The sequence below is a fragment of the Bidens hawaiensis genome, unplaced genomic scaffold, assembly GCF_021521415.1.
Source record: "Bidens hawaiensis isolate Kalapana, Puna unplaced genomic scaffold, B.hawaiensis_p1.1 tig00007139_1, whole genome shotgun sequence".
NCBI lineage: Eukaryota > Viridiplantae > Streptophyta > Magnoliopsida > Asterales > Asteraceae > Bidens > Bidens hawaiensis.
In genome coordinates, this window is record NW_027491492.1 from 579 (window position 1) to 144,757 (window position 144,179).

A 144,179-nucleotide genomic window follows, 5' to 3' on the forward strand; every position below is an offset into this window, starting at 1 on the left:
ACTAGAATAAATTATCACTTTAATATTCAAAAAACTGATTGTCATACTAAAAATACTTACCATGATTGTAATTTAATCTTACTTTGTTAGGTTTAAAAATACTTACCATAATTGTAATTTAATCTTACTTTAGAAATATTTCAAAACAGGTTGTTTTAGAAGAGTATAAAATTTGTTAGGTATAAAATCACGGCCAAAAAAAGTTTGTATATTTCAATATATTTAGTTAAAAGTTATTCCACCCGCGTGTCACGCGGGCCTATACCCTAGTTATTATTAACCTCACTCTAGACGATAATAATAATATTCACAAGTAACACAAAGCAGCGCGTGCAAAGCAAAAGCAAGTACCCAACATATATCTATATCTATTATCTATCTACATAATATAATAATATTAAGCGTTAGGTGTACGTTTTCACACTTTTACTGCACCCACACACAACTACTTCAACTGACTTCCAAACTCCACGCGCCACCAAACCATTTAACAAACTAATATTATTATTTATTATTATTTTCTTTTCCACACAAAACCCTAATTTTCTTCATCTCTCTTCGCACATTATTCTTCTTCACAGGTATAATAACTAATCTCAACAACTCCTCATTGATTCAATACATACATACGATATGCTGTATCTATAGGTATAATAATAATAATTATCAATTCTCTATTCTCCTTCATAACCTAATTGATTGTATGTATTGTGTGATTACGTGTTCGCGAGCTCAGATCCACACGAATATGCGAAATTGCTTCGTGTAATTAGGCGATTTTGCCATATCCTAGGGTTTGTTTAGGTTTAGAGATGTGATATTCGTAGAATTGTATGATTTGTTGATGAATCTGATGCAATGTGTTTGTTTACCTAATTATTTGGTTTACTGTTGTTTGTTTGGATCTGGATTGGACAATGTATGAACAGTATTGTGAAATTAGGTTATGGTTAAGCTAAATGTTTTCTGTTTAGGTTTGTTTTTGGAGTAGGTACGGATGAGATCTACCGAAAAGTACTTGCATCGAAAACGTAAAATTGTATGCTGAGTATCATACCGATTTTTTTCAAAAATACAGAAACCGAATGGTACTGAAACAGAAGACATGAAAATAAGAATACCGGTATCGATTGTGTTTGGTAGGTAGCGGTATTTGGCACTGTACCACAGGAAACGAGTAAAAGTACCGAATATCGTACAAGGCCGTCCCCGAGAATTGATAAAAATTTTTGGGAGAAAAAAACTGGGCTTTTAGTAAAAAGAGTATTTTTTATTGGGTTTAAACAATTAATTTTTTAATGGGCTTATTGGTTATCATTTGGGTTATGTAAATTTGTTTTTTTTTTAATATAAAAGGCTTAAAAAATAGCCCCCCCCAAAAAAAAACCGGTCCTGTTACTGTACTGATTTATTCAGTTCGGTATCGTACCGGTGCCATTGAAAATAATGGAAATGCTGAAACCGAATGGTGCCGATACAGAAATCATGAAAATACGAATACTGGTACCGTTACCGATTGTGTTAGGTAGGTACAGGTATTCGGTAAAAAATGCTCATTTCTAGTTTGGAGGTGTGTGTTTTTAACAATATATGAAAAGTTTGTCTTTAGATGCTACAAGTATAACACACTGAACCTTGCTGTGACACAGGGGAAGGTAGATAAAGTGATCTGTTAGTTATTATGCTTCTTTGTAGTTGCATACCTAACAAAAACCTTTATTAATCATAAAGTTAGATCTACCTAATTTGGGATGACTGGTTGATGAGGAAAAATAACATGACAGGGAAAGATGTGATCATCTTAAGGTCTCAATCCATGTCAAATATTTATGTTAGTTATTTGGATAAGCTGTGGATTGTGATTGATAATATTCATATTTTATGTAAAGTTTAAACCATAAGAATTTAATGATTACATTACATCTTATGTCTTAAATACCAATTTTATTACACTGCAACCTGGATAATGCTAACTTTTTTCTTGCTAATTTCATCGCAGCGAGGGTTTGCTTAGACATTATGGATACAGACGAAGTATTTTTTGCTAAAGGTGAGAACTTGGTTTCTCTATTGTTTCTTGTGCATATTATTGCAGAAACTTGTTTATGCTATTTCACAATGTCTAGATATTAATTAATTATTAGTAGGATAGACTCTGCTGGTAATTGCACATTTTGAACAATGCATACCAACTATGCTAAAATCCACACTGGTGCATCCATCAGAGAAAAGCTGCGAACTTAAACTATTAAATATTTTAGCAGGCAGTTATCATTTTATATTTTGCTTAATTATGGTCTGTAATTTATCTTCTTACAATAGATTATTAAAACACACACGATCACCTAAAGGTCAATAATAGGCAAGGGCTAGGAAACAGTGGGCAAAGATTTTAGTTGCTAATTTACCTTTCTTTTTTTGTAAAAATTTTAACCTTATTTTGTAAATATATTGATTGCATTTGTGCCTTTGTGGTATTTAATTTAACTTTAATTGCTATCAAGTTAAAGGGAGCAATATAACATTCTGGACGGGGCATACTTATTTTTTCTGATGAAGTAACGCTTTTAATGAATTATGGTCGTAAAGAAAACGAAAAGTTTTTAGGCCAGTATTATTATTGGTTTGTTTTATTATCAGTAATAGTGAAAAAATGTGGCTCTTAGTTATAATCCAAAATAAGCAATTTAAATCAGAACAGTGTGACCTAAAGTCAAATTGGTTTTGATTGATGTGCTTTAAAGGATACTAAAGAAAAAACAATGATTTATGAACTGGTTGGCCTGCTCTTGCAGATGTTTCGCCAGAGTACCTTTCTGAAGTATGGAAGAAGTTGTAGAAAGAAAGGTGAGTATGATATATATCTCCACAATACACTCGGTATTCCTTTTATACGCCTGAGACTAAAAAGATAGTTAAAATGGGGAGATTGGATAGAAGATACAGTTTCATTCGCATTGATTATTAATCTTGAAATGCTAAGCTGCATTTTATTATTAATCTTGTTTAACTCATGGTCATGGTTATATGGTTTTATGCTTGAATGTTTATCAGTCCATGTTTGGTGATTAGTTTTGCAAATATATAGCACCTGCTTTTTTTTATATCCAATTCATAATTAGACAGTATGTATTCACTTTTTTATGGGTGCACTTTATGTACTATTTTTATACATGCATTTATCAAATTGTGGCTCATTTGTTTCTCATTTATCTTAATTCAATTTTTTTTTATGCAAAAAGTTCCGTACTACAGAAAGATTGTCAAGCTATACACTTCTGAATTTCTCCTTTTACTTGGTCATTGACTTTTTGTGAGTCATGAATTTTTTTTAATGGTTTTGATCAAACGTATAAAGGATCTTAAACATTTCTTTGGCAAAAGAACGTATAAGATGCTTATGGGTAATTGCTAAGCTCAAATTTCCTTTTGAGTATGTTTTGCAAAAGTCAAAAATCTTTTAGCACTTTTATTTGGTAATTTTTTCTTCTTTTTCATGGCAGGTCTGTTTAACTGTTACACCTTTATATGTGTGTTGCTATGTATGAAGCCTTTTTTCTAATCATTGAGATAGTTTAATGACGCTTCTTTTGAATGTCCTATAGGTTATCATGATAGTTCTCTTATAAGTTATAATTCACTACATGTTCTTATTGGATCGGTTATTGACCAAAAACTGATACATAGTTCTTGTCATGTGCATCATCAGTTTCTTTCTTTAATGATTTTCAGTTTCATTTATCCATTAAAAAAGTGAAGTAAGTTCGATACACATGATTAGACCCCACTTTATTTCTTTTTGAATTACTGGGTAATAGACTATAACTGATTTGGCTTTTCACCTTTTCTTATGTATTTCACTTTTTTTATTATTTTTATTATCAGGTGTTCAAAGTATATCTTCCGGTGTTCACAGCACCCCCGAGAAAAACAGTCACTCAGATGATGCATCAAGAACTTTCTGCCCACTTCAAGAGTTTGTGAGGTTGGGCACACCAAAAGATTGTGGCAAAGAGAGAAAAAATCAATTCGTCTTTTCAAAACATAAAATGGCCGAAACATCCATCAAATCGAGTAAAAAAATGTTAAAAAATCAAGATCCCAAAAAAGCAACTGTAAGCCCCAAGTCTCAGCTGTCCAGGAAACAGAACCGAAAAGGCGAAAACCCTGTTCGGATTTCGCTTACAGAATCAAATGGTGACACTAAGTTTTCGGATACTTGGATTTGCAAGAATTCTGCATGTAGAGCGGTTTTGTCTGTTGCTGACACCTTTTGCAAGAGATGTTCTTGTTGTATTTGCCACTTGTTTGATGATAATAAGGATCCCAGTCTATGGTTGGAATGCACCTCAGATTCTTCCAGTGGGGAATCGTGTGGTTTATCTTGCCATATTGAGTGTGCCCTCCAGCATAAAAAAGTTGGGGTGGTTAATTTTGGCCAGTTGATGCAGTTAGATGGGAGTTACTGCTGTGTTTCTTGTGGTAAAGTTTCAGGGATTCTCGGGTGAGTTTTTTTTTCTTTTGTTTCTACATACAGTTTACTAAAGGCGGGAAATGAAAACATACAATCTTATAAGGTGGGTCAAGTGGGATGGGCTGACCAAAAATTCTTTTAACACAACCCATTTGACGATGTTAGGGATTAAAGTCAATTCATTTATAAGTAAATGGGGGCAAATATGTCATCTTTAATATTTTCATTTTTTTTCCTTTCTAATTGCAATATAAAAAGAACATTCACTGGTTATAGTTCTCCAAGTTTTGTTCATGTTTCTGATCTATTAGATTTCTGTTATTTCTGAGTTTCTTTTCTTGTTTGGACTTCTAATTCTTGTAGGTACTGGAAGAAGCAGTTGGTTATTGCTAAGGATGCACGGCGTGTTGATAGTCTCTGCTACAGGATATATCTGAGTTTTAGACTTTTGGATGGGACATCACGGTTTCAAGAACTCCACGAAATTGTTAAAGAGGCAAAAAATAAGTTGGAAACTGAGGTGGGCCCACTGAGTGGAGGCTCGTCCAAAATGGCCCGTGGCATTGTAAGCAGACTTGCTGTTGCAAGTGAAGTTCAAGCACTTTGTACTACCGTGATTCAAAAAGCAGATGAATTCTCTGCTACAATTTCTAGCACAAGCATGAAAGGCAAAGGTATATTTAATGGATTTATGTTCTGTTTACAATTTATTGTGAATGTTATCGAGTAATTTCTGTTCAAACTTTATATAGACTTGCCCTATTTTCTTTCTTGCAGAAGGTTCACTTCCAGCAGCATGCAAATTCATATTTGAAGAAGTAACAGCTACTTCTGTAGTACTTGTTTTAATAGAATTATCCACGGCATTATCCACCGATATTATTGGATTTAAATTATGGTACTCGAAAACAACGGAACCAACGCACACGCAAGATCCTGTTAAAACATTCCCAAGATCTCAAAGAAGAATTCTGATATCCAATTTGCAGCCTTGCACTGAATACATGTTTAGGGTCGTATCCTACACTGAAACAGGTGATCTAGGACACTCAGAAGCCAAATGCTTCACTGGAAGTGTGGAAATCATTCATAAGAACCCTAATTCTGTCACGGTTCCTCATAATGAAGGAACCTCGGGTGCAAAAGATGTTGAATCTGACTCGGGGTTTAAGGTTCGTGAACTTGGAAAAATCCTACGATTTACCTGGGCTCAAGAACAAGGCTACTTGGATAGTATTTCAGGTAAAATATATATATATATTCTGGTTAATATTAAGGGATGAGTTTGTCATTAATCTTATTTTTTGTACGAGTTTTCGTATAAACATAAGGGCAAATCACAGAATAAAAACAAACCTTTACAGATTTTTTTAAAATTTTAGTAACCGATTCCAGCCATCAAGCTGTGTTTTATAATTGATTGTAGCAAAGTATGACCTGTTCAATCTATAGCATGTAGTTTTTTTTTCAAAAAAATGTGATGTCACATCGTATATGTCGTTCTAGACTTCTAGTATATATAAATATAGCACTCGTCAAAAGTTTATGGTTAACCACTTAACTGAACCACAAGCATCCTTAATTTCAGATGCAGATCTAAGCGAGCTCAGTAAAGTGATCAAGCCCGAAACACCTAAATCAGAGGAACTGAGCCCAGATCTAAAACGACTCGACTTGAATGTTGCTACTGTACCAGATTTAAACGAAGAAATAGTCGCTCCAATTGATTCTTACAGGGAAGGAGTAAACGGTGAACACGATAACGGAAGCGGTGAATCCGAAAACTGGGCCCACCATGTATCTAACGGTGAAGTGTCACGAAAGAGGCCTGCTAGCACAAATGAAGAGACAGTTGACTGTGATAGCACTCTGATTAACGGGTCACCCCTTGGGGCCCGCAAACATGGGTCCGGAAGTTTGGATGAAAACTTTGAATATTGTGTGAAAATCATCCGGTGGTTGGAGTGCCAAGGGTATATTAAGCAAGAGTTTAGATTAAAGCTGTTAACCTGGTTTAGTTTAAGGTCAACCGAACAGGAACGTAGAGTGGTCAACACATTTATTCAAACCCTGATTGATGATCCATGCAGCTTAGCTGGACAGCTGGTTCACGCGTTTGGTGACATCCTTAATATCAAAAGGCCTAGAAACGGATTTTGCAGTAAACTGTGGCATTGAACCTGGAGAAATTTACTGAAAACAGTGAGAAACAGTTAATATATTAATTCACATTCACTTATTTGTGACCTGTTAACCGAAACATATGCTGATAACTTATGCTTGTTTTTTATAGGCATCTTGTTAGGGGATACGGTTGCCGAACTTGTTTAGTCAGAAATCAGTGGGAAGTTGAGATCTATTTTCATATTTTCCGAATTTATCATCATTTTTCAATCTAAGTTAGTGATATTAATATTGTCTAGTTATATGTAGAGATGATCTTATTTATGTATCATTGCCTTCTGCTAGTGTCACAGAAGCATTTATCAATGTACATTTTCATTTCCACTTAATGGATTGTTCTCTTAAAACCCAATATGTCTTGATCAATGATCATAGTTGCTTAAACGAATTTTTTGCTAAACGGACGTCCGGTTCGTTGGTGCCAAGGTGCTAAGAAAACCGGGATTGGGAAATTAGGGATCGGTGTTGGTTGGTAATGGAGCTCATCTCTAGTCATGATTGTGTTTTATCTTTGGCATAGTATGCTACTATGCTGGGTAACTGGTTTATATAACTTACATGACACTTGGTTTGATATTATCGTTATAATAAATTTTTTATTGTTAGTTTGAAAAAAATAAAGCCAAATATGACAAAAGTACTAAACAAGTGTTATTCGAATGTTGTAAGATACATCCTTTGAGAACATTTTCATTCACTTAACATATAATTAGGTGTTCAATCGAATGACAAAAGTAAACATAATAACAAAAATTGGTTATTTAGCTTATTAGGGGCTGTCTGGTAGAGATGCACAAATAAACCGGATAACCGATTTTTAATCGATTTTGTAACCGGTTAGTAACCGGTCCAACCCTAACCGGTTACTAACCGATCCTAACCGCTGGTTAGTAACCGGTTTATATATTTGAATTCAAAACCGATTTTAAACCGGTTAACCGAACCGGTTAACTGATTTTTTTAATTATTATTTTATAAAAAACCGGTTATTAACCGGTTAACCGGTCCGGCCTAACCGGTCAAAACCGCTTCTCCAGCCGGTCAAAACCGGTTACTAACCTAACTGAAAAACCGATATAACCGGTTAATGCCCGCCAAAAAAAAACGGTTAGCAAAAAAACCGGTTATAGGTTAACCGATTTGTGCACCTCTATTGTCTGGTAGCCTTTTAATGATTATTAAAAGACTACCTTTTAATGTTCATAACCTCTTAATGGTTAAGAGATAATCTTTTAACCATTCCCTTGATTCGGAACTGTTTTAATGACTCTTAATTTTTTGACTCTTAATTAACTCAACCAATTCAATAAAAAGTAATGGCAAAAAACATTAAAAAAAGAAAAGAAGCTATCTGGTTGATACCAAAAACCGAACTAAATTCTTATTCAATTTAAAACCTTGCTGAATTTTTCCGGTTAGTTATTCGTTTTTATAAAAAATAAAATCCCAAAACAACTAACCGGTCTGATGCTACATCTGATTCTTGTTTTAATATTATTATGTCTGGAGTTTAGTTAAATACAGTGTGTTATATTCATTTTATATTATATATTTTAATAGTGAGATTCGTTAATTACTCTCGTAGTCTACTGAATCAGATCAACCGTCTTCTCCAAGTCCACTCGCAACCATGGCTTCCGTAGACGAGTTTGAGTTTGAGTTTGTTAAGGGGAACGTATTGCCAAACGGTGTGGCTGTTATCACTCTCAATCGTCCCAAAGCTCTCAACGCCATGAATCTAGGTCACCTCACACATATCCTATTATTATTATTAATAACATAATAATTTAATTTTCAATCAATATTCGTAACTAATAAATACTTCCACGATTCAACAATCACACACCACTGGTTATTAAGCTAGCTATACCTGTACGCACTGCAAGCATATAACTCCTGTTACTTGATTTTGTATTCTAGGTTATTATTACTAACTTATAAGAGCAGTATCAGTTAGTTTACATTCCAAGGATTCCTTTACGCGAAATTAGATTCCGACTCGAGCTGTCGTTTGTCTATATGTGCTACCTTTGCTTATTTGTGTTGCGTAGTACTGTAAACGAACCGAACGTTTGGGGAACTGTTTGTTTATTAAATGAACGGACGTTAATAAGGTGTTTCACTCGATTAACTAAATGAATGAAACGAACAAAGGCTGCTGTGTTCGTTAAATTGTGCACGTGAACGTTTGTTAATCTTTGTTCAAGGTTTTTAATATTTTTTAATGACTTTTCTAATCTTATTATATAGATGTAAGCAAAATTATTAACTATAAAACAAATAATGTATATATATACGAGTATTATCTGTGATGTGATTCATTTATATGTAAATAAATTAACATATGAATATGAATGTTAAAGAAAACACTAGCACAAACTTGGTAGCCGGACTGAACTGTTGACATTGATCATTTTCGGTTAGCCAAATAAATCAAATAAAGCATTGTTTGTGTTTATTTGTGCTCGTGAACCGTTCACGAACAAGTTTATTCCCTTAATGAATGAACACGAACGAGAAATTTTGTTATATTAGCCAGTCGTGAACCGCTTGCTTGTTCGATAAATGCATAACGGAAGAACGCGAACAAGGCTTTGTTCGGTTTGGTTCGTTTACAGCCCTACTTTTGCAGCATGATGAGTCACTCCCCTAGGGTTGGTCATTATTCTAGTTCTATTTGAATGAGTTTAGTCTGTTCATCTTCAATGATGGATTTGAAGTACCAACTGAAAGTGAAAATTGATTTTCCTTCATTTTTTTTTGGTGAATATGCAGATATGGATTTAAGGTATAAAAGTTTTCTTGATGAATGGGAAACGGATCCAAACGTCAAATGTGTTCTAGTTGAGGGAAGTTCATCACGTGCATTTTCAGCAGGTAAAATAAACCAGAGTTTATTGTATATAATAAACTGTCATGTTCATTTCTGTAGTCTGCTTACGCCTCATTGGCGTGAACAAGCGATATTAATATTTGGTTATGGAAAGTTTCTAGTTTAATATTTGTGTTCATGCAGGAATGGATATAAAGGGACTCGTTGCTGAAATCCAAAAGGACAAAGACACGCCTCTGGTGCAAAAGGTTTTTTTTAATAATCTTCACTCTGTTACAATTTTCAAATGTCCTGTTGTAATAGCATTGACCGTTGGCTGCAATAATGTAGTTTGCAATGTGATGTGTTAAACCCAAGCTGAGAAATCTTGACATTGTTATCGGTTTTTTAAGGGTTAATCTTGATAAAGTTTTTAGAGGTTAAGTTGGAGTTGGTTTAATTTATTAATTAGGAATGAGTATTGGTTATTTTAATTAGTTTATTTGGTTTCCTAGCTTGAATCGAATGAGGAGTGTTGGTGAGCAAGTTAGAGTTTTAGTATAAATGGACGGTTTAGGGTTATTGTATTTTGTGTGGTTGAATTGTTTTGTTCTTTATTAACAAACAAGAAAAGAGACGTGACTCGTGAGGACTTCTTACAAAATCATGTTGTTGCTGCGTTTTTTATTAAGTTGTTTCCAACAGTTTTCATTGATAATCCTGTTCCAGTTCATTTGTGTTCAAATATGAAGAACATGTAAACATGCAGTAGTAAGCTTCTGCTAAGTACAAATGGCAGCATTTTACATAATTAGTTTGAATCAATACTTGTTAATGTTAACTACATTTCATAGTGTAGTCCTTTTTATGAATTTCTATTGAATAATTTTCTCTTATTATTTTTTTTTCTAATTTGGATGCACTTTGAACTACATCATATCAATTTTCTCATGAAAAACCATCAATTTTGCTTTATCGTGTATATATATGACAGTATTATTTGCTATAGCTATGCTTTATGTATGTATATGTCGGGTAAGGACTAAATTTTGTTTGTACAGGTGTATGCTGCTGAATACTCACTTATTTGTAAAATATCTGACTACAAAAAGCCATACATAAGCTTCATGGATGGTGTGACGATGGGATTTGGTATTGGTCTATCTGGACATGGTCGTTACAGAGTTATAACGGAGGTAACATGCCTCCTTTAGAGCTGATAACAATCTAGTTGTGGAACATAATTTATTATTAGAAACAAAATTACTTACATTAATGATTTGTTTCAGAAAACTCTTCTTGGTATGCCAGAGAACGGAATTGGTTTATTCCCGGATGTTGGATTTGCTTACATAGCAGCACAAAGTCCAGGAGAAGGATCAGTTGGTATGTATGTGATAGTTCATATATATCTTATACACATGTATTATTTTGTGATGCAAATCGATATAATATGTTATATGTCATTCTTGTCTCATTATGTTTGTTGTGCACACAGGTGCTTATCTTGGAATAACTGGAAACAGGATTTCTACTCCAGCTGATGCACTTTATGCAGGCCTCGGGACCCACTTTGTTCCATCGGGAGATCTGGGCTCACTTAAGGAAGCACTTTTATCAGTTACATTGTATATCTCTTACCATCCTTGTGTGTGTGTGTGTATTTATTTATTTAAATGGAATTTATATCAGGAAGTGGCTGTGTTTCATGTACACGCATTGTTATCTTTATACAGTTCAGAGGATCCACATAGTGATCTCGAAGCAATATTGGCAAAATACAGTAGCAAACCCGATTCAGAGCCGCGATTGAAGTTACTCTTGCCTCGTATAATCTCAACATTTGGTGCAAATAAATCTGTTAAAGAAATAGTGGAAGAACTTGAACAACATCAGCAAAGTGCTGATGCAACAGGTTAACTTATATGCTTAATAGAGTTTGTAACTCTTTTTTTTACATTTGTAACAAATAATAACATCTTATTATGAGCAGTTTCACAGTGGGCAACAGAGGCTCTTTCAGGGATTAAAAAAGGTGCTCCGTTTTCTCTTGTTCTTACACAAAAGTATTTCTCTAAAGTTGCGTCTGCAATTGGACATAATGAAAACGAGTTATCCAAGGTGAGTTTCTGTATTTTTTTCGTTTATATATTTGGTGACTTTTTTGTAATAATAACATCGTTTGTTCTATGCTTGTGGTTAGTTAAACGGCGTTATGAAATCCGAATACCGAGTTGCATTAAGGGCTTCGCTTCGAAGTGATTTTGCTGAAGGGGTTAGGGCAGTATTGGTGGATAAGGATCAGGTTTGTTATTTCTCTCAATAAAAATAGTTTTCAAATTTACACAAATAACATGATGAAATAAATAATTCAAAATATCCTTAACTAGTTTATGTTATATGCATTATTTGTAACATTTTTAGGGAGAAATGAATACCTTAGGGCTTCTATTTTCCTTATTTTGGTCACACACCAGAATGGTATTTTCTTTACATATATATAGTATTATTATTATTATTAGTATTTTATATTACTGTTGAACTTTGATTTCCTTTGTATTGCTTTATACATATGTACTTTAGAGCTGAGGGTCTCTCTGGAAGCCACCTCTTTATCCCTTTGGATAGAGGTACGGTGTGCCTACATCCCACCCTCCCCAGACCCTACTTATAGCTTTGCTGTTGGTGGGACTTCAGTGGGTATGATTGATTGATTTGATTGCATTATTTGTAACATTTTAGATTCAAGTCGTTTTGATAAATCGGTCTTAAACGTCTTGTGTTGGCTTATTACCTCATTGAATGATTAGTGAAACTTCTTTATTCATGTAGGCTGAACTCGGTTACACATGTTTAACACTTTAACTTTGTGTCGTATTGATAAATCGTGTCATAAATTGGCTTTTATTTCTAATAATGTTGTAAACTTACCAGAATCCCAAGTGGGACCCACCAAGCTTAGAGGAAATTAAAACAAGCGACGTGGAAGCTCTTTTTGAACCATTGGGCTCGGAGACCGAAGAACTCTGTGTTTGAATCATCTAGTGATATTTGCAGGTTTACACTATCATTGTAACTTGTAAGTTTTAAGATATTTGTATGTCTGATAGAGTTATGTTATGCATGAATTATACAAGGGTTGACGTGCCAAGTTTGATTCGTGTCGAATGCTCATCCTGAAATTCATGCTAAAAATAAGTCTATACTCGTAGTATACACATTTTAAAACCACTCGTTACATAACTAGGTCGGGTCAGGTTGGCGGGACACAAAACACTTCTATCCGCTTTTTTATAAACTTTATAACGCGTAGGTTGTTACATGTTTACAAAGGCAATAATACTGACTTATTGAGTGCGGCTCTCCATGCGTTTTCATCCAAGCTTTGCCAATGATTAAAATACTTTTTTTTGAAGTTTTCTAAGCAGAAGATTCTTTTTAGTAGTAGTTGGAGACTTGGATGCATCAAAATATACAAATACAAGACAAGTTAATAGTTTCATTAACTTCTAGAACCTTTGACGCAAGATCTACCTTGTTGATTTTATTCAAGAGTCTAATAGCAAAAAAGAATTTTGCAATTGTGCTAATTTAGATGTCTTTTGTAATTATGGAAAACAAATGTTTTGATTTTAGATGTATTTGTAAAAACTAAGGGTGTTCAAAAATTAAACCAGGCTAAATTTTTGTTTTGGCCGAAGTTCACGGTTTGGAACTGGTCTTCAAAACCGAACCGGTTGATTTGAAACCTACAATTGTTAGAGCTTTCAAAATCTAACGATGCAATTCCGTGTAAAATAAATAAATAAATAAATTCCAACCCTAACTGTCACCAAATGCCCGAAACTAAACCTTTTTGGCGGCTTTGGTCTATTCGGCCAACCATCCATTTAGTTTTTCTGAAAGCTGTACTTACCATATTAGCATAATATTGTGTCAAAACCGGGTGGATCTTATTGTGAACATTTATAGTAAAAGGCTATTTTGATTAGACGGTTGTACTAGAAAAGAAATATATTTGCAAAGGGGGTAACACCTAAACGGTGTGGTTTTGACGTAATCAATGCGGAAGGTATGAGGGCGATTCAGTATGACTGATGTGCGTTGATAGTTGTTTGGATCAGATAACCAATAAAAGAAGGCTAATTCTTATGACTGATTGTGAACAACTAAATAACATTCGTAAAGTTTGGATGAGAGATTGATGTCACGTCACCTTAGCCGTTTACTTCAGCTCAACTGTAGATATATCGTAATATCACTTACAAACACAAATGATATATATACTCGAATCAACCATCCAATACTGTTAAAGCTAACGTTATGTTCAAGTAAGATGTAATCTATAGAATAAATTGTTATTGGATCTATTTCTTATATGTTTTATATTGTTGGACACATGTTACTAACCTTTTAAACACTTCTAGCTTCACTTAATAAAAATTTATATAAAGAAAGTTATCAACCACAATCAAACTAATAAATAAATAAAAACTTTTCTGGAAAGAGCATATGTAATGTTTATTTATTAGTGCATCACTAGTAGTTAATAACTAACAACAAATATTAAATATTAAATTTAGAATAACTGAAAGGCGGCTTACCAAAACATGAATACGTGCATGAGTTGATGACTAATGTTTTTTGGCAAAGTTCTAGAAGAAGTGTATTATTATTGGGTGATTCAAAAACCATTAAAATCATGAAACATATTGGTCAAGATTTGGTTAAGGTTTAAATTTAATATTTAAATGTATTCATAACTTATTATTTTGAGAATATGTACATGTATATATTTCATGATTCATGAATCAATCCTCTAAAAATATTTACAATTTTTTGGTTTCGGAGATACTAATGTTCCGGATCCATCATGTTTTACGGTTGCGCTTACAACTTAAGTAACATGATGAAATAGATAGAAGATAAGAACTTACACCGATGACCAAAAAACATCATAATGCATAAACACCAAACCTAGGAATGCGACATGGTAATAATGAATGAAAGAGTATGTCTTTTTTAAATGAAGAAAAACGTGTATTTATATGCATCTTTTTAAAAATATAAAATTTAGCTACACCATTTTGAAAATAAAATATAATAAAATAGATCTAAATTGTCAAACTGAAGATAGACGACAAGAACTTACACCGACGATCAAAAAACAACATCGGAATGCGTAAACACCAACATCAAGAATGTGACATGATAATAATGAATGAAAGAGTACGTGTTATTTTAAATGAAGAAAAAAATGTATCTATATGCACTTTTTTAAATATATAATATCTAGCAAACAAACCATTTTGAAAATAAAATGGGTTTAAACTGTCAAACTAATGATAGAAGACAAGAACTTACAGCGATGATTAAAAAACAACATCGTAATGCATAAACACCAAACCCAATAATGTGACATGATAATAATAAATGAAAGAGCATGTGTTATTTTAAATAAAGAAAAAAATGTATTTATATGTATCTTTAAATTTTAAAGATATAATATCTAGCAAACCATTATGAAAATAAAATATAATAAAATGGGTTTAAAATGTCAAACTAAAAATAGAAGACAATAACTTACATCCACTGACACACGGCCAAAAAACAATATTAGAATGCATAAACACCAAACCCAGTAATATAACATGATAATATAAATGAAAGAGTATGTGTCATTTTAAATGAAGAAAAGCGTGTATTTATATGCACATTTTAGAAAGTAGAATCATATATCTACGCATCAGAAAAAACTTTGTAACGATTTTCGGATATAAATATATACGGATGCAATAACGTCATACACTAACACTATTGTATTAGGCAAACATCTAAAATATTATGAGATTTTCATATACTAGAATCATATATATGTGACAAGGGCTATACGTATACAATGTCTTTTTCAAGTCAAATTATTAAAAAAATAACACGAAAGTCAAATAAAGTGGGAGGACCATTAACGACCTAATTATCATACCTTACATTATATAAATATGACATTGTGAACCACTTAACTCATATTCTTGTGGTGTTACAACTTACAAGTTACAACTACTCCAGTTCTTCCCCATCTCCGATCACCCAAAAAATACACGAAATGAATACGTATTCGTACCTGATTAGATCATCGTCAGAATACCGTCGACAACTTCGTCGAAAATCCACTCCCCAGCGACGTTGTTTGACTCTAGCCAAGCATCAGAAGACTAGGTTTTACATACTCAGGCGTTGCATCACTATGCTTATGTGTTGGAATGATAAGTACGATTAACTTTAGAGGTGTTATTTTCGTGTTTTGTTGCATGCTTTTAGATGAGAGTTTTGGTCGATTTTTGAAAGAGTATATGGTTGTATTCAATTCTTCATTGGTGTATATAAGTATGATATGAAGAAATTAGATGAATTAGACTATTTGAGAATGATGTATAATGTTTTTCTATGTGCAATTTAGTGTTGATTCTCAAGATTATATTTCATGTATAAATTGCGATTATTGAAGTATATCATAGTTTATGAACTAGCTATGCAACTTGTATGGTTAAGTCTATTTGAACGTCTGTATTTAATCGGTTGGTTGTAGGTTGGACTTGTTGAACACTTGAACTGGCTAGTTGATGGTCGGGTTGGTTTCTATACTTCAAAGTTTGTTATATTATAAGTGTAATATAATAAATATATAACATTTTCATCTTATATACGTGCAAATTTTAAAAACACTCGTTTAAACGCTTGTATAGAAACATGTATAGATTTAGGAGGATGATTAGAGGGCGTGTTAGTTAGTTTGAAAATTAAAAAAAAATTAAAAACACTCGAGCAATAAATGATTGGCTATGCTTACTACTAGTTGTTACTGTAAAGCAGTGAGTCCAAAAAAACTAACCGGTGTATAACTGTATATCTACGAATTAAAAAAAATAAGTCGTGACCCTTCAATTAAAAGTTTTTTGTTCCACTATTGTGTTTTATCGTAAAATCAAGATTCTATGTATATATATAAGGGCGTTGTACGTCATGTTTTCATCAAACAAAACCATAAAATCATAATCTTAAAATTGATGTATAACTATTAATTAGCCATCTCTTTTGAATTTTGTAACCGCGCGTTGCGGCGCGCGTTTGTGTGTTTACAGGTAGTCAATATACGAAATGCAGCTACCTTTAATGGTACATGTTTGATCAGCCATAAACCAAAAATGTGTTGCCCAGTTGCACAAAACACATGTTTGTTTAGTTTTATTGTTTAAAAAATACTAAAGAGTAAGGTGAGAGTGGTGTTATAGATATTTATGTAAACAAACAAAAATCAAATATTTCACAGTTCACACTCCATCTTAAGAATTAAATTCTATTTATATAGTTCGAACACATAATAGAAGTTTAACAAAAGGTTTGCTAAAATAACCGTCTTATCAATAACATAAAAATGGATTTTAACTTGGTATAAATGTTGTAATACAAATTTCGTTATTCTTGGATTTGCTTACAACTATAAGTTGGCATTCTACCTAAAAAAGAAAAGTCCTGCTACAAAAGATGGCATCTATATGTAGATGCTATAGTTTGAATCTTGTTACCCTACTCAAAAGTTTCCAGCTAACTCCGGCGACGGAGATTCTGCCATATCCAACCCATCTTCCGCAATTCCTTCAAAAATCGACCATATCAGCTGTGTTGATGTGTGCTCCGCCCTGGAAATGAGCGGTTTTTGACTTCATGCTTGGTTAATCTGTTTAAATCGTATATACCCTTGAAAAAATGCACGTTTAAACATAATTCGAAGTGTAGCACAATTAATTGTTATATTCCAAACTGCAAGACCCTCTTGCATCATACAAATGTTTCAAATAGATATATTATATGTGGCATTGATACACTCTATATATTAAATCACACATTTATACGTACCAACTGATATTATGCTCTCTACAGTAAAAAAAAACTGACATTACTAAACTGAGACTATCAAAAACATATTTTTGATCAAACTAACCCTGAAATAAAAGCATTGTATATGATGACTATAGACTGAATACACATAGATGGTGTCACAACTTGAGTAAAGAATAAGCAATGCCATGTATATAGAAAAGCCTTCATATAACATATTATAAAAGAACTAAATTACCTCCATACATTACCAAGATCATCATCATCTGAATCCGATTCTTCAAGTTTGTTCACTACAACCAAGTGTTCATTATATCACTTCCATACTAACTTTGAAAAAAATGATTTTAACAGATAATCATAAAAAAGGTAAGTATAAAAAAAATAAGAAGGTAAGTAATCCTAAAATGTATTTGTGTTAGGTGGTGTGACTTCTTGTACCAACATATATAATTTTTGTATCAACTTGTAAATTCTCTTTGCCTATGTGTCACTTGCCACTGGTACTATTTTAGGCTTTTAGCCATTGTGAACCGTCCAAAAAGCTACACATAAAAATATGTATATATTACAAATATTTGTTTATTTGTTGGTTCAACTTTTTTTATTTATCATAATATTAGGGGATGTTACAAATTGAGTTTATATTAATCCCAACTATTGAATTTTGGTCACTGCCGGTCTTAACTAACGGATTGGTTCCTGATGGTCTTAACTTTTAACGTATTTGTTCATAACGGTCCGCGACTAACAGAGTCTAAACGTCGTTAGTTGCAGGTCGTCGGAAAAACGTTTTTGGCCGAAAAACTCGCATTTTTTCCTAGAAAACACACCTGAATACCGTCACCACCACCAATTGACTCACCACCAACCAACCACCACCACTTGAGCACCACCACCTGATTCCGACGATGTTTCTAGGGTTCCGACGACCTCAATAATTGGGGTTTTTACTAGAAAAATATTCCTAAAGGTCTGATACAAAGTTACAAAGATGTTTGAGACGAAAATGTTGAGTTTTTCTAGAAAAAAATGTGAGTTTTCCAGAAAAAAAACGTTTTCCCGACGATCTGCAACTAACGGCGTTAGGATTCTGCTAGCCGCAGACCGTTGGGAACAAATATGTTAAAATTTGAGGCCGTCAGAAACTAATTCGTTAATTGGAATCGACAACGACCAAAATATAATAGTTGAGATCAATAATAATCAATATACCTTTTATTAATAATCTACCAAATGTTATTATCAGTTTGACCATAAGGCCCAACTTCTCAGGCCCATTATGTAAAAACTAATTCTCGGCCCGTTTAAGCAACCCGTTACCCGCCGAAATGAATCAATGTATTTGATTTCACATCTGAAAACCCTAAACCTTGCAAATCCGGTAAATGTTTCGATTACTAATTTGATTACATTAATATTATATATTAATATTAATATATTATTAATTGAAGTCCAATTCACTTGTTTATGTAACGAATTGAAATTTTGTATAATAGGAGTAATTACAGAAGCTGTTATTGGTGGATACTGAAGGACTGTGCAATGTTGGATAAAAGCAAGTTTGACGTGCAATTGAAGCTATTAGCGCTTAGAATCCCAAGAGAGTTATGCAAGGCTGCAACTAAATTGCTTAATGGGTATGAATCAAATTTTAATAAAGTTTCGTGCTTTTGTTCAATGTTAAATTTACCATCATTTAAGTCATGAGTTTTAGTAGAGACATTAGTAGAGGTGTAATAAAAAGCTCGAATAGAGCCGAGATTAAACGAGCTCGAGGCTGTTTATTAAATGAGCTCGAGTTTTACTTATAGAGCTTGGTCCGGCTCGCGAGCCTAAAATTACCCTATTTATAATACAAGCTCGAGCTCAAGCTCAAGCTTTACTTATGAAGCTGGCATGCGAGCCTTATATAAGCTTGTTTAATAAACAAGCTTGAGCTTTACTTATTGAGCTTGAGCCGACTCACGAGCCTAATGAGTATGAATAAAGTTTTGTGCTTTTGTTGAATGTTAACTTAGGCATTAGTAGGGGTGTAACCGAGCCAAGTCGCTCGCAAGCTACTCGAGATTGGCTTGTAAATAGCTCGGATTGAGCTGTGATTAAACGGGCTCGAGCTTGAGTGTCAAAATAAGTTTGTTTAATAAATGAGCTCAAGGTTTACTTATCGAGCTCGATCCGGCTTGTGAGCCTAAAATAAGCATGTTTATAAAACAAGCTCGAGCTGACTTGTGACCCTTAAATAAGATTGGTTAATAAACAAGCTCGAGCTTTACTTATCGAGCTTGAGACGGCTTGTGAGCCTAAAATAAGCTTGTTTGTTAAACAAGCTCGAGATGGGTTGGGAGCCTATAAGCTTGTTTAATAAACGAGTTCGAGCTCTCTATAAGTTAAACAAGCCAAGCTTGAGCTAGTCGAGCGTGAACTTGAGTCGGCTCATATACACCTCTAGACATTAGGGAGTTTCTGTTTACCACATGAACTTTAGTTGTTCCATATAATTTTGCAGAACTCACAGGACCAAGTCTGTTACAATCTTTTTTAATTATATGTTTTCTTGTTATTGATTATGTATGAAAAAGTTAACGCCTTAAATTAATAAGTATATCACGCTGAGGAAGTTAAGTTATTTTTGGGTGGTGATGTGGTTTTATAGAAGCGTCAATCAGCTCTCATAAATCATAAACGCTATGCAATATTTGTGATTTTTGGTTTTTTTAGACTTTGACATCAAATGATCAAAGTTTTTTTTTTGTTATGGTTTTAGACACATGCTTGACAGACCGCGAATCAAGCCCATCACTGAAGACCCAACGAGCGAAAAAACTCGTTATGTGATATTATCTGAAAAGGTACAAAATCCTGGTAAGAATCATTTGTCATTCAACCTTCTTGTCTGAGTGTTTCCGTTGTTTAAAGTTTAAACATTTTATAACCTACTTAAATGTTTTCTTCTTATTTTAAAAATAACGTTATAATCATTACTTTGTGGAGCAGACCTCTCAGATATTCCTACTCAGAAACTCAATGAGTTAGAGAAGTTATGCAAGATCGAAACAGTTCCTTACACAGTGACGCTTGGATATTCATATTGGAGTGCAGGTGAATTTGATTTTTAACCTGTTTTTTATTCGGTTTCTAGTTTCTTGCACAAAATATATATTTAATTGTATACTTTTAAGCGACTGTTATTTTTGTACAGACCATGTGCTTAAGCAGGTTCTGCCTCCTGGACTCGAGGTGCCATCATCTTTTGAAACCATAGTTAAGTATTTTGTACGCATTAAATAATTTGGGAATTTGTATATAGTCTTATTATTAATGGAATTCAAGATCGCACAAAGTGGATTTTAACAAAATTGTTTTTTTTTTCCATTCTGTATTAAACTCTGACCTCAATTTATTTTTCAGGTCACATTGCTCATTTGAATATAACTGATGAACTTCTTCCGTACAAGGATGTAATTGCAAAAGTCATATATGATGTATGTGTCAAACTTCCACTTAAATCCATTAAACATGTTTTGTGTGTTAACAAACTGTTGAAAAGTACTTTTTATTAGTGTTCTAATGCATCACACGTGGAAATAAAGATATTCAGTTTATTGACAAAATGGGCAAGTTGGTCAAAACGGGCCAGGTTGACCAGAACTCTTTTTAGTCTTAAGTTTTTGTTGTGACAAAATACTATTACAATCTTTTAGCAAAATAGTATAGGAGGCTTTATGCATTAAAATTTAAAATACAGTTTTTGCGGATTTTGACTGTTGACCTGTTAGAGATAAAATCTAATTGTCATATTTTCTAATCATTTTGAACTTTTTTTATCAGAAAAATCATCCCAGAATCCAGACGGTTGTCAATAAAGTTGGTTCAATAGCAAATGAGTTTCGTGTGCCGAAATTTGAAATATTGGCGGGAAAACCGGATATGGCTACTGAGGTGAAGCAATATGGTGCAACCTTTAAGCTGGATTACGGGTTGGTCTATTGGAATTCAAGACTGGAGCATGAACACATAAGGCTGGTCAACAAGTTTGACCAAGGAGATGTTATATGTGACATGTTTGCAGGGATTGGTCCTTTTGCTATTCCAGCTGCACAAAAAGGATGCTTAGTGTATGCTAATGATTTGAATCCCGACAGTGTTCGTTATCTGAAAATTAATGCAGATGTTAATAAAGTTAACAGTAATATCCGTACTTATAATATGGATGCAAGAGCTTTCATGTCTAAGTTAATGACGGTGTCCGATGGTGAGTCAGAAGTTGATTCGAGTTTAGCGTCTTCAGGGAATTGTAATATTCAAGAACATGTAAAAGTAAGCAATGAAGAAAAGAATTCTGGTATGTTTTTTTTGAACCTTTAATATTGTCTATATGGTTAATAATACCTTTGTGGAACATATTCTACCATTAGTTCTTAGTTTTCATTTTTAAATAAAGAATATTAACATTTTTAGTTTGTAACATATATTCTTAACACTATTAATTTGTAAGATATATTTTTAGCACAATAAAGTAAAAATTTTATAGATCTTTTAATATACAAGTAAAAATATCAATAAAAATTCTACTATGTTTTTATTTTTACGTTTTGGTGTATTTTTATATTTTAAATTAAACTAATAGTATAAAGCATTCATAAAAAAATGAATATGCAAGAAAAAAAGTTCTCATATGGATTTAAAACTAAAAATCTGAAAATAGTGAAATAAGTATATTTGAGGTGGAATATGAATATCACCATCTACTACTTCAAAATTAATAAACATATATAGATTATATATTTTAGCTTGTTATGAAATAATGTTATTGGACCTTTTGCTGAAAGAATCACATATTTTAAATTTCTTCCCAAGTTCAGTTATAACGGAAATATGAATTACATGTTAAATTTTTTACATTTTAATCTTTCTGACAGAAAATGGAAGTTTAAAATCTGTTGACGGTCATGTGGCTGTGAAGACAAAAGGAAGCAAAAATAAAAGAATAAAAACTTCTGTGCCGTTTACCAACAAATCTTGGGAACATGTTGATCACGTGGTTATGAATCTACCTGCTTCTGCTTTACAGTTTCTTGGTAAATTTTTGCATGTTTTATAGTTTATATCGCGATTGATATGAATTATAAATAAAATTTGAAGTCATCTATTTATATTTATTGTAGATGTTTTTAGAGGCCTTATACAGTGGAATTATTGGAAAGGGTCTTTACCATGGATACATTGCTATTGCTTCATCCGATCAACCGAGACACAAGATTCAGTGGTTTCAGTAAGTGCTTTGTACTTCACCAAAACACACACACACACACACACAAATAACAATGATAATTTTATAATACTAATAAGGGGTATTGGATTTTAATAATCCGAACTAAAGTCTATTGGCTGATAATAATCCTAATTGAGTTTATCGCCAGTAGTGGTCCCAAATTTAAAAAAATCGGCTCTCAGTTGATAAAACTTAACGGCGTTAACTTTTTTTTTGAAATTCAAACTGATATTTTAGAACTTTTGATCGGAAGGAGGATACGAGTTGATTGATGTAAAACTTAGCTCGAAACGATGCTCCAAACGGCTTAATTTTTGTTAATTGGAAGTTCAAGCATTTGATTTGAAGCACTAATCAAGCCGTTTGGAGCATCGTTTTGAGCTAAGTTTTACCTCAATCGACTCGTATCTTCCTTCCGACCAAAAGCCCTAAAAATCAGTTTAAAATTCGGTAAAAAGTTAACGCTGTTAACCTTTTTTTTAACGGGGGACAGTTTTATTAAATTTGGGATCTCCAATGGCGATAAACTCAGTTGGGATTATTATTGGCCAATCGCCTATAGTTAGGATTATTAAAATCCAATACCCCTATTAATAATAATATTGATAATAATAAGAATCTTCTCTGCAGGAGGCAGAATCACTCTTGAATGCTAAGATACACGAACCGGTATTTCATCGAGTTAGAGATGTTGCTCCAAACAAGGTAAAATTTTGATAGAAAGTATTTTAAACTGATTTATTATTCTTAATAAGATTCATACATCAGAAATTTAGGAGGGTCAAATAACCAATGTTGGATAATAAGTTATTATTTGTTGTCAAACTAATAAATGTTCAAATAAAATCATGTTATTGGGTGTAAACGAGCCAAGCCCGAGCTCGTGCTAAGCTCGTTAACTTACTTGAGTTCGGCTCATTTTGAGCTCTAAAGCTCGAGCTTGGCCTCGGCTTGTTTATTATTTAATTATTTATATATATTAACTATAGTTTTTAAATATACCATAATATATATTATTTAGTTATTTTATTATATTTATACATAATAATAATTGCTAGGTAAATATATATTTAATATATAAGTTAAAAGTTATATAAATAATACGCTCATGCTTGTTTATTAATCGAGCTTATTATCCTTTATTCTTAAACCTAATTCGAGACTTTTACTTCCACTTAGAGGACCTTTTTCGTAACGTATGACCTTTTCCACATAAACGTCTTTTTAGTCATTCTATTTACAAGTAATTATCCTTTTCAAAATCATAACTCTCCAAAAAAAACTTCAATCACTAATTACTAGTAAAAAGACCAAACTACCCTCATATACGGTGCACATGGCTGGAGTTAAAGTACAAATTAACGCCCGTTAGTCGAAAGGACGAAATCTGATACAAAATGTAAACATAAAAGGATGTATCTTTAGTTTAAACCATAACTGAAATTTGCTGTATACATAAATGACGAAATATGTAATTTACTCTTGTTAATTCGTCTTGCAGGCAATGTATTGCTTAAGCTTTCGGTTACCCGAAGAATCATGCATCAATGAAGTAGCATGAAAAAAAAAACATTAAATCAACAAAATTCATTGCTAGGTAGTATAATTGTATGTTTCTTGATCTTAATATTGTAACATGTTACATTATTATTATTTACATGTTACTTTAAAGTTTAAACTTTAAAGAAAAGTTTTTCCGTCTATTCGTCAAGTGGCTTAATGACATCTTCCTTAACTCGCTAACTAACGCGTATTTTAGGATATCCGTTTCGAATAAACAAAAACTATAATATAATATGATATAATATAAAGAAGTTGATTATGAAGATCAACATAAGTAAAGAGAAGATGCAATCATGATCTTTATAGACAAATCATATCTTCTTGACTGGAATTGCATCAGGAGTATATACATACATGCATACATCTTTATGCTTTTGGTTTAAAATAAATATATTATTATTAAATTAATAAAAAAAAGTTGAAAGAAAGAAAGCAAATGTGAAAATGTAACACGTAGATTCTGGCTGGAAAGTATAATTAAAACATGTTTAAGGGTGTTGGTTAATCTTTTTTTTCTTTTTTTCCTGAAAAAAGTATGACTTAGCTTTTATGACTCAACCATCATTTCATAACTTTGTTAACCCTTTTGGGTAGCACACAGGACCCATAGGTGTAGTAGTCTAGTGTACAATATTTTTTATATGAAAGATACTTATTTTCTAAATCTTTAAAGCTGCATGTTCGCTTTTATTTCAATTGGTGGTTTGAGAAAATCATTAGAATAATGTGTTTTTTACATCAAACAAACATTTCTATATGTGTATTGCGGTGGAGCGGGTTAAATGCATTATATGTTCGAAAACTACCGTACGTTGATGCGGGTACATGACATCTAAAAGGTTTATTGTGAAAGTATAAAACTTTTGTGATCCAAGTTGAAAGGCCAAAAATTTTGTGCAATATTTTAGTGGAATTACTCTACTTTTATTTTATATTTACGTATCATCTTAAATTCTTTGGAATTAACGAGTGTACTCAAATATCTTTTAACTTTTACTTTATACATGTTTTTTTTTCCTACAATCTTTTTTATATTTTTTAGAATGACTTTTAAAATCTCACACTTTTTGGTTAGTATCTTCTTATATATATAGTTTTATATAGATTTGTACAATTAAATCGTAGTTATTTTAAAAATTTTTACTTGTAATATTTAAGATTAAAATCAATATAAAGTTTAATCAAACGTCCCGTATTGTAAACAAGCCGAGCCTAAACCAAGCCCGCTTGTTTGCTTACCCATTGTTTCACCTGTCTTGTCGTTTAAAGTGAGCCATGTCCTGACTCGACTTGACTCGACTCGTTAACCCTCCCACAACTTGTCAACTAGATGACTCACTTTTGAAAAAAAAATTCAAGTCATTAAAAGATCAAATGAAAAGGTTAAATAGTTTATAACTTTATATGGGAAACTTCACCGAAAGAAAACCATTTTGGTGACGAAAAAGTATATATAAAAAAATATAATAAAAAAGACTAATAATAAAGTACACTTATCCATATGGAATGTGACAGCCCACACACAATTGCATGGCATTGCATATTGCATTGTTCTTATATTCTTATATAACCTAAAGTAATAACATATTCACACAACTTAATCTTTCACTATATTTCCCATCAAAAATGTTTACAAATCTATGCAAATTTTTCATAACAATAATCTTTGCTATAACAAGCGCGTTTATACCGATTATCGACTGTTCAGACTCAGACTCGAGTCTAGGTGTGGGGGTCAACTGGGGCACTATGACTAGTCACCAGTTACCCCCAGAGAAGGTGGTGAACATGATGAAAGTAAACAAGTTCAATAAGTTGAAGTTGTTCGAACCCGATAAAACGATCATGGAAGCGTTAATCGGGTCCGGGATTGAGGTGATGGTGGGTATCCCTAATTATATGTTGTTTGATATGAGTCAAGACCCAAGTTATGCTGATAATTGGGTTGATGCTAATATTACTAGTTATGTGTATCCCGGCGGTGTCGATATTAGGTACGTCGCGGTAGGAAACGAGCCGTTTCTTAAAGCGTATAACGCGACGTACCAGAATATCGCGTTACCCGCTTTGAAAAATGTGCAAAATGCCATTCACCGGGCGGGCTTTGGGTCCCAGATCAAAGCCACTGTCCCGTTGAATGCGGATATTTATGAGTCACCAGAGTGGGACCCTGTCCCATCAGCTGGTGACTTTCGTCCGGATATTAAAGATGCCACGATTGAAATCGTTCGGTTTCTTTATTCGAACGATGCGCCTTTCACGGTTAATATTTACCCGTTTTTAAGTTTATACGGAAACCCGTATTTTCCTGTGGATTTCGCGTTCTTTGACGGGTCGAATAAACCCGTCAAAGACGGGAATTATTTCTACACCAATGTGTTTGATGCGAATTACGACACATTGGTGGCTTCTTTAACAAAAGCGGGTTACCCGGATATTAAAATAATCGTGGGCGAGATCGGGTGGCCCACGGACGGTGACATACACGCGAACGTAAAAAACACGAAACGTTTTAACCAAGGTATGATCAACCACGTGGCGGGCTCAAAAGGTACCCCTGTTCAACTCGGGCCGTTGGAAATTTACCTTTTTAGCCTTTTTGATGAGAACAAAAAGAGTGTGGCCCCGGGCCCATTCGAGACCCATTGGGGTATTTTCGGGTACGATGGTAAGCCGAAATACGAGTTGGATATAACGGGTGCGAAAAAAGATAAGCACTTGGCCCCGGTTATTGGGGTGCGGTATATGGCCCGAAAGTGGTGTGTGTTGAACCCGCGGGTTAAAGAGCTAGACCGCCTAGACGGGTTAGCTAAGGAGATTGACTACGCGTGTAGTTTATCGGATTGTACATCGTTAGGCTACGGGTCGACATGTAACCATTTAACTTTGGGGGGTAACGCGTCGTTTGCGTTTAATATGTATTATCAACTTCAGGGTCAGAGTGACTCGGCTTGTGAGTTTAACGGGTTGGGGACGGTCACTAGGGATGACCCGTCGGTTGGAGAGTGTCGGTTTCCGGTTATGATCGCGTATGGCGATCCGAAGGTGGGTGCATTGGAAGGTTTTGAAGGTTTTGGTTGGTGTTATTGAAGGTTGCATTGTGTTCTTGCTTCTTGTTTCGTAGCATATACTTTTTTTTGTTACATCATAGTTTTGTTTTTAGTTGATGTTTTAGATTGTAATATAGCAGATTCAACTCATATTTGAAACATATACTATGTAACATTTAGGTAAGAATATAAATTTTATTTATTGTTATAATAATATGTAGAAATATTTTACAAGAAAAAAAATTCTTGAAATCTCATTTTATAGTTGGAAATAAAAGAAACTTGCTAATTTAAGCAATGTGAGACAAGTAAGACATTTTATAAAAGTTAACCTTTTTATTTGAAGTTTTGAAAATGTTATGAAGACTAAAGTTTATATAAAGTTATATAATTGTGTGAGAATGATATATGATGGCTACAAGAATGGTAACTAACTTATCTAGCATCTTTTGTGATATATGTGGAAATATTTATATATATATTTATATTTATTATTTTTAAGCTTATAATAATTTAATTGGGCTAAAAAATATCTATTTTAAAGCTTTTTTTTCTGTTTACTTCAAGTTATTAATCACAATATAGATTTCTTATTTTTTTTATTATTAAATATTTACATGTTTATTTTTAAAACTTATGCTACTAAGTTTTAATAGTCAACGCTTGCATTTCAAAAGAAAAAAAAACATATTGTAATAGTCAACGGTTGTGTATAATTATTATAATCTGGATCTATTGTGGTTTTGATTCAATTCAATGCACAGTCAAACATCATAAGGTTATAACATATACTAACTAATATTAGATTCTATTCGGCTTGAACTCGCTTATTTTACGATGAATCTGCAAGGCTCGAGGTATAGAGATCGCACTCCCGAGTTTACTAGCATAGCTGAGAGGCTAAGAAAATGTCCACCACCGCTAAATAGATCGCGATCAATGGTTTCTAGCATAGTTGAGAAGATGCTAAGAAAATCTCTGTCATTGCGATCAAAGGCTGCATTGCAGACGGAATTCAACAAAAGAGCTTCGAAAATTGCATTTGGAATAAATCGGACGTCGCAGAAGCTAGCCAAACTTGCAAAATGTGAGTTCATAAAGTAACATTTTAGTATGCATTGTTGATTAATAATATTCTTGTGATAGTTGTTTAGCAGAATAAGTGGCAAGATATTTGCAGTGGATCATGCAACTATGCAAGTGTTGGAAATTAAATACATATGTTCTACTATAATCATCTAAGTGTCATATATGAATGCACAAACTTTACTTGACTTTAAAATCTCAGGGCCGGCCCAGACGACCAGACCCCACACAGGGCTCGGCCGCCGTGTAGCCCACGGTCTCGGTAAGTGTCGAATTTTTTTTGATACATTTTTAACTTTAATTGTGAACTGGGCTAAAAATGGTTGATAAGAAACAAATAAAGGTAAGGGCCCATTTATATTAAAACAGGTCCATTAAACATTAAACAATCTAATAACATGTTCTTCGGTCCGAGCCTAGTAATGAAGTAAATCAATAATGGACTTGTAGACAACCTAACTACGTGGCCGGGGCCTAGCAATTAAGGTTTATCAGTATTACAATTTTCGTCGATATTTTGGGAAAAAAGTTTATGTAAAGACCATTTTTTATTAATAGTCTTTGGGCACTTGAAATCTCGGAAACGGCCCTGCATAGTCTTTCTTCAAAAGATTCTGTTAACCGGTTTGCACACCAACGTCCCGTAGCTAACAAATCAACTTCTAGTGCTTCAACTTCACAACATCTTTCGGTTAATAATAACTCATCAAATTCATCTCTATTATTTCCCAGGTAAATTCAGATAACTTTGGATTTATTTAGTATGACCCTTTGACTTTGTTGTTGACTTTGACTTTTTAGGAAGCAGGCAAATGAAGAATCTCAACCTTTATTACAACCACAACAAAGTCAAAGTCAACAGCTGCAACAGATGGTTCCGCTACTAGATAGTTGCATGCAGAGCGGAGCAGAGGCTCTTCACAAAGTTGAGTGAACCATTCACGAATTGGGCGCCACTATTACGCAGTTGGCAACCATAGTTTCTCAGCAAGGAGAACTAGCAATTAGGTTAGTGTCATGTTATAATTAAACCTTGACTTTGACTTTGAACAACTTAATTGGGTTGCCAGGATTGATGAGAACATGGAAGATACTCTAGCAAATGTACAAGGTGCACAATGGCAACTAATGAGGTATCTCAATTGTATATCATCCAATAGGTGGCTTATCATAAAAATTATTTTTTGTATTAATTGTATTCCTTATGACTGTCTTGTTTTTCATAGTCTGATTAATAATTCATATGGATTTTAATGATCAAGCACATAGTTGCAAATCCATTGTTGATGTCACATGCGTCTATTATTGGTCATACCTTTCTTTGTCTTTAACTTCATATTCATAATCTTTTGTAGTTAAAATTTGAATGTGTTAACTTGATTTTCTTAACGTGCGTACAGTTACCCAAAACTTGTATCGTATTCATATATAGGTCGTATCACGTACATTTCATATAGCTGAAACGTATTTAAAATGCCACGCCATTTTGAAATTTATGTCAGATATTAAATTACTATTTTCAGTTATCGTTAAATAGTATCTTTCTTTCTTATTTTATGCTATGCAGTATAAACAATATACATACTTTTTATTTAATGACTTTATATTAAAGATGGGTATGTGATGGGTTTTTTCATCTAGAAAAGAAAAACCTTAAGCGCCCAAGAAACCCCCAAAGGCCCAAACGTCCAAGTCGCTCGAGTTCGAAGTACAGTCCCCAACCCTCACTTGACAACACAAAAATATATAATAACGGCCCATTTTAAGGAAAAAATAATAAAACTTGTATTTTGAGAAAATATGCAATTTTATGGGTTTAGCGACGGGTTAAAGTGTATAAAGAGAATCAACATAATCACACAAAGTTACGCTTTCATTTTAAATATCAAAACGTATGCAATGTGTCAATAATTAAAGAAAAATACAACATATGAAAGAGAGAAGAAAACAAGAAATTAAAATATGACATTATAAACATAATATAAAACCATGTAAGGTGAAATTTATTGGGGAAGCTAGGAACAAGATGGGTTCAAACTCGGGTAGCGCAAAGAAAAAAACCTAAAAATAACTTTGATGAATTGCTCGTCTATTCTTTGACGGCTTGTACATTATTACGCACAACTTTAACTTTTACATTATCACACACAACTTCACCGTGTACATTATCACGTACAACTTCAATTTGTACATTATCACGCATAGCTTCGTTTTGAACGAAACTTAAACCGAAATATAGATAAAAATAACACATCACAACCATATATTCAAAGTTTTAAAAACTTCATATAAGTAAAAAACAGGGGGGGGGGGGGGGTACGAGTGAGACGTTTTTTGCAAAGTTGTTAGACATAAAATATTTAAAAAGAAGTATTTAAAAGTATAGGGTTTAAATGACAAGTCTAGTTAACTATGCGGGACATGTAACTCGGTAACTTCATTAAAAATCATTGTGTTGCTTAAAAATATCAGGCTTATTTGTCTTGCATATTGAAGTTAACCTTTATAAATTATAAATGTACATGCTAAATTGATGCAATATTTTTAGACTAATAAAATTATTTAATTACGACAAAAATTTATATCATGTGTGAGTGTGACATTATCGATTTCACTTTGTATAACAAAAAAAACACATAATAGGAGAGTATTTGTTTCTAAAAAGCAAACACCCATTATAATTATAAGTTTATAACTAAGAATCATAAAACTGTATCAAATCCCAATCAAAATCTCCATAAATAAAGGTGATTATTTAGTTCATGTTTGATGTTATGATTTACAACATAGAGTAGCTATTTGTTTCCATTTTTGTTATGGGGTAATGTCGTTTTTGTTGTTTAGATTTATGCTGGATACACGCACGCTACATTTCGATTATACCTTTCATGTACACACATTCCATGTTTGGAATCAAATGTCTCTCTATAAGCATCATGTTTACATCTCACCCTCCTGATCATACCCTATTAATAGCTTTGTTATGTAACATACTAATTTATATGTTATATTTTAGTATAATTATTGGGAATTACCCGAATCTCATAAACACATATTGCACGTGTTTATTTTATACAATACTAGCTATGATTATCATTTACACACTATACATATGTTTACATGATTTATTACAATTATCTACCTAAGAGTCGTTAGTAACATGCCTCTTACCACTTAAACATATGTCGGTAACCCTTTAATTAGATCATCTTCAATGGTGGCCTCACAAACATCCACTCTCTCCATCATGCCGACTCACAACTCGTCCTATCCTACTCATGTCTCCTTTTATTTCAAGAATTCAGGTGAATTCCTCTTCTCCCCCGTCACACTCCTCATCGATGTTCCTCTTTTCTCTACATCAACACCGCATCTTTTTCTATCATTCCCACAAGCTCATAAATGCAAACAAATTCCATCCATTATAGACGCTCTTAAGGCAAGATGATTGGTCACTCAAGGTACCCCAATCCCTACTCAAGTACTATACCTGTTTTATGTTTACGAAATACGCTCCTCTTGCCCTCCGATTGGGCCACTTGGCGACCCCTTAGTGGTCACTTTAATTTTTTTTATTGTTTATGTTTTTGTTTTTTCGTTCCGGTAACATAACGAAAATAACGTAGCTCAATTGAATGCGAATTTGGTTTTTTCTTTTAGTTCCAGTATCGTAACAAACATGAAGTTTGCTAACGGAATTCACGTAGACTCACTGTGTTTTGTTTTAGTTCCAGGGCGGTAACGAAACAACCAAATGTCAAATTTATTTTTTATTTAGTTCTAATTACAGTAACAAACGCGACAGAGACCAACCGTATTTGAGTAGACTCGCCACCTTAACACCCGAGACTGACAACGCTCAGGTTTTACCAATGCCCGAGTTTTACTAATCATTGTCGCCCCATTAGTCAACCTTAATTTTTTATACTTTTTTGTTTTAGTTCCGATATATAATTCACGTAATCAAAACCAAAGAAATTCGCGTCGACTTGTCGTCTTAATAACTGAGACCGTCAATGCTTGGGTTTTACCGATACTAACGTGCCGGGTGACACACTAGCATAGTATAAAAAGATATTTATGTTCCGTAATCATCATCATCATCATCATCATGATAATAATAACATTGATCTAATAAAAATGGACGGTCGAGATTATTAACTCCAAAACATAAAAAAACTACAAAAAGCTTCATCTTAATATACACTCTGTCACAGAACAGAGCCACCACCTGATCGTCATCGGAACCCTAATTAACCGTCAAATTCCGATCTCCGTCATCTTCTACCGTTAGTAAGTCTCTTCTTCACACATATCTCAATCAATCATCAATTCCGTTTCATTTTCACCAATCCGTTACCGTCAGTTTTCATCAATTTCGTTCAATTTCACACCCAACGGTTTCCGATCCATAATTCATCCCGTCAGAGTTTCATTAGTCGTTTAAAATCAACAAATCGTTTATCATTTCATTGATTATTATTATTGTTATTATCCATTGCATCTGTTGTTGCATAACCTAATTACTCGTTTCGGAATTTAGGTTTTGTTCGTAGGTGTAGGTGTGTATTCGTTGTTATTATACACACACACACAGATTTTATCATAACAAAACCCTAGGTTATTGTAAACACTGCTGGTGGAGGTCTGGTGTGAAGGTTGGGATTGAAAATGGTTGGAGGTGGAATGCGAAAGGATGATCCGATAGCGATTAACAGTACGAATGTGTTTGCTGCACTTGGGAGCTTGAAGAAGAAGAAGTCGGAGAGTTCGTCGAAGAAGGGGAAGAAGAAGGAGGTGGAGAAGGAGAGTAAGGTGGAGAAGGAGGAGCAAGTGTTTTGGGCTCCTGCGCCGTTAACGGTGAAGTCGTGGGCGGATGTTGATGATGAGGATGATGATGATTATTACGCGACGACGGCTCCGCCCCCAATTTGGGGTGCGGGAGAGGGAATGCAGCAGGAGAAAGTGAAAGGAAATGAGACTCCGGTTGAGGTGAGACTTTAGAGATTTTTTGTAACACCCCAACCCGGAGCAGGCTGACGTGTTACTATTACAGATATCATAGACCAAACAAAAACCATTTAAAAGAAATGAAAAGAATCCCACAGCAACCAAAAGTGTTAAAAACACTGAAAGAAATTCTAAGTCCAGTTTATTTAATGCTTAAAGAAAATTAAATCAAGTCCTTATTCTTGAGCTTCATTTTACTCTCATCACTGATCTCCCCGATTTCCCGAATTACCTGATAGCAAATAAGACAGACACAAACAAGAAAATACGGCTGAGCCAAAAATTGCCCAGTAACGGAAAGAACAATAGTATAGGTAAAGGCACACATAAGACAAAACACATACTGAAGTAAAACTGAAACTATTGCGGATATAAAACCACGTTTTAGACCGAACTATAATTAGATGCGAAACATAATCCGATACACTATCGGAACGTAATCTGAATATACTCAAATTTAACCAAATGCATATACACATATCGAAACGGACCAGAAATATAGCGAAACACAATATAATTACTAAAATACACGACGATGATGTTAAAAATAAATAGGTCGTGTAATACGGAAACACCCAGAGCCTAAACAGAGGGGTACACAGCTAGCTAGTCCATGCACCAAAGAGACGGTGTGGGTGGCGTGCACACATTGTTCCATCTCAAACAGGAGTCAGGAGTCAGAGCTAAGATCGATCTATCCGCCTCTAGGGGCCAAAGTGCTACACGAGCACAAGCTAGAGACGCCATGAACTTTTATTACGCACTGTCATGATAAGTGCCATGTCAGGAGTCAGGAGTCGGAGCTAAGATCGATCTATACGCCTCTAAGTGGCCAAGGTACTACATGAGTACTTTCAGAGACGCCGTGAACTTTGATTACGCACTGTCACGATAAGTGCCATGTCGTTGACGCCCCAACGACAAGTCAGAAATGCTCGGGTAACAGAGTACTGAACTAAAGTCGTATAACTAAAATAACTGAACTCAAAATATAACCGACGCGTAGCGAAATCCGTACTACAAAGTAACGGAATAGAAATAATACTAAAAAGAAACAAAAACAGAATCCGTACCTTAGCCTAGGAAAGCAAAGATGATTAAGATAACTTCAACAAGTTGAGAGCCTACATTTTGATTATACACCGAATTAAGTTACTTAAATTGTGTTACGCAGTTTAAAGTTTAGTGATTGTTCCGGCAACGAATGACTCATGGCGTTTAATATGGTACACCTATTTTAATAATCTGGAAGGAAAGGTTATTAATTATCCTCAACGAATTTACAATCGGAAGCATGAGTCTTTACCATAAACAAATCTTATTCAGGGTTATTAATTATTGAGTTCACTTATATATAATTTAGTATACTTCAATGAAAGAAATAAATACCAATTCAAAGTCCTTAAATTCAATTGTTTGATGGGCCAAACTGTCAAAGATATAATAATAATAATAATAATAATAATAATAATAATAATATCTTGCATGACTCTTTGTCATTTAATGACGTGTGGATCATGCATCAAGAGCAAAAGAACACACAAGCTTTTATAAGTTTTCTTCGAAGTTAAGTTTTCAGATTTCGTCTTAGTCGCCGGAACCAATCAGTCGTACCGAAGCTAAATATTCAAGAGTTGTAAACGCGGAATGAAGATCCTTACCTCAATGGACGAGCAGGAACGAATCGGAGAGGTGAAACAGAAACAGCGGTAACAGTTACTATGCGCGGCGGTGGTGGCGTACGTCGTCCGAGTTTGAAACTGAGTATAGCAAGAATTTACATTAAAACTAAGATGTATGAACCAATTGACTTAGAATATGGTTTGTTTATTTACCTAGTGTCGTGAACAGGAAGAAACTAGATTGCTAAGTTGTCGGTTCGTAACGGTTCGTCGGCAATGGAGTCGCCGGCGGCCACTTGTAGCAGGAGCAGTGCCGGATCACACGGAGATATAGGCGAGGAGAGTGAGCAGATAATATGGTTGTGAGGAGTTCTCCTAGGGTTCAAGGGATTTGGATTTTATAATGAGTGGTCCGGAGGCTTCGGAGTTTTTTCCAAAATAATTGGCAAAGTTGAGTGAATTGCGTAGATGACTAGCTGAGATTTTGGAAATTCAAATGAACATATGAGATAATATATTAAATTGATTTTAAACCTCGTGCTTTATCTTTTATAAGTTTGTTCCATTATTTTATTATTATTATTATATAAACATTAATATATCATATTTTGAAAAACTTAAATTTACGGGTGTTACATTTTTAGTTTTATGATATTATTTGCTAATATGGTTTTCTATGAGTAAGCAGTTATGATCTATTACTATGATAATCAGTTGTGGGTCGGGATATGGTGTTTAGATCTTGAAAATGTAATAAGTTTTTGCTAATTTCTGATTATTCTAGCTTTAGCAAGTGATATATAGGACATAACTCATTTATCATTAGTTAGATAATCATAATCAGAAATAGGTTACTCAAAGAATGATTATGGCAGATTTAGTTTACAATAGTCATGCAATAACTCTCAAAATTGTTCATGAAAGAGTGGTTTAAATGTTCATTTTTTTGCTTATGCTACAATAAAGTATGAAAACGTAATGTGCAATTCCTATCATTATTATTTATCGTGTAAGAAGATTTTTAAGATATGTGAGATTACTTGCAATGTATAGTTTTATTATTTGTTAGTTTTAGGGCACAAAAACAGTCTTTGTTTTCTGATCTACCACAATATTTTTTTTTCCGTTTTTCGCACGCGTTATATTTAGTTTCTAATTCAAGTATTCCTTATTAGCGGATATTTGCATTGCTTTGTACTTTTGTAGTTTACATAACTTCCAAGTTAAATGGTCTTTTGTTGTTATCATTTATTTCGTAGTATTTACATAAATAATCTTTATGTATTGTTTGATTTATGATATTATCTTTTTTGCTAAATCTGTAAATCAATGAGCAGGATTATAATTAAAAGTTGCACTAGTTTTTCAGATTTTAGGTTTTACCAAATATGCTGTTCTTTTATTGTCCGAAGGTTATTATAACTACTGTATCGGGGTACATGTAGCCACTGAAAACAACATTCCATTTTTTTTCGGTTCATAAAGCATTTTCTAAAACTATCATGAGAAATTGTACTCTGTGTTACATCACAAGTGCATAAAGTTGTATATATTTCATATCAATTTTGGTAAAGTTTTAAATCACTGGCTTTTATGGAATTTTTTTCATCTTTACAAAAGTACATGTTGGTCCACAAGCTTTACAACTTTTACATGTTTTTTGAAGTTAGTTTTTTTTCTTTTTCGTTGGAAAATGCCACAAGTTTCTCAGCAGTCTTATGAATTACAAATAGGGTTGTGCAATTTGAAATAGAAAGATTAGAAAGGAAAGTGAAGAATCCGATTTTTTGTTAGTCACTAATCTTATTCACAGGAAGTTAGTAAGGTTTCCAATTTGTAGATGTAGATTGGAATTGATATTGGTTTCTGTTAACAGCGATTTACATACAGTTGTTCACTTCTCATTAGTGGAATAATGTTTTTATTGGATAGTTATATGATTTGCTAAAAAACGAAACGAGTCTATATAACGGCTAACAAATTTAAACTTTTTTGGTTTGGAGATAAAAAAGATAATCTTTGAAGTTTGTTCTGATATACAAGATCTTATGTTCAACAGATACTGTGCAAATAAATTTTCTTTTGTTGAGGTTTTGTTTATTATTTTCCTTTCAGGAAAGTGAAAGTGAAGATGAAGGTCTTGATGAAATTGATGATGATAATGATGAAGAGCATGACCATGAACCCGAAAAGGAAACAGTTATTGAAAAGCCCACTGAAAAAGAGGCTGTTGTGCCTAAAGACAATGACAGGCAGCTGTCAAAGAAGGAACTTAAGAAGAAAGAACTTGCTGAACTTGAAGCAGTGCTTGCAGAATTAGGGTTAGCTGAAAACAGTGGCCAAGAAGATTCTCGTGGTAAAGAATTTTTCATATATAATTTTAAAAATTGATTACAAGGAAACTTAATTATCCTCAACGTTACATTTTATCACCGATTTTAGCCACCAAGTTTCATTCATTACTCATTGTAGATTTGGCAAACGTCTGCAGATCACTTTTTCGCTGACTTTAAACATTCTCATGTCATTCTAGTGTATGTATGTCAAGTGACCCACGTGACATGTGATTCTGTTGTTAATAATTTTATTAAATATAAGTTGGAAGAAATTAGTTTGCTTCACACTTCTAACTTATTAATTTTCTCCACAAGCATTATTTTTCTTATTTTATTCGTCACTCTAGTGTGCGCAAGTAGATGCCATGTGGAACATGTTACACGTGATTTGGTGTTTAATAATTGTTTTTAAATACAAATCAGAAGAAAATAATTTGTTTTGCATTTTGTAATTTACTCATTGGTTTTTTTCCACAAGCATTCTTTTTTCATATTTGGCATGCTGACATGGCATAACCAGTGCCACATCAGCAATATATATAGGTAAATAGGTTGCTGACATAGGTAATACATTGTAAGTTGATCAGTATCTATATATTGCGGTTTGCCTAAAATTGAAACCTAAACTAATAGCGATTTCAAGTTTGAAAAGTTAAGTTTAAAAAAGACTCGGTTTGTTTCCACATCGGGCTGAACTAATAACCATTTATTCTTAAAAAATCTATTGAGAATACAATTTTTTTAATCTAGTTTTCCGTTACTTTACTTTATACGCAAGTTATCTCCATATCTTCATGCATTTTTTTCTCAGGTGGTACCCAAGAGAAGACTGAAAACAAAAATGGAGAGGCCGATAAGAAAGACAAAACCGTGTCAGGCGGCGAGAGCAAGACTGCCAAAAAGAAAAAGAAGAAAGACAAGTCTTCGAAGGATACCAAAGAACAACAGGTCTTGAACGGGCCTGATATCGGGAATTCAGCATCTGAAGCTGCCGGATCAGAGAAGGCTGAAGGGTTATCCGGAATTGATGTGAAAGAGAAGTTGAAGAAGGTGGCTGCTGCTAAAAAGAAGGGTAACAAAGAAGTGGATGCTGCTGCCAGAGCTGCCGCCAGCGAAGCTGCGGCAAGGATGCCAGGTTGGTGGCTGCTAAGAAGAAGGAGAAGAGTCACTACAACCAGCAGCCGGTGCGGTAAGGTAAGTATGCATGGATGGCCCGCGTGCTTGTCTGTCGAGTGAACAATAAACTACCGAATCTTTGTTTTTTATTTTGAGATGCTGTTTTTTGCATAGCAATATTTGAAGTTTTACTTTAAATATTACTAGAAACTTAGAGGTTTTCGCGTACTTTATTTGGTAGTTTGAACTTTAAACATTTCTCCATCTGTAGAGAGTAAAAGTTAAACCTTTTATGATGTTGTTAAGTCTTGTTTTTTGGTTCATGATTTTGTGGTGATGATGGGGTTGTTAATGATGGCTGTTAGTGGTTGATTGGTTGATAGAATCACTCTTAATACCAGTCATTTACTCATTTTTACACCATAACTTTTGACTTTTATAAGTTTTGGACTTATGGTCATAATAAAGTTTAATGGCAAACATGAAGCTTCAAATTTTAAGCTTGAAATTTTCGTTTGAATTATATGTAATACATATGTTTAACTGATAGGCAAGTTAAACAATAAAGAAAAGGAGATTTGACACTTGAAATTATGCAGTTAATCTCACTAATTGCGAAACTATTGGTACTCTTGAAAGCTTAAAAGCTACCTATGCTTCTCATTAATTGCGAAGCTATTGGTAGTCTTGAAAGCTTAAAAGGTACCTATGCTTATGATTCGGCTAAATTTATTGGTTGAGGCTTAAAAGCTTAAACTATTTTTAGGGGCTTTTTCATAATTCGGCTCGTAAAAGTAAAAATATGATTTGTGAATACAAAGAGAAATAAAGCGATGCATGATAGTAAATGATACGATCTGAATATAACTTATCTATTTATTTGGTATATATTTTTATGTAACATTTTGTTAGATTTGTTAGTTTTGTTTAAATTTCAAATGGGTATCGGATGATATCAACACTGGTGATGTCTATCTGTTAGCTACTATTTTTTTATGTAATTTTTTGTTAAGATCAATCATAATTAAGTTTGTTTTCTCTTCTCTTCGTATGTTGTTGGGAGATTTGGTTTGTCTCGAATAAAACCGTATTATTATTTATGTACGACAAATGTGTCCTTGTAGGTTAATGAAAAAAATATCTATATACAACCGTTCACGTTAATGGTGTTTAATATCTAACTCATCTAAACTAGCAATATACTTGTTGAGTTGGTTAGGTCACTATAGTTAGTAGGAGATATAGTCAATACACCGTATGTAAATGTACAAATTTACTTGTATTGGCACGCTAACGTGTAATACCCCCAGAGTCCCAACTAGCAATGCTTTTATACTTTAGTATATGTCACTATAGCGGAATAAATTCATATGTATGATTGTCACTAGCAACCAACCGATAACTGAAACTGTAATTATGCGTCTAGTGTTTCAACTTGTCCACCACCCTTGTTCCAGCTATTTACTGATTTAGGATAGTCTTAGTGTGGAAAATGACTAAATACCTTACCTTATTTAATTCGACTTCCGGGTCTATAATCTCTTCTAAACATAACTAATCTACTTCTAATTTTGACAATAAAATTATTTTTCGTATTTTCCTACAATAGTAAAATTTGTAAGTTTTTAACTCTTATTTTGTTAAATTAAAAAAATAGCGTGTTACGTGATATGTGTTATCTATTTGCATTGTACAAAGACCTATACGTATCTAGTCACTATATACAAAAGATATATACGGAGCAACAATTTTTGGTGCCGCAAGCTTCATATTGGTCCATTTGCGGCACCCGGTCGACTTAGTTTTAATTTTTTTTCAAATCAAATTCGTGATGACACACCATCGTAACGCTCAAGTTTTACCAACGCCCATGTGTTACTGATGTAACGAACACAACCTATACCAATTGAATTCGCGTTGACTCGTCGTTGCAACGCTCATGTTTTACCATAATGCTCGAGTTTTACCGACGACGCTAAGGATTACCAACCAAATTAACGTCGTTTTAAATATTTTAACCTCTTTGTATGTTTACATATGTTAATAATTTAACGAAATTATTTATTTTAATTCTGATACCGTATCCGCGGTGGTCACTCACGAGGGAGGCATATCGAGGAATAGCTGTCAGTCACAGGCAAACACAATACTCGCACACGACTGTCAATCCACCACACCAACACCAGCAGCAGCAGCAGCAACTAATTGTCTTCATTTTCCCCCAATTCTCTCTCTCATCCGATCAAACCCTAAATCCTTATATTATTATTATTCACCAATTCCAATCCATCATCATCATCATCATCATCATCATATCAATCCTTCAACTGATCCACTATCTTCACTAATTCATCAATCATCAATCAATCAATTACACACGTTATTCTTCCGATCGAGTTACTGTTTTACTTCCTCAACACAATTCCGATTCATCCTTCAGTAATCACCGTTTTCATCTTCATTTTAACATCCTCTAGGGTTAGTTGGTACTCAAACTAGTTACAGTAGTTATTATTACTCAATCATCATCGATTTCCAATGGATTCATTCAGTTTTATACTAATTCATTGATATATTAAGTGTTATATTCTACTAGACTTTCATTTATGCTCCCTAGGGTTTAAACTGGGTGCTAATCACTCTCGGCACAGACCGTCGGCCACTCCGGCTGCCGCCGGTACCGGAATATGGTCATTTCTTAGACCTAACCCTCCCAAACCTTACTCTCTTCAATACTTACCTCAAATGGACTTCGTTTTCCGTCACACGTCCTCTCACAACCACGCGCATAATCACCATCTGCCACCGGAGACGTCGACTAGCTCGATGTCTCCTGCCACGCAAGTTACGCAACCGAATTTACATGTACAACCGGTGGAAGAGCCGGAGTATCTCGCGAGGTATTTAGTTGTTAAGCACTCGTGGCGTGGGCGGTACAAGCGGATATTGTGTATTTCGAATAGTGCGATTACGACGTTGGACCCTGCGACGTTGTCGGTCACGAATTCGTATGATGTTGGGAGTGATTTTGAAGGGGCGTTGCCGATACTTGGGAAGGATGAGAGTGTGTTGGAGTTTAATGTGAATGTGAGGACGGATGGGCGTGGGAAGTTTAAGGGGACGAAGTTGTCGTCTAGGTATAGAGCGAGTATATTGACGGAGTTGCATAGGATAAGGTGGAGTAGAATTGGTACTGTTGCGGAGTTTCAGGTGCTTCATCTTCGAAGAAAGAATGTTGAGTGGGTCCCTTTTGTAAGTTTTTTACTTGATGATTCTTGAATACTTGGTTATTATTTGTTGAAATGTAATACTTGTGCTAGTTATAGTAGTGTTCTTGCTAGTACACGATGATTCTAAATATATTTGTAGCTTTACGAATTTACAGTATTAAACTCATTAAAGCATAACTACTAGACAGACAGTTAAGACAGTGTACATTATGTTTTGTATCTCCCTTAACTTGCCTACTTATATGTATTGTAAAAATAATTTGAGATGAATGCATATACCTCGAACACATGTAGCAAACTACAGTTATAAACAGAGCATTAAGTTCAAATTCTGCATATTTTTTATATTGTTATTGAGCTCAAGAAATGAAGTTACATTTAAGAGAAACATGTCTTATTGCCAATTAGATGCTAATGATTTGAACTACCAAAAGACCTTCTGGTGATACTGGTTTCACTATCCTGCAACATATAACTTGAAAAGTTTAATTAAACAACAAAAACGAACAGCATAGGATATATAATTTTCTATATAAGGTTAACAATTCGCATTGTGTTCATATTGTTAGAACTATTCTTGATGGTTGCATTCATTTGCATAAACAGAAACTGAAAGTGACATATGTTGGAGTTGAACTTGTTGATCTAAAATCTGGGGATTTAAGGTGGTGTTTGGATTTTAGAGACATGAGCTCCCCTGCTATTATTCTTCTTTCGGATGCTTTTGGGAGGAAAAATACCGAGCCTGGAGGTTTTGTTCTCTGTCCACTCTATGGAAGAAAATCTAAAGCTTTTCAAGCTGCTCCAGGCGCTTTAAATGCTGCCATTGTAGCAAATTTGGTACAGATTTTCACATCTGTATTTTCTAGTTACTGTCCTTGGATTGTCAAGTTGACCTTTTTTTAATGTTGACCAGACAAAAACCGCAAAGTCAACAGTTGGGGTATCACTATCAGTTGAAAGTTCCCAAATTCTCACTGTTCACGACCATCTACAAAGAAGGGGTAAGTTAATGAACTTTACACTGTTTGTATACAGTTTTGTGTATGGCAGTGTATGTTTACATTTAATTTGTTTTTGTGTAAACTGCAGCTAAAGATGGTGTAGGAGCAGAAGAAACTCCTTGTGGCGGTTGGTCTGTGATGAGATTAAGAACAGCTGCTCATGGGACACTTGGTGCACCAGGATTGGGTTTGATAGTTGGACCAAAAGGTGGACTTGGAGAACAAGGTGATGCTGTACCTCGCCAACTTATTCTAACAAAGATCTCACTCGTTGAGAGACGCCCAGAGAACTATGAGGTAAGCTGGTGTTTTATGATTTTCTTACAAACCTTACATATTGTTTGTATCAATGATACTATTTACACACGTTAGTTTTATAAATTTTGTGAGATGCTGAATGTTGCAGGCTGTTATAGTCCGTCCTTTATCTGCAGTAAGTGCACTTGTTCGATTTGCTGAGGAACCACAGATGTTTGCCATTGAATTCAATGACGGATGTCCAGTTCATGTAAGCATTTTCATTCAAGAATTGTGTTATCTTTTGCAAGATCTTTTTTCAGAGATATATTTGTTTTTTTGTTTCAGGTATATTCTAGTACATCTAGAGATGCTTTACTTGCAGCAGTTCGGGATATGATACAAACAGAGGTATGACTTTGTGTCATTGTAATGTTTTTAAACAAGTACCAAATTTGTTATCCACCTTACTATATTTTAATTAGTCCCAAAATATTTGTCCACTTCTAAAACAATAGGTATAGTTTGATTAAGTTTGCAATATTACCCCTGATTAAAGTTACTATCACAAAATTCAAAGAAAATATCTAATACTTTGTCAAAGGGTGAAACTGTCATCGTGCTAAATATAGGTTGTAATGCTCATGTTTTCTTTAAAATGTGTGTTTTTGTCTACTACATCCTTTGAAATTTGTAATAATCAGATAAATTTGACCAAAGCGAAATTTTTTGTGTGAAAAAGTGCGACTTAATAGGTGTAATAATCAGTTAAAAAACACATCAAATTAACACGAAAAGGAAGTATCGCGTTTTTCTTTTTTTGATTATTTAAACATGCTTTTATGTGGAATACTTTGTACAGGGCCAATGTTCAGTGCCTGTGCTGCCCAGGCTTACTCTACCAGGTCATCCAGTCGATCCGCCATGTGGCAGAGCACACTTGCAACTTCAACAAGTCCCTGGTGCACTACAACGCTCTACAGCCGACATGGAAACAGCCACCATGCATTTAAAACACCTGGCTGCAGCCGCCAAAGACGCGGTGGCAGAAGGCGGTTCAATTCCTGGATCACGTGCTAAACTGTGGCGCAGAATACGAGAATTTAACGCATGTATTCCATATGTTGGAGTACCTCCCAATATTGAAGTTCCTGAAGTAACTTTAATGGCTTTAATCACAATGCTTCCAGCTGTTCCAAATCTCCCACCAGATTCTCCACCACTGCCGCCACCTTCTCCTAAAGCAGCTGCCACTGTTACAGGGTTTATCGCCTGTTTAAGAAGATTGTTAGCATCAAGAACTGCCACCTCACACGTGATGTCATTTCCCGCAGCTGTTGGGAGGATTATGGGTTTGCTTAGAAATGGTTCTGAGGGTGTGGCAGCTGAAGCGTCGGAACTTATTGCGGTTCTTATTGGAGGTGGGCCAGGTGATAACAACTTATTAACAGACTCAAAAGGTGATTACCATGCTACAATCATGCACACGAAATCAGTATTGTTTGCTCATCAGGGTAATCTTGCAATTTTGGTAAGCCGATTGAAATCGATGTCTGTTTCGCCATTATTATCCATGACGATTGTGGAAGTTTTGGAGGCAATGATATGTGACCCACATGGTGAAACCACACAATATACTGTGTTTGTCGAGCTGTTACGCCTGGTGGCGGGGTTGAGACGGAGGTTATTTGCACTGTTCGGACACCCTGCTGAAAGTGTGAGGGAAACTGTGGCGGTTATTATGCGGACAATCGCGGAAGAAGATGCTATTGCAGCAGAGTCCATGCGGGATGCTGCTTTACGCGACGGTGCGTTATTAAGACATTTATTGAGTGCTCTTTTTCTTCCTGCTGGTGAAAGACGGGAAGTTAGTCGCCAGCTTGTTGGGCTTTGGGCCGATTCATATGAACCCGCTCTTGAATTACTATCGAGAGTATTGCCACCTGGGCTGGTGGCTTATTTACACACGCGTTCAGAGGATGTTATTGAAGATAATCCTAATCAAGAAGGATCATTTATGAGTAGTAGAAGAAGGCGTTTACTTCAACAACGAAAGAGTCACACAATGAAGGGTGTAACTTTACCTCCTAACTATGATGTCGGCGATCAATCTGCTCAACCTGTTCAACCCGTTCAGCCCGCTCAACCGTCAGCAGTATACACAGGTGAGAATTTGTCAAGTGAACTGCCGGTTGATTATTCTGCTGGGGTAGCTTCACCTCCTGCACCGTCTGTGGGTGATAACGGGTTGATTGAACCGGTTGCTGCAAATGCTGTTGATTTTGATGGGACTCTGAGCACTGAAGTTATTGCACCGGCTCAGGTTGTTATAGAGAATACACCGGTTGGGTCTGGGAGATTGCTCTTAAACTGGCCCGAATTTTGGCGGGCTTTTAGTCTTGATCATAACCGTGCTGATCTGATTTGGAATGAACGGACCCGACAGGAATTGAGAGGCGCGTTACAGGCAGAGGTTCATAAACTTGATGTTGAAAAAGAGCGAACTGAAGATATCGTTCCCGGAAGTCAACCGACTGGTCAAGAAACTCTCCCTCAAATATCTTGGAATTACACTGAGTTTTCAGTCAGGTACCCGAGCTTATCTAAAGAAGTATGTGTGGGTCAATATTATCTACGGTTGCTGCTTGAGAGTGGGACCAATGGGAGGGCGGAGAAGTTTCCTTTGCGGGACCCGGTTGCTTTTTTCCGGGCTCTCTATCATCGGTTTTTGTGTGATGCGGATATGGGTCTTACGGTTGATGGTGCGGTTCCTGATGAAATGGGGAATTCTGATGATTGGTGTGATATGGGAAGACTAGATGGGTTTGGTGGTGGTGCTGGGTTTTCAGTTAGAGAGCTTTGTGCTAGAGCCATGGCTATTGTGTATGAGCAACATCATAATATTATAGGCCCATTTGAAGGTACGGCCCACGTTACAGTTCTTTTGGATAGAACTGATGATAGAGCATTGAGGCATCGTTTGCTGTTGCTTCTCAAGGTGATTTTTACTTCTTTACCCCTGTAACAACCTTGTCCTCAGAAAACAAAAGAATAAAGGATATCTGTTTGTTGTATCAAAGTTGATGAGCTTACTAAAGCAAAGTTTAATCTCTTTACAGGTTTTAATGAAGGTACTATCGAATGTGGAGGCTTGTGTTTTGGTTGGAGGGTGTGTTCTTTCAGTTGATTTACTGACAACTGTTCATGAAGTTACAGAAAGAACAGTTATTCCTTTGCAATCTAATTTGATAGCTGCTTCCGCTTTCATGGAACCATTGAAGGAATGGTTATATATTGACAAGGATGGAGCACAAGCGGGCCCGGTGGAGAAAGATGCTATCAGAAGATTTTGGTCAAAGAAAAGTATTGACTGGACTACAAAGTGCTGGTCTTCTGGAATGTCTGATTGGAAAAGGTTGCGTGATATCCGTGAACTTCGTTGGGCTCTGGCAGGCAGGGTTCCTGTCCTCACTTCTCCCCAGGTACATTATATGCTAAATAAATTTAGACAATTGTAAAGTCTTAAGGATTACGCCCTGCTTGCGGTGCGCGCATATAATGTATATATGTGTGAACCCTCGGGTGGGCAAAAGTGAAATTGCACTAATTTTGACGTTATTTTACTAATCTCGTGAAAATAACGTTAAAAGTGGCGGAAGGTTAATCAGACATCATGTGGTGGCGTTGATAGCTGAAAGACAAGGGTACATGCACCAGTCAACCGGTGCCCCGATGATTTAGTGCTATGTGCCTTATGTCGAAGGCTTGATGCAAAACTACTATCGAGTCGGGGGTCTCACCGGAAGCAGCCTCTCTATCCCTATGGGGTAGAGGTAAGGCTGTCTACATCTTACCCTCCTCAGACCGTACCATAGCTTTGTTATTGATGGGATATACTGAGTACGTTGATGATGATGATGTAAAGTCTTAAGGATATTATGCATCATTTTTAGGTGTTAATTATGAGACATTACATTGTCTAAAGCGATATAAACGGATTCAAACGCCAATCATCAAATGATTGTGATTGTAAAATTTATAAATTCGATGATTTTTATACTTTAAAATTAACTCTACTACAAAGACACTCAGTTGAACGGTTGGACTTGATGAGTGTGATAAAGTAACATATTGATTTTTTAAGAAACTTAAAAAAGAGGTTGTTTATGTTGTTTAAAGAATTAAAAACCATTTGGCATATTTGTTTTCGCACAAAGTTAATGCCAAACTTGATTTTGGTTTTAAAGGGAGCTAGTATTTAACTTAATAAATGATCAAAATGGTTTATTCTTGCCTTTTTAACTTGCAGTTATGATTTTGTATCAATATCTCTTTTTTGTATTTCAACTTTCTTGATTGTATCTGGTGTTTTCCTCTTAATAGTTTTTATTTTGAAATGATCATTTATTTGTTCCAGGTAGGTGAGGCAGCATTGTCCATATTACACAGTATGGTATCTGCGCATTCAGATTTAGATGATGCAGGAGAGATTGTTACCCCGACACCTAGAGTCAAACGGATCTTATCGAGTCCACGTTGTCTTCCCCATATTGCACAGGTGCTCTCTTTAGCTCATATTTTTGTGTTATTTCTTCAAATGAATATAAACAGTGATATGATATCTTTTACTGTAATATAGGCTATTCTTTCTGGAGAACCAGCTATTGTGGAGGTTTCTGCCGCTTTAATTAAGGCTGTTGTTACCAGAAACCCAAAAGCAATGATAAGACTATATAGTAGTGGTGTATTTTATTTTGCTTTAGCGTACCCTGGATCGAACCTCCTTACAATTGCTCAACTGTTTGCTGCCACTCACGTCCATCAAGCTTTTCATGGTGGTGAAGAGGCGGCAGTTTCTTCATCTCTGCCTTTAGCAAAACGGAGTGTGCTTGGTGGGCTTTTACCCGCGTCTTTACTTTATGTTCTGGAACGTAGTGGTCCCACTGCATTTGCTGCAGCCATGGTTTCTGATTCTGACACTCCTGAGATTATATGGACCCACAAAATGCGTGCAGACAATCTCATTCATCAGGTACCTTTAAACTTACTATTATCTGATATTGAATTATATGAATAAGATAATTAGTTGTAGTAAAACACCAGGTATGAAGTAGTGTTTTGATGTGCTTATGCAGTTATGCGGTTTGAAGATGTGAAAATAAGATATTTTAGATGTTTGAATGTCTTAACAGTTTTGTTTTTCAAGAAAATAATAATTTTACTTTTACATATGCTTAATCGTACATCTTTAGACTTTAGGAGCTATCTGGATGTTTGTTTTAAAGTGATTATATGATAATGAATAATCAAAATTTGGTAATTGGTTGTAATTAAGTATGTGGTGGAAAAAAGTGTGTTTATGTGCTTATGCTTCCAGTGGTTGTAATAATCAGATTACAAGATGTTTTAATGTTGCACAAATTTGGGTTAAGAATTTAATAGGCAAATTTGAAAATATTATAGAAAGATGGTTTTGTGAAAGGGGAATCCAATTGGCTTAAAAAGGGATAAATAAACAGAGCTGTTTTATTATTATGTTTTTTGCAGCTTATATGAAACTTACAGACATAGAACTATAGAAGTATTCATATATCCAATCATTATAAAACTCATTATTATGAGTTCTAGTTGCATTAACCTAATAGTCAGTCCCAAAAACATCCTAACACCTATTATCATTTTACATCCAGGTTTTGCAGCATCTTGGTGATTTTCCCCAAAAATTATCCCAACACTGTCATTGTTTATATGATTATGCTCCTATGCCACCTGTCACATATCCTGCGCTTCGAGATGAAATGTGGTGCCACCGATATTACCTCAGGAACTTATGTGATGAAATCCAGTTTCCCAATTGGCCAATTGTTGAACATGTTGAGTTCTTACAATCTTTGCTTGTAATGTGGCGTGAGGAATTAACACGAAAACCTATGGATCTTTCTGAAGAAGAAGCTTGTAAAATATTACAGATTTCCTTGAGTGATATTACAAAAGATGAAGCTAATAATAATCATTCCAATGGGAATTCAGAGGATAATTATAGCTTATCAAAACGAATCGAGAATATCGATGAAGAAAAACTTAAAAGACAGTATAGAAAACTTGCAATGAAATATCATCCAGACAAAAATCCTCAAGGGAGAGAGAAATTTCTTGCAGTTCAGAAAGCATATGAACGTTTACAGGTAAAATACTTAGTTTCTGATTCAATGGTTGTGCAGTCAATATGCATTTACAATAGGAAAAAAAGTAAATACTGGACAAAAGTTCTAGTGAGTCAGGCCAACCCGGTACATTTTACTTATGAATGGGTCAACTCAGGTTATGTTTTTATCTCGTTAAAGTCAAAATGGTTTGAAAGTCATCTGAAGTATACAACTCATTATTATTAATCCAAACATTGGACTGTTGTGGAAAATGATTTAGTGTTTGTAATCATACATGACACTAATAATTTGTGAAAGGTAAAACATATAGACAGTTTTACCCGGCGCTTATCAACTCGTACAAAAAAACCACGTGTTTTAACCTATGACCCAACCTGCCCGTTTTGCCATCTCCATAAGAAACTCTAAGCACCTTGTGTTCGCGGAGTTAGCATATTGATATACGTATTTGTTATGGTTCTTGTAAAATTTACACCAATTAACTCAAAGTATGTCGATACGATTCTGTATAGGCGATAATGCAAGGTTTGCAAGGCCCACAACCATGGAGGTTACTGCTTTTGCTAAAGGGACAGTGCATTTTATACAGACGTTATGGAGATGTTCTTGAGCCATTCAAATATGCTGGATATCCAATGTTATTAAATGCTGTGACAGTTGATAATGATGACACCAATTTCTTATCCTCCGAACGGGCACCTTTACTTGTTGCAGCCTCAGAGCTCATGTGGCTAACGTAAGTCCCATAAACGCATTACAAAATCTCTTTATTTATATTTATTTTTTAAAAAATGTATGTGAAGGCCACCCAAGTATACAACTTCTTTCATGAAAGCCGCTAATATATTGAATGTGAATATAATGAAAATGTTTAACACATACATTGTTCCTGTGATTTTCGCTCTGTTTTTTGTTAATGAAGTTGTTTTGTGGTTGTAGATGTGTATCATCTTCATTAAATGGTGAAGAACTTGTAAGGGATGGTGGCATAAAGCTTCTTGCAACACTTCTCTCACGGTGCATGTGTGTGGTTCAACTGACAACTCATGGAAATGAGCCATCAACCATTATTGTGACTAACGTGATGCGGACCTTTTCTAGCCTGAGCCAGTTTGAGAGTGCTAGAATCGAGGTGCTTGAGATACCTGGGCTAGTTGAGGACATTGTGCACTGTACTGAACTTGAGCTCGCACCAGCAGCCGTTGATGCAGCCCTTCAAACTATTGCTCATCTTTGTGTATCTTCTGAGTTACAAAATGCTTTGTTGAAGGCAGGGGTGCTATGGTAAGTCTCTGTAGTTAAGTCCATTATATGCTGAGGTGGCACTTGATGGTTTTACTCCACACTTTTTGTTCAAAATCCTTATCATCATATATATAATTCGTATCAAACATGAAAGCAAAGTTTGTATGATTTCAACAATAATCTGGTTTTCTATTAAAACAGTTTGGTAGGTTTTGTGTTTTATGCATTAAAAGTTCTCTTTGGGTGACTTTCAATGTGTTCAAGCTTTATTTTTTACTTCATTTTTTTCCCTTAAAATTATCATATTGTCTAATATATTAATTGAGTTACTTCTGTGTTTCTGTTTAGGTATCTGTTACCACTGTTACTTGAATATGATTCAACAGCAGAAGTTCCTGATACCCCAGAGGCACACGGGGTTGGTGCTAGTGTGCAAACTGCTAAAAATTTGCATGCGGTACGAGCTGCTCATGCATTATCAAGAATTAGTGGCATAGCCCATGAAAGCCCAACACCTTATAACCAAGATGCAGCTGATGCTCTCAAAGCTCTTCTAACTCCTAAACTTGCCAGCATGCTTAAAGACGAGTCATCGAAAGACCTTTTGATAAAATTAAACTCGAATTTGGAGCTTCCTGAGGTAAACTCACTTGTTTGTTTTAATTTGTTGAAAAGCTAAACATACTTTTTGTGAGGTGTTAACATGTTATAGGTTAAAATTTGTTGTTCTTTTAAAAGCAATTAAGGGTGTTTTTGTCATTCAACTTGTTTTGGATGAAATTAGTACAAGCACCATGTTATGTGTGACTTTATTGAAAAAGTTGATTGACTCGGTGGCTAAAGTCCAATAAACTAGTGATAATAACCCTAATTGTAATTAACATCATTTCTATTTTCATGGTGTAATAATATGGTGATTTGTGACAGATTATCTGGAACTCTTCAACCCGGGCAGAGCTCTTGAAATTTGTTGACCAGAAACGCGCAACCTTAGCACCTGATGGTTCACATAGCTTGAACGATTCACATGCCTTTTTATATGAAGCTTTATCAAAAGAGATCCTAATTGGCAATGTGTATTTAAGGGTTTATAATGATCAGCCCAACTTTGAAGTCAGTGAACCAGAAACTTTTTGTGTTGCCCTTGTGGAATACATATCAAGCATTGTACGCAATCAATTCACTAATACTCAGATCAGTAGCTCAAATCATGACACATCAGAGCTTGAACGCAGCCATGTTGATGCTCAATCATATAATGAAGAGAAAGGTGTAGATGATGCTGTAACATCTGATGGGAACTTAACAGATAAGGAAGAAATGGGTGCGGTTGGGTATCTTCAACTTGGGTTGACTTCTCTTCAGGTTTGACTTCTCTTCTACCTGGGGTTGGTCAACGAGTCAAAACAGTTATTTAATTGCATTCTTTTGTTGCCTTGCAGAACTTGCTAACAAGTGACCCTAATTTGGCATCTGTATTTTCATCAAAAGAAAAGTTATTGCCTCTTTTTGAATGCTTTTCTGTTCCGGTATCTTCTGGAAGCGACATTCCTCAACTATGTTTGAGTGTGCTGTCACGTTTAACAACACATGCTCCTTGTTTGGAGGCTATGGTAGCAGATGGATCTAGTGTCCTTCTTTTACTACAAATGCTTCATTCTGCCCCCAACTGTCGGGAAGGTGTTCTTCATGTTCTTTATGCCTTAGCAGCCACACCAGAACTTGCATGGGCTGCCGCCAAACATGGTGGTGTTGTCTACATTCTTGAACTTCTTCTCCCGCTACATGGTAATTTTTCTTCTTGTTCATTATTATTATTACAATAATAATATGATTTCTTGATAAAACCATTCAGGAGGTTGTATGCATAATGCATTATAAATACACTTTTGAAGTTTTGACTTAATTGTCCAATTTGTTCCCTTCCTGTTTTCATTAAGGGTAAATACCATAAAAAACCAACATACATTCTGTTTTTTCTGACAAAAGGCAACAATTCTTTTGCACATTAAAGTCTACATGTTAAATTTGAACAACATTGTGAATTTTTCTAAAAACAACTTCGAAGCATTACATCCAAATTGTTTGAAGAAACGTCTAGGATAAAAAACGATATAAGCCACACACAAAAAAAAAGCATGTAAGCAAAACAACTGGATATCAGTTCCAAAGTGTTTTAAAAAAGTTTCACACTTACACAGTTCTGTTCAAATTTTACATGTAGAAGCACTTTTAACATACAAAAAATTGTTGGGAGACTTCTTTGAGAAAAAATAGCAAGTCTGCTGATTTTATTATTATATTTACCCTTTCAATAGTTATATTTCCGACCCATTTGGGATAACGGATCGAAATGTGTTCATTCAAGTACGGGTAGTATTTCAGACCCATTTAGGGGTTGTTTGGTTCATTCAGATCTGAATGAGTCAGGTTTGAATGAGCATCTGTCCCATTCAGCAACAACGCCAAGTCTGAATGATTTAGACCTAATTTTAACCATTCAGATGTTTTTCTGTTTGGAACCAAACAGTCTGAAGTCTGAATGAATCAGATGTTTATATCTGAATGGTTTCATTCAGATGTAAACAAACAGCCCCTTAGTTGGCCTGGCTCAGATGTTGTTTGATTTTTTATAGAACTTTAGTGCATCGGATTTAATAATGTGAAATTTGAATAAAACGATTTAGAAGGTTGTATTACACTCGAGCGTTAATTTTTGACCCATTATGTTTTCCACTATTTTTTCTGACTATCTTTTGATCCCTTGTGGCAGAGGAAGTCCCACGGCCTCAAAGAGCAGCAGCAGCCTCTTTATTAGGGAAGCTTGTGGCCCAACCAATGCACGGGCCCAGGGTGGTTATTACACTTGCAAGATTCCTTCCAGATGGATTGGTATCTATTATTAGGGACGGGCCTGGCGAGGCTGTTGTAAGTGTCCTTGAACAAACAACAGAAACACCGGAACTTGTATGGACACCAGCAATGGCTGCTTCTTTAGCTGCACAAGTTGCAACAATGGCATCAGACGTTTACCAGGAGCAGATGAAAGGCAGAGTGTTTGATTGGGATGTACCAGAACAAGCCTCTAGCCAACCGGAAATGAGAGACGAGCCTCAGGTACTTACTTTTTTAACGGGTCAATACAGGTTTTGTTTTATCTCTCTTAACGGGTTACGAATGCTTATTAACAGGTTGGTGGAATCTATGTGAGATTATTCTTGAAAGATCCGAAATTCCCACTTAGAAATCCTAAGAGATTTCTAGAAGGATTGCTAGATCAGTATCTTTCATCAATCGCAGCTACACATCACGACCCTCAAGGATCGGATCCCGAGCTCCCACTGCTATTATCTGCTGCATTGGTATCTTTATTGCGGGTCCACCCTGCACTTGCAGATCATGTTGGATTTTTAGGATATGTTCCCAAATTGTTGTCTGCGGTAGCCTTTGAGGCGAGGCGTGAGACAATGTCATCAGAAGATTCTAGAATACCGGAGGGAACAGTCGAAGATGAGGATGATCCTTCACAGGTGTCACAGACGCCTCAGGAACGTGTGCGACTTAGCTGCTTACGGGTGCTACATCAATTGGCGGCTAGCACCACGTGTGCAGAAGCCATGGCAGCAACTAGTGTTGGGACAACTCAGGTACTTATGTTTCTGTCTAGATGTGGACTTATTAATGCTAAAATAGGGACATACATGTTAAACATAAAGTCAATGAAGACTTTTCCGTTAAGTTTAAGGACTTAATCATCCAAATCATTGAGCTTTGTTTAGTTGAGGGATTTGATTAGGTAAATCATAAAGTCAGCGGGGACTTAATGCGCAAATTCAGCTAATGCATTTTTTTTGTTGACATTTGCTTTTTAATTATTATTTCAAAAACAAAACAATAATATTCTAATTATTTGAAACAAATACTTAGGATTTTATTCGGCTTGCTTGACCTGTTCCCTTTTTATCTAATTTTTTCATTTGATACAGAACACAGCCGATTATTTATTAGACAACATATTTCAAAAGCTCATCAATCTGTTGTAATTATGCTCAATCAGTCAATTTAAACGTATATGCGTTGTTTTTAATCTTTTTTCTTTTGTTGTGTTTGTCTTTCAGGTGGTTCCACTATTAATGAAGGCAATTGGATGGCAAGGTGGAAGCATATTAGCACTTGAGACGTTAAAGCGTGTGGTGGTTGCTGGAAACAGAGCAAGGGATGCACTTGTTGCACAAGGTCTTAGGTGAGACATGCAAAAAAAACTAAAAAATAATTATAAATATTAAATTAACAAATTGAAAATCGTAAAATAGTACATGAGTTTTTTAATGGTTTGTTTATGATAGGGTTGGGCTTATTGAAGTATTGCTCGGGCTTCTTGATTGGAGAGCAGGAGGGAGAAACGGGCTTCGCTCTCAAATGAAGTGGAATGAATCTGAAGCATCCATTGGTCGCGTGCTTTCAGTTGAGGTTAGCTGAAAACAATAATAATATTTAGTCACAAACATGGTGGTTTATATCAGTTAATTTTTCTTTTGTTAATCTAGGTTTTGCATGCATTTGCTACGGAAGGGGCCCACTGTACTAAAGTTCGTGACATACTAGATTCCTCTGATGTAAGTCGCCATCTAAGATCGTACTTATGATACACTTATCGTACATTGTTCGTTACGGATTTCATGTGATTTATGAAAACTACTTTTTGGCAGGTTTGGGCGGCATATAAAGACCAAAAACACGATCTTTTCCTTCCGTCAAATGCTCAAATAGCGAGTGCTGGAATTGCTGGACTGATTGAAAGTTCTTCACCTACAAGAATCACTTATTCTTTAACCGCCCCGCCCCCACCGCCACAGCCAAATTCATCAAAATCACCTTCTGCTGTCTCGTATGATTTGAATGGGTCGTAAATGAGTTGATTTTACTACACATAAAACAATGGTTTCGGGCTACAAACGAGAACTAATAATAAATGGGTCGTGTGGTTTTCCTTGTATAGCATACTGTACAGGTTTTCCATCTTTTGTTCTTGTGCGATCGAGAGTGGGAGATGGATCTTTTCTTTGAGATTAAAGTGATGATAATGGTGGTTGGTTTATGTAAAGAATCTTTAGATGATGTCACTTATTTTTGCATAGATAGTTTTGAGGTGATTTGACTTTGGTTTTTCTTTGTGTATTAAGTTGCTTTGTCATGTTTGTTGGTTTTATTGGCATGTTTACTTGGTACATGATGCATTATAAGCAAAAGAGTTATAAGTTTAATTTTTCGTAGAGCTAGCGAAGTGACAAACTATTCTGACATAACTGTTGTCTTTCGGGCCGTATGGCATAATCGTGCACAAATCGGGTTCACCTTGAAAACCCGAACCGGTTCGGAACCGGTTTTTTTCACACCGGGTAGAAAATGAAACCGGTTCCAGTCAAGACCCGGTTCGGTTCCCGACCCGAACCGATGCCCAGAAATGCAAACTTTTAGGAACCGGGTAGAGTTGGAACCGGACCGGTTATTACGTAAAAACCGGTTCCACCGGTTTTTTTGAAATTCAAACAATATAGCCGTTAGAAACTGGTTCCAACGGCTATATAGCCGTTTTTGACCGTTGGAACCGGTTTTATTACTATATTTAGCCATTTTTCATTCTATAAATACCAATGTATGAGTGTGTACTTGTTAAACCACTTCCAAAACTATAAAACACACTCCAAAACACAATTAAGCTTAAACCGACAACAAATGGCAACTAATGACGACGTTGTTATGGTGATCGAAACAACAAGATGCCCCGATATTTGGGTTCATTACGATTTGTGTCTAATGACCGACTCACATGAGATGGCACGTTGCAAATATTGCTCGAAGTTTCTTAAAGCAGCGTCCAACTCGACATTACGAAAACATACGAATAAGTATTGTCGAGAGAAAAGAAGTTTGGATGCTAAAAAAGCGGAAGTGGGAGAATCGTCTGGCTCTACAACCCAAAAGTATTCCCGAATTAAAACGACGGACTTTGTTTTTTAAGTTTTAGTTGTTATGTTTAGTCGCGTCAATCCCTTTCAACGCCTTGCAATATGGCTTCTCGATGTGCTTTCTCAAAGTAAAGTTGGAATCGTGCTTTAATAGTGAACCACATAGTTTGCAACGAGCCTTTTGATAACCTTCGTCATCCACAATCAAATCCCAATTCTTCCATATGTCTTCGTTGCGGTTATGGTTGACTACCGTAACAACCCTTGGGTCCTCCGTAACAGGAACGGGGGCAACAAAAACACTCTTCTTAGCATTGTTAGTTTTTTTGATGGGTGCCATAATAATATTTAGTTGGATGGTCGGGTAACGGAACGGGTTTGCTAAAGGAGTAGTATTTTAGTTTGTTTTTGAGTTTGGTGGTGAAACAAGTGGTGGAAAACAAGTTATATATAGGTTTCAGGCATCAAAACCCGGTTACAACGGCTCTATTCTCTCTCAAAAACCGGTTCCAACGGCTATATTACCGTTGGAACCGTATTTTGTGTCTCAAATACCGGTTCCAACGGCTATATTACCGTTGGAACCGGTTCCAACGGCTAATTTGACCAATGTTTGACTAATAAAAAAAAACCCGCCGGAACCGGTTTTTTCGGATAGGAACCGAACCGGTTACAATTAAGAACCGGGTAGGAACCGGGTTGGAACCGATGGGGACATACAAATAGGAGAACCGGGTACGATTTTCGGGTACAAAAAGACCCAAACCGGGTATTGGGCCAACCGGGTAGGAACTGGAACCGGTTCCGGTTCGGTTCCACCAGTTAGGTTCCGGAACCGGTTCCGGTTCGGTTCCACCAGTTAGGTTCCGGAACCGGTTTTTTTGTGCACCTCTAGTATGGCATAAAAACTGTCGTGGGTCGTACGAATCATAAAACCTATGATGTTTTTGACGGATAAAAGATTGATTGATGTGACTAACGACAAAGTCATATGGCCTATGTTGACTATTGCCCTATGTAATTCATTATGTATGATCTGATAGTTTCAAGTGTGGAGTTAATTTAATATCGTACGGCGTGTTTACCATACCTTTGATATGACATGAACGTTAGCGTAGATTATGAGGGTGGTCTTTGTATGGTAGGATCCTTAATTTTAACTCGTTTACTTATTAAGCGTATGATATAGCTGTCGTCTATTCAAGCTTCGTGCATTTACCCTGTACAGATAGTCGGTTTTTCAAGTTGGATTATTATAAAAAAGAGCATAGTTTATTTAACTGTGTATCATCAAAAGCACGCAAACACCCTGCGCATCAGCGCATGTACATTGTTTTAAGTTACGTGTTGCTAAAGAAAAGAAATCTTGTATATGTATATAATGTATAGGAAAACTGTATGTTTATTAGACAAACACTATATTAACACCACATTTGATTCGGTTCGATTTCATTCTTCTATACAACCCATAACTTCTCAAATGATAAACAAAAGGCGACGAAAATCATAATCAACTTGACAGAATCCTCATCAAAAAGACTTTGATTCTGTAACCTACTGATAATGTTTCATGCTTGTTGTGGACTTGAGTCTTGCGTGGATGAAATGTCATTACTACCCTTAATTTCAAACTTGCATAACGGACACGATGCGTTGATCTTCAACCACTTGTCTACACATTCTATATGAAAGAAATGATTACATGGAAGCTCTCTTAACAGATCATTATCTGCATATTTTGCCAAACATATGCAACAAACCTGCAACATTTTAACCATCTCTATGTTAAAATAGACACACAATTCCATGTTTTTTATTTGATCAAAAACAGGTTCATTTCAAAATAATGAGTTGGTCCGACCTGCAATTGCAAACAAGCTGAGCCCGAGCTCATCTATGCTCGAGCTCGGTTCGTTTAAAGCTCCATCTCAGCTCGTAAGTAGTTTTTCAGGATTGAGCTCGGCACGTGCTTGACTCACTTATTATTTATTACCTTTTTTACTAATAATAATTATTAAGATATATATTAAATATATAAAAAAATTATATAAATAATAGGCCCGTGAACCGGATCGAGCTCGACAAGTAAAGCTTGGGCTTGGGCTCGTAAAACAACATTTCTTAGGCTCGAGCTAGTTTAAGCTAGGCTCAGTTCGAGCCGAGCCGATCTCGAGTAGCTCAGGAACGGCTTGGCTCGTTTGCACCCCTCTGGAAGAAAATTATCCATTTTTATGAATTTACAAAATGACTAATTAGTTGGATTTGATTACAAAAATTATTTATGACAATATAATGGGTTATATTAACACATGAAGAAACAAGCATCTAAACTAACTTGTTAAGAACATGGTACTGATAAAAGTGTTGAGCAATAATTTAGGTTATGATTTGGAACTTACTGCATCTTCCCCAGAGATGGCACGCTCTTTTTCCGTCCCTGGTGCTAGAATCCCACCTTCATCAACTACTAAATCATTATTATCTTTAGTCATCTCGTAATTTCCATTTTTCTTTAACTTAAACTTGTGTGTTGGCAAAGCATTTATAGAATCTTCACTTGCGCCTCTCATTTGATTCATATCCTCATGAACACCAAGAATAGAAATAATACAAGGCAGACAACAGCATATCATTCCACATAAAATGAAAGGCATTGCATAGCCAATACAGCTGAAGGTAAGGAATACAATACAGAGCCTGCAACAATACGGAAACTTTTTATTAGGTAAAGTGTGTGTGCGTGTGCACAATGGGTAGGGGCGAGGTTAATGGGTAAATGCGAGTTTGCACCGAAAGTACTTTTTATAACTTGGACTGGCAAGGAAACACTTTTTTTTGTTTATTCTTGAAATTTATGAATAACTAATATGTTATATATAATTACAAGACTAAACTATTATGAAAGGAACAAATTCAAACCTTTTGACTCTCAAAATTCGTTCACCAGGCTACAGCCTATATTTTTACAAGATTAAACCTGACTTTATATGTTTTAAAAAATATGTCTTTTTATCATGATCAAGTCAACTAATATGCGGTTTTAACAAGATTAAGTCCCTATACTATACATACATACATACATACATACATACATATATATATATATATATATATATATATATATTCTATGAAGGACCTATTTCTTGTATTTTTATAAGTTTAGGAAGTTCATCATGGAAAAATGAAGTCCAGGGACTTATGTGTGAAATCAGCAAAAGTCCACGGATTATTTTGACATTCACCCACATGGTAATCTAAACTTTGTTTTAGTGAAACGACTTAGAAGGCTTTACGCTTCTAAACATAACTCGTATTGACCCATTTGCATATATATTAAGTTATTAACATTGCTACCTCTAGGAAAAGGACATGAAATATTTTTCAGATAATGCAACATATTAGTGACACCTGTATAAATTAGGAGCCTCAGCAGCTGATGAATGACCTCCAAATATCCAAACATTACCAACCACAAACCATACAGCAGAAAAACAATCTAAAGCCATTTTAAAATGATCCACAAGCATTGTAAGCTTGCTACCAAGAACACATACAATCATGTCATTAGTCAATCACATTTATTGCAAACTAAGATAATAAATGTGCCAGATAAACAGACGATTAATTAATCACCTCGCATTTGAGCCCACGTTTAGACCATTCCAAGTGTCGGGTGGTGTAGCAGGCCGGTTTTCCTCTTCTGAAGATCGAGCAAACGAGATTGTTATGTAAGAATTTGGTTCAGGTTGACGGTTAGTACCCTCTGAAGGTGGCTGTCGGGTCTGATTTGACCCGCTTTCAGAAGTTTGATTTCTATGAAGATACCGCCAGTATAAAAATGGAAGACTTGCAACACACCCAGCAGCATACCCCACAATCCAAGCAAACAAAGGCGTTTGCGGGTTTTCATTTCTTGAAATATATAAAACAACCACCGATGCAATAATCTGTCCCAAAGTGAACCCTAACTCGATTGAAATCCATAACAACGTGTCGAATGGGCTCCACCTACGTCGTCCCAGCCCGTCACCTCTCCTTCCAAGTGAATTTGACCCACTCGATGAAGCCCGAACCAATTGAGAAGCGGAATCCCGCGGGCTACGAGCCAGCCCATTAAGAGAACTGTTGGATCCATTTGATGATGACGATGCACCATCATTATCATCTCCAGTTTCCAAATCAATCACATGCTCGTTTTCACGGTGTTCCCGAGTTTCCACAAGCAACGGGTAACTATCAGTCGCTTGGTCTATACTATTTTGCTCTTCGGTTGTTACATCCATCCTAATTTTTAAACGACAATAAAACCAACTGCAATTGGTGCTATCAAAATAAGATGCTTCAGTCTTCCTTAAGTTCACTGTGCATCATAATATACAGATTCCTACAATATATAAGCTGGATGTTAAAACAATATACATAAACTTAATAAATATCACAGATTACTAGTTTTACTTCAACATATGAGAAAGAACTCCAGTAAAGTGCAATAATTTGAGCAAAGACGCCTAATCAGTGAATAATAATAATACCTAAATTAGCAAGATTGACACAAGAAAGAATATGATAACTTGAAGAACATAATATATATCATCATCATCATCGTACTCAGTATATCCCACCAATAGCAAAGCTATGGTAGGGTCTGAGGAGGGTAAGATGTAGACAGCCTTACCTCTACCCCATAGGAATAGAGAGGCTGCTTCCAGTGAGACCCCCAACTCGATAGTGGTTTTGTATCAAGCCTTGGACATAAGGCACATAACACTCAATCATCGGGACCCCGGCCGATTGGTGCATGCACCCTTGTCTTTCGGCTATCAACGCCACCACATGCCATTTTAACGCTATTTTCATGAAATTAGTAAAATAACGTCAAAATTAGTGCAAGCTGTTTAATGAGAGAACTCATTCTTCATGAGAGGACTAGAGGACTCCGTACTACATATGTATAAATACACTGGGTCCGGTTAGCATACAAAGTGAAACAAAACCATATGAAGCGAAGACGCGGTGTCAGTTTCTTAATTTCACGCATAGCGTAATTACGCTAAACCAAAAAATTCAACTAGCGTAATTTTATTACGCTAGTCATATATTGCATTATAGCATAATTACGAAACCGCCACCACGTTTTCGCCCTTCGCAGGTTACAATAACTTTGTATTTGATCCATCACACACACACACACATATATATATACACACATATATGTAGCCCTAATTTCTTCCAAACGACAGACGCAAGTTAAATTCAGCTGAACAAACTCTAGGGCTCCAAATTCACCCCCAAATTCATTCAAATAATAATAATGAATTACTAAAACTCAACTGAATTAGCAAACTGACATCAAATTCATTCAATTCCGTAACCGATCGTAAATTTATTAACCTAAATTATTATTATTATGTACCGATTGCCGTATTAAAATGAAATTGAAATTGAAATTAAACAATTGAATGATCGAATTACAAACAACCAATACGAAATTGAGCACATACAATCTAGGGTTAAGATTTAGTAATTAATAATAATGATAAAAACGTACCAGTGATTTTACGTTGGAATTAAAGGAGGATTATTTGTTGTTTATAAATAATAATATGATGACGTTAAAGAAAGAAAGAATGGAAATAGAAAGAAGGAAGGTTAAATACGTTTGTTTAATTATCAAACTTTCCGTCCGTTAAACAAAACAAAACATTATATTTTAAGAATCTGGTTAATGGTTATACGGCTCGCATGACTTTTGACATAACGCTTTATGGCTCGTATGAAGTGTTATTTTTATATTTATACGGGATGGTTTAACGTTGTATATCTCGTATGTTGGAGTACTTACCACACTGTGTTTGTCATAATATATAGAGCTGATGAGGTTATACTGTTCGTATGAATTTTGAATGACTGGTCGAATGAGATTGTACGAATAATGTAACTTCTGACACAAGTCGGCAACACTAGCACGTCGGTTAGTTTTGATAAAACTTACGAGCTGTATAACATCCCGTATTAAACCTTGTTTTATTTTGTACGAGCCATTTATATGATACGTTGAAAATGTTTTATGGTCCGTATAACATGTTAGATATGACAACGATAAAAAGAAGCATGCGTTGTTTAAGTACTTATATTGGCTATTGTTTTGGGTGTCCTCGGATAATCAATTTCAGCCATCATCACCGCAATCATTACAACATTATTTATATATTTGTGCGTCTGTCATATTATACTGACCTTATAGGGTTATACGATTCATATGAATTTTGCAGACTTGTTGTATGAAGTTATATAAGTTGTATAATGCCTGACACAACACTACCACATTGGTCAATTTCAATAAAATTGCATGGGTCATATAAGAATCTCACATAAAACGTTATATTATTTTTATAAAGGCATGTATAGATAATTAGATGGACCTTGTCAGCATATCATACGCGGTCGTATTGCCCTATATAGGCAATATGATATGTTAAGAATGTTATACGGCTCGTACAATATATCAGATGTGATAGCGATAAAAAGTATAAAAAATACATGCATTGTTTAAATACTTGTTCTTGGAACACAAGAATAACCCTCTATATGAATGAGTAAGAAGAAAGGTAAATACAATGTTATAAAAAATATAGTAAACATGTATACATATTCCTTTTGTTTTTGTTGTAGAATTGAATTTATTAAAATTAATTTTGCCTAACAATAATAAAAATATATAAAAACAACTACTTACCAGTAGTTGGATAAAGCTTGGAAAATAAATTAATCGTTTAATTAATATATTCTATATGCTAAATAACAAACTTAAATGACGTTTAGAAAATTATAAACCTTGTAATTGTATAGTTTATCTTTTAAAGATGCTTAGTAGAATAAATAACAGATAAGCCTTACTATAAGTATTTAGTTAATGAATGAGACTTTTAAATGTAAGCAACATACATAAATCCGAAAGTAACTTAATTTAGGAAGTTACTTAGTTACATACACTTAGGTTTTCATAACCGATTATCAATGATTTAGGTTTGTGATGGTTGTTAATTGTTATATCACTCTTGTTACTATAAAAGTGAAAATAATTATAACTATTATTTTAGTTTTTTTTAACAGACGGGGCCCTTAAATACCTCAAAGTTATCTTCAGCTTCGGAGAAAATTCATCGGCCCGAAAACCCACTTGTGGTAAAACCCGGACACCCTTATGATCGAATCAGAAATCACAAAGATCTCGGTTTTCATTGAGCCACCAATGTCATCCCGAAATTGTTGTATGTGGGGATCGTACCTGAGTGTCAATTGAGAAACTCAGGCTTCCTGCATACCACATTGAAAAGGACCGTATTCTTATTTTGAATTATCATTTTAATAAACAACAAATATACTTCTCACCTGATATTATACCGAACAACCAACACAACTAATTTTCTTACTTTTGAACATCATTTGGAACCACCTCCAGTGCTCTTGTGAGCCTTTCGGAGACGGGATGTTAATTGTTCATACTGATTTTTAAACTCCATGCGTGACTCATTCAGGATCACCATCAAGGAAGAAACTTACCATTGTTGAAAAATATCCTTTCAGGTGTCGAACCCAGGATCATAAAAACTCCAAGCATTAAGCATCATCACGCTCATGTCATTGGATTAGAAGTTGATGACTCACAACTAGTTTTCTAACATGTAGTGTTTCATTTAGTTAAGTGATAGCCGTGAGTCTATAACTAGCTATTGCCCAACCTATGTGATTCAATTTTGAAAACAAGATGGCTATTAATCTATATAACGTAAATAAAAAATAATTGATAAAACAAATACTCAATTGTGACACCCCAAGTATTATAGCTAGGAGTGCCAACTATCTATACCATAATAAATAGAGACATCCAAGATGCCTTGAAGTCTATATATATTTGAAGAAAATCCATATTTGAGGATTCGTTTGCTATGGCTACAGGTGATTCATACTTCACGATTTCGTCCTCAGACCATCGTGTACCCATCATTGTATCTGGTAAGTTCGGTGGCAAGCCAACGATTCTAGACATGCATGAAAATAAACGAAAAATGGCCTCTTCTTGGCGTTTGAGAGTTCAAACAAACGTTCACGCGAAGGTAAATGCTTCTTGAAATTTTATTATTATTTTTTTAACGACAAATGCTACAGAAATGGTGCTAAAAGTAAAAGTTAAAGCATATTCAATTTTGTGGTTAGTAATATGTAAATAGACACTATATATTATAGTAATGTATCGCAAAAATAGCGACTAGTTCGCGACCCGTGTTAGTTAGCATTGAAAAGTAATCGGTTGGAAATCGATCGCTAATTTAGCAAATACAGTTTAGTTAAAAATTATAATCTAACCAGCCACGATAATTACAAGAAAATAAAAATTAGAAATTAAAGTAAACTTATTTAAACTAAACACACGAGAAAATTAGAAATTAAAAGTGAACTTATTTAAACTAAGCACGCAAGTAAACAATTAGAAATACCAAAGGGTATTTGGCCCAATGATATCCGATGATGTAATAGATGCTCCATCTCGTTGGAGGTCAAAGGTTCAATTCTTGTAGCAGATAGGTTGGGTGGATTGTTAGAAAATAAAATTTAACTAGTCACAAATTTTGTAAAACAATAGATCGATATCTATGTAAATTTATCAGAATATTTTTCATTATACTTCATTTATAAGTTCATGATTTATGATTGCAGTGGATGATGGATGATCAGAATATTAACCATACCAATTTTGAACAATTTGGTTTAGGAAGCAAGGTTGATAGTTCTTTATTTCATCAAACTTTCGATATTCGGTCATATGACATCGGGGCAGATGGGAAAGCTTCAATAGAAACTATAATGAACCATTTGCAGGTATGATAATTTTTCTAATGGAAATTTTAGTAGTTGGTAGTTACGTATCATGACCATTTACGAGAATCGTAGAAATTTTAGGCTTTTGGGCTTTAAGTAAAAAGGTGTTTTGTTGGGTTTAAATAACTAAATTTTTAAATGGTTTTAGTTGGTTATGATTTGGGCTGTGCGGTTTTCTTTAAATAAAAAATAGGCTTAAATGAGTCGGATAATTGAGTTCAAACATTAGAAATTCCAGTTTTTTCATAAATATATATATAATTTTTTAAAAAAATCAGGCCTACTAGATGATCGGGTCAGGGACCGTCGATCACCCTGCCCTCCTTCAAAGCCGGGATTGTTATGTATCACCATAAATTGAAGGACTTCTAGTGAGGAAAAAAGTTGTCGATAATTATCGGGGGTAATCCGTTAGTGAAAAACTATGGGTGGGTAAGTTTTAACGATGGATTACTGACGGATATTTTACGCTAGATTTCAGATTGTGTTTTAAGTTACGACGGATATGCGGTAACAAATTCGTCCCTAAGGTCATGCATAGTTTAGAATCACTTGAATATTTACAAAAAGTGATTAGACAATAAATGCTACAATTTCATCAAACTCCGGGAGTGAAAACCAGTTTTCTAGTAGTGAATGTGATTATTAATGTTGAAACAAGTAAATTAAGTTTGTTTTTTGTCCAAGTGGTTTGACCATTTTAACCACTTTATCATAATCGGTTAAGCCACATGAACGAAACAACGAACTTTAACTCTACTAAAATTCTTGGATAGTTAATTTGTTATGGTTATTCATGGCCACACATGAATCTTCATTCGATTCGGTTTACAGGAAGCAATCGTTAGTTCTGGAAAATTAATCGGCTTTGATTCATCGCCTGATGTAACTTGGGTGGTAACACGGTTGCAAGTAGAAGTAGATCGTTATCCGACTTGGTAAGACTCTAATCTTGCTCCCTTTGTAAATAAACTACAACAATCTTTCAGTTCTACACATGTGTACACCTTAAAACATGTCTCTTAACATCATAATCTTGATTTTAGGATTTTACAGTTTTTCTAAACGAAATAAATACAAGATAACATAATCAGATACAATACGGAAGAGTTAATTACAACTAAATAAACTTTTGATAAAATTTTTTATCCCTGTCCAACTTTATCTCTAAAAAATGTAAGGTTGCAAGCAACCTTACATATTTTCACACACTAGCCAATGTGACAAATATTATATAGGTTTAGCATAGATGTTGTAGTTATTGGTTTATAGTAAACTAGGATACCGGCCCGTGTTACACACGAGTGAAAAATATTTCAAATGTTATATATATGTCGATATCATAAGAATTTTTTCATTGTTCTCTGCAAAACCACAAGATGTAGGAACAATATGTATAAATTGTGGAATGAAAAACTATTTTACAAATAATTGAATTGCTAAAATAATAGTCATACTAAAAAGGGGAACACATAATCAGTTATAAATAATTAATTGTGGTCAAAATCGGTTTTTAAATAATTTGAAAGGAATAGTTGGTTATAAATTATAGAAAAAATTAATTAATGAGGTTATGATTCTCGAAAATATTAATTAGTGAATTATGTGTCAATTCTATAGATGGAAATCGGATGACTTGTAAACTTATGTAGACATGCTAGTTGAATGTCATGTGGATATTCTTTATTGCTTTAATAGTATAGTAAGATTAGTAACCATGAGAACATTTATTAAGGAAACAATTTTAAATAGAGAACTGCAATAATAACATAAACTCGTGGATCTTTTGCTTTAACGGTGATACATATTACAAGTATATAACTAGTTAGCCAACTCTCTTTCTAAGCCACGTTATATATGCCAAGGACTAACTAGTTAAACCTTATGTTTTGGAATGCTCGAATCAATTATAGGGGTGATGTCGTTCAGGCCATTGAACCTCGTTTAACTATTTCCGGGAAGCATGGTTTGCGTTGTGAATGGTTGTTTTGTGATAGCACAACAAGTGAGGTATTGGTAAGAGCATCAAGGTAAAAGTTTAACACTAAGAAAATTGAAAGACATGCAAAAAACGAGGGATTGATTATATTAACGAAGATGAAATATTTTGCAGTAATATGGTAATGATGAATATATCGACAAGAAGGTTATCGAAATTTTCAGATGAGATTCGAGCTAGACTAGATCCATTCGTTGTTGATAGCCCTCCTGTTATTGTCAAGGATACAAGAATACTGCCAAAACTAAACGAGACCACTGCTAATCATGTTTGTAGTGGACTAATGGTAAGTAGTGTTTCTTCTAGGGGCGTTTACTGTTTGGTTTAGCCGGTATTGACAAAATTTTTGGGCCGAACCAGTGACTATAGCTTTTTGAGAAACTAAATCTAATTGATCGGGTTCACTGCGGCCAAACCGGTTTTGTTTGGGCAATTTCTTTTAGCATGAAATTGTATGTATAGCCATTAGATGTTCAAAAGTTCAGTAAAATGACAAAGTTAATATATTATCGAACATTTTACCTTTTAAATGTAGCATTAACAAAAAAAAAAAAAGATGAAAACATTTAAACTAAAAATGCATGCATATTATTATTATTATTAAAAATACTTAAATAGTTAACTGTTAAATGATTGTTATATTCATGTATGTGGAATTTTTTTACCATAGCCCGTTTTATTTACTATGGTCTGTTTAAAGCCATAAAACGGGTTGTGAATCCTAATTTATCAAACTGTAAACCGAAGTATGAAACATCTACCTGAATTTAATCATATGGGTATATCGATTTGGACGGTTCGACAGGTTTCAACGGTTTTGAGCATCTCTATTTTCATCAATTCGTTAGATTGACGGGGTTATCTATACATTTCGTGTTTCAACATAAATTTTTTCGTGTATTATTGCATAGCCAAGATGGAGCGACTTGGATCTTAACGAACATGTTAGTAATGTGAAGTATGTTGGTTGGATCATCGAGGTATGTAATCGGCTTATCTTAACTTATAAGTTCGTTATATGACGGACTTTCATGTTTTAGTGACAAATTATTCATTAGCGGAGAAAATAAATAGTAAGTGAACTGCGATTTTCGTTCTTGTAGTTTATTCAAATTTTTCATTTTAATCAAAAGTTTAAAATTTGCTATTTTCGTCTCTAAGGTTTCATTTTCATTGCAATTGTCGTCCTTTTAACATATTTTGGACTAAAATTGCAGATTTTAACAAACCACAATGACAAAAATCGCAATGCAAACAAAACCTTATGCACAAATATTACAACGTAATTCAAACCTTAGGAATGAAAATAGCAAATTTTAAACTTCTGGACTGAAATAAATTTGAACAATCCACGTATACGAAAATTGTAGTTCTTTGAAAGAAAAATAAAAATTCGGCAACCTTCGTTGATCATTGATGGATAACTGTCAGAGAAGATAGTTAATCGAAGTACTATATTTTTTTTCTCTGAGGTGGAGATTTAAACATTTAATTTTTTCCTTTCGGTGATTAAACGGATGTTAATATTGGTGAAAGTCCTCTGATTTGCAGTTTCATGGTCGATTGATTATTATAGTTCATTTTTATCGTACAGAGTGTCCCGGAGTCAATTGTGAAAAACTATGAGCTTGCTAGCATGACGTTGGAATATCATCGAGAGTGTGGGAGAGAGTGTGTATTACAGTCGCTTACGTCTGTGTTGAGAAATGATAATGACCATGTTGAATGCCACCATATGCTTCGACTTGAGGATGGTGGTGGCGTGATCATGAAAGGATGGACGAGGTGGCACCCAAAATACCAAACAACTTAGGAGTCATCTTAGTTTGAAACAATCGGCATATTGTACTTCTGCTCAAGGAATACCTTGTAGTAATTTGTACATGTATGCATACTATTTTTAAAACAAAACTTGTATACCTATTTGTTGGTTTGTACCAATGATTCATGAAAATTGAGTTGAAAATTTGAGCTTGAGCTTGGATCATAAAATGCGTAGTATTGATAATGAATATTATTCGGCTACTTTTTTTGTAATTAACCACATATTTGGCATGTGTGTATAAAAGATAACAAAAGTAATCAATTTTGTAACAGACATTTTCTCTCTTAAACTCTTAAAATTAATGTAAAAAGACAATTCCGTTCTCAAATGCATTATATGTAATGTTTGTGTGGGTGTGTAATTGCAATACAACAAAACGAACAACCGTAATAAAATTACGTGCTTGTAAAAGTATAGCATAATTATTATGACGTTAGTTGTATATTGAGTTGTAGCGTAATTACGATATTCACATAATTACGATAATACCAGTATACCATCACGTCACTTTTTCCTTCACTTCTCATGCACACTTGGTATGAAAACTATTTGTACATTAACCCACACTATCGTATAAATTAAGTTTTTATTAAAAAGAATAGTTCATTTTTTAAAAAAATTTAACAGAAAAAACTAACGGTTAATATATAGGACGAATAATATGACAACATACAAACTTTATAACGTCTAGTGTTCTTTTTGAAGTTAAAAGGACGTAATTTGTAATTCACCCTAAATTATATATTGTAGTTTGCATTAAAACCACAAGCAAATATAACATTAACATTTGCTAAAATATGAATCAAATTCGAATTTTGAATGTTTCGAATTCGAATCAAAATCTAAACATCCCCGTGACAAACACAACAATATTTCTCATCCGATACATTCTGGATAGCGAAATCAAACTAATTTTTTAATAGGTACGGTATAGTTTCATTAATTTGCTCATCCAAAAAAGTTATACCCATAAGCTAGTTCTAGTTATTGCCTAACCTATAATGCAGTTTAATTAATAAAAAAGGTGACATTTATTTTTTGGGCATGGATTTGACTAATTACCAAAAAAAATATAACAAATAAATAAATAAAATAAAACCATAGTATTTTTCTTTGTAAAAAAAATAAGTGGTCTTTTTTGATCAAATACTATGAATATGCAAGATAAATAATGAACTTTAGTGTCGCAATGACCTTTTTTGTTCACTTGACGGCAACATTAACATAATTCTACAATATTGAAGGACAAACATAGATTGTTTTTAATTAAAAATCCACATTACTATCTACATAGTTTACATAAACATGAAGAATTATAGAAGATAAATATATTATGAACCATCATATCTATATATTGAATGACTGACAAAAAAAAAGTTTGATAATTTTAATGAAATGATGGAAATGATTACTTATTTTGTTTGAAAAAAGAATTAAGAGATCTTTTCGATCACCCTCAATGGAACATCCTAGTGGTTAGGCTGTGGGTAATGGGGCGCGGAGGAGGGGGTGATCCAGGTGGCTACAAATGTGGCTCGCGCACACCATTACCACCCCTCATGCGAGCGGGGACGCGAAGGGAGGGGCGAGCCGGACCGCGGGTGTGGGTGGATAAAAAGAGTCGTTGGAGAGAGAGAGAGAGATAGATAGATAGATAGATAGATAGATAGAAAGTTGTTGTATATGGTGGCGGTGCGGTGCCGTGTTTGGTGGCCGTCGGTTCCGATCGACTGGCTGGAACTTGTGAGAAGGTATGGTGGTGGCTTTTGGATTGGGAAGGTAGGTGGTGGTTTCTGGCCGGAACTTCAGTGTGTGTGAGAGAGGGAGAGAGTTTTTGTGTTGTGAAGGTATGGTGGTGGTTTTGGAGTGTAGAGAGAGAAAGAAGGGGGTGGACGGTGGTGGTGGTTTGGAGAGGGAGGAGGAAGAAGATAGGTTTTTATTTTTATTTTGTATTTTTGTGTTAAAAAAAATCCAATCAAGCCCCGGATCACCTAGACCAGTACACCCTCCGGGGCTTGGTTGAGGAGCTTCATCCTGTGCCACGTCAACGCCTACGTGTCGGGTTTTAATTGGATCACTTGGGGCTCAACCAAACCCCATTACCCTTAGCCTTAAGGTAAGTGCCTCACAACCAAAAGACTAAGAATTTAATTTTTACAAAATACATGTTATGATGTATTTATTCTAGAAAAACTAGTAATTGATGTTAAAAAAATCTTTCGATCAATTCCATTGTCCCTCATTCTTCTGAAACCAAAACGGAGGCGTTAAGACTTAAGAGACCCCTCTTGGCCTATGCCAAAAGTTCAACACACTCTTTAAACCTTTTGAGTAGTATTTAAGAATAAGCAATGACAATAAATGCAAGAACGAATCAAGTTTTAAGGTATCTAATCAAATCATCGCTAGGCATATTAGCTATCCACACCACAATAAATAGTGTTTCCCGTGACACCCTGAAAGTATGTATTTGAGAATTGCACTAGATCAACAAGGTTTCTATGGCTACCGGTGCTTCATACATTCCCATTTCATCCTCATACCATGGCGTAGGTGTCATGATATTCGGTAAACTTGGAGGCATATCAACAATTCTAGACGTGCATAATAACAAAAGAAAATACGCTTCTTCATGTTCATGGCGTTTGAGAGTTCAAACCAACGCAAACGTTACTAGCTATAGATATAAGTTTTGTAAAAGAATTAGTTAGAGGCTAAATTAGTTTGTTACGACACTAAAAATAATATATCGATCTATATACATATATCAGGTCATATTATATCATATACTTCGATATATTATGACTACTTTCATAATTTTATGACGCAGTGGATGATGCATAATCACAATAATAGTCATCCAACTTTGGATCATAATGGTTTAGGGTGCAAGGTTGATGATGGTTCTTTATTTGATCTAACTTTTTCTGTTAGATCCTATGAAATTGGGGAAGATGGAAAAGCTTCAATAGAAACAATAATGAACTATTTTCAGGTATGGCAATTTGTTAATTACTGAAAATAATTTGTATGTATATCAATGCACAATAAAGAAATTTCAATGTTAAAATCGTCAGTAATCTGTCGGTGAAACTCCATCAGAAAATATAGGTGTGTGTAATATTTATACCGGCGGCCTACGGATTATTATTTTTTTTTTAAGTTTTATCTATCTATAAGTATATCTGAAATCACATAAGTATATAAAAATGCCAATCAAACTAAAATTCCTACAAATTCAATAAAGCTAAAAATATAGTCGTAATATAACTAAAAGGGTATTGAAACATGTTCGTTTTGTTGTTATTTATTATGCAACGTCAAAACATGTGCGCTACGACATGTACCAAAACGAAAGATAAAACCCAAAAAAATACGATGTCTTCATAAAATTTTTGAATTGTTATCATTATTCATGGTTGTGTTTACAGGAAGCAATTGCTAAAATTGCAAAAGTATTTGGAGAAACAGGTGATCATGACTCGGGTTCATCGTACAAGAATATAACTTGGGTGATAACAAAGATTCAAGTTGAAGTAGATCTTTATCCAGCTTGGTAAGCTAGACACTAATGTTGCTTTATTTGTAAACAATACTATTAATTCTACACATGTAATTTGAGACATTTGTGTGCAACCTTAAAACATGTTTTAACATTCTAATCTTGATTTAGATGTTAAATTTTATTATAACTAACATTGATGTGACAAAAAATTTTCAAGCTTTACTGTTGTAGTTCTTGTTTTAATTGTGATTTGTGATACATAAGACAATTATATAACTGATTACCCTTATCTCTTTCTAACCCTCGTTATATATGTCAAACTCTACATACACATGCATTATGCAGTTCTTGCGTTTTTGTACTTGAACTTGGTTTTGTAATGAAGTTCAAGTGGACAAATTCCAAGATTGTTATATTCACATGTTATGTCGAGCTTATTAACCGGAGCTCGTTATATTTTGGCATGTTCGACTCATTTACAGGGGTGATGTCGTTCGGGTTATCAAACCTTATTTAAGTATCTTTGGAAAACGTTTGCGTTGGGATATGCTGATTTGTGATTGCGAAACAAGTGAGGTATTGGTAAGAGCTACAAGGTAAGGAAAAAAAACAACCTTTGAAATACATGAATTAGAAGAATAATAATATAACATGTGATCAAATATTTTTAAGAAGATGAAATAATGTGTAGTAATATGGCGGCGATGAATAGATCGACAAAAAGGTTATCCAAGATTCCTGATGAGATTCGGGCTATACTGAATCAGTTTTGGTTGAGAAACCTCGTATTATTGTCAAGGATACAAGAATATTGCCGAAACTAGATGAGACCACTGCTGATCATGTTTGTAGCGGTTTAATGGTGAGTAGGTTTCATGTGGGGATTCTCACTATACGATTCGACCAATTTTGATTAGATTTTAATCATTTTATGGAGTAACTAAACTGAATCGACCAAATTGACCAGATCAGCTTGGTTTGATTTGACGGTTGGTTTGTTTTTTATGATTGAGATCATACGACCATTAGATCTTAGAAATATTTGTAAAATTGTATACCTTACAAGTATTAAATAAAATAATGAGAAAATGTAGTGATTTTTAAGAGATAAATTGGTTAAATTGATAAAATATAAACATTATAATTAAACTAATTGTTGGATTTCTATACGTGAAAAAAATATATATATTTGAATTTTTCTAAAAAAATTACAAACTAAAAGTTTTTTTTTTTCTATTTTTTTAATATTTAAGGCGGTTCACTTTACCTGACAAATTTCAAACCGTAAACCAATAATTGAACTGTGAAACTCATTCAAACTATAAAACGAACCATGATACTCCAAACTCAGTCAAACCGTCTGATTTAGCTTGATTTTAGACGGTTTTATTGGTCACAACAAATTTTGAACGATCCCTAGTTTCATCAGCTTTTTATATCTATTAGCCCTATCTATAGACTATAGGTTTCTTGTTTCTTACGCAACCTTTTTCTTGTCGTGTATATGCATACATGTTTAGCCAAGATGGAGCGATTTGGATATTCAAGAACATGTTAATAACGTGAAGTATATTGGTTGGATCCTCGAGGTAAGCCGCCTTTTTAAACTTAGTAGGTCAGATGACGTAGTTTCATATCTAAATAACATATTTTTTCCTGATAAAATAATTATTGGCGGAAAAATTATTTACAAAAGCTCAAGAAAAGAAAATTTGGCAACCGTCGTTAGTCACCAATGGAAATCGCTAACGAGTCTTCAACAGATGTCTAAACGTCTAATTTTTCTTTTTCTCTAATAATGCGGATCAAACCATGGGTGAAGTCTTTTAATTTTTAGTTATTATTGATAAGAATAATTGATTGTTATTGTAGAGCATCCCAGAGTCACTCTTGAAAAACTATGAGCTTGCTAGCATGACATTAGCATATTATAAAGAGTGTGAAAAAGACTGTATTTTACAGTCACTTACTTCTATACTTAGAACTGACAACAATGGTTCTAATCATGTCGATTGCCACCATATGCTTCGACTTGAGGAAGATGGCAGCGTGGTCATGAAAGGATGGACGAGGTGGCGTCCGAAATTCCAAAGGTGTTAGGATTCATTAATGGTTATGCATTTGGGAAACAATCACCAAGTCATGTCTACTTGCATGCATACTATGTAGCAAATAAAACACATGTCCATTTGTTGACTTGTAACAATGCTTTATTGTAACATCCCGAAATTTCTAAAGTAATATTTAATATATTATTTTGTCGGGTGAAATAAACGAGTTAGTGGAACGATAATAATAATAGCAAAATATGAAGACTTAGTAGGATAATTAGATGGGATTAGATATGGACCAAAAGGAAATATGGGCCTTCGGTCCATGGGCTTAAGGGAGTATAAATACCCCCTTAAACCCCAATCCTTTCCATTCCATCCATTTATCCATCCTAATCTCTACACACACCCAAAACACACACAACCCGAACCAAGATCCAAAGGCGAGGACCCGAGCTTGTTGGTGCTAGATCGTCGTGACGAACCAAAGCAACAAGACCAGCTCGTGTTCGTAGTTCGACTCATTTACGGTACGTTTATATCGAGAACTTGTTCGTTTAGGTTTGGATTAGTATAGAAATGATAGATCTGTGTTTGTATGGTAAAAACGAATCCAACAAAGCTAAACTTACTCAAAATGGTTATGATTTGATGGGTTAATTGATTGATAAAAGAACCCGTAACCTATATGCCTAAATCGCACCCTTTAAACATCGATGTTAGGTCGATTTGATGGTTGGGGTTTGTAGGCGCTGGTCATACGATTCCGTGGATACCTAAATCGAGTTATTTGGTTAAGAAACGAAGATGATTAAGGGATTTAAGAACGAACAGTAGCTGCAGCTGGACAACTTCGCCTGCAAAGCTAAGTTCGCCTGATGACAACTTCGCCTGCAAAGCTAAGTTCGCCTGATGACAACTTCGCCTGCAAAGCTAAGTTCGCCTAATGACAACTTCGCTGCAAAGCTAAGTTCGTCTGACGACAACTTCGCCTGCAAAGCAAAGTTCGCCTGACGACAACTTCGCCTGCAAAGCAAAGTTCGCCTGACGACAACTTCGCCTGCAAAGCTAAGTTCGCCTGACGACAACTTCGCCTGCAAAGCCAAGTTCGCCTAACTGATAACTTCGCCTAAAGCTAAGTTCGCCTAAGGTTTAACTTCGCCTAAAGCTAAGTTCGCCTAAGGTTTAACTTCGCCTAAAGTCAAGTTCGATTAGAAAATAAATTAAAAACCTAATGGAAAATGTGTTAAGACAGTTAATGGAAATAAAATTTTTCCAAGCTGACCTGGCAGCTCGACCCCAGCCAGGGGCTCTGCCCCTTGGACCCTGCTAGGGGTTGCCGCCCCTAGACCCCGCTACCAGGGGCGCTGCCCCCGGACCCCCGTTCGTTGTGGGTAGTAGTTAAGACTAGAAAGATGATATGAGTAGTGATAGTTAATTGATACGTATACTTGTTATACAGTCAGCCGTGCACAACTGAAGAAAGGGATTACGATTAACGGTGAACGTAACCGTGTTCAGGTGAGTTTCTAGCCCCATTCCTTGTTATGTTTTCGGGGCTGTGTGCATACTCGATGTGTTGTTAATACATTTATCCTAAGTGATAAGTGTATGCCATATGTGATATATGTGATGGATATGAATGATTGCTTGTCGGTACGCGAATGATCTTCGGATATTGCGCGTACTGTCAGGTTAAAAATAAAGGTACGAATGTTATATATCGAAGATGTATGAACATTACAAATGAATACTTGTCGGGGCGTGAACGATCTTCGGATATTGCACGTATCGACAAGGGGTATGGTTGTTAAATGAATGATGTAAAGAACGCCTAGAGTGTTCTTATGCTATAATGTAATTATTGTATATGTGAAGTATGTGTATACAGGTACACGAATGGTATGTGAGTTCTACGATCGACATAGTAAGTTAGGATGGCAAATCCCTCTAGCTTCTGTCGGACATAAACTCGGCTGGTGATGGCGTAGTTAAGGACTGCGGGCCTTATACGTAATGTAGATGATAGATGTAAACGTAGATAGGGACGGTGGGCCTTATACGTGTTACAGATTAGACGACAACGTAGTTAAGGACTGCGGACCTTATACGTATTATAGATAGGCATCAGCATAGGAAAGGACTGTGGACCTTATACGTGCTGTATTTGTGTTGTGGTAGCATAGGGGAGGACTGCGGACCTCGTACGTGCTATGAATTAGGTTGCAACATAGGGAAGGACTGTGGACCTTGTACGTGTTGTGGATGTAGGATGGTATAGGGAAGGACTGCGGACCTTGCACGTACCCTAAATGGTGAACATAGTAAGGACTGCGGACCTTTTACGTGTTCACGACCTTGAGTACAGGTATAGACGGCGGACTATGAACGTACTCTCGGTAGACTGAGGTTAGTGATTGTAGATATGTATGTATGGTAGTAAGTATGTATGTAGAACAGAAGGGTAACTAGTTAAGTATTGATATGTATCTTCGGATATGTATGTATGTGTATGTATTGTATGGCGTCCGATTAACTAGAACTCACTCAGCGTAGCTGACTTTTAGTATGCACGCAGGTGAGTAGAATGAGACAGCTAGCTTGAGCGGGCACATGGTGGGCGAATAGGAGACTGGCATCTGAAGACTCAAGATGTTTTAATGTAATTGACGTTTATTTTGAAAGACAAGAATGTTTAATTAAGGCAAGTTTTGGATTGCTGTAACGTTTCATGAAAGTTTTTATATTCCGCGAAAGTTTTAATGAACTCTGATTTGTAAGAACTGTGTTTATGAGTAAATCCGACGCTAAAGTAGGGCTACCGGGTTCGGGGCCTTACATTTATGAAATAATAACTAACATGCTCTTTGGGGAAGTTTAAAAAAATTGTTAATGTAACACACTACTAAGTACAAGACTTTCAGCACCATACAAGTTATCTTTCGGTAGATGGTAATTGTCGTTAATGGTATTTTTAGGGACGAAAAGTGTATGGATCGAGAAAATAATAATTTCTAAAATTATTAAAACGAGATGTGAGGTTTTGTGTAGGGGTCTAAACGAGCGAAGACGCTCGCAAGCTAAAAATAAGCGTGTTTGATAAACGAGCCTGAGTTTCACTTATCGAGCTCGACATAGCTTGTGAGCTTAAACGAGCCTAGTATTTATGCAGTTTTATTAATATATATATATATATATATAATAGTATCGAATATGTTGAGAAATAACTAGAAGTTATAATAAAAAATATATTTATAAATAGTTATAAATATATAAAAGTTAATTAATAAATAATAAACGAACCGAGTTAGACTGAGCTCAATCTGAAAAACTACTCACAAGCCGACCTCGTGATTTAGAGATAGTATTTGAACGAGCTTAAGCTCTCTGTAAGTTAAACAAGCCAAGCTGGAACCAAATGTGATGTTATAATAAACTAATAAAACATACAATTTATTCAAAATTACTTTAGTCCACTGGATCACAAATTCTAAGTGGACCAAAACAATTACACTATTCCACTAGCATAAGCCCAAAATAAAAAGATGAAACGTCGTATATGGGAAAAAAAATCGTTCGAAAAAGACACGTTTATTTATGAAAAAACATCGTCCCTAACCGACACACATAAATCGTATAATTGGAATACAACTCGTTTAACTCATTTATCTAAATGTCTTAAAGGGTTGGCGTATAATAGATCAAACGGGTTGTGAGTCGATTTACTTAGATAAACATGTTGGGGAAACAAGTCAATCCAAACACTAATTGTTTTATTAAAGAAGTCAACCTAAACACGAATCGTATTTTAAACATATAAAATATGACAACCCGAAACTTGTTTATGCCCATGTCGTGTTAGAATATGTTTCAAATTGTGTCGGAAATTGTCACTTTTACATATAAATCATAATTATATAAAGTATAAATATACTACATACAATGATAAAATATAAAGTAGGTTATCTTTAAAAATAAACGAAAGTATATTATTAGATTTGAATGGATCAACTTTTCACGTTATAAGTTATAACCTTTTATGTTTGTGTTGCTTTCTAACTGTAGCCTTATTTAATTATAATGAATTATGAATCAAGGATTCTTTTCCTTGATGAACAATCATATTCACATGGGTGTGATAATGAGTAGCTAAGAGACATTCCATTATTAGGACAACACATGACAATATGACATACGTTAATTTATCCAAAAGAGTAAAATTAGTTAATTACATATTTATAAACTATACTAGATATTATGTTTTTATTATTGGGAAACTAATTTACATATTTATTTTAGTTTTATTAAAAAGTAGTTTCTCTACTCAAAACTTAAAAAAGAAATATAACTTCTTCTGTATTGAATATTTGAATGACTCTTTATATAAATAAAAAAAATCATTCCATTTTTTTAAGTGATGAAATTTGATTTTAATATTATGAGTTTACTTACAGGCAGTGAAATTGGTGAGGGTCATCTACTATTATAATAAACAAAAATCATTATTGTGTCACATAGCACCTAATTGTTCAATTTTTTACCAAGTGGCATCATTATTGTTCAATTTTAAAAGTCATAACTATCTAACTAAAACAATTAATAAATATTTTAAACATTCCATATTAATAATTTATCTATAATTTTGTAGTGATAACTAAATTAAAAAAGTCATAACTATCTGAGTAAAAAAATTAATAAATATTTTAAACATTCTATATTAATGATTTATTTATAATTTGTAGTAGTCAATAAATTAAAAAAAATCATAACTATCTAACTAAAACAATTAATAAATATTTTAGACATTGCATATTAATGAATTATCTATAATTTATAGTAATAAATAAAGTAAAAACAAATTAGAAATAACAGAACGCATGCAGAACTTTTGAAACTCATTTTAGTGTATGCAAATTTGCGTTGTATGTTTTGAGTTTATTAGTGACCGATTCAGAAGGTGTCACGATTCGTCTTTACTCTAAGTAATACGAAAATGGTTCATCTCATTTGATTATTTTTTACTATTAATTCTATATAATAAACTTTTTTATATGTATTGACAACTTTTGCTAAAGTGGCATAATTCAACACTAAAAAAGAATAGTAGATTGATGATAGTGCACACAAGTACTGTTTCTTTCAGATCTAATAATTATTTTCATTTTCTTTGTCATATGTTAACTAATACTGAAATTCATTGTACTTATTCATTGTCACAAACTTGCATCAACTATGATTTCGGGCCAAACTAATATAGAAATGAGTTGATTTGATCCCTAAAATACACTATTATCATGGTGAGTTTTGTTTCCTTGATGATATCCATTTATATTCATGAAGCAAAATTCATATCTTCTCAAAAGAGTATCATGGTGGTGATGACATTGTGTTGTTTGTTATAGGCACAACACTCATTTTTTTTAATTTATAGCTTAAGGCCTTAAAGTATACTTAACTAATATAAATGATAGGAAAATGGTTGTAATTATAGGTGTTGCAAACCGATTTTATACAAAATCATTATAAAGAGTAAGATTATGAGTAGGGTGTTCAAAATGCTAATATGTTTCTTTTAAGGTGGTTGTTTATTATTATTATTTGTTTGTGTTCTATATTCTATACAATAATCTCAAAATTGTTTGATATATGAGAGAAATGATGGTTTGGTTTTCAGTGAAATACTTATTAGTTGTGAATAAAATCTTTGCAACAATTTTGACTATGATTTATTTAATGGGTCACAACAAGTTTAATTTGAAACATGCCCACTTTTAATATGACTTGGAGCATTTCGGGTAAGTTCAACTTGTATTCGAGCCTTTAAGTAAATTGGTCAAATTTCCTACTTGTGTTCTCTTAGAACTGGCAAAATGGACGAGTCAACGAGTCGTGTCAATTGGCGCAACGCACGAGAATCGGTTTGGTCGGTACAAATTAGGGTTAGAACTGGTTATTTTAAGAAAATTATTATTTTTGGTTCCGAACATGTTTTCTTCACACTTTTTTTACATTTACACATAAATATAAAACTCACTATAACTGTTTAGTTTCTTGTATGTTGTTGTAATTGAGTTAAATGTGTTAATAACATGGCATGTTTGAAATTGAAAAAAATTGTTATAAACTGCCTATTACTTTATTAGTATTACAATGTATTTGTCGATATTACCAAATATACAGTTGCTATTACTTCTAATTTTATAACCTAAGGCATGGATTAGAAAAAAAAAACATGAAGTCAGCCACACAACTTTATTTTTTGTTGGTTATGGATGGTTAATAATTTAATATCATTAAACCTCAATTTGAATTCTTTGGTCATTTTTTTACCGATAAAAACTCTTGCAACTGTTAGTTCAGTAGCAGTATATCTTGAAATTAATAGAACAATATAATTAGAAACAGTTTTTTTTTTTACATTTTTCAGCTCTTGTGACTTTTAAGAGTTTTGATGTGTTTTTTGTACATGATTATTGCAACTTGAAAAGCCGGAATCATATAATAAAATAATGAATGAGATTTACTTTTTTAAACCCGTGTAATTCACGGGTTTATAACCTAGTTTATCATTATGTCATATTGTTACTTGGTCTGTTTTACACGCTCATGTCTCATCATGTTCTTATTACTTTAATTATTATAATTCTGGTCATTAAGTGGATGAGATTAACTTTTAAAATATGGTAGTATTTGTAATTTGTTAAAACAAATTAGTAATGTAATCAAAGGCTCTAAAAATATCCATGAACTAGAAGAAAAAAGAAATTGTGCTAACACATATGAAGCTGGTTAATATAAGAAGACTATATTGTCCATGATACGTAAATGTATTGAAAATCGGTAAAAGATGAGTCGGACTAGACCTGACAAGGTCAGGCCGGATTCGGTTGTTATTCTACTATGTCTACGTGGAAAAAGTTAGTACAACATGACATAAGGAATGTTGTGTTTCCTTCAATGAGAGAAGAGATGTCGTTATCAAATCAGTTACACCTGAATAAATGATTGCATCGTGTGTCCGTGTGATTGTGATGATGACATCAGACCCTAATTCATCAATTTAAGTACATCACCATGAGGTAACACATTCATTCACTCAACTCACTCGTACTCATACTCATGCTTAGACTTTACTCGTGCCTGATTACATTTTCTTCCTAAAATCCCAATATGTATTCTTACGCTGGCGAGTAGTCAAAAGGATAATCCCTTTTCTTTTGGTGAGACTAACAACAATTCTGTTTTGCAAAGACAGTAGACAAGTATTGCCATCCATAACTTTACAGGAGATATCATAAAAGCAATTACCTTATTCGATAATTCCTTATTTAAATGATCTTATTCATTCATAACTTGAATATACGATGGAACACACTAGTTAAATTTTAGCAACAGAATCATATTAACTGACATAACTATATCCAATCAACTACCAAACCAAACCAAACCCTGGTATTTACTTTATTTATATAAATTCTATAACTCTATAAGCCATATAAACCATATACCATTTATGTTATAATATATTGGTTCTACATTTGTTTAGGATTCGATAATGGGTTAAATAGTTAAAATAATTCACTTTATTCAAGTTGTAAGCCTTTGCTTTCGGTTAGCATTTAAAAAACTAATTTTTACACGAGTGGTAAGCCTTAATTTGCTTTTATAAATTTCAATCAAATAAAGTACTTTTTGCTTTTATAATTTTTCTTCCTTTTGTTGGAAATCGCTAAAAGACAAAAGCAATATTTCAAACAAGCATATGTAAGCTTAAGCTCAAATCAGTTGTATCTTATTAAGTTCAAATTTGATTCGAAAACACTTTCATAAAGCAAAATCTATTGGTAAGAATAAATAATATAGAAAATGGCTTTTTACAGAGATGTTTGAGGTTGTTTATAAAAAGTGTATAAAATTATTGTATTTTGATGTAGATTAATTAATTTAAATTGAATTGGTGAAATTGTTTATTTAAAAATACTTTTTATCACTCATAAGTTATATCAAAGAATGTAAACAAGTCGAATCTCATCTTGTTTAAGCTTAAACTCATTTCATTGCAAGCACAAAATCTAAAGCGTAGCCTTAGTTTGTAATTTTTTTAAACTTGAGTTCAACTCGTGTGTAATTTTCAAACAAAGATTGTGTTGGTTAATTTTTTTTATAACTGAATGAAATCCAATGTATTTTTGAGCTTTTTTGTGTTCAACTCGATTCAAACTTTATTATACAATTCGCAAGTAGCACACCGACCGACTACACTTGTTTACAACCCTATTAAAATATTAATTTGTTCATTGAAATAATTTTAAACAAGTAAACCAAAGTTATATATGTGGTCTAGTAACTCTAGTAGTATTAAAGCGTGAAGAAAATGTGGCACTTTAGTTGAAAAATCTTGTAATAAACAAAACAAGTAGATAAAGTGGAAATGTTAGTGAAGAAACACTAAGTGAACCCACGGACAGATTATAGATAATCTGGGGGTTAAGTAATGTTTCCCACGGATGAGCTCCAGCAGAGAAGGTTGTTCTTCTGGAGACCTGTAAAACAGACACCGTAAGCTCGTCACTGAGAAGGGGGGGTTCCTCCTTGTGACCACCCTCCGGCGTGAGAATCAGACTAGATTGCTCTGAATATAAGTGTATATTAAGATATTGCTAGATAAGATTGAGATATCAGATGATGTCCTTACCATTCCAAGGTGTTGGAGTATTTATAGCCGAAGGTAGGTTTCCTAGAAGGTACAGCCGGCTGAATAGTAATCCTGTTCCACCAACAGTGGACTACGCACAGGCCATGCTGGTTGGTGGATAGGCTACGGCCAACAGTAAAGGTCGGCTGTATACTGTTCCTTTACTGCCGGCTATGCACTGTTCCACCAACTGCAGGCTGCGCACGTCCCCTCGTAAGGGTTGGTGAGTAGGCAGCGGCTAATAGTGACAAACAGTACTAGAGGGTGCTCCTCCTCGTATTGTTGTCGGTGAGCGTCACCCTGTGATTGGTTCATGGGCTGTTCTGGTCAAATTGTCTGTTCCGCCCATACCTTAGTAGGTATAGTACGAAAGACCTTCCAGAAGCATACGGACTGGCTCATTTAGGCGGGAGTATTCCCGCCTTGCTCATTCCTTCATGTGACTGCTGAAGTGGCTAATGCCTTGTGCGTGTAGCCTTGCTGTTAGTGCGGGTAGCCTTCCCTGATGGCTTGTATCCGCAGCTGCGGGAACAGGCGGGGTACTTCACCATTGGGAGGCTTTCCCTGCGGGTACAGCTGGCGTACTGCGCGTAAGGTTCTTTGAGCATGGTGGGTCCTGCTGGAGCAGTTGGTCATTGCGCAGACGTCCCTGTTCAAGGTGAGTCTTGCAGGTCCAACTGGGCTCTGCTGGGACCTACCTCTTCAAATCCCCCCAGTCCAATGTTCTTCTCATGAATTATTAATAAGTGAGGTGAACTTTTGGACTTAGCAAGGGGTTTTGAAAAGGGTTTAGTTTTTAGGTTTTCCGTGGTGATTCTTCCCGCGGTTTTCCTGATGTCACGCAGAAATTCCTGACTTTTCTGCTTGATCTTTGGGTGTGAAGCGGGTAGGTTTGTAACCTCCTCGCACGTCAGGAGCGTTGAGTCCCACTTGTGTGGATTCTCCATGGGGTCTTGGTAGTTTTCAACATAGTGATCAATTATGCTAAAACCACCGATTCCATCTTGGAGTTTCAAACAATGTAGTTCTCGACGTTCCCGTCATGCGGGGATGTTATTCCCGTTTCCGCAAGCATGGCCCAGAAGATCCTTCTTGGTTTGAATTCCCTGCAGAGTGCTAAGTATGTGAAGGGTTTTGCCTTGACACTGTACCCGCACTCGTCTTATGGTTACTTTACTTCCAAGGTATTCCTGGCGTCAATTCCCTGCGGGTGCTAAGTATGCGAAGGGTTTTGCCTTAACACTATACCCGCATCCGTCTTACGGTTACTTGGTTGCCAAGTTATTCTTGGCTTCAATTCCCTGCGGGTGCTAGGTATGTGAAGGGTTTTGCCTTAACACTGTACCCGCATCCGTCTTACGGTTAGTTGGTTGCCAAGGTAAGGGGTATTTTCCCGCTTACTTTTGAATCTTTTTGAATTTTGAATTTTGAAATTCGAAGAGTTGGTGAGAGGATAAGAACAGTCCAAACCTCTGAAACGTCGTGCGACGGTTTCTTCTGACTGTGTCAGGACGTGCAGGAAGTTATGGTGACGTGACAGTATATGGTCATTCCAGACGCTTTTTCAGGCGCGTGGGCGTGAATTTTCGGGCGCGTAGCCGCGAAATTAATGGTATGCGTCCTGTCAACAGCTGTTGCCAGCTTGCTTTTTGCCACGTGTCATAGTTTCATTGCACCTTCATTTTCTCTCTCTTCCGCATTAATTTCATCGCATTAATTGCGATTAGTATATAAAGGGGGAGAGGGTTCTTTGTAATCCACACTTTCACTCTTCTCTTCTTTTTCTTTGCGATTTCCGGCGAATACTTAACCTTTTCAGATAAGCATTCTCCCGAAATCGTTTTCTTCTTCTCTTACAAGATGTCTCGTGATCTCGAATCTACGGCTGATGATAGGAGTACTGCTGGCGAGTGCCAGTGTGCTCTGCCTGGCGACCTGTATCGGTACGTCGTCAGGAAGTTCATGCTCGAGTCTCTCGAGCCTGAGTTTCCTGAACCCCATCAGACAGTATACGATGCCCCCAGAGGCAAGGTCGGGGTTTATGCTGCATTCTTTGTTTATGGGAATCTTAGGTTCCCATTGACAAAGTTTGTTTACCGTGTCCTTGAGAGGCACGGTGTTCATTTGACCGAGTTGCACCCCATGGCGATCGCCAAGATTCGCCACTTCGAGTGGGTGTGCCGGATTTTGGGCGTCCAGCCCTATGTTGACCGCCTGATGACCTTCTACACTTGGAGGTGCATCCAGGGGTGGTACACGTTGATAACCCGGATAAAGGGTTTGAAGATTTGTGCAACCGAGCGCAGTCTTCGCGCGTGGAAGCGGGAGTTCTTCTACATCTCCGCTCGCGCCATCCCCCTTGCCATGGAATTCAAGAACGGGCAAGCCCTTCCTAGCCTTCACGCCTCTAACTACGAGGAGGCGGAATGGTTTTCGAAGATTTCCCGGGTCCAATCTCCGGTTTACCGGTTTCCGGAGTCCGGGATGGTGATGCTGGGGATGAGCCGGGTGTGGAAGGAGGCTGATGCGCGCAAGATTCCGATCGTCCTCGAATACGGTTCGAACTCTGTTCCTTACGGTATGCCTTTTTTCCTTTTGTTGATTTTGAATTTCTTCTAACTTCTTTCCTGTTTATTTCAGAGGGGAACGACTTGCAGTCGCTCCTGAACCCGCGGGAGGCTGACGGTCCCGCACGGATGGGTACTCGCGCTCTTGATGAGAACGAGTTGCCCATCCTGGAACAAACGGCGGATCGGTTCGTGGAGGTCTATCCGCTAGGCCATGAGATCCTTAGCGCCCGTCGGCCAGGTAAGGCGCTATTCGACCCTCGACCCCTCAATGTTGAAACCTCTGCTGGAATTCCTTTAATCGTATGCTCTGATGAGGAATCCGCAGATGGTGCTCCGTTGGTGCGGAAGAAGAAGGCTGCCGGCGGGAAGGGGAAGGAGAAGGCCTCCACTGCCGATCCAGCGCCTCGGTCTGATTCTGAGACCGAGAGCGAAGAGGTGGCGGGGAATCCCGGTGGTGATAAGACCACCGCTCCGGAGGTTGTGATTGTCACCTCCGGAGAGCCAAAGAAGACGACGGTGACCGGCGCAAAGAGGTCGGCTCCATCGGGTTCGTCCCCGCCTCTCCGTACCTTCAGGCTCAAGAAAACCCGTAAGTACAAACTTCATGTCTTTTTACTTCATAGCTTTCATTAACACTTTTCTTCTTTACGCAGGCGTGGATGTTTACGCATTCCAGGGTGGAGCGCAGAGGACTACCTCTCTGCCAATGACGGTAGGCTTGGTCAGCCTACCTGAGGCGTCGACCCAGGCGCCTGCGCCTGCTTCCGCTGGTTCAGTTGCTCACTCCTTTGAGCCGACTGTTCCAGCTGAGATGACGTCACCGCCGGCTGTGAGTGCTATTTTTACAGCATCTTTCACCGAGCCGGCGGTTACGATTGCTGCGACTACCGCGGCGGAGACCGCGGCGACTGCTACCGTGCCCCCGCCATCGGCAACGACGGTCAACCCATCAGGTACGCACGGGGTTTCTCGCCAGTCTTTGCCACCTTCCCATCTGCCTGACCTCTTGGATGGATTTCCTTTGGGTTCAGGTGATGGGTTCGGCGGCTACCGGCCTGTTATTGACCCTACAGGTGCGTAGGGTTCTTTTGGCCCATTTTTTATATTTTTTATTTTTTATTTTTTTTTATTTTTTTTTATCATCTTTTCCTAAATGCTTTGTGTTTTTTGCAGTGTCGGATTCCAATGAAGTGTATGTTCCACGATGGAACATTCGCCGAGGAACAACCCTTCGCACCCCTGTGAAGTGCGTGGAATGGGCTCGTCACGCTGCTCCAAGTGGTGCGTTGGGGGAAGCCATGGCTAGCTACCAGGAGGGTAGGCTAACCAATGAGCTTCGGGTTCTCCTGGCCCGGATGCAGCCGCGCGTCGAGCTGCTTTGTCGTGAAAACGACAAGTTAAAAGCAGCTCGCCTTAAGGAAGTAGCTCAGGCGCGGGCTGTCCGGGAGGAGAACCAAAAACTTGCAGCAGTGGCTGCGGAGAAGGAGAAGGCCTTCAAGGCCCTCGAGGTTGAAGTTCAGGCTCGACTCGAGCCTCGTTCCAAGGCTGCCCAAGCTGTTAATGAACAGCTTCGGTTGGCTAAGGAGACTGCGAGGAACGCAACCGAGAGGGCCACCAAGGCTGAAGCTGTTGCTGAGCCTCTACGCGTGGAGAATGAAGAACTTAAAGCCAAATTAGAGGCTCTCCAGCAGGCTCATGATGCCTTGGCGATGGAAGACGCCAAAAAGCTCCAGGAGATCTTGGACCAGAGGGGGGTGCTTGACCATACTGAGCGGAAGCTAAAGGGCGTCGAAGAGGCTGCGGCTAAAGAAGTGTTGCTTGCCAACCTTAACAAGAGTGAAGCCGAACGCGCCCATAACGAAGCTCAAGCTGCCCTCCAAGAAGCTCTGGTTGCCAAGGAATGGCTTATTCGAGAAGCGTTGTTTCAGGTAAGCTTTCATGTCTTTACGCTTTTCTTTGTAAATAGAAAGGGTTTTGACACTTGTATATTTTCTTTTGTAGGTTGTGCATCGGGTCTTCTCAGAGACATCTTACGACGATGCTATGAGCGCAGCCCTCAACGCTTCTCACGAGGATGGGGAACGGGCCGGCTTCCTGCTTGGTCTAGGGTTTGTTGAGAAAGGCTTCCCGCCTTCCAACTTCCCTTTGTATAATGTCGATACTGAAGCTATTTACGACCAAGCAGTGAACCAGTATGCTGCCTTCCCGCATCCGGTGGTGGAGAAGGTGAATGAAGTTGCTGCTGCTGATGATGGGCTAGCTATCCTTAAGGCTTTCCTTGAACTGCCACGCTCCACTGACGGCGCTGGTCCAAGTGGAAGTGGCCCTGAAGCCTGATCCTGAAGATCCCTTCCTGCTGCTAGGATAGATTTAGTTTGTATAGATTTACTTTCTTGTAGGCGGGTAGTTACCCGGCCATTCTTGTAACGAATATTTATGAAATATAAATCTTTGTGCGGCTAAGACCGCTTCTTTCATTGGATTCCTTGCTTTATAAACGTTATATGACTTGCATACTTTAGTTTTAAGTTAGCAATTTTCCAAGTGTTTTAGAATAAGTTAACCTTTGAACGTGGTAGATAATAGGTTGAAGTTTTGCTTCCTCTTTCGTGATTGTGCGGGTAGGACCGTCACTTGCACTTAGTAGGATGGCTGAACTTTACCCATATCTGACCTGCGTGTAGGTTTTCCTCATCCTTTTTTAGGATAACCTTTGAACGTGGTAGATGATAGGTTGAAGTTTTGCTTCCTTGTTCGTGATTGTGCGGGTGAGACCGTCACTTGCACTTACAAGGATGGCAAAACTTTACTTACATCTGACCTGCGTGTAGGTTTTCCTTATCCTTTTTTAACATAAGTTAACCTTTGAACGTGGTAGATGCTAGGTTGAAGTTTTGCTTCCTTGTTCGTGATTGTGCGGGTAAGACCGTCACTTGCACTTACAAGGATGGCAAAACTTTACTTACATCTGACCTGCGTGTAGGTTTTCCTTATTTTTAGCGTTGTGTTTATGCGGGTTTTGCCGCCTTCCACACGTAACGACTTACTTCTTCCCCCATTTATGCGGTGAACACCGGCACCAGTGTGGGAAGTTCATAAGTATAAAGGTAAAGTTATCAACACATTCTGAAAGGAGAATCATTTCCATTAGAAGTGGCTCTAGGCCTTTTCTTTACAAGTTTGGAATTGATCTACATATAACATTTGCGTAATTGAGCTCCATTCCATGTTCTTGGGATGGGAGTGCCATCGAGCCTTTCGAGCCGGTATGCGCCCTTTCCCAGGACTTCTTTGATAATGTATGGCCCTTCCCAGACCGGGGCCAGCTTTCCTGGGCGTTCTTGGTTCGAAGCCTCGTTGTTACGCAGTATGTAGTCTCCTACATTGAAGTTGCAGAGTTTTACCCGCGTGTTGTAGTACTTTTGCATTTGTCGCTTGTAGTTCTCTTCACGCACTGCGGCTAAGTCTCTGCGTTCCTCGGTCAGCATAAGATCCAACCGTCTTTCCGCATCATTGTCTTCTGGCTGAATCAAGATCCTTGGTGAGGGTAAACCAATTTCGACTGGGACCATGGCTTCCGTGCCATAAGTGAGGCTGAACGGGGTTTCTCCCGTACTGGCCTTCTTCAGTGTTCTGTTTGCCCAAAGGACGTGCGGAAGCTCGTCCACCTAGCCGGATCTGTGTTCCAAGAGTCTTTTCTTGATGCCTTCGACGATGCTCTTGTTTGCTCTTTCCACCTCACCATTACCTTGCGGGTGTGCCACTGAGGTAAAGGTGTGGGTGATTTGAAGTTCTTTCAGCCACTGTTGTAGCTTCTTGTCAGCAAAGTTGGTGCCGTTATCGCTCACCAGATTCTGTGGAAGTCCAAAACGACAAATAATAAATTCCCAAATAAATTTTTTGATATGTTTTGCGGTTGTTTGGGCTAAGGGTTTTGCTTCTATCCACTTGGTGAAGTAGTCGATGGCTACCACTAGGAACTGAACATTTCCTGCTGCTGTAGGAAATGGGCCTGTCACATCGATGGCCCACTTCTGAAATGGCCATGAAGAAGTGACTGGAACAAGTTCATTCTTTGGGCGGTGCGTGTTGGGTGCGTAAAGCTGGCAAGACCTGCATTTTCTGATGTATGCCAGTGCATCCGTATGCATCCCCGGCCAAAAGTATCCCGCGTTGTTTAGCTTAGCTACAACAGCGCGGGGACCTGCGTGTACTCCACAGATGCCCTCGTGTACTTCCCTTAGGAGGTAGTCAGCATCTTGGTTGTCCACGCATCTTAAGAGTGGGCCAAGAAAGTTACGTCTTTAAAGGATGTCATCGATGAGTTGATAATTCAGTGCTTTACAGCGTAGTTTTCTTGCCTGTGTTTTGGATTCTGGGAGTGTACCTGCTGCAAGGTATTTTATTATTGGTGTCATCCACGTTTCCGTGCCGGTTTGGATGACACAAATTTCCTTGTGCGGGACCGAAGGTGTCTCGAGGAGTTCAATGCGGATATCCTTTCCTAAGTGGGTGAAGGCTAATGATGCAAGCTTGCTTAACGCATCCGCAGATTTGTTTTCACTTCGCTTGACGTGTATGACTTTGCAGTCATTGAAATCGCGCATAAGGGATTTTGCTTGTGCAAGGTACAGGGCCATTGTTTCGTTCACGGCCGTGTACGTCCCGTTGATTTGATTGGCTACTAACATGGAATCCACGTGGGCTTCCAAGTTTTTCACTCCCATCTTACGCGCAATTCTCAGCCCAGCCAAGAATGCCTCATTATTGGCTGCCCCATCAGTGTAGAGTCGCCAGACATCATTGATGTCTTGTGCTGGAGAGGGTTGAGCCTCTTCCTGGCACTCTTTCTCCCGCGATGCAGGCACTTCCGCAATAAAGTCGGCCAAAACCTGGCCTTTTATGGCTGGTCTTGGCTTATACTTTATCGCGTATTCCCCCAACTCAATTGCCCATTTGGCTAGGCGTCCCGATAACTCGGGTTTGCCTAGAACGTTTGCAAGTTTGAAGTTGGAGAGAATGGTGATTGGGTGACCCTGGAAATATCGTCTTAACCTGCGTGAAGCGTGTATAAGTGCTAAGACTAATTTTTCGAGGGTAGAGTACCGGGTTTCTACGTCTGTTAGGATACGGCTGACATAATAGATTGGCATCTGGATGCCTTTTCGCTCTACCAGCAGGACTGCCCCGGTTGCTCTATCTGTTGCGGAAAGGTATAGGATTAATTCTTCTCCCGCTTCTGGTGCTGTGAGTGTTGGGAGTTCGATCAAGCGTGACCGAATCTCCTGAAAAGCTGCTTCCGCTTCTGGTGTCCAGCGGAAGTGCGTTTTCTTTAAACAGTTTCTCAACGTTGACACGAAAGGAAACGACTTATCCGCGTGGTTTGCCAAAAAGCGATTAAGTGCCACTAGTCGTCCATTCAGCGTCTGAGCCTGTTTGATGGTAGTAGGTGATTCCATTTTGATAATGGCTTCGACCTTTTCAGGGTTCGCTCTGAAGCCATCTTTAGTGACGATGACCCCCAAGAACTTCCCTTCTTCTACTCCAAAGGCACATTTGCTCGGGTTGAGCTTCATGTTTATCTTCCTGAGCGTGTTGAAAGTCTCTACGATGTCTTTCAACATCGCTTCTGGGTCAGGGCTTTTGATGACCAAGTCATCCATGTAGACTTCCAAGTTCCTCCCAATTTGGGTATGAAACTCGTTGTCCATCTGGCGTTGGTATGTGGACCCGGCATTCTTAAGTCCGAATGGCATCATTTGGTAACAAAATGTGCCATCGGGCGTCCGAAAAGCGGTTTTGTCCTGATCATCAACGGCCATGTGTATTTGATGGTACCCCTTATACGCGTCCAGGAAGCATTTAAGGCGGAACGGTGCCAACGAGTCCACCTTTAGATCAATTTCGGGTAACGGATAACAATCTTTGGGGCATGCTTTGTTCAAGTCCTTGAAATCTATACACATGCGCCATTGTTTGTTATTCTTCGGTACCATAACGGGATTCGCAACCCAAGTTTGATATCTACTAACGCGTACGATGCCTGCGTCAAGGAGTTCCTTGACTTGGGTTCTACACGCGTTAGTTTGTTCTGGCCCCATTACTCTGCGCTTTTGTACGATCGGCGTAACAGCCGGATCGCATTTGAGCTTATGCTCTGCCTTACTTCGGGGTACACCGGTCATGTCAGCTGGTGTCCACGCGAAGATGTCGGCGTTCTTTTGTAATAAGCGCTTGAGTAAGGTGCGTGTGGGATCAACAATTGTCGGCCAATGGTGACGGCCTGGTCTGGGTACTTGCCATTGAAGGCCCATTTTTCTGGTTCGGTGATGGTCGGTTTAGCCATCTTTGGTTTGGGTTTAGATGAGACAGATGCGATGCATACCTGGGGAATGCCGGTGATCATCGCTACACCCTCAGCTGTTGGTCATCCCATCATGCCGTGGACTGAGGATACCACGGCGTTGAATCTTGCCATCCCGTCTCTTCCGAAGAGAATGTCGTATGTGTGGTGTGGCTTCCTCATCACGACGAAGTCCACATCTTCTGTGCGGGAGTGTTTCCCATCCGTAAGAGTGACGGGGAAAGATAGGATACCCAGGGGGTGTTTGTGCTGCCATCAAACCCTTCCATCGAGGCTCAGATCGTTTCCAGGCGTTCCTTGTCTTCGTCATCTAGCTTGTCGAAGAACTGCCTGTACATCACCGTTGACGAGGCGCCGTTGTCAGCAAGAGTGCGAGAAGTAATGTAGTGCCCCAGCTGGCTTTTGATGACGATAGGGCCTTCTTTGCTGGGTCCTCCTGGCACTCGCGGGAAGCGCACCTCAGCTTCCTTCCACGCACATGGTTCTGGCGTTCGCCTTTTTCTTCCTCTGATGTTACCATGAACCATGTTGATGCTGATGTCCACAGGCTTTCGTCCGTTGCCTCGGTACCGGTTGTCATTCCTTCCACCCTTCTTGATTGATGCCACCAGGTGTGACAGTCTTCCATCCTTGACGAATGCTTCAACAATATCCTTCAAGGATGTACACTCTTCCGTAGCATGACCTTTTGTCCCGTGGAAGTCACAGGATTTGCTCTGATCCGCATTAGGTCGGTGCCGGATCACTGGAGCTTTTGGCCACGGTAGCTTTTCAGTGGCAAATATCTCCGTGACGCTTTTGGTGAGTGGCGTCCACCGGTGCTTTTGGCTTGAAGGGTGTGCGTGACTTCTTCCGCCAACAAGAGGGTGGGAGCTGGATGAGGTGTCAAAGTTTACCCTTGACTGCCAGATACCTAGCTTCCTCTTTTTGTTCTGCCGGGCGATCCGAACATTGTTCTCTCTTGTCCTCTGCGTGTAGAGGTGTGTACTCTGGGGAAGATCCCTTCCCAGTTGCTTTTCCGTCTCGGCAAAGCGCTTTGCCTCCGTCATGATGGCATCCCATGTTGATGGCATGCCATCCTTACCCGTCAATGTGCGGATAAGCTCTGGGTATTCGGCGCCTTGGATGAAAGCGGCGCGAACTAGATCTTCACTTATGTTGCCGAGACTTAGCTTTTTGGAGTTGAAGCGGGTGATGAAGTCTAGTAAAGATTCATCCTCCTCTCTCACGCAGTTGAGGATCGTCCACTGTTCTTCAGTGTATTTCCTCTGTTGGCTGAAGTGTTGGCTGAACTTGTTCTGAAAGTCCGCCCAGTCATATATGTGGTGGACCGGTAAACGATCGAACCATGCCCTGGCCGCACCGACCAGAGTCATCTGGAACATGTAACACCACGTGGGTTCCGTCCGGTTACTGACGGTAGCCCCCGCAATGAACTTGTTCAAATGGTCGTCTGGGTCGGATAGACCATCATAAGTGCCAATGTTGGACATTTGTTTGGCACTTCTCGGGGCGATTGCTTCCGCAATGTCCCTTGCGAATTTTGACTTTCCTGCATTTGTAGCAGTTGGTCTAAAGGTTTTGGAGAAGTCACGCGGGTTTCTCTCCGCATTTGTTGGTTTAAAAGCTTCCCCAAAATTCCTTTTCGGCTGGGAGAACGTTTCCTTACGCTTCCCTTTCGCCTTATGGCGAGGGTTTGCGTCGGTATCGGACTCCTCCCTCTCGTCGTCTGAGTACTCGCCCTCGCTGTTCATAATGAGGTGTTGGCGAGTACTGCCGAATTCGTCAGCCTGTTGAACTGAACGCAAGCGTTCATCCAATTCAGCTTGGAACTCTCTCTGACGTGCTTCGGCCCACGCCTTCACTTGATCTAGTGTTTGGCGAGGGACCCTCGTTCGTTTTTCCAGCTGGGCATCGGTGAACCCCAGTGGAATATTTACTGCACTTGCCCCGGCTTGGGTAGTCGGGGTAGTGTTCGTAAGGATTGTATAACCGCCGGTGTTCCCCCCAGTTGCTGGGGTTGTGGTTACCGGGGTTTCTTGGTCGTTTACTGGCCTTAGGACCGGAGTAACGTTAACCATTTCTTCAGAAATTTTGAAAAAACTAAATTAGTTCTAGTTTTTATGCACGGATGGCGCCAATGAAGAAACACTAAGTGAACCCACGGACAGATTATAGATAATCTGGGGGTTAAGTAATGTTTCCCACGGATGAGCTCCAGCAGAGAAGGTTGTTCTTCTGGAGACCTGTAAAACAGACACCGTAAGCTCGTCACTGAGAAGGGGGGGTTCCTCCTTGTGACCACCCTCCGGCGTGAGAATCAGACTAGATTGCTCTGAATATAAGTGTATATTAAGAGATTACTAGATAAGATTGAGATATCAGATGATGTCCTTACCATTCCAAGGTGTTGGAGTATTTATAGCCGAAGGTAGGTTTCCTAGAAGGTACAGCCGGCTGAATAGTAATCATGTTCCACCAACAGTGGACTACGCACAAGCCATGCTGGTTGGTGGATAGGCTACGGCCAACAGTAAAGGTCGGCTGTATACTGTTCCTTTACTGCCGGCTATGCACTGTTCCACCAACTGCAGGCTGCGCACGTCCCCTCGTAAGGGTTGGTGAGTAGGCAGCGGCTAATAGTGACAAACAGTACTAGAGGGTGCTCCTCCTCGTATTGTTGTCGGTGAGCTGTCACCCTGTGATTGGTTCATGGGCTGTTCTGGTCAAATTGTCTGTTCCGCCCATACCTTAGTAGGTATAGTACGAAAGACCTTCCAGAAGCATACGGACTGGCTCATTTAGGCGGGAGTATTCCCGCCTTGCTCATTCCTTCATGTGACTGCTGAAGTGGCTAATGCCTTGTGCGTGTAGCCTTGCTGTTAGTGCGGGTAGCCTTCCCTGATGGCTTGTATCCGCAGCTGCGGGAACAGGCGGGGTACTTCACCATTGGGAGGCTTTCCCTGCGGGTACAGCTGGCGTACTGCGCGTAAGGTTCTTTGAGCATGGTGGGTCCTGCTGGAGCAGTTGGTCATTGCGCAGACGTCCCTGTTCAAGGTAAGTCTTGCAGGTCCAACTGGGCTCTGCTAGGACCTACCTCTTCAGTTAGTCATTAAGACAAAATATAAAAAACGTTAACCTACTGTCATGTCACTAAATTTGACATGCGCACTGTTACAAAGAGGAGAAAGGGTCACCATTTGAGGGGAGGCGTTAATTGAATGGCGGACGCCAAAGTCCAAGGGAAAAAAGCTCGACGCCAGGGTGGGTGGTCTAAACCAGTCAGACTTTTTTTATTTTTTATTTAGTTAAAACTCTTTACTAAATGAGATGAGGCTTTACTCAAATGATCTTTGTTGTGTGACTGGCTTGGTATAATAAAAGAATGATATATTGGTATGTATTAATTCAAATTATCGTTTTTTGGTTGCTGTCGGTTCTAATTAACGGATTGGCTCCTGACGGTCCCAACTTTTAACGTATTTGTTTCCAACGGTCCGCGACTAACAGAATCCTAACGTCGTTAGTTGAATGTCACCGGAAAAACGTTTTTAGCTGGAAAACTCTCATTTCCCCCCGAAAACGCCACATGAACACCACCACCACCACCAATTGACTCACCACCACCCGATTCTGACGATGGTTCTAGGTTTTTGGCAACCTCAATAATTGGGGTTTTAACTAGAAAAAGATTCCGAAAAGTCCGATACAAAGTTACAAAGATGTTTGGGACGAAAATGTTGAATTTTTCAGGAAAAAATGTAAGTTTTATGGCCGAAAACGTGTTTCCAACAATCTGCAACTAACGATTTTAAGATTCTGTTAGTCACGGACCGTTGGAAACAAATATGTTAAAATGTAAGACCGTTAGGAGCCAATTTGTTAGTTGAGACCGACAATAACCAAATGATAGTAGTTGAGATTAATTAAAAAAAGAAGCTGAAAATGCAGTGGATATGTTAACCATTTATAAATTATAAAAAAGTAAGTCATCAACCCAAACAATACTCAAAGACACTAGAACATGAACATTAAGTTTAAAACAACAAACAACAGTAAGCTCAAACTTTCACACTTTAATATTCCAATTCCATTTCTTGGATCCTTACCTAAATAAAGATGCAGTAGACACTAGACATACACACACACAGATAGATGGGCTCCATTATTATTATTATTATTATTATTATTATTATTCATTATCAAAAAATTTTAACCTGAAAGAAATTTCTCTCTCTTCCACCTTTCTATCTCATTTGCATGTCTTCTTCTCTCTGATTCTCTCTCTCTCTCTCCAAAACCCATGTCCATTTTTGTCCCTGAAAGTCCAGGTATATTATTATTATTATTATTCTCATATATAAATATGTATATATGTATGTATAGATCTTCTGTGAGCACCACCTGATTCTTCTTCGGTGCTCTGACTTTTAGATTATTATTATATTATACTACTGTCTTGTTCAATCTTTTATTTAATGTAAAGCCATGTTGCTAAGTACCCTACTGGCATTATCAAATTTTTATTCTTGTTGTTACAGTTTGCTGCTGCTGCTCACATATAATTGTTAAAGTTGTAACCTTTTTTTACATAATTTGGGGGTTTAGGGCTTTTTATGATCTGGGTTAGTAGATCTTGATCTGGGCTTCAGTCTTTCAGATCTGCAAATCATTGTACTACTGTTTTCTTCTTATCTTCAGTTTTTGTATGGTTTTGAGTGTGTTCTAGATCTGTTTGTATGTTTTGGTTGTGTTTATGAGTAATGAGTGTTATGTTTTCTTGTAAAGTTCGATTTTTTTTTCATATAAAATGAGTTTTTTTTAATATTAAAAAAAATCTTGAGAAGTAATTTTTTTTACATTGTTAGGGATTTTTTTAAATGTTTTTCTTGAATTATTTTCTTGAAAAGCTTTAATATTTTTCATTTGAAATTGGATCATAGGAATGGTATTAGCTTTTTTTTTTTTTGAAATATTTTATATAAATTTTTTTTTCCCATTGAAGATAAGATCATAGCTATGAATATTAGATTTTCTTGTAAAGTTCATTTTTTTTTCATATAAAATGATTTTCTTGATTAAAAAAAATCTTGAGAAGTGAAGTTTTTTACAATGGATGTTATTAGGGATTTTTTTAAAATTTTTCTTGAATCATTTTCTTGAAAAGCTTTAATCTTTTTCATTTGAAATTGGATCATTGGAATGGTATTAGTTTTTTTTTTTTTTTTGAAATATTTTATTTTAAAATTTTAATTTTTTCCCATTTAAGATAAGATCATAGCTATGAATATTAGATTTTCTTGAAATATTTTCTTTGAAGTTCAAAGCTTCTCATATTAGGTGAAATCATGTAGGGAATTTTTCTTGAATATATGCAATTAATCTTAATTACTTTCCACCTTTATAGCTCCAAGAATCTGCTTATTATATCCCTTAATATTTAATAATTTCTTGAATATTTTTTTGCTAATCATGATTCTGATATGTGTATTAATATGTGTATTCCAGGCTTATTATTGGCTGCAAATTCAGCTATTCCTACTATGCTTAAACAAATCCTCGCAAAACTCCCCCGAAAATCATCAAAACCGAATCAAAATTGTTCCGACGGGAGCAATGCAACCGGAACCGCAACCACAACCACTAATATAACCAACAATGGCAGCTTCACCAACACGTGTAACGTTATTTCAAGTCGATTAAACGTGGTTAAAAAGATGTCATCGTCCATCTTCCCGACATCCAACGGTGACATGATCCAACCACATCTATCCTTCAAAGACGTCCAAAATTCCGAAAAATCAAGACTTTTGATCAGTAAGTTGAATCTTTGCTCGATTGTATACGATTTCAACGATCAAGATAAAGATAATCCCGAGAAAGATCAAAAACGCCAACTTTTAGTCGAAATTCTTGATTTTCTTGATTCGGACACGGTAAAACTCACCGAACCCGCCATGTCAGCGATGTGTAAAACATGCGGGGCCAATCTTTTTCGCGAGTTTCCTCCGAAAAACTCGAACTTGCCACGTGGCGAGACCGAAGATGACGATCTATGGTTTGATCCATCATGGTCACATTTACAGCTTATTTACGATATACTCCTTAGATTCGTTAGTTTAAATTCTCTCGATCCAAAAGTTGCTAAACAATATATCGACCAACCGTTCTTGTTAAAACTACTAAATCTTTTCGACTCTGAGGACCCACGAGAACGGGAATCTTTGAAGTCGGTTTTACATAGAATTTATGGCAAGTTTATGGTTCACCGACCGTTTATCCGAACAGCGGTCAGCAATATAATGTACCAGTTCGTTTACGAAACCGAGAAAAACAACGGGATTGCTGAATTGCTCGAGATTTTCGGGAGTGTGATTAGTGGGTTCACATTGCCATTAAAGAAAGAACACAAAATGTTTTTGTCACGGGTTTTGATTCCGCTTCATAAACCGAAATCCATTGGTAGCTACCACCATCAGTTAACGTATTGTGTGGTTCAGTTTATAGAAAAGGATCCGAGGCTTGCGAGTGTTGTGATAAACGGGCTGTTAAAATATTGGCCCGTGACGAGCAGTCAGAAGCAGTTGATGGTTTTGAGTGAGTTGGAAGAATTGCTCGAGATAATTCGGGCCGATGAGTTTGAGAAAATTATGGTTCCGTTGTTTCGACGTATACGTTGTTGTCTTGACAGCTACCATTTTCAGGTAATTTAATGTTTTAACTATTTTTATGTTTCTGAGGTTAGATGGTAGATGTTTAACTAGTTCGACCCGTTAGCCCATAAACTGGTTGATTCAGGATATTATCTCTAATGGGTTAGAGGGGTACAATTTATTGATTAGCTAAAACTGAAACGGGATTGAACGGGTCAAAAGTCACTCGGGAGTGCATTCAAAATGCGGAGTGATAAATTATTATTTTAAATATTTATTATTATATAGTTTCTTAATTTTATTTTACGCATCATTTTCTTATAAAGTTTTATGGGGAAAAAATGTGTTTGCAGGGCCCAGCCCGACCCAACACCACAATTCAATGATTGGCTAAATGAAGTGGGATTGAACGGGTCAAATGGGTCGAAAGTCACTCGAAAGCGTGTTCAAAATGCATAGAATCTGATAAATCTTGTCGCTTCAAATATTTATTATCATATAGTTTCTTAATCTTATTTTACACATCATTTTCTTATAAGTTTTATGGGAAAAAAAGTGTTCGTCGGCCGGGCCGGGCTCGACCCGACCCAGTTCCCACACTAAAGATTTGCCTCTTTTTACTGCTGCATTTGAAGTATTTACATTTCAATAAAGTGACTTATTATAAACAATAGCTTTTGTAATTATTTAATTCTAAATTAGAGATTTAAAAATAAAAATGCATACAAGCATTGGTTAGTCAATGTGTTTGACCCAAACCCGTTTTGGTCAACCTGACCCGACGTGAGGGTTGGTTCGATCTGCATATATATAAATACTAATGTACGTGTTAATAATGTTTAGGTGGCGGAACGAGCACATTTCCTATGGAACAACGAGCACATACGTCATCTTATAACAAGCAACCGGCAAGTGATTATACCTATCGTCTTCACCTCAATACAACAAAACTCAAAAAGCCATCGAAACCGCACGGTTCTCAACCTAGCACAAAATGTGATGAAAATGTTTCACGAGGCGGATGAACAGTTGGTTCTTTCGTGTCAAGGCAAGGCCGAGGAGGACAAATCAGCCACTAATGTGGCAGACGAGAGGCGGAGATTGACATGGGAGCACCTTGAAACCATTGCAGGTAATGGTATTATTGGTATCTCGTGTCAGTGATCAGTAATGTACTTGTTACGGTTTTAAGAAGCGTTTTAGAATGGGTTTTTAAAAATTTCACAAAATGGCATGAGAAGGCCCTTGTTTAATATTCTGGTTTTTTTGAGGTTTGGGAATGTTTTTGATCTCATTTCAACAATGGTGTTTATGTATATTAATGGCGCCTCGTCATTCTTTTGGTTATGTTGTGTTTTGTAACTTGGTTTAGTAAAACACGAGCGGCTCTGAGACGTTTTGGTTCCAAGTCGTGAGAGTACGTTTCATGCACGTTAACGTTAACGTGAGACGTGTCTATGTATAACCAGATAAGTTTTTATTACCATGTAGTATTTAAGTAAATTTTGTCAAAATGAGAATTATGGAATGCCAAAGGATTTTGGTAAAATGTAGAGAAGTTCATCCTGGTTTCTATCGGTTTGATAAATTATGGGCTAACCAGTAACAGTTTTGGGAAACAACAAACCAAACCGAGCGGGTTGATGAAGTTGTACTAGAGATCAGCTCGTGAAAAAGCTCGATAGAGCTTAGCTGAGCCCTAGCTTGAGCCTAAAAGTAAGCTTGTTTAATAAACGAGCCCAAGCTTCACTTATCAAGCTCGATCTAGCTAACGAGCCTAAACGAGCCTGCCATTTATATAGTTTTTTAAAATATAAATTTAATAATTACTAAATAGTATATATAATATTATGAAAAAATCAATAAAATAACTAAATAATACATATTATTTTATACATATAATTATAATTGGTAAAAATATATACAAAAATAATCAATAAATTATTAGTGAACAAGCCAAGCTCGAGTTTGAAAATCTGCTCACAAGCCAAGCTCGAGCTTTGAAATAGAACTTGAAAGAAGCCGAGCTCGAGCTTTAAAATAGAACTTGAAAGTAGCCGAGCTCGAGCTCCGTTATGAGCCGAGCTGAGCTCGGGCTCAACTAGGCTCGCTTGCACCCCCAGTTTGGAGGCTTAACAGTCTGAACAAACATTTTCTAAATCATTAGTTTGTATTATAAATTTTAGAGTAAAGTGCCATTTTAGTCCTGTGGTTTGACAAATAATGCGACTTTAGTCCAAAAAGTTTATTTTTTGCATATGGACCCTCCACGTTTCCCAGTTCTTGCCAATTACATCCAAATTACTAACCCCGTTAAATTTTATCGTTAAGTCAGGGGTAGACATGTCTTTTCACTATTTTTTTATTATAATACTTACTTCAGTGAACTGCGGTTTTCGTCCTTGTGGTTTGTCCAAATCTGCGGTTTCAGTCCAATAGTTTTATGTTTGCAATTTTCTTCCCTATGGTTTCATTTCACTTGCAATTACACTCGAATTCCCTAATCTCGTTAAGTTTGGTTGTTAAACCCATCAGTGTGTCCTTCACGGGAGGGGCAATTTTGTTCCTTCTTTTTTCCCATTTTCCCCAAATGCACGTGAAGGGGTTGCGAATTAGGGCTGAGGTTTATTTGGAGAGAAAAAAAGACAAAATTGATCGTCACATGAGGGGCACGCAAATGGGTTAACGACAAGACTTAACAAGGTTAATAAATTCGGGTTTAATTGCAAGTGAAATGAAACCATAAGGAAGAAAATTGCAAATTTGAAACTACTAGACTAAAACTGCAGATTTTGACAAACCAGAGGGACGAAAACCGCAGTTTACTTAAATAAGTATTATAATAAGAAAGAGTGAAAAGACATGTCTATCCCTGACTTAACGATAAAATTTAACGGGGTTAGTGATTTGGATGTAATTGGCAAGAACTGGAAAACGTGAAGGGTCCATATGCAAAAAATAAACTTTTTGGACTAAATTCGCATTATTTGTCAAACTACAAGAACTAAAATGGCACTTTACTCTATATTTTAAATGACAATTTGAAAATGAGAAGTTTTCCTTTCGTACTTGCAATATTGAAAATGATAAAACATTTTCATTTCATTCAATGAGAAGTTTTTCATCTTCGTTATTTTATCATTATGCACATAAGGGAGGAGCCGTATGAGATGAAAATCTCATGTACGGTTCTGTAACGGAGATTCTTTGAATTGAATGACGACCGTAACGGATGTGAGCCCAATCCGAGGGAAATTATGCGGAAGCTTTACAGAATTATTATGAAGCTATGCGACTAGAAATTGATCCCTATGACCGAAGTTATATACTCTATAATATAGGACTTATCCACACAAGTAACGGAGAACACACAAAAGCTTTGGAATATTATTTTAACCAACGGGCCCAATCAATGTGTGATACCTCTAGCTCGAATCAGTTCAGGACTTTAGGCTATAAACTGAATCGGTTTGGTCATTTATATATTTTTTTGTCAAAAACAGGTTTGGCTAGAAATTGGTTCGGATTAGAATTTAGAAACCATTTTTAGAAGGAAAAAGCTTGAACATATAGGAACTGATTCGATCAAGTCATTTTAGTATAAATCAGAAACAAGGAAAAAGCTTGAACATATAGGAACTGATTCGATCAAGTCATTTTAGTATAAATCAGAAACAAACCGTTTTTAATCCACATAACCGATTTAACACGAACCTATGCAATCGGTTTGATTTGACACTTATTTATCTAAAATTTTTTGAAATAAATTGTACTTGCAATCGATACTCGATAGTGAGTGAATACTAAACAATTAAAAGGGTAAATGACAAGAATAAAATTATCGTATCATGGTTAATTGACTTTTAACACTAAAAATAAAACAATTTTTTAAAACCATTTTTTTCTAGCCCAGGAGGTAAATAACTCAAAACCGCTATCTTCTTGTAAGATTATACAAAGGTTCCATGGTCCTATACGACTCGTATAAGGCTATACGGGCCGTATAGGCCACGCATGACTAACAAGATAAATACGGTTACTTTTTGTTGATAAGATAAATATGGTAGCTAAGACTATCTGTTGTGAGGTTTCGTTGGCCTTGGATTCATTCTCTAATATTGCGTCACATCGTGTTGATTGGATGCTGATTAGGCTTCGGATAAAGCCTTTGCTTACTCACCTGACCTTGTTGTGGATAAAGCCATTGCTCCCGAGCCACTTTCCCGAACGTTCCCCTCCAATTTTCCCATTAGAGCTAGCATCTACAAAAAAACCTCAACAAACCACCGTATAAGCATCGCATCACATTCCAAATTTGTCTTACAAACTCACTTTTTCTGTAACAAACTTTCAAAAACCGCATGTGAAAGATGACGGCCCCACAAACTTGTCACCTTACAAGTTTGTGTTCACTATGACACTAACCCCACCCCCACAACTTACTTCACAACAAGGGAAGTTTGTCACCGTAAGTCCATTCATTTGCCACATCATTCGAACCTTGGATTGCGTAGCATGTTTTAGATGTTCTTAGTGTCTGTGAGTGGGTTCGCGACTGCCTGTTCGCGCCCCACCGCTGACACCCGTTGTGGTGTTAGCAAGTGACGTGACACAAATTCATTGTTCGTGCCCCCGTTGGCCTTGCCACAACTAGGGGTGAAAACGAGGCGAGAGCTTGATCTCGGATCGTTTCCTATTTAATAATTAATATTCGTAATTATAGTTATTTTTGTATATTTTGTTTCAATTATAGTTTTATAGTTTTATGAAAAAAATAATATATTTTATTTCGTTATTTTTTTAACATTATATATATTAATTAATAATTATTATATATACATATTTAAAATTTAAAAGTTATATAAATGACAGCTCATTTAAGTTTACGAGCTGGCTCGTTTAACTCGACTGAATCGAGTTTCTTCACGAATCGATCTTGAATAACTCATGAACAGCTCGACTCGTTTACTCCTCTATCAAAAACGGAGAATCTAATTAAATTATTTGAGAGACTATTTTGCTTTCATAAAAACTTTTCCCAAACTCCATCTTTGACCCGGATAACAAATAGACTTTGACTTTATTATTATTTCCTTCGCATAATATTATTATTATTATTATTATTATTATTATTATTTCCATCTCTCTACACCGCCGCAGAGTCCACCACCCACCACCGTTCTCCGGCGATCAAATCCGGTAAGTCCACCATCATTCCTTAAATCCTTCAAAACCCACTTCAATCATCCAAAACCCAGATCGAATCTCACTTCTTTCACCCAAATCAATGGCAATCTCACACTTAATTTTACTAATTTCATCATGCGTTATTATAACCCTGTTTGTACCCATCAAACCCGATCCGTTAAATTGCAGTCAATCCAACACTAGTTTAGTCAATTACACTTCTCAATTTGTCATGGTTCAGCATCAACTGAGAGGATCTTTTAGTATTATTAATGATTGTTCGTTTAGGGTTAGTGAATTTGATATGCTTCCTGGTGGTTCTCATGTTCATTGGTGGGGTGCTTTAGGTGATGATTATGAGAATTTAACATCTGGGTTTGTTATATCTGAGTCTCAATTGGATAGTATTACTTATAAAAATGATAGCTTTACTGTTAATTTGATGAATAATATTAGTTGGGATCATATTAAGGTTGTCTCTGTTTGGGATTCCGATATGGGTTCCGATTTCGGGCATGTTTCGTTACCAAATAATTCGGGATCGGATAATTTGGGATTGAATAATTTGAGTGTGCAGCCGACGATGTTTGAAAACTGTAAGGTGTTATCGGATACGTATCGGTTAAGATGGACGTTGAACGAGGAAGATAATGTGATTGATATCGGGTTAGAGGGTGCGATCGGGATTCAAAACTATATGGCGTTCGGGTGGACGGAGCCCGACCGGGAGCATGATCATATGCTTAAGGCTGACGTGGCGGTGACGGGTTTTACGGAAGATGGTGTCCCGTTTGCGGATGATTATTATATTACGAAGTATAGCGAGTGTACGAAGAACGATGATGGTTCGGTCGAGGGTGTGTGTCCCGATACTATGTATAATGTTTTGGATTCGGTTGACTCGGTGAACAATACTCGGCTAGTTTACGCTCATAGGAAAGACGGGGTGTCGTTTATTCGGTTTCAGAGACCGTTAAAGTCGGTGGACAAGAAGTATGATTGGGATATTAATGTTACGGCCAAACGAACGTGTATTTGGGCTTTGGGTTTGATAAAACCACCCGATTCGATTCGACCGTATTACCTTCCGCAAAACCACGGTAAGACTTACGGGCACGTCCACGTTAATGTTTCCGAGCGGGTTAACGACTGTGTTGGGCCACTTGATGCAGAAGTTAAGGAGGATCAAGAGTTGGTAATTGCAGACAAGAAAGAACCGATCGTTGTCACTTCGGGCCCTGCTTCGCGTTATCCGAACCCGCCAAACCCGTCAAAGGTTTTGTATTTAAACAAGAAAGAATCACCCGTTTTGCGAGTCGAACGAGGCGTTCCTGTAACGTTCTCGATACAAGCGGGTCATGACGTGGCATTTTACATCACGTCGGACCCGCTTGGCGGGAATGCGACTTTGAGAAATATGTCGGAAACGGTTTTCACGGGCGGGCCGGAAGCGCAAGGGGTCCAGTCGAGTCCTAAAGATTTGACGTGGGGCCCAGACCGAAACACGCCCGATCAAGTTTATTATCAGTCGGTTTTTACGCAAAAAATGGGTTGGCGGGTTCAGGTTGTTGACGGAGGGTTAACTGATATGTATAAAAACAGCGTTTTGTTAGACGATCAACAAGTTAATTTCTTTTGGACATTGTCGGATAAGTCGATATCGATAGCGGCCCGTGGCGAGAAGAAAAGCGGGTATCTTGCGATCGGGTTCGGGTCAGAAATGGAGAACAGTTTTGCGTATGTTGGTTGGGTCGATGTTAACGGTACGGGTCGGGTCAATACGTATTGGATAGACGGGATGAACGCTCAAAGTCTCCACCCGACCAACGAGAATTTGACATATGTCAGATGCAAGTCGGAAAACAGTGTCATCACGCTCGAGTTTACCCGCCCGTTGGATCCGGGTTGTAACCGAAAAGAAGGAAAAGAGTGTAATAATATTATTGAACCGACAACTCCTCTCAAAGTGATCTGGGCCATGGGGGCAAAATGGTCATCTGACCATTTGACTGAAAGTAACATGCATTCGGTTAAAAGTAATAAACCGGTTCGGGTTTCGCTTATTCGTGGATCGGCTGAAGCCGAGGAGGATATAAGGCCCGTGTTAGCTGTTCATGGGTTCATGATGTTTCTTGCTTGGGGCATGTTTCTTCCGGGCGGGATTCTAGCTGCCCGGTTCACAAAACATCTGCCCGGTGACATATGGTTTAAAGTTCATGTCTACTTACAATACGCTGGTTTAGTAATCACGTTTCTCGGGATTCTTTTTGCGGTTGCTGAGCTTCACGGGTTTTATCTCGGCTCGTTACATGTCAAATTCGGATTCTTGACGATTCTCATGGGCTGCATGCAGCCCGTTAACGCGTACTTCCGGCCCAAAAAGGGGGAAAACAAAAACCCGTCAACGAAAAGGGTAATTTGGGAATATATTCACACTTATGTCGGAAGGTGTTCTATTCTTGTCGGGATTGCCGCTCTGTTTACTGGATTGAAGCATTTAGGAGAACGATACGATGATGAAAATACCCTTGGGTTAAGATGGGCATTGATCGTTTGGGTATTGTTAGGCGGTCTCACGTTTTTGTATTTAGAATATAATAAAAGGCGGAAGCAGGAGACGGTTACACACGGCAGTTGGGTATTAGGTAATTCGGAAGACGAGGATGCGGATCTTTTAAGATCAAACGGGAATCATCAGGAAAACGATTCGGTTATGTCTGGGGAAGTGCAGATGGAACCAGTGTCGGGTGGGAGGTATACGGTTATCTAAATATCGGGTTGTTTTCAGTTTTCAAGATTTGGTAGCCGTTATTATTCGGTTTTCATTTTTTATATGAACGATGTCGACCCGGTTACCAGTTTTGATCTTGATGGCTTGTGTGTGTAATCAACATATATGCGGGTTCTTGAGGGATAATGATATTTTTATGTACCTTTTTTTAACAGTTAAATACATTTGTTATATTCATATACAGTTCAACATATTTGCAAGTAATTTTTAATGGTTCAAATTTGATGCATAAAGGGTGGCACCTAGACATGGAAATTTCGACCCGTTAGCCCATGAACGGGTTAGACCGGTACAATGATTGCCTAAAACTGAAGTCAGTCAAACGGCCCGAAAATACTGGAAACTGCATTTAAAATGCAAAGTCTGATCAATCTTATTTAAATCAATGTTGCAAAAGTCACTAGGCGGCCGACCTTCTTGGAGGGAGTATTCGGAGTACTCGGAAAGTACTCGGAGAGTATTCGGACATGATAAATATAAATAAAATTAATTTTTAGGTAATATATATATTTCAAATATCATAAGTTTACTAATATTTATACCAAAATAAATGAATATCAATATAAATAAGAGAAATACATTTTTAACCACTAAATTATTCTAAAAAATGTTAATCATTTTTTTTTTTTTTGTATAAAGTTAATTTTATATAATTTACTATAAAACGATTACAATAAAGTGGCAGGCAAACGGGCAACAAGTTGCGCCGCAACCCCCTTTTGAATAGCAAAACCAATCCTGCTAAAAACGAAGCTTTGGGACCTAGAAGCTGAAGAGGTTCCGTGTACGACGGGCTGAACCCTACTCAAAAATTTCACAGCCTCTGGAGCCAGAAAACCAGTTAATCATTAATTAAAAAAATGACATTCATTCTTTAATATTATAGAAATACGAGTTATGTTGTATTTTTTAAGTGAAAATAGACCAAGTTAACCGACTAGACATGATTCTGACTAATATTGACCACCTTTGAACAATTTTTAGTAACTAGAAGGAGTTAAAGAAACTCCCCTCGGCACCATACCTTGTAGCGAGTACTCTGAGAGTACTCGGCCTTGTAAACCTACTTTTACAACATTGATTTAAATATATGTAGTTTATTAATCTTATTTTACACATCATTTTTATATAAATTTTAAGAGTGGGAAAGTGTTTGCAGAGCCGGGCTCATCTGGGCCCGGCCCAAGCCGACCCGATTTCCATATAAAAAGTTAGCCTTTTTACTGCTGCATTTGAAGTATTTACAGTTCAATTAAGTGAATTATCATAACAATAGTTTTTGTAATTATTTGATACTAAATTAAAGATCTAAAAATAAAAATGCAAACAAGTATTGGTGGGTCAACTTGGTCCAATATATCCTGGAATTTATGTGTTTTACCCAAACCCGTTTCGTCATGTTACCTGACCTGACGTGAACTGTATACAACTTGACTAACTTGGGTTGGTTCGGTTTGATTTTATAGTTTAAAGGTATTTAATATTTAGATTTGCATCTTCAGAATGAGGTCAATTCTTATGGAACAATGAGCACGTACGCCATCTCATTTGTTATAGACGTTTTGGTCCCAAAAGTCGTGAGAGCACGTATCACGTACATGAGACGTGTAGACGTAGAACCAGGTTAACTTTATTACCATGCAGTATCAAGTATTCAAGAGAACTTTGTCAAATGACAATTAGGAAACAATTTCGTGTTATATAGAAATTTATGGAATGCCAAAGGATTTTGGTTAAATGTAGGGTGTTTATCCATCCGGCTATCGGTTTGACAAATCATGGAATAACTGCTAACAGTTTCGGGAAACAACAAAACAGCACTACTGTAAATTAAACTCACACTACCTCCAAATAACAAAAAATGTGACTTTTGTAATCATAAAAGCTCAACCGTTTAAAAAAAATAAAAGCAAAATCTGTTTTAACCCGACTAACCCATATGAAGGTTGATGCTAATGGCTCTCAAAGGTTTACACCACCATGGTAAAGTATGATAGGACCGGATATCCGCTTACAGCTGATCCATGTTTTGCAACAACCTGAGGGTATAGATACATGAAGGGGTAAATGGATCATTCTATGAACTATAATCATAGTTAAAACAGTTGGCCAACTAATGAAATGAACCGACTACCTGATAGTGCGATCAAGAGCAAGAATCACCCGCCTCTGCCACGTCCCCTCCCTCTTCTCCTACCTCGTCCTCTACCCCTTCCTCTGAACTCTCCCCTACCGTGGGCCCCGGGATCATCTCTTTTGAAACTAAACATGCTCATCCTGATATCATCAGCTTCTGTCACATGTTGACTTTGATGACCCTAAACCAATCACAACTTACCGTGTCAAATCAAATCATTCACATAATAACAATAATAATCATGATTATTACAATATAACTCAAGCAAGAAGAAACACTAACATGAAAATCTTCCAGATCAAACTGGTTTTGAAGCTGTCGTGCGAGATCCTCGTCTTGATTAGCATTAAGGTTTTCTTGTCTCGATGAAGAGCTCCCATGGGCTCGTTTTCTCTCCCATTCTTCAAGAGTCAAAACAGAAGACTCGTCATCATCTTTACCCCTCCCCCTTTGTCTCCAGCCTCTAGAATGCCCTTCATTTCGGTTAGAATTACTCATTTTTTGTAAAAGCTTTTGTGCAGCAGCCTGGTTTTGCACAGGTACAGACTCGGCCACTGTCATCAAGAAAATAAAAACACAAATCAGTATAATTATGTTATAAAAGGTGAGCAAAATTCAACATGTTTTTATAATCTTATAGTATAAACAGACCTTCTTTTGGTCTTGCTTCAGTAGTAGGTTGTTTTTCTTCACTCTTCTCAGCAATAGAATCTGTTTTTACATTATCGCCCCTGTTACCGGCTTTTTGATCAGAAACCCGTGAGCCACTCGTCTGTAAGGAACCAGTGGGCACAGAAGCTTTATCTGCAATTAACCAACCCGAATTTTGAATTAAAACCAAAATTTTTGATTGAACAGATATGCAATTTCAGAGAAAAATAAGGTTTTTTGTATGAACCATAAGATTTGCTTTGTTGAGTGATCCGGCGTGAAGGGGGGCCAGTCTGAAACTTCTGAAATGGTGGTGGCCCGCCAGTGTCATTACTTTGTGACAGTTTTAAAGTTGAGCGTGTAAACCCTGCATATTTTTGGTTCATCTCCCACTCTTCATATAGTGATGGAACAATACCTCCAAGAACAGTTACTACCTTTGCATTCAAGCATAAAATACCGCTGTGAATTACAACTTTATTTTCCAAGCGGATCTGTGAACCAGAACCAACAACGGAATGAGAGGATACCCTTTAGCATAATAAGTTTCATTAGAAAACAGGTTTCTTGGCCCTGTTGCATGCACACAACAACGTAACTACTGGAAAAAAATTATTACTTTTCAACAAGTTATGACTCAAGGTGATCATTTATCAAGAATAAAGCTCACGGAATCAAATATGTGCACAAGCGGAAACATGCATAACAGCCACAAAATGACCATGTACCATGTATGCATAAATATTAATGTCTCAATCTTACCCTGAAGACAAGTATGATGATGCGCATTGTATCTATAAATTAATACTACATGGCAGACAAACCAAATAGACTATCTTGAAGGATGCAGAAAAAACTAAAGCAGGAATGAGCAGTTTATTCTCATTATGTTAGCACCATTTGTGGGTTAGATACCTTTAGAATCTGTTTTAAGCTCTCATGAAGTATAAAGTTATAAACGACAAGTCAATAGTACTCTACCAGAGAATATGCATCTAAAGATCTAGACATACGCTACCCACATTTTCTGATTTTTCAGTTCATGATCAAACTTTCTTGAAAGTACGAGTAGCTCCTAAGTTCTAGCATTTCATCATATTAACTCAGTTTAAAGAATTACTTCATGAACACACCCCATAATGAGAAATAAACAATTTGTGATTCAATGATGTAAACTATAATCAACATCTAAGGAACATGACCAAAATTCATAACCCATAATCACCAAATGCCACAGACAACTGTCCTAAACTATAATCAACACATTCTAAATGTATTAAATTAATCTATTATAAGTACCTTTGTGCCTGGAACAACATTATCAGGAAGGGAGGGAATGTGAGTGAACTCTATAGCAGTCACCTCAGAGTGTCCATCAGTAAGCTTCAATCTCAATAACCGTTTGCTGCTCGAACCACCTGAACTCTCAGCTATACTACTTTTACTTATATCCTTAGCAGAAGATACCTGAACAAAAGCACCGGTTATATGCAAATTGCTCAAGATCGGCTCGAGAAAAAGATAGATTGAGACAGGCTTAAACAAGCTTGAGCCTAAAAATAAGCTTGTTTCATAAGCGAGCCTGAGCTTCACTTATCGAGCTCGAGCCAGCTCGCGAGCCTAAACAAGCCTATTATTTATATAGCTTTTACTTAAATATTATTTCTAATAGTTATTATTATATAAAAAGTTATGAGAAAAATAACAAAATAATATATTTAAACTATACATAAGATTAAAATGCATGGTCAGTTCCACAAAAGAAAAGAGTCATCCATGTTTGATTGAGCCATATGGCGAGCTGTAGTGGTGCCACATCAGCATTTTATGATTTTTGTTTAAAAATCTATTATTTTGGGCTGACTAACTTATGTTGACAATCTAGTGCCGGTACCATTGATACCAACACAGTTAGTGTCGCAACACCGTAACTAGCGGTTTTGTTGGTTTAAATATGTTCATCTGATGTATTTTGGGATGACGAATTTATTTTTTCGATTCGTTCAGGTGCCGTAGCCCGACAGCGACCGATATCACGTCGACTCACAACCACACCGTGCGGGTCTTACCAACCGAGTACACATTATTTTATATATATAACTTTTTAACATAAACTATACGAGTACCAAAACTATTCTAGGCGTTTGCTAATTTCGTTTTTAGGTTTATTGCCATTATCATACCTAACGTAACCGATACCGACCAAATTCACCTAATTAATAAACAAATAGTAAACGAGACAAGCTCAAGCTTGAAAACCCTACTCACAAGCTAGACTCAAGCTTTCGAAATAGAGCTCGAAATGAGCCGAGCTTGGGCTCGAGCTCATTGAAAGTTAAAAAGCCAAGCTCGAGCTCGGCTCGTTTACCCCTAGGGTAAAAACACACGAACACCTACAGTTCTAATCTTAAATTTCCTACCGCAAGCTACAAATAATGTAACTAATTACTGGTGCGAGTAACGTTTGTTTACTTACATTCTTTCCTTTACGTTCATTTTTGTTTGTTTATTTAAATTTGTTTAAGTTCACTCGTTTCCCACTTAAATTCTTTTGATGCATTACAACTTGGTCTAGTTTTGTTTACATTTCTTCACATCACTTTTTAACTGGCATAAGCTTTCTTTTCTTAACGAATAACCGGCGTTCATTTATTAGCTTGTGTTCGATCGCGTGTTCAGTTAGCATTCACATACTAACACGCGCTGTTTGTGTTCGTTCGGTTAGTTTACAAGCCTAATAGTTGTTAGTGGTGCAAACGAGCCGAGCCACTCGCAAGCTACTCGAGATTGGCTCCTGAAAAAGCTCGATCGAGCCCGAGCCCGAGCCTAAACGTAAGCTCGTTTAATAACCGAGCCCGAGCTTCACTTATCAAGCTCGATCTGGCTCGCAAGCCTACACGAGCCTGTAATTTATATAATTTTTTAATATATGTATTTAATAATTATTAATGAGTATATATACTGTTATGAAAAAATAACTAAATAATATATATTATTTTACACATAAAATTATAATTGAAAAATAATTCATAAACATAATTATAAATATATAAAAATTAATTAATAAATAGTTAACGAGCTTGAAAATCTACTCACGAGCTGAGCTCGAGCTTTGAAAATAGAGCTCGAAACAAGTTGAGCTCGAGATTTGTGTAAGTTAAACTTGGGTTCGGCTCGTTTGCACCAGTAGTTGTTAGGTCAAATTTCCTAGCGGATGCTACAAATAATGTAAATAATTATTACTGGTGCGAGTAAAAACCCAAAAACCTAAAAGAACATTGATTTACGAGCACATGTAACTTGCCTGAAGAACTTTGGGGCCTTGGAAATGAGTGGATTTGCGAAGTGTAGAAGAATCAGGCAACGATTTGCCTCCGATTGATCGTAAGTCGGTGTTACAAAGCTCTGATTCAACGGAACGAATGGTGGTTGAAGGTCCAGAGAGTTTGGTTTCAGTTAGGGTTTTAATTTGATTAATGTCTTGAAAACACCAGCCGCTGCTAGTTAGGGTTTGAATCAAAGCATCAAAAGATGAAGAAGAAGAAGAAGAAGAAGATGTTGCCATTGTTGTGAATGTGAATGCATACAAGGTGTTCGATCAATTGTTTGAACGATATATTATAAGCAACAGTTGTTAGTTTCAAGTCGGTTTTTGGTTAATGAGTTGGGTTTATTTTGTTTCGGTTAATAACCAAAATTATATTTGGACAAATTTTTACTTTTGCATTCTTGAGTTTTTTATTTAAGGAATTGAAAAAGAAAAGATAAAGAAAAATTTTCTTTTTCATTCTTGAGTTTTTTCATTAAAAGAAAAGAAAGAGAATGGAAGGAAAAGTGTCTTTTTTCCTTCAAAACTTTCCTGTCAAACATGGCCGGATTGTGAAGGAAAGTTTATATCTCATTACCATATTACCAATTTACCCTATTTTAATTCTTTTTTCCATGTTGCTATGAGGACATAATTGTAAAGTTATAAATTTTTTTCATATCTTTTTCTTCCAATCTAACTCAAGAATGTAATAAACACTTTCTTTTCTTTTCTTTTATTTTAACTCGATAATGTCTTTTAAGTATATAATTTCTTTTCCTTTCCTCCTCTATTCAATCTTATCATTTCTTTTCCTTGTATTTTAAACCCGAGAACGCAGAGAAGAAATACGGTAAACGATTGCATAAATACATGAAATGAAAGATATGAATTGCAACTTAAATACACTTATCTACTCCTAAACTATTCCATTTATTTTGATGTTTGATATATGACTATATATATCAGATTATTAGTTTTCACACTAAAAACAATATTTATAAGGCTAGATGATTAAAAAAAGAAAAGTTTCGTTGTAGTTCAAATAACTAATGTAAGTGTATGCTATATTAAGATGGGTCACGTAGTTTAGGGTTATTCTTCGGGTTTCGAGTTTTTCTGGTTGGTTGTTTGGGATTTTTGTCTAGGATAAAGTGACCCATGTAAATTCGGATTGGTTAGGTTCTGGTCAGGTTGTTTGGGTTTAAATGTAAAATGAATAAAATAAAATTTTTACACAAAATATATTTTTAAGTACAAAACGTATTCATTTAACGTGAGTGGGTCATATTTGATTTCTTTTTAAATACAAAACGAGTGGGTCATAGATTTCGTCCAACAAACATATTCTTTTACCGCGAGTGGGTCATAGATTTCGTCCATCAAACACATTAAGTTAAAACGTCAATTTAATTTTTCTTTTCATTTTTAAGATTTGACATTAGTTACCGAATTTCTATTTGTTCTTTAAAAAAAGGAAAGAAGAATAAGAAAAGGAACTCTTTTTTATTTCATCCCAGAAGAAAACTTTCCTCATTCGTTCCAATTTGTCCACCACCACGACTGTGGCGTTATAAAGAGAGACAATAATATGTTGGGAGCGAATTTAAGACCACTTTTATCACCATAATTGTTTCTTGAATAAAAATATCATAGGTTTGTAAAGTGAAGCGTTGTTATTTGTGAATTTCATTCGAACCTTTATTTTTAACTAAAACTAAAAATGTTAAGTTTTATAAATATAGCATAAATGTGTTTGTTGAAAATGTTATTGTTTATCAGATCAAGTACTAGGCTTGAATACAGTGATATAATCCACACTTAAGTTGGCTTTGCTTAAATATAAAAAAGTTAAGAGTAGATTGAATAATACAGATGTGTGAATATAAAACTATTGAATGATTGATAAATTAGGATAATACAGATGTGTGAATAGTGCACGGTCTTAATAACAAAGAATTTAACAAATTATATGATTTAGTAACAAACTCACGAGATTCCTCAACAAGCGCTTCAGTGGGCATCAGTTTGATACGTTATAGTAGTAGTATGATACCAATACTCGGTGTTTGAATGGGAAAAGAGACACCACGCTTGGGCCAGAATTAGATATGATGGAGGGGGGTTAGTTTTGGGTCAACTTTTGTCATGGTCACGAGAACTAATGAACTGGGCACAAAATATGAATGATAAAAAAAAATACATCTAATAGTATTAAAAATTCACCATTAGAGAGTCAACAACATCTTCTAAACAGTAACATCTCAGCATAAAGTTAATTCAATAAACCAACACATAATTAAACCAACATCAACTTCAACTTGGAACCTTTTGGCAACAGCTCTAACTCATTGTTCAAAAACCAACCTATCATTCACAACATGTCAAAAATATATTTACTACTCATCGAGATAAATCTATGGAGAATGGAGGGAATGATCAAGGTCATATTGGGAAACGATATTGATTCGGGTAGAGATATCATGAAAAGGGAAATCTGGATGAAGACCGTCACACATTAACTTTGAAGTTTCTATCTAAATGTTAACGAAGGAATGATGTCCATCGATTCTGGCCCAACGTATTACATTATCAGGTAAAGCCACTTATGGAATGAATGAAAAAGAATGTCCGTTCTTGTATCTACCTTGCTTGAATTGTGTAGGCGCATCTCCGGGATCACGACCCCCGGAATGGGTTATGTGTGCGCTTCGCTTTATCGAGTTAAGGAACTGAAAATGAACTGTTTTTAAAAGATTATGAGATCTATTGGGGCATAATTGATGAAAACGTGAATATGCATCATAATCCATTATTCATGGCTGGTTTTTACTTCAACCATGTCTTTTAGCATGGCCTAAAGAAGTATAGTTGGCTATCTTGTATTTGTTTTGCATGTAATATAAAACCGAAGCGAACCGAAAGTATAGATGATCATTTTTATTTTTAAAATTTTATGTAGTTTACAAGAATTTAACAACCATTAAAAAAATTGAGCTGAAATACATATATGCAAATAAATAAATTAGCTAGTTATATTAAGTAACAAAATGATGGTTTAATTAGGCCCAAATTCCCCTTTTTTGGTCAATTTGTTGTTCCGGCCCAAAAACTTTCAAACTCAAATGTTAATAGCGAAAATAAAAGGGAAACCAAATGTTGGTTTAACCCAAAAAAACCGAACCAACTGCTTTTGATATTTAGCACTAGCTTTCAAAATAAGGAATAAAAAAACAAAAACGAAAAAATAAAAGAATTAAAGATAGGTTAAAGTTTCGTAAAACTAACCTCGTTGGAGAGAGAGAGGAATAGAAAGAATAAGCAAGCTTGCAGTTACCGGAAGCAATTGCGCGTTAGCCGATGATGTCATCATCGTCGGCCATCTCCGGGGAGCTAGGTTTTCACTGCATAATAATAATGATAATAATAAAAGCTAGGAAAGTTAACAAGATGAAATATAATTAAGAAGATGTTTATTTTCTCATCAAATTAAGGATAAAACATTCAAACTAACTATCCATAAAACTAGTACTTAAGGCGTAATTCTTTTCTAGCATTCAATCCATAATTTTTTAACGATTTTCAAAAACGACCGTTTTCATAAAAACAAGGCGGCTTTAAAATTTGAGGTTGTACCGGAGCAGGTGAACCAACGATCGAACTTGATATTTCAAATTTTACTATCTTTTTTTTCAACAACAAAACCGGATATTAACGATATTCACATCTAGGACTGAAAACTAGTCTTAGTCTGTAAAGCCTATGGCATTTGTACCAACACAACAACTTTATTTATTAGGATGAAGTAGTGGTAAGTTGAAAACATAAATGGGAGATGGCCAATTAAAAAAATACACTTTAGAAATTATAACATATTATTATGAAGCAAATTTACGTATTTAAGATAGACAACCTTTTTAAAGTCTTGTTTTTATTACTAGTTTACATAGAGTGTATGTTTGTATTAATGATTGCTGTAGCTAAAAGACTAAAGACTAAGGAGAAGAAGCTAGTTGCTGCCCAATTCATTGAACCACTAGCTGATGAACCTCGATTACTGAATATGATATAATACTCACTTTTCTAAAGCTTAGAAAAACGTTATTGGTAGCTCTTCCAAATAAATGACATTCAAAAAGTCGCCATTGAAGGTTTGCTAGATAGATCATTGTAAACCTCATCCGTCTGAAAACCTTAAATAAGTGTAGTGGTTGGTTTGTGAGAGGTGGTGCTTGCAGCGGCGCCTTGTATGAAGAAGAGAAGAATGGTGGTTGCAACAATCTTTAGGGTTTATAAAATATGACCGACGTATACTTGTATGGTATATATGTATACACTCGACAACTGAAGAGGTAGGTACCAGCAGAGCCCAGTTGGACCCGCAAGACTCACCTTGAACAGGGACGTCTGCGCGGTTGGACCCGCAAGACTCACCTTAAACAGGGACGTCTGCGCGGTTGGACCCGCAAGACTCACCTTAAAATAGGGATGTCTGCGCAAAGACCAACTAGATCTGCAGGACCCACCACGCTCAGAGACATGACGTCCTTACGCGCAGTACGCAAGCTGTTCCCGCAGGAAAAGCCTCCCAATGGTAACGTACTCCGCCTGTTCCCGCAGTTGCGGATACTAGCCATCAGGGAAGGCTACCCGCACTAACAGCAAGGCTACACGCACAAGGCACTTAACTCTCAAAATAATTCAGTAATGTCACCTGAAGAAGGAATGAGCAAAGCCGGGAATACTCCCGCCCAAAGCCGGGAAAACTCCCGCCTAAATGAGCCAGTCCGTACGCTACTGTAGGATCTTTTGTACTGTACCTGACGAGGTATGGACAAAAGATCTGACCAAAGCAGCGACAGCTCACTGACAACAGTACGACGAGCACCATACTCTAGTACAAAATGTCACTATCAGCCGCTGCCTACTCACCAACTCCTGTCGGGGCACGTCCATAGCCTGCGGTTGGTGGAAAAGGAATAGTACACAGCCGGCCTGGTCACTATCAGCCGCTGCCTACCCACCAACCACCAGCATGGCACGTGCGTAGCCCACAGTTGGTAGAACAGGAATACTATTCAGCCGGCTGTACCTTCTTGGACACCTACCTTCGGCTATAAATACTCCAACACCTTGGACGGTATCATCATCTTATCTTATCTTCTCTCTAGCTAATTCTCTTAATATACACTTATATTCAAGAGCAATCTAGTCTGATTCTCACGCCGGAGGGTGGTCACAAGGAGGTACCCCCCCTTCTCAGTGACGACCTCACGGTGTCTGTTTTGCAGGTCATCGGAAGAACCATCTTCGCCGGACATAACCCTCGTGGGAAACATCTATTTAACCCCCAGATTATCCGTAATCTGCCCGGGGTCACTTAGTGTTTCTTCATTGGCGTCATCCGTGCATAAAAGCTAGAACTTAATTCTTTTTCAGTTTTTTCAAAACTTCTGGAAAGATGGTTAAAGTTACTCCGGTCCCAAGGCCAACGAGTGACCAAGAAACCCCGGTAACCACAACCCCAGCTACTGGGGGGAACACCGGCGAAAATACAAATTTTACGAACACTACCCCGGTTACCCAAGCCAGGGCAAGTGCAGTAAATTTTACGAACACTACCCCGGTCACCCGAGCCGAGGCAAGTGCAGTAAACAATCATCCCCTGGGATTCATTGATACCCAGGTGGAAAGACAACAGACGAGGCTCCCTCGCCAAACACTTGAACAAGTTAAAGCGTGGGCGGAAGCACGTCAGAAGGAATTCCAAGCTGAGTTGGACGAACGCTTACGTTCCATCTAACAGGCTGACGAATTTGGAAGCACTCGACAACAGCTCAACATAAGCAATGAGTGCGACTACTGGAACGATGATTCGGAGGAATCCGACTCCGACGCAAACCCTCGCCATAGGGCGAAAGGGAAGCGTAAGGAAACGGACTTCCAACCGAGAAGGAATTTTGGAGAAACCTTCAAATCAAGGAACGCGAGTGGAAACTCACGTGACTTCTCTAAAACCTTCAGACCAACTGCTGCAAATGCGGGAACGTCCAAGTTTGCAAGGGACATTGCGGAAGCAATCGCCCCGAGAAGTGCCAAACAGATGTCCAACATCGGCACTTATGACGGTATATCTGACCCAGACGATCATTTGTACAGATTCATAGCGGGGGCAACCGTCAGCAATTGGACGGAACCCACGTGGTGTTACATGTTCCAAATGACGCTTGTTGGGGCAGCCAGAGCGTGGTTTGACCGTCTACCGGTCCACCACATCTACGATTGGGCAGACTTCCAGCAGAAGTTCAGCCAACACTTCAGTCAACAAAGAAAATATACCGAAGAGCAATGGACAATCCTCAACTGCATCCGAGAGGAAGATGAGTCTTTACTAGACTTCATCACGCGCTTCAATTCAAAGAAGCTAAGTCTGGGCACTATTAGCGAAGATCTTGTTCGCGCTGCTTTCATCCAGGGCGCGAAAGACCCAGAGCTCATCCGCACCTTAACGGGTAAAGATGGCATGCTGTCCACATGGGATGCCATCATGACAGCAGCTAAACGCTTCGCGGAAACGGAGAAGCAACTAGGTAGAGATCTTCCCCAAAGCACAAACCTCTACACCCAGAAAACAAGAGAAGACAACGTCCTTACCGCCCGACTAAACAAAAAGCGGAAGCTAGGCATTTGGCAGTCAAGGGTAAACTTTGACACCTCATCCGGCTTGCACCATCGGTTAGGCGGAAGGGATAACGTACAGTCGAACCGGAACTCCAGATGGACGCCACTCACCAAAAGCGTCACCGAGATATTCGACACCGAGAGGCTCCCATGGCCAGAGGCTCCAATTATCCGACAGCGTCCAAACGCTGATCAAAGCAAATTCTGTGACTTCCACAGGACAAGAGGCCACACCACCGAGGAATGCGTAGACTTGAAGGACATCGTCGAAGCATTTGTCAGAGATGGGACACTCACGCACCTCGTGGCGTAATGAACGCTGAGCAGGTTAATGCGTGTATAACCCCAGTTGGGGAAAACACGAATAAAACTGCAGCTTAAATGTTGGAGACTACATACTGCGTAAACAACGAGATTCCGAACCAAGGGCATATCGGCTCGAAAGGCTCGATGACACTCCCATCCCAAGAACATGGAAGGGAGCTCAATTACACAGGCTGCATGTAGATCAATTCCAAACTTGTAAAGAAAAGGCCTAGAGCCACTTCTAATGGAAATGATTCTCCTAATCACATTGACGCTGATGGTCTTACATTTACACAACTTTCCACACTGATATGCCGGTTTTCACCGCATAAATAAGTGTGAAAGGAAGTCGTTGCGTGTGGACGGCGGCAAAACCCGCATAAACACAAAAAACGGCAAAAAATTTCTAAGAGATGACAACCTTCACGCAGGTCAGTTATAGGTGAAGTTTGGTCATCCCACTAAATGAAAGTGCCGGTCCTATCCGCACAATCATGATAGAGGAAACTGAACATTAAACTATTGACAACCGCGCGTCGAACGGTTTAACTTATTCAAAACACTGATGCCGGTATTCACCGCATAATCACGTGGAAAGTCGTTGCGTGTGGACGGCGGCAAAACCCGCATAAACACAAAAAACGGCAAAAAATTTCTAAGAGATGACAACATTCACGCAAGTCAGTTGTAGGCGAAGTTTGGTCATCCCACTAAATGAAAGTGACGGCCCTACCCGCACAATCATGATAGAGGAAACTGAACATTAACCTATTGAAAACCGCGAGTCGAACGGTTAACTTATTTGAAACACTGATATGCCGGTATTCACCGCATAAATAAGTGTGAAAGGAAGTCGTTGCGTGTGGAAGGCGGCAAAACCCGCATAAACACAAAACGGAAAAAATTTCTAAGAAAAAGATGAGGAAAACCTCCACGCATGTCAGATATAGGTAAAATTTAGCCATCCTACTAAGTGAAAGTGACGGTCTTACCCGCACAATCACGAAAGAGGAAGCAAAACTTTAACCTATTATCTGCCACGTTGAGAAGTTAACTTATCCAAAGTACTCAAGAAACTGCTAAGTTAAACCAAAATATGCGTGAAACAAAACATATAAGGTTTACAAGGCTATATTCCATCAAAGTTCAAATATTACAAGAATTGCCGGGTACATACCCGCATACAAGAATATAAATCTTTACAAATCTATACAAGTAAATCTATCCTAACGGTGGGAAGGGATATTCAGGTTCAAACTTCAGGACCACTCCCTCCAAACCCACTTGTACCCGCACCATCAGTAGGCTGTGGCGGTTCAAGGAAGGTCTTGAGAATAGCTAGTGTGACACCCGGTAATTCCCAATCCCTTAAACTAAGTAATCAACCTAATAATTAGGTGATTGTAAATATTAAGCGCGTGCATTTGTTATGTGCGCCCTGCGCGAGCGCGCCATGTTAGTCAGCGCGTGCATTTGTTATGTGCGCCCTGCGCGAGCGCGCCATGTTAGTCAGCGCGTGCATTTGTTATGTGCGCCCTGCGCGAGCGCGCCATGTTAGTCAGCGCGTGCATTTGTTATGTGCGCCCTGCGCGAGCGCGCCATGTTAGTCAGCGCGTGCATTTGTTATGTGCGCCCTGCGCGAGCGCGCCATGTTAGTCAGCGTGTGCATTTGTTATGTGCGCCCTGCGCGAGCGCGCCATGTTAGTCAGCGCGTGCATTTGTTATGTGCGCCCTGCGCGAGCGCGCCATGTTAGTCAGCGCGTGCATTTGTTATGTGCGCCCTGCGCGAGCGCACCATGTTAAGAACCAGCGTGAGCATATGTTATATGCGCCATGCGTGAATGTTTTGGCTTTATGTTATGTTGTCTATGGGTTGACCATCCCGCATGATGCTAAGGCGGGTGCATCCTACATCGTTTATGCGCGTGCGGAAGGGAACTAACCTCCCCGCATGGCGGGAACATTGAGAGCTAGTTTGTCTGAAGCTCCAAGATGGAATTGACTTCAACATGACTGATCACTATGTTGAAATACCAAGACCACCTGGAGAATCTACAAATGAAACTCAATATCCCCAACTGCGAGAAGGTTACGCACCTACCCGCAGCAAAGAAATGTCCTTCACGCAGAAAGCTATGCGCACAAAGTGATGCGCACAGAACACTTAGTCTATTCTCCAGACATAAGGAGATTACTCCCGCCCAAAAGGAAACAGTAGCGTGTTTCAGAGATTTTCCACTTTTTACTGTACACTGATAAAAGTACCTGAAAAAGCACACTGTAACATGAAAAGTCAACTGTCAGCCACCCTATTCTCACCAACCCCAGACCTGCATGTCCTGTCCAAATCAAATCAAGATCTTTTGTCCACTCCTCCACTTTTAAGTAAACAATAAACAATAATAATTTCCATACTTTATCATCATTACACCTAGATATGAAAAGATTTCAATCCCCTAAAGCAAGGGATTGTGTTCCCTTGAGTTTGCCTATAAATTTGTAACCTAAATTATCACCCAAAACACACTTCAAAGAACTACAAACTTGCACTAATCCTCTCCCAAGCATCCGTTGTTTCCCGCTCCGATCCTGTTACTAGGTAAGCCGAGGTTATAAACTTGAGATCTACTTTCCAAACCTCATATTCTCCTATTTCTTGATCTTAATATATATACTTCTTGTTATTTAATCGTATTCTAGACCTTCGATTCCGAGGCCAACACCAAGAAAACCCGAATCTCGATTAATCCCTTAACAAGAACCACAGGTGAGTCTCACAGCCCCTATTTTCACTGTTTTCACTATTTTTAAACTGTTTTCGGGGCGAGGGACACGTACTTAAATAATGTTTTATCATGGTATACTTACAAGCTATGCAAGCGATTATGTGTTTAAGTTATGTTTCATGATGAGTAATGCAAACGGTTATCTAAGGTTTTCGATGTATGTGCGCTAGAACTCGAGTAAGTGATCACTTTACCATTGGAACTCTAAGGGTAGGGACTGCTGGTTTGATCCACCCACTCGTAGGGGTCGCACCTCTTTGCATGGACGAGTGCCTAGTATGGTCATGGGGCAGTACTATGGGTTTGAACCCGCTCGTAGGGGTCGCGCCTCTTTGCATGGACGAGCGCCTTGTTTTCCGGCACAACGTCCGCGCGTAACCCGCGGGACGGAATTATTATTTTAGCTCGTAGTGGCAGCGCCACTTTGCATGGACGAGCACATGTTCCTGAAACGTTCGCGCGTAACCCGCGGGACGGTATTACTTATTTTAGCTCGTAGTGGCAGCGCCACTTTGCATAGACGAGCACAGTTCCCAGAAATGTTCGCGCGTAACCCGCGGAACGATTTTATCAGAATATGTTGATATAACTATGTCTTACCAAGCATGTGTTTTAATGATGCTATCAGAATTAGGTTTCAGAATGATTTGTATCAAGATTATGATGCAATACGATTTATCAAGTTACTAAGACTTGTGAACTCACTCAGTTTATACTGATTCAAATGTTTTTACGTGTCTTTCAGGAGATAACTAGGTAGCGCATGGAGTCACACTTAGAGCACCTCACGCTGAACATCTAAACTAGCTTTTTGGAAGATTTTAGTTCTATCCCTTCGATGCGCATGGTTGTTCCCGCCGCGCATGGGGATATGGCGTGGAAATCTTCAATAATTTTTATACTTGGATGTTTTTATAATTTTTAAACAATGTAATGTATTTGTATTAAACTTTTCATGCGCAATGAAAATCTTACTTTGAATGTTTGCAATGGCCCGTGCTTAAGTATCAATTCCCACTCGAGCGCGCCCGGCTGTTTCCGCCGCTCAGGGCCGGGTGTGACAGATTGGTATCAGAGCACTGGTTATAGCGAACTAGGAAAAGAAGTTTTAACCTAGACTATAACCGTTGGGGAATCGCATGAAATATTTTTCAAAGAAAATACTTTCAAAAGAAACTATACACACACTTAGGAACACGGGTCACAATGTCTAGTAAATAATGATAACATTATGTGCTCAGAGTACATGCGCTAAGTCTGATATTTTCATTCTTTTAAAGCGAGAATGCCTCCAACTAAAGCCAAAGGAATTACCATGACACCCGAGGAACTCGCGGAAATAATCGCGCAGGCGATTGCGACGCATGAGGCCAGCAAGGCCGAATCAAGTCAGGGTCGTCAGAATGAGACCCCAGAACCCGAATCAGGAGCCTTGGACAAAGGATGCTCCTATAAGACATTCATGGCCTGTAAGCCTTGGCCATTCAAGGGAACCGAAGGGGCCATTGGGCTCTACAACTGGATTGACAAGATGGAGACAGTTCTCTCCATTAGCGGATGTAGTGAGAACCAGAAGGTCCTTTACGCGACCTGCATGTTCCAAGAGGCAGCTTCGTCTTGGTGGAAGCTTCAAACGAAAACATTGGGGCGAGAAGTTGCTCTCCACAAGACCTGGGAGGAACTGAAGGAGATGATGATGAGAAAGTTCTGCTCTCGCGCAGAAATCCAGAATCTACAACAGGAATTCTGGAACCACACCATGGTAGGAACGGATATCGACGCCTACAACAACCGGTTCAACGAACTTTGCCAGTTGGTGCCAGACATGGCAAACACGGAGGAAAAGAAGATCGAGAGGTATATTTTTGGGTTACCTCCTGTTGTTAGGGTTCCGCTCAACGCCGCAGCACCTCCAACCTTTGATGAGGCGGTAGCGCGGGCCATCACCCTTACAAGGGATACGATCCGTGCGGGTATGTTGACTACGCGCGGAATCGAGCAGCGAACCTCTGATCCCAAGAGGAAATGGAACTCTCACCACCGAGGGTCCGACACCAAGCAGCCACCGTTCAAGAAGCAGGAAAGCGCAAGGGTTTACGCGATTCAGGCCGCGGAGCCACCACGAAAAGGATACAGCGGGCCTCGCCCATGGTGCAACAAATGCAAGTATCACCACGAGGGTGAATGCGCAAGAATCGAATGTGCCAAATGTGGCAGACCAGGGCACAAGACGATGAATTGCCGTATCAGAGAAGCTGGAGCAAGCGACAACTGCTACGCATGCGGGAAGCCAGGGCATTTTAGTCGGGATTGCCCGCAAAAGGGGAACCAAGCTCGCGGGAGAGCTTTTGTGATCGGCGCAGGCGAAGCTAAAGAAGAGCCGAATGTGGTAACCGGTACGTTTTTGCTTAACGGACATTTTGCATCTGTCTTATTTGATACTGGCGCTGACCTAAGTTTTATATCCGCTGAGTTTAAAGACTCCCTAGGCCTAGCAACCAGTAGGCTAGACACGCCTTATACTATAGAACTAGCCAATGGTAGGCAGTTATGCGCAAACGAAAGAACTGAGCAATGTGTTATAGTCATGGGAGGTCACGGGTTCAATATTAACTTGTTGCCAATAGACTTGGGAAGTTTTGACATTGTGGTAGGTATGGATTGGTTAGTCGAGAACCGCGCGGAAGTTATTTGCCATGAGAAGCAGGTTCGGATCCCACTGTTGAACGGAGAAACCTTGGTAATTCAAGGGGAAAGAAGGGGAGTTGCGACGAAACTGATTTCGTGCCTAAAGGCGCGAAAGTGCCTAAGGAAAGGGTGCTACGCCTTCCTGGCGCATGTCGTAGAAAAGAAAGGAGATGAGCGAAGAATTGAAGACTTACCAGTAGTGCGCGAATTTCCAGAAGTTTTTCCTGAAGATTTGCCCGGATTACCGCCGCCGCGACAAGTCGAGTTTCGTATTGATTTAGTCCCAGGAGCTGCGCCAGTAGCTCGAGCGCCTTATCGACTAGCTCCATCTGAGATGCAAGAGCTATCCAATCAGTTACAGGAACTATTGGATAAGGGTTTCATACGCCCAAGCTTTTCACCTTGGGGAGCTCCAGTACTGTTTGTTAAGAAGAAGGATGGTTCGTTCAGAATGTGTATTGACTACAGGGAGCTGAATAAGCTGACAGTCAAGAATCGGTACCCCTTACCGAGGATTGACGACTTATTTGACCAGTTGCAGGGATCCAGTTATTATTCGAAGATAGATCTACGGTCAGGATACCACCAACTTAGGGTCCATGAGGAAGATGTGCCGAAAACAGCCTTCCGAACTAGATACGGCCATTATGAGTTCTTAGTGATGCCTTTCGGGCTAACTAATGCGCCGGCTGTATTCATGGATCTGATGAACCGCGTGTGCAAACCATACTTGGACAAGTTTGTGATTGTGTTTATAGATGATATTCTGATTTACTCACGGACCAAGGCCGAGCATGAGCAACACCTGAGATTGATTTTGGAATTGTTGAAGAAAGAAAAGTTGTATGCGAAGTTTTCCAAGTGCGAGTTTTGGCTTAGAGAAGTTCACTTTCTCGGTCACGTTGTAAACGAGAAAGGAATTCACGTTGATCCTTCCAAAGTCAAGGCCATCGAAAACTGGGAAGCGCCAAAAACCCCAACTGAGGTGAGGCAATTCCTAGGACTAGCTGGCTACTATCGACGCTTCATTGAGAACTTCTCCAAAATAGCTCTACCTCTGACCGCGCTAACTCAGAAAGACAAGAAGTTTGTTTGGGGCGAAAATCAGGAAACATCATTTCAAATGTTGAAACAGAAGTTATGTAGTGCGCCAATTTTGTCTTTGCCCGAGGGGATGGATGACATTGTTGTTTACTGCGACGCTTCACATCAGGGACTTGGATGTGTCCTTATGCAACGAGACAAAGTCATAGCGTATGCCTCACGCCAACTCAAGACCAATGAAAAGAACTACACAACGCATGATTTAGAACTTGGAGCGGTTGTCTTCGCGCTAAAGATTTGGCGCCATTACCTCTATGGTACAAAGTGTATAATTTTTACGGATCACAAGAGCCTTCAACATATATTTGATCAAAAGGATTTAAACATGAGGCAACGAAGATGGGTGGAGTTGTTGAACCATTATGATTGTGAAATTAAGTACCACCCTGGAAAGGCGAATGTGGTAGCAGACGCGCTAAGTAGGAAGGAGCGAATAAAAACGCTACGAGTCAAGGCTCTAAGGTTAACCATTCACGCAGATCTCTCTACCCGCATCCGAGACGCTCAGCAAGAAGCCTTGAAACCAGAGTTTGTTAAAAACGAATGCCTTGGGGGTATGGTTAAGAATTTGGAACTTAAAGAGAACGGCAATCTATATTTCGCTAACCGCATATGGGTCCCTCTCAAGGGAGGATTGCGCGAGCAGGTATTGAACGAAGCTCACAAGACGCGGTATTCCGTACATCCTGGCGCAGACAAGATGTACCAAGATGTTAAAACGCTGTATTGGTGGCCCAATCTTAAAGGCGCCATCGCAACGTATGTCAGTAAGTGCCTGACGTGTTCGAAGGTGAAGGCTGAATACCAGAAACCATCAGGGTTGCTTCAACAGCCAGAAATTCCCATGTGGAAGTGGGAACAAATCTCTATGGACTTCATCACCAAACTGCCAAGGACACCTGGGGGTTATGACACAATATGGGTTATTGTGGATCGGCTAACTAAGTCAGCGCACTTCCTGCCTATCAAGGAAACCGATAAGATGGAAAAGTTAGCCCGACTGTATATTCGAGAAGTAGTTTCAAAACATGGAGTCCCAGTGTCCATCATTTCTGATAGAGATAGTCGGTTCACATCAAGGTTTTGGAGATCGTTACAAGGGGCTTTAGGTACTCGTCTTGACATGAGTACGGCATATCATCCTCAAACGGATGGGCAAAGCGAGCGAACAATCCAGACATTGGAAGATATGCTACGCGCGTGCGCAATCGATTTCGAAGGTAGCTGGGATACTCATCTCCCATTGGTTGAATTTTCTTACAACAACAGTTATCACACAAGCATTAAGGCTGCGCCGTTCGAAGCTTTGTATGGGCGCAAGTGTAGATCCCCACTGTGCTGGGCTGAAGTAGGTGACAAGCAAATGACTGGTCCAGAATTGATCCAAGAAACAACAGACAAGATTTTTCAGATAAGGGATCGCCTTAAGACAGCGCGCGACAGACAGAAGAGCTACGCAGATGTGCGAAGGAAACCATTGGAGTTTCAAGTAGGGGATAAAGTACTTTTGAAAGTCTCTCCATGGAAAGGAGTCCCCCGTTTCGGCAAGCGAGGAAAGTTGAATCCGCGCTTCATTGGACCATTCGAGATCCTGGAAAGGATCGGTCCGGTTGCTTATAAACTCCGTTTACCCGCCGAACTCAGTGGAGTTCATGATACGTTTCATGTGTCCAACCTCAAAAAGTGCTTATCTGACGAAACGTTGATTTTGCCGATGGAAGAGATTCACATCGACAAACAGCTGCACTTCATAGAAGAACCTATAGCAGTAACCGATTGGAAAGAACAAAAGTTACGCAGGAGCAAAATCAAGTTAGTAAAGGTTCAATGGAACTCGAGGCGTGGGCCTGAATTCACTTGGGAAAGAGAAGACCAAATACGCAAGAAATACCCACACCTCTTTCAGAACAAGGCTTCTGCCAGCAACGTCTCCTAAATTTCGGGACGAAATTCGTTTAACGAGGGGAGAATGTGACACCCGGTAATTCCCAATCCCTTAAACTAAGTAATCAACCTAATAATTAGGTGATTGTAAATATTAAGCGCGTGCATTTGTTATGTGCGCCCTGCGCGAGCGCGCCATGTTAGTCAGCGCGTGCATTTGTTATGTGCGCCCTGCGCGAGCGCGCCATGTTAGTCAGCGCGTGCATTTGTTATGTGCGCCCTGCGCGAGCGCGCCATGTTAGTCAGCGCGTGCATTTGTTATGTGCGCCCTGCGCGAGCGCGCCATGTTAGTCAGCGCGTGCATTTGTTATGTGCGCCCTGCGCGAGCGCGCCATGTTAGTCAGCGCGTGCATTTGTTATGTGCGCCCTGCGCGAGCGCGCCATGTTAGTCAGCGCGTGCATTTGTTATGTGCGCCCTGCGCGAGCGCGCCATGTTAGTCAGCGCGTGCATTTGTTATGTGCGCCCTGCGCGAGCGCACCATGTTAAGAACCAGCGTGAGCATATGTTATATGCGCCATGCGTGAATGTTTTGGCTTTATGTTATGTTGTCTATGGGTTGACCATCCCGCATGATGCTAAGGCGGGTGCATCCTACATCGTTTATGCGCGTGCGGAAGGGAACTAACCTCCCCGCATGGCGGGAACATTGAGAGCTAGTTTGTCTGAAGCTCCAAGATGGAATTGACTTCAACATGACTGATCACTATGTTGAAATACCAAGACCACCTGGAGAATCTACAAATGAAACTCAATATCCCCAACTGCGAGAAGGTTACGCACCTACCCGCAGCAAAGAAATGTCCTTCACGCAGAAAGCTATGCGCACAAAGTGATGCGCACAGAACACTTAGTCTATTCTCCAGACATAAGGAGATTACTCCCGCCCAAAAGGAAACAGTAGCGTGTTTCAGAGATTTTCCACTTTTTACTGTACACTGATAAAAGTACCTGAAAAAGCACACTGTAACATGAAAAGTCAACTGTCAGCCACCCTATTCTCACCAACCCCAGACCTGCATGTCCTGTCCAAATCAAATCAAGATCTTTTGTCCACTCCTCCACTTTTAAGTAAACAATAAACAATAATAATTTCCATACTTTATCATCATTACACCTAGATATGAAAAGATTTCAATCCCCTAAAGCAAGGGATTGTGTTCCCTTGAGTTTGCCTATAAATTTGTAACCTAAATTATCACCCAAAACACACTTCAAAGAACTACAAACTTGCACTAATCCTCTCCCAAGCATCCGTTGTTTCCCGCTCCGATCCTGTTACTAGGTAAGCCGAGGTTATAAACTTGAGATCTACTTTCCAAACCTCATATTCTCCTATTTCTTGATCTTAATATATATACTTCTTGTTATTTAATCGTATTCTAGACCTTCGATTCCGAGGCCAACACCAAGAAAACCCGAATCTCGATTAATCCCTTAACAAGAACCACAGGTGAGTCTCACAGCCCCTATTTTCACTGTTTTCACTATTTTTAAACTGTTTTCGGGGCGAGGGACACGTACTTAAATAATGTTTTATCATGGTATACTTACAAGCTATGCAAGCGATTATGTGTTTAAGTTATGTTTCATGATGAGTAATGCAAACGGTTATCTAAGGTTTTCGATGTATGTGCGCTAGAACTCGAGTAAGTGATCACTTTACCATTGGAACTCTAAGGGTAGGGACTGCTGGTTTGATCCACCCACTCGTAGGGGTCGCACCTCTTTGCATGGACGAGTGCCTAGTATGGTCATGGGGCAGTACTATGGGTTTGAACCCGCTCGTAGGGGTCGCGCCTCTTTGCATGGACGAGCGCCTTGTTTTCCGGCACAACGTCCGCGCGTAACCCGCGGGACGGAATTATTATTTTAGCTCGTAGTGGCAGCGCCACTTTGCATGGACGAGCACATGTTCCTGAAACGTTCGCGCGTAACCCGCGGGACGGTATTACTTATTTTAGCTCGTAGTGGCAGCGCCACTTTGCATAGACGAGCACAGTTCCCAGAAATGTTCGCGCGTAACCCGCGGAACGATTTTATCAGAATATGTTGATATAACTATGTCTTACCAAGCATGTGTTTTAATGATGCTATCAGAATTATGTTTCAGAATGATTTGTATCAAGATTATGATGCAATACGATTTATCAAGTTACTAAGACTTGTGAACTCACTCAGTTTATACTGATTCAAATGTTTTTACGTGTCTTTCAGGAGATAACTAGGTAGCGCATGGAGTCACACTTAGAGCACCTCACGCTGAACATCTAAACTAGCTTTTTGGAAGATTTTAGTTCTATCCCTTCGATGCGCATGGTTGTTCCCGCCGCGCATGGGGATATGGCGTGGAAATCTTCAATAATTTTTATACTTGGATGTTTTTATAATTTTTAAACAATGTAATGTATTTGTATTAAACTTTTCATGCGCAATGAAAATCTTACTTTGAATGTTTGCAATGGCCCGTGCTTAAGTATCAATTCCCACTCGAGCGCGCCTGGCTGTTTCCGCCGCTCAGGGCCGGGTGTGACAGCTAGCCCATCATCAGCGGCAGCAACTTCGTTCACCTTCTCCAGCACCGGATGCGGGAAGGCAGCATACTGGTTCACTGCTTGGTCGTAAGCAGCTTTAGTATCTACGTCATATAAAGGGAAGTTGGAAGGCGGGATGCCCTTCTCAACGAACCCTAGACCAAGCAGGAAGCCAGCCTTCTCCCAATCCTCATGAGAAGCGTTGAGGGCTGTGCTCATGGCATCGTCATAAGACGTCTCCGTGAAGACCCGATGCACAACCTACAAAACAGAAATATATCAAAAAATCTTCAAGGAAAAGCGTAAAAAGATTATCAACCTGCGCATACCTGCGACAACGCCTCTCGTAGAAGCCATTCCTTGGTAACCAGAGCTTCTTGGAGGGCAGCTTGAGCTTCATCACGGGCGCGTTCGGCTTCATTCTTGGTAAGGTTGGCAAGCAACACATCTTTAGCTGCAGCCTCTTTGACGCCCTTCAGCTTACGCTCAGTGTGGTCAAGCATGCCCCTCTGGTCCAAGATCTCTTGGAGCTTCTTAGCGTCTTCCATGGCCAAGGCATCATGAGCCTGTTGGAGCCTCTCTAATTTGGCCTTAAGCTCCTCATTCTCGATGCGTAGAGGCTCAACAACAGCTTCAGCCTTGGTGGCCCTCTCGGTTGCGTTCCGCGCTGTTTCCTTAGCCAACCTAAGCTGTTCGTTAACAGCTTGAGCAGCCTTGGAGCGGGCCTCGAGCCGGGCCTGCACTTCAACCTCGAGGGCCTTGAAGGCCTTCTCCTTCTCCGCAGCAACGGCGGAGAGCCTCCTGTTCTCCTCCCGAATGGCCCACGCCTAAGCTACTTCTTGGATACGCGCCGTCTTTAACTTGTCGTTTTCACGACAAAGCAACTCGACGCGCGGCTGCATTCGAGCGAGGAGAATTCGAAGCTCATTGGTTAGCCTACCCTCCTGGTAGCTAGCCATTGCTTCCCCCAACGCACCACTGGGAGCTGCGTGGCGAGCCCAGTCCACGCAGTCCACAGACGTGCGAAGGGTTGTTCCTCGGCGGATATTCCATCGTGGAACATACACTTCATTGGAATCCGACACTGCAAAAAAACAAAAAGCAGTTAGGAAAAGATGATAAAAAAAAAGGCCAAAATAACCCTACGCACCTGTAGGGTCGACAACAGGCCGATAGCCACCAAACCCATCACCCGAACCTAAGGGAAATCCATCCAAGAGGTCAGGCAGATGGGAAGGAGGCAGAGGTTGGCGAGAAGCCCCAAACATACCTGAAGGACCGGCCGTAGTTGCCGGCGCTGGAGGGGGCATGGTGGAGGCCGCCGCGGTAGAAACCAACGGTGGTGAACTCACCGGAGGTGAACTCACAACCGTGGCCGCCGCTGCGGAAGAACCCACAGAAAAAACCACCGCCGGCTCAGTGAATGATTCTGTGAAAATGGCACTGACAGCCGGCAGGGAGGATGTTACAGTTGGAACAGTTGCCTCAACGGGATGAGGAACTGAACCAATACTGCAGACAGGCGTGGCCGCCTGGGTCATCGCCTCGGGTAGGTTGACCAAACCTACCGTCATGGGTCCAGAGCTACTCCTTCCCGCTCCATTCTGGAATGCGGTTGCATCCACGCCTGCATGAAGACAAGACATAAGTATAATGGCAGAAAGATATGAAGTTAAAGTTATTAAGTTTACACTTACGAGTCCTCTTGAGCTTGAAGGTGCGAACAGGCGGGGACGAACCCGATGGAGCCGGCCTCTTCACGCCGGTCACTGTCGTCGTGAAGCCGTCTGAACCTCCGGAACAGTGGTCTCACCGCCAGGGTTCCCCGCCGCCTCCTCACTTTCGGTCTCTGAGTCAGACCGATTCACCGGATCGGCAGTGGAGGCAACCTTCGCCTTGCCCTTCCCGCCGGCAGCCTTCTTCTTCCTCGCCAAGAAAGGACCATCTGCGGAATCCTCATCAGAATATGACAAAATTAGAGGAATTCCCGCAGAGGTTTCAGCATTGACAGGGCGAGGGTTAAAAAGTTCTTTACCTGGCCGCCTGGCGCTCAGGATCTCGTGGCCTGGCGGGTAGACCTCCACGAACCGATCCGCCGTTTGCTCAAGGATGGGCAACTCGTTCTCGTCAAGAGCGCGAGTACCCATCCGAGCGGGACCACCAGCTTCCCGCGGCTGCAGGAGAGACTGCAAGTCGTTTCCCCTGAAAATAAAAAGAGATGGCTAGAACAAAAACCCTAACCTAGCAAATAAAATAAAGCATACCGTAAGGGACAGAGTTCAAACCGTATTCGAGGACGATCGGCACTTGCGGAGTCTCAGAGCCGGCATCCTTCCATACCCGGCTCATCCCGAGCATCACCATCCCGGACTCCGCAAACCGGTAAACCGGAGTCTGGATCCGGGAAATCTTGGGGAACCATTCCGCCTCCTGGTAGTTGGAGGCGTGAAGGTTGGGGAGTGCTCTCCCGTTCTTGAATGTCATCGCAATAGGGACGACACGGGCAGAGATGTAGAAGAACTCCCGCTTCCAAGACCGAAGACTGCGCTCGGTGGCGCAAATCTTCAGACCCTTGATCCGGTTGACCAGGGTGTACCACCCTTGGATGCACCTCCAGGAGTAGAAGGTCATCAGACGGTCGACATGGGGCTCCACACCCATAATGAGGCACACCCACTCGAAATGGCGGATCTTCGCGATCGCCATTGGGTGTACCTCCGTCAAGTGTACACCGTGTCTCTCCAGAACACAGTACACAAACTTCGTCAATGGGAACCTCAGATTCCCATAGACGAAGAATGCAGCGTACACCCCTATCTTGCCCTTGGGGGCATCGTACAACGTCTGTTGAGGCTCCGGAAACTCAGGCTCGAAAGGCTCGAGCATGAACTTCCGGACGATGTACTGGTAGAGGTCAATAGGAAGAGTGCACTGGCACTCGCCAGCAGTGCTCTTGTCGTCCTTATCGGACGTCGACGTCGGGTTCTCGACGAACAACTCAGACTCCTCGGCAGTGGCCTCAAAATCACGGGTAGAAGACATGTTTTGGATGTACAGAACAAGGATTTCAGAAGAATGCTCGACGGAATAGTGAGTATTCGCCGGAAATCGTTTAGAAGATGAAGAGATAAGTGAGTGTGGATTAAGATGCACCCTCTCCCCCTTTATATACTCATCGCAATGAATGCGATGAATTTAATGCGGAAGAGAGAGGAAAACGCAGGTGCAATGAAACTATGACACGTGGAAAAAGCAAGCTGGCAACAGCTGTTGACAGGACGCGTGCCTTAAATTTCGCGGCCACGCGCCCGAAAACTCGCGCCCACGCGCCTGAAAAAGCGTCTTGAATGACCATATACTGTCACGTCACCATAACTTCAGGCACGTCCTGAAACTGTCAGAAGAAACCGTCAGACCACGCTGACGTCTCTCCAACAGTTGGACTGTTCTTATCCTTTCACCAACTCTTCGAATTTCAAAAAAATTCAAAAAGATCCAAAAGAGGGACTACACCCCCTTACCTTGGCAACCAAGTAACCATAAGACGGGTGCGGGTACAGTGTCAAGGCAAACCCCTTCACATACTTAGCACCCGCAGGGAATTGAAGCCAAGAATACCTCGGCAACCAAGTAACCATAAGACGGGTGCGGGTACAGTGTCAAGGCAATACCCTTCACATACTTAGCACCCGCAGGGAATTGAAGCCAGGGTTACCTTGGAAGTAAAGTAACTATAAGACTAGTGCGAGTACAGTGTCAAGGCGAAACCCTTCACATACTTAGCACTCCGCAGGGAATTGAAACCAAGAAGGATCTTCTGGGCCATGCTTGCGGAAACGGAAATAACATCCCCGCATAGCGGGAACATTGATAACTACATTGTTTGAAACTTCAAGATGGAATTGGTTGTTTAACATAATTGATCACTATGTTTAAAACTCCGCAGGGAATTGAAACCAAGAAGGATCTTCTGGGCCATGCTTGCGGAAACGGAAATAACATCCCCGCATAGCGGGAACATTGATAACTACATTGTTTGAAACTTCAAGATGGAATTGGTTGTTTAACATAATTGATCACTATGTTTAAAACTACCAAAACCTCATGGAGAATCTACACAAGTGATACTCAACGTTCCTGACTTGCGAGGAGGTTACAGACCTACCCGCATCATACCCAAAGATCAAGCAGAAAAGTCGGGAATTTCTGCACGTGACATTAGGACTTCCGCGGGAAGAATCCCCATGGAAAACCTTAAAACTAAACCCTTTTCAAAACCCCTTGCTTAAGTCCAAAAGTTCACCTCACTTATTAACAATTCATGAGAAGAACATTGGACTGGGGGGTCTTGAAGAGGTAGGTCCCAGCAGAGCCCAGTTGGACCCGCAAGACTCACCTTGAACAGGGACGTCTGCGCGGTTGGACCCGCAAGACTCACCTTAAACAGGGACGTCTGCGCGGTTGGACCCGCAAGACTCACCTTAAAATAGGGATGTCTGCGCAAAGACCAACTAGATCTGCAGGACCCACCACGCTCAGAGACATGACGTCCTTACGCGCAGTACGCAAGCTGTTCCCGCAGGAAAAGCCTCCCAATGGTAACGTACTCCGCCTGTTCCCGCAGTTGCGAATACTAGCCATCAGGGAAGGCTACCCGCACTAACAGCAAGGCTACACGCACAAGGCACTTAACTCTCAAAATAATTCAGTAATGTCACCTGAAGAAGGAATGAGCAAAGCCGGGAATACTCCCGCCCAAAGCCGGGAAAACTCCCGCCTAAATGAGCCACTCCGTACGCTACTGTAGGATCTTTTGTACTGTACCTGACGAGGTATGGACAAAAGATCTGACCAAAGCAGCGACAGCTCACTGACAACAGTACGACGAGCACCATACTCTAGTACAAAATGTCACTATCAGCCGCTGCCTACTCACCAACTCCTGTCGGGGCACGTCCATAGCCTGCGGTTGGTGGAAAAGGAATAGTACACAGCCGGCCTGGTCACTATCAGCCGCTGCCTACCCACCAACCACCAGCATGGCACGTGCGTAGCCCACAGTTGGTAGAACATGAATACTATTCAGCCGGCTGTACCTTCTTGGACACCTACCTTCGGCTATAAATACTCCAACACCTTGGACGGTATCATCATCTTATCTTATCTTCTCTCTAGCTAATTCTCTTAATATACACTTATATTCAAGAGCAATCTAGTCTGATTCTCACGCCGGAGGGTGGTCACAAGGAGGTACCCCCCCTTCTCAGTGACGACCTCACGGTGTCTGTTTTGCAGGTCATCGGAAGAACCATCTTCGCCGGACATAACCCTCGTGGGAAACATCTATTTAACCCCCAGATTATCCGTAATCTGCCCGGGGTCACTTAGTGTTTCTTCACACACTATTTTTTTTGTTATTATCTATATACGACACAAATTACACATACGCTCAAGCAATATTCATGTACGATGAAATTAATATAAATAAATGAAAAGGTTAACTTGTCATCTAATAAAACAAGATGAAAAATGAAATGAAAAGGTAAAATGTAGTACCTTTCTTTTGTTTTTTTTCACTCTGGGCCTCATGAAAATGACAATACTGCCCCACATAAGGCTTGTGTGTCCTTGCATAAAGATTTCGTGTCCTTCAGTTTATCACTTTGAACTAAATACATATCAAGTTTGTTACATGCAAGTGGACAAAAAGACAAAATTGTAATTTTTAATTAATATGATTCAGGTTCATATTCTATCATATTGTTCAATTTCGACTTCAACACTTGTTTGGATAACTTACTTGTGTAGTTATTTGATTGTTCTTTTGTATAGTTTAACACTTTAACTAATTAGCTTGAACATATGTGCAACTTTTCTTACTAGTTCCTTAATAAAAAAAATGTGTTCTGGAGCTCTGGCTAAACAAAATAAGCAAAAATATGTGAGCATATATCACATGTTCTAAGAATAGTTGTAGAACGTAAATCCACACGTTACAGCGTTACACTGATTTTGTTATTGTTGATTTTCTTTTTAACGTCAACGTGCAAGCGAGATACAATGTGTAATGTGTGAGTAGTGAAGGCTTATAAAGTCCTTATTCAGCATTCATGGATTTGTGCTTGCCTTTATACAATTAAATGCAAAACTATATATGTTTTAAACCATAATTAAAGTAGTAGATCTTCTAGCCCTTAATCGTTGTTGCGGACAAATCGAACTATATGGGGGACCCATTATTCATGGATTTGTGCTTGCCTTTATACAATTAGATACAAAACTATATATGTTTTAAATCATAATTAAAGTAGTAGATCTTCTAGCCCTTAGTCGTTGTTGTGGACAAATCAAACTATATGGGGGACCCATTATGGAATTAATCAACAACCTTACGTATGCATATCATGAATTGAAAAGGATGAGAAATCTAAAGAATTATTATAATATTATTAAATCAAGTTTAAATCATATAGTATAGTGGACCAATAAAATACAACCCATGTTTAATTAATAGTCCATCACCCTTGAAGAAACACTAAGTGACCCGGTACAGATTAAAGATAATCTGGGGGTTAAGTAATGTTTCCCACGGATGAGGTCTAGCTGAGAAGGCTGTTCTTCAGGAGACCTGCAAAACAAACACCGTAAGCTCGTCACTGAGAAGGGGGGGGGGGTTCCTCCTTGTGACCACCCTCCGGCGTGAGAATCAGACTAGGTTGCTCTGAATATAAGTGTATATTAAGAGATTGCTAGATAACTGGATAGCAGATGATCTTACCATTCCAAGATGTTGGAGTATTTATAGCCGAAGGTAGGTTTCCCAGAAGGTACAGCCGGCTGAATAGTATTCCTGTTCAACCAACAGTGGACTATGCACAGGCCATACTGGTTGGTGGGTAGGTTACGGCCAACAGTAACAAAGTCGGCTGCACTATTCCACCAACTGTAGATTATGCACGTCCCACCTACTGTGGATTGTACGCAGGCCATGCTGGTTGGTGAATAGGTTACGGCCAACAGTAACACTATTCCACCAACTGTAGGCTGCGCATGCCCCACAGTAAGGGTTGGTGAGTAGGCAGCGGCTAATAGTGACAAACAGTACTAGAGGGTGCTCCTCCTCGCACTGTTGTCGGTGAGCTGTCACCCTGTGATTGGCTCATGGGCTGTTCTGGTCAGATCGTCTGTCCTATCCATACCTTGGTAGGTATAGTACAAAAGATCTTTCAGAACCAGACTGGCTCATTTAGGCGGGATTGTTCCCGCCTTGCTCATTCCTTCATGTGACTACTGAAGTATCTATTGTCTTGTGCGTGTAGCCCTGCTGTCTGCGGGTAGCCTTCCCTGATGGCTTGTATCCGCAACTGCGGGAACAGGCGGGGTACTTCACCATTGGGAGGCTTTCCCTGCGTGTACAGCTTGCGTACTGCGCGTAAGGTTCTATGAGCATGGTGGGTCCTGCGGGAGCAGATGGTCTTTGCGCAGACGTCCCTGTTCAAGGTGAGTCTTGCGGGACCAACTGGGCTCTGCTGGGACCTACCTCTTCAAGTCCCCCCAGTCCAATGTTCTTCTCATGAATGTTCAATAAAGTGAGGTGAACTTTTGGACTTTAAGCAAGGGGTTTTGAAAAGGTTTTTAGTTTTAAGGTTCTCCGTGGGGATTCTTCCCGCGGATTTCCTAATGTCACTTGCAAAAATTCCCGATTTTTTTGCTTGATCTTTGGGTATGATGCGGGTAGGTATGTAACCTTCTCGCAAGTCAGGAGCGTTGAGTCTCACTTGTGTGGATTCTCCTTGAGGTTTTAGTGGTTTTGAACATAGTGATCAATTATGTTTAAACCACCAATTCCATCCTGGAGCCTCAAAACAATGTATTTCTCGACGTTCCCGCTATGCGGGGATGTTATTTCCGTTTCCACAAGCATTGCCCAAAAGATCCTTCTTGGTTTCAATTCCCTGCGGAGCGCTAGGTATGTGAAGGGTTTTGCCTTAACACTGTACCCGCGCTCGTCTTACAGTTACTTTACTTTCAAGGTACCCCTGGCGTCAATTCCCTGCGGGTGCTAGGTATGTGAAGGGTTTTGCCCTAACACTGTACCCGCACCCGCCTTATAGTTACTTTGTTGCCGGGGTTTTCTTGGCTTCAATTCCCTGCGGGTGCTAGGTATGTGAAGGGTTTTGCCTTAACACTGTACCCGCATCCGTCTTATGGTTATTTGGTTGCCAAGGTAAGGGGTATTTTCCCGCTTACTTTTGAATCTTTTTGAATTTTGAATTTTGAAATTCGAAAGGTTGGTAAGGATAAGAACAGTCCAGACATCTGAAACGTCGTGCGACGGTTTCTTCTGACTGTCAGGACGTGCAGGAAGTTATGGTGACGTGACAGAACATGGTCATTCCAGTCGCTTTTTCAGGCGCGTGGGCACGATTTTTCGGGCGCGTGGCCGCGAAATTACTGGCACGCGTCCTGTCAACAGCTGGTGCCAGCTTGCTTTTTGCCACGTGTCATAGTTTCATTGCACCTTCGATTTATCTCTCCTCCGCATTAAATTCACCGCATTAATTGCGATTACTATATAAAGGGGGAGAGGGTTATTTGCAATTCACACTTTTCACTCTTCTCTTCATCTTTAAGGCGATTTCCGGCGAATACTCCTTTATTTAATCGAGCATTCTCTCGAAATCGTTCTCTTCTTCCTCTGCAAGATGTCTTCACGTGATGCTGAAGCTGTGGCCGACGACAGGAGTACTGCTGGCGAGTGCCAGTGTGCTCTGCCCGGCGATCAGTACCGGTATGTTGTCAGGAAGTTCATGCTCGATCCCCTCGAGCCTGAGTTTCCTGAATCCCACCAGACCGTGTACGATGCCCCCAGAGGCAAGATCGGGGTTTATGCTGCATTTTTTGTCTATGGGAATCTTAGATTCCCATTGACAAAATTTGTTTACCGTGTCCTTGAGAGGCACGGTGTTCATTTGACCGAGCTGCACCCTATGGCAGTCGCCAAGATTCGCCACTTCGAGTGGGTGTGCCGGATTCTGGGCATCGAGCCCCATGTGGACCGCCTGATGACCTTCTATACCTGGAGGTGCATCCAGGGGTGGTACACCCTGACAACCCGTATCAAGGGTTTAAAGATTTGTGCGACCGAGCGCAGTCTCCGATCGTGGAAGCGGGAGTTCTTCTACATATCCGCCCGCGCCGTCCCCCTTGCCATGAAGTTTAAAAATGGCCAAGCAATTCCGAGCCTTCACGCCCCCAACTACCAGGAGGCGGAATGGTTCTCGAAGATATCCCTGGTCCAATCTCCGGTTTACCGGTTTGCGGAGTCCGGGATGGTGATGCTGGGGATGAGCCGGGTGTGGAAGGAGGCGTCTCAGGTTCCCCTCCTTCTCGAATACGGTTTGAACTCTACTCCTTATGGTATGTCTTGTCTTTCTTGCTGATATGAGTTTGTCTTCTAACTGTTTCTTTTCTCTTAGAGGGGAACAATTTGGAGTCGCTCCTGTACCGCGGGAAGCTGACGATCCTGTGCGGATGGGTACTCGTGCTCTTGATGAGAACGAGTTGCCCATCCTGGAGCAAACAGCGGATCGGTTTGTGGAGGTTTATCCGCTGGGCCACGAGATCCTGAGCCACCGGCGGCCAGGTAAGGCGTTATTCTCCCCTCCACCCCTCAGTGCTGTACCCGCTGCTGGAATTCCTTACACCCTGTCTTCTTCTGAGGAATCCGCAGATGGTCCTTCGTTAGTGCGGAAGAAGCGGGCTGCCGGCGGGAAAGGGAAGGAGAAGGCGGCCTCCACAGCCGATCCAGTGCTCCTATCTGACACTGAGTCAGATAGTGAAGAGGCGGGGGGGAAGCCCGGTGGTGAGAAGACCACTGTTCCGGAGGCTACGACTGTTACCTCTGGAGAACCAATGACAACCACGGTGACCGGCATCAAGAGACCGGCTCCATCGGGTTCGTCCCCGCCCGTCCGTACGTTCAAGCGGAAGAAACCCTGTAAGTACAACTCTCTTAGCTTTTATCTTCATAATTTAATCTTCAAGTCTTTTTAACACTTTTCTTCTTTACGCAGGTGTGGATGTTGGCGCATTCCAGGGTGAGGGGCCGAGTACAACCTCTCCGCCAATGACGGTCGGCTTGGTCAGCCTACCTGAGGCGTCGACCCAGGCGCCTGCGCCTGCTTCCGCTGGTTCAGTTGCTCATTCTGAGCCGACTGTTCCAGCCGAGATGACGTCACCGCCGGCGGTGAGTGCAATTTTTACCGCATCGTTCACCGAGCCGGCGGTTACTGTTGCTGCTGACTCTTCGGCGGCGTCCGCGACGGACACCATGCCTCCGCCATCGACTGCGGCGGAAACCATGCCGCCTCCGCCATCGGCCTCGACGGCTGGACCTTCAGGTACGCGCGGGGCTTCTCGCCGATCTTTGTTACCTTCCCATCTGCCTGACCTTCTGGATGGATTTCCCTTAGGTTCAGGTGATGGGTTCGGTGGCTATCGGCCTGTGATCAACCCTACAGGTGCGTAGGGTTCTTTTGTCCTTTATGTAATTTTTATCATCTTTTCCTAACTGCTTTGTTTCTTTTGCAGTGTCGGATTCCAATGAAGTGTATGTTCCAAGATGGAACATACGCCGAGGAACAACCCTTCGCACACCTGTGGAGTGCGTGGACTGGGCTCGCCACGCTGCTCCCCATGGTGCGTTGGGGGAAGCCATGGTTAGCTACCAGGAGGGTAGGCTAACCAACGAGCTTCGGGTTCTCCTGGCCCGGATGCAGCCACGCGTCGAGCTGCTTTGTCGTGAAAACGACAAGTTGAAAGCAGCTCGTGTTAAAGAAATATCTCAGGCGCGTGCTCTCCGGGAGGAGAACCAAAAACTGACTGCAGTATCTGCGGAGAAGGAGAAGGCCTTCAAGGCCCTCGAGGTTGAGGTTCAAGCGCGACTCGAGGCCCGCTCCAAGGCTGCCCAAGCTGTTAACGAACAGCTTCGGCTAGCTAAGGAGACTGCGAGGAACGCAACCGAGAGGGCCACCAAGGCTGAAGCTGTTGCTGAGCCTCTCCGCCTGGAGAATGAAGAACTTAAAGCTAAGTTAGAGGCTCTTCAACAGGCTCATGATGCCTTGGCTATGGAGGATGCGAAGAAGCTTCAAGAGATCCTGGACCAGAGGGGTGTGCTTGCGCAGACCGAGCGGAAGCTTAAGGGCGTTGAAGAGGCCGCTGCAAAGGATGTGCTTCTCGCCAATCTTAATAAGAACGAAGCTGAACGCGCCTGCACCCAAGCTCTGGCTGCCAAGGAATGGCTTCTTCGAGAAGCGTTGCCTCAGGTATTTTAGCTTTATGTCGTCACGCTTTCCTTTGTAGAATAGTTCTTATACTTGTACATTTTTTGTAGGTTGTGCATCGGGTCTTTTCAGAGACATCTTACGACGATGCTATGAGCGCAGCTCTCAACGCTTCTCATGAGGATGGGGAACGGACCGGCTTCCTGCTTGGTCTAGGGTTTGCTGAGAAAGGCGTCCCGCCTTCCAACTTCCCTCTGTATAATGCGGATACCGAAACTATTTATGACCAAGCAGTGAACCATTATGCTGCCTTCCCGCATCCGGTGGTGGAGAAGGTAAATGAAATTGCTGCTGCTGATGATGGGCTTGCTGTCCTTAGAGCTTTCCTTGAACCGTCACACTCTGCTGATGGTGCGGGTCCAAGTGGGAGTGGTCCTGAAGCATGATCCAAAAGATCCCTTTCCACCACTAGCGTAGATATTTGCTCTTACTTTTTTTGTATGCGGGTATATACCCAGCAATGTTTGTAATATTCAAGTTGAAATAAAGAATGTGTTTGTCCTTTTCTTTATTTAACGCATGTTTACACTTGGCAATTTCTTTAGTACTTAGATAAGTTAACTTTTTGACATGGTAAATTATAAGTTTATTTTTTCTTCCTCTTTCATGATTGTGCGGGTAAAACCGTCACTTGCACTTAGTAGGATGGCTAAACTTACATTTATCCTGGGTGGAAGTTTTCCTTATCTTTTCCTTGAAATTTTCTAAGTGTTCAGAATAAGTTAACCCTTGAACGTGGTAGATGATAGGTTGAAGTTTTGCTTCCTTGTTCGTGATTGTGCGGGTAAGACCGTCACTTGCACTTACAAGGATGACTAAACTTGACTTACATCTGACCTGCGTGTAGGTTTTCCATATTATTTTTTAGTATAAGTTAACCTTTGAACGTGGTAGATGATAGATTGAAGTTTTGCTTCCTTGTTCGTGATTGTGCGGGTAAGACCGTCACTTGCACTTACAAGGATGGCTAAACTTAACGTACATCTGACCTGCGTGTAGGTTTTCCTTATTATTTTTAACATTTTTGGCGTTGTGTTTATGCGGGTTTTGCCGCCTTCCACACGCAACTACTTACTTCTTCACGCATTGGTGCGGTGAATACCGGCACATGGGAAGTTCATAAGTTAAAGGCAAGGCTATCAACACATTGTGTAAGGAGAATCATTTCCATTAGAAGTGGCTCTAGGCCTTTTCTTTACAAGTTTGGAATTGATCTACATATAACATTTGCGTAATTGAGCTCTATTCCATGTTCTTGGGATAGGAGTGCCATCGAGCCTTTCAAGCCGGTATGCGCCTTTTCCCAGGACTTCTTTGATAATGTATGGCCCTTCCCAGATCGGGGCCAGCTTTCCTGAGCGCTCTTGGTTTGAAGCCTCGTTGTTACGCAGTATGTAGTCTCCTTCCTTGAAATTGCAGAGTTTTACCCGCGTGTTGTAGTACTTTTGCATTTGTCGTTTGTAGTTTTCTTCACGCACTGCGGCTAAGTCTCTGCGTTCTTCGGTTAGCATAAGATCCAACCGTCTTTCCGCATCATTGTCTTCTGGCTGACTCAAGACCCTTGGTGAGGGTAGACCAATTTCGACCGGGACCATGGCTTCAGTGCCATAAGTGATGCTGAACGGGGTTTCTCCCGTACTGGCCTTCTTCAGCGTTCTGTTTGCCCAAAGGACGTGCGGAAGCTCGTCCACCCAGCCGGATCTGTGTTCCGAGAGTCTTTTCTTTATGCCATCAACGATGCTTTTGTTTGCTCTTTCCACCTCACCATTACCTTGCGGGTGTGCCACTGAGGTAAAGGTGTGGGTGATTTGAAGTTCTTTTAGCCACTGTTGTAGCTTCTTGTCAGCAAAGTTGGTGCCGTTATCGCTCACCAAATTCTGTGGAAGTCCAAAACGACAAATT

At 38.5% G+C, this 144,179-nt stretch overlaps 7 protein-coding genes and 6 pseudogenes across 9 annotated transcripts; 11 read left to right on the forward strand and 2 right to left on the reverse strand.

Moving 5' to 3' along the window:
- Positions 1–2,002: 2,002 nt before the first annotated feature.
- On the forward strand, positions 2,003–6,892 carry LOC143634673 (VIN3-like protein 1). Its single transcript, XM_077102690.1, has 6 exons — positions 2,003–2,050; positions 2,796–2,847; positions 3,886–4,504; positions 4,838–5,148; positions 5,252–5,716; positions 6,063–6,892. The coding sequence occupies exons 2-6, from the start codon at positions 2,796–2,798 to the stop codon at positions 6,650–6,652; spliced, it is 2,037 nt and encodes a 678-aa protein (XP_076958805.1). The 5' UTR covers positions 2,003–2,050; the 3' UTR covers positions 6,653–6,892.
- Positions 6,893–8,246: 1,354 nt separating this feature from the next.
- Positions 8,247–12,595, forward strand: LOC143634674 (3-hydroxyisobutyryl-CoA hydrolase-like protein 3, mitochondrial). The gene is made up of 10 exons (XM_077102691.1): positions 8,247–8,400; positions 9,434–9,535; positions 9,675–9,739; positions 10,532–10,666; positions 10,760–10,856; positions 10,969–11,098; positions 11,207–11,385; positions 11,464–11,591; positions 11,674–11,775; positions 12,405–12,595. The coding sequence occupies exons 1-10, from the start codon at positions 8,289–8,291 to the stop codon at positions 12,504–12,506; spliced, it is 1,152 nt and encodes a 383-aa protein (XP_076958806.1). The 5' UTR covers positions 8,247–8,288; the 3' UTR covers positions 12,507–12,595.
- A 6,287-nt stretch (positions 12,596–18,882) lies between these two features.
- On the forward strand, positions 18,883–24,313 carry LOC143634616 (tRNA (guanine(37)-N(1))-methyltransferase 2-like). Its single transcript, XM_077102649.1, has 10 exons — positions 18,883–19,006; positions 20,134–20,231; positions 20,364–20,468; positions 20,569–20,629; positions 20,776–20,851; positions 21,198–21,711; positions 22,289–22,447; positions 22,535–22,641; positions 23,272–23,346; positions 24,143–24,313. Exons 1-10 carry the CDS (start codon positions 18,912–18,914, stop codon positions 24,200–24,202), a joined length of 1,350 nt encoding a protein of 449 aa, XP_076958764.1. The 5' UTR covers positions 18,883–18,911; the 3' UTR covers positions 24,203–24,313.
- Positions 24,314–25,852: 1,539 nt separating this feature from the next.
- Positions 25,853–27,294, forward strand: LOC143634617 (glucan endo-1,3-beta-glucosidase 8 pseudogene; annotated as a pseudogene).
- Positions 27,295–28,091: 797 nt separating this feature from the next.
- LOC143634615 (syntaxin-32-like) lies at positions 28,092–29,571 on the forward strand (annotated as a pseudogene).
- A 2,909-nt stretch (positions 29,572–32,480) lies between these two features.
- On the forward strand, positions 32,481–38,854 carry LOC143634618 (uncharacterized; annotated as a pseudogene). The gene is made up of 4 exons (XR_013153893.1): positions 32,481–32,633; positions 32,884–33,332; positions 37,088–37,328; positions 38,120–38,854. The product of XR_013153893.1 is annotated as an uncharacterized LOC143634618 (transcript).
- Positions 38,855–40,904: 2,050 nt separating this feature from the next.
- On the forward strand, positions 40,905–55,535 carry LOC143634675 (dnaJ homolog subfamily C GRV2-like). The gene is made up of 22 exons (XM_077102692.1): positions 40,905–41,676; positions 42,261–42,494; positions 42,571–42,658; positions 42,747–42,955; positions 43,065–43,166; positions 43,244–43,306; positions 43,758–45,893; positions 46,015–46,377; positions 47,313–47,453; positions 47,535–47,927; positions 48,586–49,080; positions 49,575–49,798; positions 50,002–50,346; positions 50,656–50,947; positions 51,235–51,672; positions 51,750–52,095; positions 53,081–53,424; positions 53,499–53,954; positions 54,426–54,550; positions 54,654–54,777; positions 54,855–54,923; positions 55,017–55,535. Exons 1-22 carry the CDS (start codon positions 41,170–41,172, stop codon positions 55,215–55,217), a joined length of 7,695 nt encoding a protein of 2,564 aa, XP_076958807.1. The 5' UTR covers positions 40,905–41,169; the 3' UTR covers positions 55,218–55,535.
- A 2,105-nt stretch (positions 55,536–57,640) lies between these two features.
- On the reverse strand, positions 57,641–61,924 carry LOC143634676 (E3 ubiquitin-protein ligase At1g63170-like). Its single transcript, XM_077102693.1, has 5 exons — positions 61,825–61,924; positions 59,910–60,660; positions 59,685–59,813; positions 58,676–58,973; positions 57,641–58,036 (listed from the first exon to the last, which is right to left on the reverse strand). Exons 2-5 carry the CDS (start codon positions 60,557–60,559, stop codon positions 57,845–57,847), a joined length of 1,269 nt encoding a protein of 422 aa, XP_076958808.1. The 5' UTR covers positions 60,560–60,660; positions 61,825–61,924; the 3' UTR covers positions 57,641–57,844.
- A 2,301-nt stretch (positions 61,925–64,225) lies between these two features.
- Positions 64,226–69,059, forward strand: LOC143634653 (palmitoyl-acyl carrier protein thioesterase, chloroplastic-like; annotated as a pseudogene). The gene is made up of 7 exons (XR_013153898.1): positions 64,226–64,393; positions 64,995–65,156; positions 65,991–66,094; positions 67,070–67,186; positions 67,270–67,441; positions 68,067–68,135; positions 68,750–69,059. The product of XR_013153898.1 is annotated as a palmitoyl-acyl carrier protein thioesterase, chloroplastic-like (transcript).
- Positions 69,060–70,663: 1,604 nt separating this feature from the next.
- Positions 70,664–74,627, forward strand: LOC143634654 (palmitoyl-acyl carrier protein thioesterase, chloroplastic-like; annotated as a pseudogene).
- Positions 74,628–96,310: 21,683 nt separating this feature from the next.
- Positions 96,311–100,181, forward strand: LOC143634678 (serine/threonine protein phosphatase 2A 57 kDa regulatory subunit B' kappa isoform-like). Its single transcript, XM_077102694.1, has 3 exons — positions 96,311–96,496; positions 97,674–98,869; positions 99,662–100,181. Exons 1-3 carry the CDS (start codon positions 96,469–96,471, stop codon positions 99,980–99,982), a joined length of 1,545 nt encoding a protein of 514 aa, XP_076958809.1. The 5' UTR covers positions 96,311–96,468; the 3' UTR covers positions 99,983–100,181.
- Positions 100,182–103,781: 3,600 nt separating this feature from the next.
- LOC143634679 (cytochrome b561, DM13 and DOMON domain-containing protein At5g54830 pseudogene) lies at positions 103,782–106,946 on the forward strand (annotated as a pseudogene).
- Positions 106,947–108,766: 1,820 nt separating this feature from the next.
- On the reverse strand, positions 108,767–113,190 carry LOC143634619 (uncharacterized). The gene is made up of 6 exons (XM_077102651.1): positions 112,889–113,190; positions 110,884–111,051; positions 109,832–110,078; positions 109,585–109,737; positions 109,216–109,487; positions 108,767–109,114 (listed from the first exon to the last, which is right to left on the reverse strand). Exons 1-6 carry the CDS (start codon positions 113,147–113,149, stop codon positions 108,956–108,958), a joined length of 1,260 nt encoding a protein of 419 aa, XP_076958766.1. The 5' UTR covers positions 113,150–113,190; the 3' UTR covers positions 108,767–108,955.
- Positions 113,191–144,179: the final 30,989 nt, after the last annotated feature.

Bases quoted from the DNA above. Each gene is read 5' to 3' on its own strand.
- LOC143634673 (XM_077102690.1), top strand. From the start codon at position 2,796: ATGTTTCGCCAGAGTACCTTTCTGAAGTATGGAAGAAGTTGTAGAAAG. The intron at 2,848-3,885 runs GTGAGTATGATA...TTTTATTATCAG, and splicing joins AAGAAGTTGTAGAAAGAAAG to GTGTTCAAAGTATATCTTCC. The intron at 4,505-4,837 runs GTGAGTTTTTTT...TAATTCTTGTAG, and splicing joins AAAGTTTCAGGGATTCTCGG to GTACTGGAAGAAGCAGTTGG.
- LOC143634674 (XM_077102691.1), top strand. From the start codon at position 8,289: ATGGCTTCCGTAGACGAGTTTGAGTTTGAGTTTGTTAAGGGGAACGTA. The intron at 9,536-9,674 runs GTAAAATAAACC...GTGTTCATGCAG, and splicing joins ATCACGTGCATTTTCAGCAG to GAATGGATATAAAGGGACTC. The intron at 10,667-10,759 runs GTAACATGCCTC...GATTTGTTTCAG, and splicing joins GTTACAGAGTTATAACGGAG to AAAACTCTTCTTGGTATGCC.
- LOC143634616 (XM_077102649.1), top strand. From the start codon at position 18,912: ATGTTGGATAAAAGCAAGTTTGACGTGCAATTGAAGCTATTAGCGCTT. The intron at 20,469-20,568 runs GTGAATTTGATT...ATTTTTGTACAG, and splicing joins ATATTCATATTGGAGTGCAG to ACCATGTGCTTAAGCAGGTT. The intron at 23,347-24,142 runs GTAAAATTTTGA...TTCGTCTTGCAG, and splicing joins GAGATGTTGCTCCAAACAAG to GCAATGTATTGCTTAAGCTT.
- LOC143634675 (XM_077102692.1), top strand. From the start codon at position 41,170: ATGGACTTCGTTTTCCGTCACACGTCCTCTCACAACCACGCGCATAAT. The intron at 46,378-47,312 runs GTACATTATATG...TATTTGTTCCAG, and splicing joins CTGTCCTCACTTCTCCCCAG to GTAGGTGAGGCAGCATTGTC. The intron at 51,673-51,749 runs GTTTGACTTCTC...GTTGCCTTGCAG, and splicing joins TTGGGTTGACTTCTCTTCAG to AACTTGCTAACAAGTGACCC.
- LOC143634676 (XM_077102693.1), bottom strand. From the start codon at position 60,559: ATGGATGTAACAACCGAAGAGCAAAATAGTATAGACCAAGCGACTGAT. The intron at 59,814-59,909 runs GTGATTAATTAA...TGTTCTTGGTAG, and splicing joins AACGTGGGCTCAAATGCGAG to CAAGCTTACAATGCTTGTGG. The intron at 58,974-59,684 runs GTGTCACTAATA...GTATTGTTGCAG, and splicing joins GAGGCTCCTAATTTATACAG to GCTCTGTATTGTATTCCTTA.
- LOC143634678 (XM_077102694.1), top strand. From the start codon at position 96,469: ATGTCCATTTTTGTCCCTGAAAGTCCAG. The intron at 96,497-97,673 runs GTATATTATTAT...TGTGTATTCCAG, and splicing joins TTTTGTCCCTGAAAGTCCAG to GCTTATTATTGGCTGCAAAT. The intron at 98,870-99,661 runs GTAATTTAATGT...AATAATGTTTAG, and splicing joins TTGACAGCTACCATTTTCAG to GTGGCGGAACGAGCACATTT.
- LOC143634619 (XM_077102651.1), bottom strand. From the start codon at position 113,149: ATGGCAACATCTTCTTCTTCTTCTTCTTCTTCATCTTTTGATGCTTTG. The intron at 111,052-112,888 runs GCAAGTTACATG...GCTTTTGTTCAG, and splicing joins AAGGCCCCAAAGTTCTTCAG to GTATCTTCTGCTAAGGATAT. The intron at 110,079-110,883 runs GTACTTATAATA...TCTGGTTCACAG, and splicing joins ATGTTGTTCCAGGCACAAAG to ATCCGCTTGGAAAATAAAGT.